This window comes from Styela clava, chromosome 2 (genome assembly GCF_964204865.1).
Source record: "Styela clava chromosome 2, kaStyClav1.hap1.2, whole genome shotgun sequence".
NCBI classification, from domain to species: domain Eukaryota; kingdom Metazoa; phylum Chordata; class Ascidiacea; order Stolidobranchia; family Styelidae; genus Styela; species Styela clava.
In genome coordinates, this window is record NC_135251.1 from 10,927,122 (window position 1) to 11,039,743 (window position 112,622).

A 112,622-nucleotide genomic window follows, 5' to 3' on the forward strand; every position below is an offset into this window, starting at 1 on the left:
TTCAAACTAGGACAGTGAGGCGCTATATTAATCATGCTTTGTAATAATGAAATATCGCTCAAATTTCAAAATTTGACAAGTTAGCTTTCTTGTTCCAAATTTTTTAATCTGTGAATATTATTTGATGATAACACTTAATTAATGAAGGTGTTTCATACAAAAAAATATATTTAATTATATTCTCCCAAAGGTGTCATTTTAAGTGGAACACTGATTCCTAAAAGAATCTAATAAAATACAGCTTTAGCTAACTTATGGTTGACAAGCTTTCTACACATAAAGCTTATTGCTGTACTTTTCATATATATATATATTTCAAGCGAATTGTTCTGCTTTTCTTCTATGTTCACAAAATTTCGAGCAGAAATTCTTTTCTTGTAAAATATTTCGATCAACAAAGAAATGTGCAAGTTATTACATTATCAATTCCAGCGGTCCGCATCTGTACACTGCTATACTGATGTTCAATCTTATGACTCTTACAGTTAGACAAATGTCTTAGATAATTAATAAAATTTAAAAATTTGATACCCCATATTTTTTCAAAAAATACAATTTTTAAAGTTTTTCGCATAATAGATTCGGGATTTTTGATAAAATATTGTACATACATTTTTTATTCTCACTAAAAAATATAATTTAATAAATGAAGGTTCCTTGAATCAGAAATGTTTTATATAAATAATCTTTGTTTCACCACAGAAATCCATCACTGGTGCCTATGAATGTGTGCTATTTCAAGTGCTTTTAACATTTTTTCGTTTTATAAGTTTCAACCGATAAATATTTGCCTTATTTCTTGCATTTTTATTCATATTTATTATTTTACAATTCTATTTTAACATTGAACTTGTATTTTTTCTCAAAAAAGCTACATATTTTTATCATTTTACTAAAAATGTAATGTTCAAAAATGCATGGTACATTTTATCAAGTTCTGTAATTTTCGGTGCGCAAGTATTTCACTGTCAAATCTAAGGTACTAGATAGATATTTTCTGATTTAATGATCTGATACAGTTGAAAATTTAGCTTAAATGCAGATGAGGCAATGATTCATCTTGCTTCCTTGATACATATTTCCAACAAGTGGCAATGGCTATTTATTTTCAAGTATTTGGCTCTGGATAAATCGAAAAATGTGTAAAACATTTCATATATATAGCAAATTATTTTGACAATTTTTGTCTCCATCCAATGGTGTAGTTTCTGATCCAAGTTTTTCTCAGTAGTAATAAGTTCAGGCTAACCATAACAATACAACTTTTATTTGACCGTATTTGGATATTCAGAGCTTGGTATAAATAGCCATCTCAATTAAACAATTTTCCTATCATATAGCCTTTGCCAAACGTTAAGCCTTGTTACAGCTATTTTAAAATATGCCGATCCCATTAAGAAATACCGGTTATGATCTGCTGCCTTTTCTGCTTATCGGTTTTCTATAAGTTTCACGCTTATGTTATATTAAGTTGTGTTTTTACCCATCTCACTGGTATCAAAAAAAATTGTGTGGCTTTTTACAATCACTATATTATGTTGAACAATCTTTGACTGCATGAAATAATTGCCAATTATGTATCTAAATTAACGAGTGCCTTTTAAAGTATTTAATTGATGGTTACAATTTGTCCTTTCAAGTTGAGAGTTTATCATTATGTTACCCGTTAAATAGTTTTGCCTGCTATTCTACAATTACTGTATTATACCTACTTACTTTTGATATATCTATCTGCCCTTGACTAGAGTAATTCTTTACTTCTTAGGGTCTTTAGCCAGTGACCACCTTAAAAGGTGGTCAATAGTTTCCGGTTGGTGTGACGTTATACAAAAGCCCTTTTTTAACACAGAGAAATGATCATTTTGGAAAGTCAAAATCTCGATTGCTCAGAGTTATTTTTATACAAGATATATCAGTGTCAAAAAAAGTTGATTACAACTTGGGAGCATCCTAAAAACAGATAATTTTACACAATGTGTAATGAGTTCAATTATTTATATCACATCATATATGGTAGTCAGATGCTAAACTCTCAACTTGATTGACAGCATTAACAATGTAATGGTTGACAAATTTATGTCGTTTTAGCCAAATTTTGTACAATTTATCAAAGAACTATGGAACTTGAATTTTTTTTATATATTTGTTGTATAAAATTTTTTGAAACCTAATAAAATGATTTTCACAGATTATGTTTGTTATGTATCATTATCAGATGAATGAAAGTTCCAGAAACGCTCCTAGGCTTTTGCAAAATCAGGTTTTCTTTCAGACTTATTCTACCCATCCATATACAGGAATGGACAAACCCGAATATTTCACTATTTTTTAAAAAAAATTATCGAATATGAAATACATTCCAAATTGAGGGAGGGTTTGGGTGGAAAATTACATAAATCACAAGGCTATATCTTCATGTTGATCAACATCTTAAATGACATAAATATAAAGGTCATTGGTTTCTCTGTGTTGTTTGTTGCCAGTTAAGATATCATACCTTTTGATCTGCTTGTCAACGGCTCAGAATCCCTAATTTTCAAATAATAGTATTCTAATTTATTTATATCAAATCCTGGACATCCCTACCAATAGATGGTATCCAGACATTTCACCACGGATCTTCATCACTTGGGTCCATATGCGTGAGCGCTTATTCAGTTTGCAAAATATCTACCTTTTTTGTTTTATACGTTTCGACTAATGCCTCTATGGAATCAACACAACGTGTAAAATTTTGTTCACAAGGTAACTATTCAAAAAAGTAAACGTAAGCATTCCTGTAATATGAGCTGACAATAAGAAATCTTTCTATTGGTTTTTAGTTTCTCACAGCATAGCGACGTTTCGGTTTCGCGCAGCGGTGTGGCTCAACGGGCTAAGCGTTAGGAATACACTCGCCACCGCACCTCTAATTACTCTGCATGGGTTCGCATCCCATGCAGGGATGGTTATGTGCGAGAGGATTGCTGAACTCCTCGCCGTCGTAGGGTGGTTCACGTAACCGTTAGTCGGTTACGGCTTCCTCCACCACCAAGTCCATGCTTCCGAAAACAAACAATACAGTATAACTAATCCCATACCAGACTTGGGATGTTAACCGGACGAGAGGCCGTGATTCGCCATATGGTTAAGCAGTCTTTTCCTCTCCCCGAGATAAATATGTGAATCCTATCCTATTTCAACAGAAAATGTACAAAGTATCTATTTCTTACCTGCCTTAATATCTCTTTTACACATACTATATTCAGTGAGTACCAAAATTGGTGTTTGGACATGTTCGATAAAAATCTTGGATAGTTTTTTGACAATACCAACTATTCAGTATCAATTTTCCATATACTGTATTTCTAAGATCAAAGATGCAAAATTGGTATTTAATTATCAAATAGGTATATCTATCTGTTTCAAGCTTAAATTAAAAACAGCAGCCAAAGAGGAACAAGAACGTTTTACTGGACATGTTATGACAGTACCTTCCTCATATCAAGATTCTCACAGACATCTAGACAGAAATACACTCTATAGTCAAGGCACCAAAACGCATTCTATACAATGTGTATTCACAAAAACCGACAAAATTGCACCATCAAATTACATAGCATATAACTAAAATTGGCAAATAAATTAACATGATAATAGCGGAGCAAAATTTTCAAAAACTTGAGTTAACCTTGCAAAGTAGAAGCATTTTTGTGACTGAGGGCTCAAAATGAAACTTTAGCACACTACCAGATTATTAAACATGAACCACTGATCCAAGACAGTAATTTTATAAGTTAAAACCAGTCTAAAAGTAAAGCGAACCAGTATGGAATTTTAGTTGACGTATGATAAATAAGCTCGCCAAAGCAAGACAACAGGAAAGTATATATATGTATTTGTCCAGTCTTCCGTCCCCAGTATAACCACACTTCGGTGTCACAACTTATTCCATACTATTTCCCTTCCCTGTTAGATTCCGTTGATTAAATTTGTTTTAATTTCATCTTTGCTAATTTTCAGGGAGAAAAAATAAAACCTGGCTTGGTATGACAAATTGACCTGAAGTCTAAAATTAGGATACGATTTGTATCAATTGTCAACATTTCATTGTGTGTAATAAGTGTTATGCGACACTTTGTATTGATAAATTACTAGCTGTTTACAATAGATGAGAAGATAAATCGTACTGCTGGAACTTTATGTACAAATTATTAATAGCACATGCTGTGGCGATAAAACATAAAATTCTCCATTTGAAAATCTAGTTTTGAATAAAAGATGCCTAAACAAACAACTGAAGAATAGATTAGAGACATTTTCACAATCACAATTTTAGGATTGTTAGTATTTTAGGGCAATAATTACATACTTGGTGATACTTTAAAATTATGAAATTTCAATTGTGGTATTGTACACTGTACCATACAATAACAGTGAGTGGTGAATTATGAGCGGACCATTCAATCATTTAAATCAAGGCATTTTTAAGCAAACTATAGCTAGCTGGAGCAATTTACATTTCGCAAGAAATTACAATTGAGGTTGATCGAAGCATAAGAACAAGGAATACGTATAATCTTAGTTAGCGAAGGTAACTCCCATAGGAAGCCAAATATTTTTACACTGAGTTGAGTGATAAAGGAATTCTTCTCCTTGGCCTTGCGCAGGATCTGTCCAATCTCTTGGGAAACCGTAATTCACCCAAGTTCGTTTGACATTCTCTGCTGAGGTGTATTCAACAAATTTCGATCCCTGAATTGGTAAATGTAGCAAAACTTAAGAGCAGGGCACTAGTGGGAGTCATAGAGCTGCCTAACAACAATACAGTCACACTGTTTAGGGAAGAGATTTGGGACCTCCAGAAGTATGTGCACCAAGATGACGAACAACCTGAATATAGTATTTGTGTACCGGTTAGGATTCAGGTTGTGCAACATCTTGGTGAACATACTTCTGGAGCACCGAGATTTGTATTATAAACAGCTGATGAGAGAAAAATATTTCTGTATCTGACTCGTCCCACAGGAATCCCACAACATATGAATACCTTAACATTCTGCGGGAAAACTATATCTATCCTGAAGCATAACATAGCTTCAATACCATCTCATAGGCTTGTGTCATTCAAAGTTTTTTTTTTATCTATCGTAACTTCTATGTTTTGGTTAGGATAGATAAAGGTATTCAACTTGAGGCAAATAGTCAGAGTAAGCTTGCAAAATCAGATGTTGAAACTGATAGCTTGTGCATTAGATTTTTTGCAGGGGACACCAATTCATAACTCAGATATGTTAGTTGCATTGATTGATTTTCAGGTTGTATCAAATCGTGACACTAATGAAACACTTTTGTGCATGGCGTATGTTTTTGAAGTTTCAACATCTGAACATGGAGCACAACATCACATTTATCAATTAGTTGGAGACACTAAACAATGAAATGTTCAAATAGATTCAATCATATAAAATTTTGTAAATGGTGAAGGCCAAGGCCAACAGGGACAGAAATCGGTACAAAGAAGTTGCCATAACGATCAGTCACCATGGCGATTCCCAAACGTTCCTCTGCCATTTTACACAACGACATATCATTTTTGGATTGTTAGCATGGTTGTTTATGGTGCTATTTTGGAAAATATTCAAACTAGGACAGTGAGGCGCTATATTAATCATGCTTTGTAATAATGAAATATCGCTCAAATTTCAAAATTTGACAAGTTAGCTTTCTTGTTCCAAATTTTTTAATCTGTGAATATTATTTGATGATAACACTTAATTAATGAAGGTGTTTCATACAAAAAAATATATTTAATTATATTCTCCCAAAGGTGTCATTTTAAGTGGAACACTGATTCCTAAAAGAATCTAATAAAATACAGCTTTAGCTAACTTATGGTTGACAAGCTTTCTACACATAAAGCTTATTGCTGTACTTTTCATATATATATATATTTCAAGCGAATTGTTCTGCTTTTCTTCTATGTTCACAAAATTTCGAGCAGAAATTCTTTTCTTGTAAAATATTTCGATCAACAAAGAAATGTGCAAGTTATTACATTATCAATTCCAGCGGTCCGCATCTGTACACTGCTATACTGATGTTCAATCTTATGACTCTTACAGTTAGACAAATGTCTTAGATAATTAATAAAATTTAAAAATTTGATACCCCATATTTTTTCAAAAAATACAATTTTTAAAGTTTTTCGCATAATAGATTCGGGATTTTTGATAAAATATTGTACATACATTTTTTATTCTCACTAAAAAATATAATTTAATAAATGAAGGTTCCTTGAATCAGAAATGTTTTATATAAATAATCTTTGTTTCACCACAGAAATCCATCACTGGTGCCTATGAATGTGTGCTATTTCAAGTGCTTTTAACATTTTTTCGTTTTATAAGTTTCAACCGATAAATATTTGCCTTATTTCTTGCATTTTTATTCATATTTATTATTTTACAATTCTATTTTAACATTGAACTTGTATTTTTTCTCAAAAAAGCTACATATTTTTATCATTTTACTAAAAATGTAATGTTCAAAAATGCATGGTACATTTTATCAAGTTCTGTAATTTTCGGTGCGCAAGTATTTCACTGTCAAATCTAAGGTACTAGATAGATATTTTCTGATTTAATGATCTGATACAGTTGAAAATTTAGCTTAAATGCAGATGAGGCAATGATTCATCTTGCTTCCTTGATACATATTTCCAACAAGTGGCAATGGCTATTTATTTTCAAGTATTTGGCTCTGGATAAATCGAAAAATGTGTAAAACATTTCATATATATAGCAAATTATTTTGACAATTTTTGTCTCCATCCAATGGTGTAGTTTCTGATCCAAGTTTTTCTCAGTAGTAATAAGTTCAGGCTAACCATAACAATACAACTTTTATTTGACCGTATTTGGATATTCAGAGCTTGGTATAAATAGCCATCTCAATTAAACAATTTTCCTATCATATAGCCTTTGCCAAACGTTAAGCCTTGTTACAGCTATTTTAAAATATGCCGATCCCATTAAGAAATACCGGTTATGATCTGCTGCCTTTTCTGCTTATCGGTTTTCTATAAGTTTCACGCTTATGTTATATTAAGTTGTGTTTTTACCCATCTCACTGGTATCAAAAAAAATTGTGTGGCTTTTTACAATCACTATATTATGTTGAACAATCTTTGACTGCATGAAATAATTGCCAATTATGTATCTAAATTAACGAGTGCCTTTTAAAGTATTTAATTGATGGTTACAATTTGTCCTTTCAAGTTGAGAGTTTATCATTATGTTACCCGTTAAATAGTTTTGCCTGCTATTCTACAATTACTGTATTATACCTACTTACTTTTGATATATCTATCTGCCCTTGACTAGAGTAATTCTTTACTTCTTAGGGTCTTTAGCCAGTGACCACCTTAAAAGGTGGTCAATAGTTTCCGGTTGGTGTGACGTTATACAAAAGCCCTTTTTTAACACAGAGAAATGATCATTTTGGAAAGTCAAAATCTCGATTGCTCAGAGTTATTTTTATACAAGATATATCAGTGTCAAAAAAAGTTGATTACAACTTGGGAGCATCCTAAAAACAGATAATTTTACACAATGTGTAATGAGTTCAATTATTTATATCACATCATATATGGTAGTCAGATGCTAAACTCTCAACTTGATTGACAGCATTAACAATGTAATGGTTGACAAATTTATGTCGTTTTAGCCAAATTTTGTACAATTTATCAAAGAACTATGGAACTTGAATTTTTTTTATATATTTGTTGTATAAAATTTTTTGAAACCTAATAAAATGATTTTCACAGATTATGTTTGTTATGTATCATTATCAGATGAATGAAAGTTCCAGAAACGCTCCTAGGCTTTTGCAAAATCAGGTTTTCTTTCAGACTTATTCTACCCATCCATATACAGGAATGGACAAACCCGAATATTTCACTATTTTTTAAAAAAAATTATCGAATATGAAATACATTCCAAATTGAGGGAGGGTTTGGGTGGAAAATTACATAAATCACAAGGCTATATCTTCATGTTGATCAACATCTTAAATGACATAAATATAAAGGTCATTGGTTTCTCTGTGTTGTTTGTTGCCAGTTAAGATATCATACCTTTTGATCTGCTTGTCAACGGCTCAGAATCCCTAATTTTCAAATAATAGTATTCTAATTTATTTATATCAAATCCTGGACATCCCTACCAATAGATGGTATCCAGACATTTCACCACGGATCTTCATCACTTGGGTCCATATGCGTGAGCGCTTATTCAGTTTGCAAAATATCTACCTTTTTTGTTTTATACGTTTCGACTAATGCCTCTATGGAATCAACACAACGTGTAAAATTTTGTTCACAAGGTAACTATTCAAAAAAGTAAACGTAAGCATTCCTGTAATATGAGCTGACAATAAGAAATCTTTCTATTGGTTTTTAGTTTCTCACAGCATAGCGACGTTTCGGTTTCGCGCAGCGGTGTGGCTCAACGGGCTAAGCGTTAGGAATACACTCGCCACCGCACCTCTAATTACTCTGCATGGGTTCGCATCCCATGCAGGGATGGTTATGTGCGAGAGGATTGCTGAACTCCTCGCCGTCGTAGGGTGGTTCACGTAACCGTTAGTCGGTTACGGCTTCCTCCACCACCAAGTCCATGCTTCCGAAAACAAACAATACAGTATAACTAATCCCATACCAGACTTGGGATGTTAACCGGACGAGAGGCCGTGATTCGCCATATGGTTAAGCAGTCTTTTCCTCTCCCCGAGATAAATATGTGAATCCTATCCTATTTCAACAGAAAATGTACAAAGTATCTATTTCTTACCTGCCTTAATATCTCTTTTACACATACTATATTCAGTGAGTACCAAAATTGGTGTTTGGACATGTTCGATAAAAATCTTGGATAGTTTTTTGACAATACCAACTATTCAGTATCAATTTTCCATATACTGTATTTCTAAGATCAAAGATGCAAAATTGGTATTTAATTATCAAATAGGTATATCTATCTGTTTCAAGCTTAAATTAAAAACAGCAGCCAAAGAGGAACAAGAACGTTTTACTGGACATGTTATGACAGTACCTTCCTCATATCAAGATTCTCACAGACATCTAGACAGAAATACACTCTATAGTCAAGGCACCAAAACGCATTCTATACAATGTGTATTCACAAAAACCGACAAAATTGCACCATCAAATTACATAGCATATAACTAAAATTGGCAAATAAATTAACATGATAATAGCGGAGCAAAATTTTCAAAAACTTGAGTTAACCTTGCAAAGTAGAAGCATTTTTGTGACTGAGGGCTCAAAATGAAACTTTAGCACACTACCAGATTATTAAACATGAACCACTGATCCAAGACAGTAATTTTATAAGTTAAAACCAGTCTAAAAGTAAAGCGAACCAGTATGGAATTTTAGATGACGTATGATAAATAAGCTTGCCAAAGCAAGACAGGAAAGTATATATATGTATCTATCCAGTCTTCCGTCCCCAGTATAAGCTTGCCAAAGCAAGACAGGAAAGTATATATATGTATCTATCCAGTCTTCCGTCCCCAGTATAACCACACTTCGGTGTCACAACTTATTTCATACTATTTCCCTTCCCTGTCAGATTCCGTTGATTAAATTTGTTTTAATTTCATCTTTGCTAATTTTCAGGGAGAAAAAATAAAACCTGGCTTGGTATGACAAATTGACCTGAAGTCTAAAATTAGGATACGATTTGTATCAATTGTCAACATTTCATTGTGTGTAATAAGTGTTATGCGACACTTTGTATTGATAAATTACTAGCTGTTTACAATAGATGAGAAGATAAATCGTACTGCTGGAACTTTATGTACAAATTATTAATAGCACATGCTGTGGCGATAAAACATAAAATTCTCCATTTGAAAATCTAGTTTTGAATAAAAGATGCCTAAACAAACAACTGAAGAATAGATTAGAGACATTTTCACAATCACAATTTTAGGATTGTTAGTATTTTAGGGCAATAATTACATACTTGGTGATACTTTACTGAATTCTTACATAAAGCCTTTTCCAGTGTAAAATTATGAAATTTCAATTGTTGTATTGTACACTGTACCATACAATAACAGTGAGTGGTGAATTATGAGCGGACCATTCAATCATTTAAATCAAGGCATTTTTAAGCAAACTATAGCTAGCTGGAGCAATTTACATTTTGCAAGAAATTACAATTGAGGTTGATCGAAGCATAAGAACAAGGAATACGTATAATCTTAGTTAGCGAAGGTAACTCCCATAGGAAGCCAAATATTTTTACACTGAGTTGAGTGATAAAGGAATTCTTCTCCTTGGCCTTGCGCAGGATCTGTCCAATCTCTTGGAACACCGTAATTCACCCAAGTACGTTTGACATTCTCTGCTGAGGTGTATTCAACAAATTTCGATCCCTGAATTGGTAAATGTAGCAAAAATTAAGAGCAGGGCACTAGTGGGAGTCATAGAGCTGCCTAACAACAATACAGTCACAATGTTTAGGGAAGAGATTTGGGACCTCCAGAAGTATGTGCACCAAGATGACGAACAACCTGAATATAGTATGTGTGTACCGGTTAGGATTCAGGTTGTGCGACATCTTGGTGAACATACTTCTGGAGCACTGAGATTTGTATTATAAACAGCTGATGAGAGAAAAATATTTCTGTATCTGACTCCTCCCACAGGTATCCCACAACATATGAATACCTTAACATTCTGCGGGAAAACTATATCTATCCTGAACCATAACATAGCTTCAATACCATCTCATAGGCTTGTATCATTCAAAGTTTTTTTTTTATCTATCGTAACTTCTATGTTTTGGTTAGGATAGATGAAGGTATTCAACTTTGGGCAAATAGTCAAGAGTAAGCTTGGAAAATCAGATGTTGAAACTAATAGCTTGTGCATTAGATTTTTTGCAGGGGACACCAATTCATAACTCAGATATGTTAGTTATCATTAGTTAAGTAAAAATCCATGACGTAATTAAAACAGTTTGTAGACTATTATTTTTTCTGTCCATTTTTATGTGTCAAATCAAAAATCATTATCAACTCAGGAAAATTGAGATCAAACACAACTATTAGGGCCAAGACATTGGGCGATGAAAAAATGAAAGAAATTAGACCTTAATAAACAAAAATTTCGAGATTTCTTCCCGACCTTGGATAAAATGAGAAATACCAAAATTTGTACGATAAAAAAGACAATATATAGAGAGCCTTCTAAACTCTAGTACAGGGAACTATTTTTACAATGATCCGCATACAAAACTTCAAAAATATTTCGGTACGGTCTTTTCAGAAATTATATTTCGGCATCATTAAACATGCACTTCCTGGGCCAACTAATGATTATTAGTTTATCAAGAATGTTTATTATGCCGTTATAGTTCTTATCATAATGTGAATCTATGAAACTGAGTTTATAAAAGGAAAACCTTATAAAAATGGGAGATTATTTATTATGGCGTTATAGTTCTTTTCATATATGTAAATCTATAAATCTGATTTTTTAAAAGTAAACCTTTAAAAATGGGGCTAATGATCCAAAATAAAGAATTAGGCGCAGTTCGAATCGAATACCCGAATGCGGACTGCGGTCCGCCAGTTGGGTAGCCCTGCTCTAGTAAACACTTAGCTATCAGAAACATAAACAAGTTCTTGATTACGAACCTCAGCGGATCCGAAATACCACATAGCATTGATATCCTGGTGTTCTGCAAGATATTTAGTCACATGATCTCGACTTCCACTAAGGATGTTTACAACTCCACCTGGAAGATCGGATGTGTCGAACACCTGCAGTTGAAAAACGAATATTTATTAGAAATATAATAGGAAACTGCACGAGCCCATTCAGCCGGACATCTATTCCAAAGAAAAATATTGGTGTTGAATTCCTATTGGGTATCAGGGTTGTGAATAATGGGACTTTTGAAAAAAAATCGAAGTGAAGGATTAGTGCTCTTAGGTAATCAAGATTTGATGATTTTCTATGTGTAAGAACTGGACTTTGAGCAATGTAATAAAGTAATCATAAATTCACAACATTATTTTGTCTGTTTGTATGGGTTTTGTGGCGCTCCAGAAGTGTGGACCAATATGGAGGTAACTAATTGTGTTAACCTACTTTACATCAAGATGTGTAAAGGGACTGAAACCCATGGGCAGGGGTATAGTCACTTGACTAACACAGGCAGTCTCCGAACACGCAATAGAACTAAAATAGGAAAAATTGGAATAAAATTATGGCCTAACCCTAACCTGGTACACATGCTTCGGGAATACTGGTTTTTGTTCCTTTATAACAGGGGTTCTCAATTTTTTCTCTGTAAAGTACCCCCCAATCAACGCGAACCCCCAGAGTCACGAAACAATCAACGCGAACCCCCAGTAATCAGACACCAAACTAAATTGTGATATATTGACTAACAATTTGCTCAACGACTGCCAAGCCTTGCATTTCACATTGTTGCGTCACAATCACAACAACGCAAGATCAGGGAAAATGTACGCTTAGTTTCAATTGTCACTTATTTTCCTCTTGTAGTTACTTTCTTTGTTGAAGGATATTGAAAAAAAGCAACACACGAAAACTCGACTGTCATCCAAGTACCCCTGAAAATCTTCTCGTGAACCCCTAGGGGTTGAGAACCCCTGCTTTATAAGGTTCAGAGCAGCTCATGAAAATTTCAAGATGATCATTCGATTCATCAGTTCAAGTAGTTTGTAATATATTATACAGGATATATAGTTTTTGTAGTAATGTCTCTTTCCAAAGCTGAAACGGGCTGCTTCGTGCTACATTGTAATAACTTTGTGGAGTGATTTGTTTCTTATGATAAAGTATTGTCGTGGTACAAACTTTGTGCTTGTCTTTAAAAACTGCAGGCTGAATACCTCAAGTATATTAAAAATGAGACCAACAACAATAATAAGTATCACACAGATAAGCAAAGCATACCTGATAGAAGTCCAGGGCAGGAATGGGGTATTTCTCACTTGGAATAATAACGACACAATTGGCACGAATAACTGCAGGAGCAAACAATGATACGAAGGAAAGAAGTGGATTTTCATCAGGACAAGCAATACCGATCACACCTACTGGCTCCCTTATCAACACAGTGCAACCATAGAGTGTTGTTTCCTGGAGAAATATTAGTTTTCTAAATAATACATAGCAAACCTAAAACTAGTGAAAATAAAAACTGCATATAATTATTGAATAAAAATGTTCTTACACTAAAGGATTTATATGTTTCAATTGAGATTGATTTATATTGATAAACCAATTGTTGATAAATGACATTTTAATATTAGTAAATATTACTTTCCCGAAAATAGACTTTATAATTCTAAAAAATATATATTTATATATTAATTTCAAAAAAATCTTAAATACACGAAAAAAACATATACCGTAATTCATATCAAATAAATGGCCTGGAATCTGTGATCTCGTATAGGTTAATTCGATAAATCTAATTCAACATTTAATTCGGCCTACACATTAAATGATAAGTGGAACCTTATACTCGACTAATGTATAATTTTCGAAAATCCTAAAAGCTCTAAAAGCAAAACATGTATTTTATATCCAATGAATAGCCAATCATTCTGGATGGACATATGCTAATTGAATAAAAATAAACATTTAATACCATGGTTTAAATGATGACAAAGGAATTCACTTAACTACTGTATAATTATCAATACCAACCTGCACATTTCCTCCATATTTATCAGCATAAGCTCCCCAATAAAATAATCTCTGAATTGATAAGTCAACTTCTTTATAACAACTGTCCAACGATTGACCTACAAAGAAAGGTAGGCCAGGTAAATATGAATTTAAGAAAATAAATTTGAGGTTTAATGAATTTGCAACAGAATTGGATATAGAATAACAGTAAAGAGTTACAAATTGATTCAGAAGTCAAGAGAAAATGAATGAATGTTACAGCAAGTAGTCGGTAATTACAACTAAATATAACTTATGTGTATTCCTTAGTTCCTGAGTTCAGGCTGATATTCAAAATATTGAATATCAGCTGACTAACCTTTATAATTATAACAAATGTATAAAGATGCATTTTCAAATTTGTTAAAAAAAATTTAATTTTCAATTTAATGATAGAAGTATATCCTATACTATATAAGAAATTGTTTGTGCTGAAAAATCCCACCTGTTAAAAGTGAAAGCCTTGAAGCAACCTCTTTTCTTCTCAATTCCAAGTTTTCTGCCATGTAGTAGACAATCTGGGCTCTACGAATTAAAGAATATTGGGCGCTCAAGAAGTACCCAGTATGTGTACCAATATGGAGGTACCGTAACTAATTTTGTTCGCATAGGCTACTTTACATCAAGTTGTGTAAAGAGACTGAAAACCTATGGGCAGGGGGTATATTCACTTGGCTAACACAGAAAGTCCCCAAACTCGTAATAGAACTAAAATAAGGAAAATAGGAATAAAATTACGGCCTAACTCTAAACTGATACACACACTACGGTCTATGGGAATACCGAATTTAATGCATAGCGTGGAAGCGAAATCTTTTCCAAATTAGGTGACATAAATCCCATACAACAGACAGGTATGGCACAATCGAGTTTAAAGTATAAATATCGCAGCATGTCAGATGGCGAGGGGACAGGAAAGAAATTGATGCATTTAGTTTGAAATCAATAATGAACATAACAAAATTATCCTTGAATTTGATACTGAACATTTATTATTCAGATAAGGTAGTTTAAAATCAAATGGTTCAAGTACACTGCCAACAGACACGTATTGCTATAATAACAGCAATGGTAAACCCAGATATAGCCTTCAGCTGTTCAGCATATCAGTAATTCTATCAATATCCCAATTGCTTTCAAATGAGCACTTGAAATTATGATTAGAATAAATTCAGATATAAAATATTTCTTCTTTTTACTTGAGGATAAAATTAAAGTCTAGAACCCAATACATGAGGTATATTTAGACGTGCATTAGCAAATTGCAATAAAAATTTTTCAATAATTAAGCTCTGTGTTATCAAGTTTCTTTTTGAAATGTTAATTTCTCACCTGTTATGTGCAGCTCTCTTACCCCACCCAGGGGCAGCTTTATGAGCTGCTTCGACTGCATTTCTCACGTCTTTGCGGTTTGAATCAGATACATAAGCAAGAATTTTCGAAGTCTTTGGATTGATCTCTAAATATAATAATATTAATAGTATAATATGAACATGCATTTAGACAGCATTTTGAAGCATGGACCTAGACAAAGTATTTTAATATATCTATTGCTGCAAAATAATCAAATTAGCTTATGTGACATTTCAAGATTTCGGGAAAATCACAATTTTGCAAATCATATTTATGTACAAAAAACTTATATATATGGACATAAGGCACTAACTTAAAAATCAAAACTAAAACAGGTACAGCTTTGAAACCTGGATCTAATAACATAATATTATAAGATAAAAAAGTCCATTTCTAAAAAATAAAACATAAGCTATTCTGGTTTTACGATGGCATTGAGGCAATATAGTAAAATTCCATGTTGCTTGTATAATTATAATCACTTTCAAAATTGTAGAACTTGATTTTGATTGTTGGCTATATATAAAAAATGGGGTTGCACACATTAATCAGGAGTGTTTTTTCTATGACATATTAAAAAAAATCGAATATTGTAAAATCTTGTTGTAATCTGTATTGAACATTTTTTGTTAGTACAATAATAGGTTCGAAGATTTTTAATTCAATTCAATTGGAATCCTAGCCTGATTCAAAAATTTTTTTTTTTTTATAAAAGCTTCATTGATATACCTTGCCCTTAGTCAATGTGCTTAAATAATTGTTCATCCCAATCTGTACTATTATTGAATCTCGATGTATGGAAGAGACTATGAAACAATATAATTTTCAAATTTTTGTTTCATATGACCATAATTGAAAATAATTTTTCAAACTGTTTCCGAAAAAATACAATATTGAATTTTAGCTGTCCTTAACGTAGCGATACTGGACACATTTAATTTTAGAAAATCTAACAATCACTTTCTCATCACTCACATGTCAAATTTTTCTCAAAAATAAAGGGTACTACAGTACACACTTCAATAATAATCATAAGTAAAACTGGCAAGCCTTTATTGATTTGCAGCCAAAAAGTTGTGGCAAATTAAAATCTAATGATTTGATACGAATAGTCCGACTATATTGAACAAAATAACCTGTGATTATGATTACTTAATAAATCATGACGAACTAAGATCACGTTTCAACTTTCGGTAAAAATCAAAATTAAAAATCGACACAATCAGAATTGAATTAATTTGGATCTAGTAGATACTATAAACTATAAAACATTTCAGAGACAATTTGCATATACACAAGAACAGTTATATGATTTGAAGTGTTATTTCTGGACAGACTTATCTATTATTAAAATAGTAAAAAAAGCAGTAATTGTTATGCACCATGGCAAAATAGACTGAGTTTCATATAAATCGACAGGCTGGTACTAATTTTGTTCATGAAATATAATAGAAGCAGAGTTCTCAACCAGGGGGGGAAACTTTTTTCTCTAGGAGAAAATATAGAACTAATTATGTCTGAAATATTACTCATTCAGCGTAGTTTTACTATTATTATTGTCATACATATTTATAAACACATGGTAAGCTATTAGAAGTGTAAAAAAGACAGGGCAGCATTGCGTTTAAAACCAGCGAAGGATCCTTCAATAAAGATTGAACAAATAGCAGAAAAAGGAAATCAAGAGATGTAAAATAGGAAAAGGGAAGAAATATACTGAAAAAGTTTGAAAACCACTGATATAGAGCGATGTAATATCTAGATTTTTGAATGATTGGAATAAAATGGAATATAGAATAGAACTTGCGGTGCTCCCGAAGTATGCGAACCAAGATGGCGGACATCGGAACGTAACATGGGTAACAGGTTAGGGTTAGGCGATGAATTTTTTTCCAATTTTCCTTATTTTAGTCCTATTATCAGTTCGAAGACTAGCCAAGAGCCTCCCGTAGTATTTATACCTAAAATTATGGCCTAACCCTAACCTAGTACACATATTACATTCCGATGTCCGCCATCTTGGTTCGCATACTTCGGGAGCCCCTAACTTGCCTATGTGACGTTTGTTATTTTTTGAAACACCTTTATGCAAGCAACGCTTTGGACATTATTAATGGACGCCTGATGGTGGAAATGATTTGGTTTCTGCGGAACTAACTACTTATTCTTCTATGATTTGTACCGGTTGATCAGTATGCATATAGTGCAAGGATGCTGTAGCAAGAGTAAAGATAATTATCCTAAGTGATTGAAGAGCTTTGATGCATTGGACTTTTTTTTAAATATAAAACAAAGAGATCTCATCAATGACCTCTCAGAATTTACCAATTTTCTTGATTATTTAACAGGAGTCACTCCCATAGTTTTACACTGATTGTTTGAATATGCATACAACTGCTTTTCTGGTTATAGTTGAACTACTGGTATGTATGTCTGAGGAAGTCTGACCTTGATCAGATGAAATGTTACAGAAATATATTTGTGTTAGTGTGCAGCAAGGCTCTTCAATCACTTATGATGGTGGAAACTCGTTAAAAACAAATAGTTTTTTTATAGAATATATAGCAGGCAGCCATATAGTATCTGAAGCATCCACAAATAATGAAAGTTCAGAACAACTGACATAGAGCCAATATCATACTTTGACTAATTGAAAAATCTAAAAATGATATTGTTTGGTCTTCGAAACCTAATAATTGATTGATAATTTAAGTCTTAAATTTCCTAATAGCCAATCCAAAATAAAATCATAAATATATCGTGTTTCCTGGCGAATAAGTCTACCCCGTGAATAAGACCAGCCCCGTTTTTAAGCCTGAAAAAATGGGTTTTTGCATACAACCTCCCAATAGGTCGGGGTAGTAAAATCGCATCAACATCATAATATCAAATTACCATGCAGAGGCTTTTGAGCGTTCGCCACATTTACGGATTGGTAAAATAGCTTTTTCTTGTAGCGTAATATTCAATCCATAACAATCAATGTCAATCAAATTGTTCAACGTAACTCGCCATTGCGACCACCATATTAGAACATTACCGATCTAAAATAACACGGCAATCTGCGGACATAATAATGCAAGATAAACTACCTGATTATATTTTGTTTTTATGAATAAATATACATATAAAGTGTATATATGAAATATACATATTCATCACCTGGAAATCTCCACGAAACGAAATGTGTTGCTTCATGGATTTAATTGTGATCAATTTAATCAGCGATTGCGGCAATATAAATAGTATCACAGCTCCAGATTACCAACGCAATTCATGTACATAAACATGTACGATTATATGTTGTTTTTAAGGATTCCAGAGTAGAGATGTACCGATACCACTTTTTTCGCCGATACCGATACCGATCCGATACCAGCTAAAAACGCCGATACCGATACCGATACGCTGATACTACGAAAAGGCCGATACTACCGATATTCCGATACCGATACTATGTAATTATTACTTAATTAGGTGTGCTGTGTCGGGCAGACGGGTTAAAACAATGGTCTTTGAGCGTTGTTCATAGCACACATTATTTCAGATCGAAAAAGGGATCTATCACATAATATGAAATTGATGTTTGGCATCCAGATGCTTTAACTGATTAAGATACACGTTAGTAATCTCGGTGTTCAATTAGAAAAATCCTGAGCCGGGATGTCCAATTCGAATTTATTGTTAATATCGCGACTTTTGAATATCGTTATTTATGTTTAAAAGAATATCGCCCACACATTCTAGCGCCGCCGTCCTACGTTCAAATTAAAAGCATTTTACAAATATTTTATTTTGTGGTTAATCGTAATCATCGCCGCAATAAAACAAAGCCAACATGAAAGAATATCAATCAGCACCGACAAGAAGAAGGCCTACCCATAACCGTCGAGGAGGTTTTTTTACTTTACTATCTTATAATATTTCACAATTGCTATCATATATTTTGAGACAATCTAGTCTAACTCTAGGCGGTCATGTCAAAATATCTATAAAGAAATTGTGTAGTTAAACAAAATTAAAATTAATACCTGCGTAGACTGATAATTGTGTCGGAATTTAGTTTATCGATGTCGACGGACTAAAATGATAATAAATGATAGTCGTAATTGACGACAAACAGTCAGAATTTATATCCGTGCCAAAAGTGCATGTGCCGTTATTCAGGACCCCAATTCCACTGTATGATTTAAAACTTACGCCTACTTGCTTTTTGTTATGTGCTGTGTTGATATATTTCTTCATAATTACTATGTACTACCAAAAATGTCAATATAAAAATTTGACAGCAAAAATAGCCAAATTAGTTGAGCTAGGTTGGCTGATAAATAGCTAAAAACAGGTGAATCCTATTCCCTCGCGGGGGTGGGGACAAGTATCTCACGATCGAGACAAAAAATAAATTGAAAAGTAGTATTCCAACTTATCTTTTAAAACATTCTGGACCAAATCAAAAAGGTAAATATATCGGAAATATCGGCCTTAATCTAACCGATACCGATACATGGCCGATACCGAAAAAATGGCCGATATTGCCGATACCGATACCCGATACCGATACATCGGTACATCTCTATTCCAGAGTAGAAAAACACCTTAAGTCAGCGATAATATCCCACCGAGTAGATTTATGTCAAAAAAATGAATTACCGGTAAGTATACTTTGCATTACCGTAATCACAGTATTATATACATAGCATAGTCATGTCAGGCTCTGTCGGTAATTGTAGAACACGAAATATTATTTGCAATGTCTAATAATCTGTCCCAGCTGGTATAAAATGACACTAGACATAGCATTTTAAACTTCAATATCTGTCTATAGCAAGTGTAAATGGCTTAACAAAGTGTGTAAGCATGATTCCGACTTTCCAATAAATTTGGTTTGGTACATATATCAATGATAAATAAAACATTCCCATGGAAGATATGTTAGACCTTAAGTAGCAATTCCATATACACAGCTTTGTTTAAATTAATTTGAAAGACGCCTAAACTAATAAAAGCTGCAATAAAATAAATAGAATTCTTACTTTCATCATTGGAATGTGCATACACAGGTCTCGAATAGCATCCATCAGGTCGTTTCTGAGCTCCTCCATAATATACTTTGTAGGTATGATCAACTCTGTAAAGAATATGAAAGAGAATTAATTTTGTATAGGGAATTGTTAAAAAAGAATTGTTCGTAATTGAAAACTCTACTCTAAAAACTGTTTTGTACAGTAATACATATGTATTTCTTTTCTCATGGGTGCTTTTGCTCAATAACCAATTCATTTTGTATAAAAAGTGTGCTTTCAGTGTGATGAGAAAATTAACTACTGATTACTGATCTCCAATGTTTCGTCTGAGTTCATACGTTCCAGGCAATTGTATTTCAACTATGATAGAGTATAGTGCCGCCTTACACCCACAAATAGTAATACAGTATTTAACCTATATTTTTACTTTGGACACGGCTTCAGAAAAGTAGTCCGAGCCACAAACACTCAATCACATTTCCGTCACAATAGTGGATCCACTACAGACTATACAAAAATGTTTTATTGGCAAGGCAATAATTTCGACTGTCTTAATTGTAAATAATAAAGACTTTGAATTCAGTATTTTCAAATTAATATCTGTTCAAGAAAAATAAAATGATTTGAAGGAGAAAATAAAATAATGCAGAAAATATGAAACGCTTCCTTCAGAAAAATATAAATATGATGTATTAATAAAAAAACACGATCATGAATTATTATTAGGTCTTTCACCTATTTTTAAAACTAAGACAACAATTATTCTTTAACTTTTCCATATATGGAAATTGGCTCATATTTACAATCCCATTCGGAATTCGGAAAAATGTTAGACAGTGAAAGCGAAACCTGCGTCAATTTACTTTGAAAACACTTTTCTTGATAACTAATTTTTACACCAACAGGACGCTGAATACAGTTAAAAATAGTTTTTAGTCAGTTTAAAGCATAGAACAGTTTTGACAAGTTTTGACAGAACAACTGTCTGGAACAACTTATTGAGTACAAGCTACTATTTTTAACTAAATACAGCATGATTTGGCTCAATATAATCTAGTTTAAATGAGGACAAGTTTGTCAATGTTGACAGAATGAACTCTGGAAGCACATCGGAAATGGAAATTGTAGGACGTAAGATTGAGTGAGATATTGGAGAAATTTGAATTATTACTTTAATTTTTCTATTTAGCAAAATTGCTTAAAAAAATGGTTGAAATTTTGTAAATTTCAAATAAAACCGGAACATCATTCAGATGAAGTGGGGCAAGTTTTTATTCAACACAAAATAACAAAATCATTATCCATCTTAATCAGAAAGATGTGTTGATGATCTCTGAAATATGCGATATTTTGTGTTTTATTTAGACAGTGCAATTTTTTTAAATGCATTTCATCTTCGACTTCTTTGAAGTATGTAAGATTACAAATAATTTGGATTAATACCAAAATGCAGCTTTTGTGACGCTGTGAGAAATCAATCAAGAAATAATTGTAGTTCAAGTTTCAGACATTTTTGGAATCGTTCTTGACACGTCATTGAGTAATTTATGATATATAAACGACAAATAGTGACAGCAAATGATTGAAATTGTAGATTTTTAATTGGTTAAGAAAACTACTGATTAGACTTGTTAGAGTATGTTTGTAGGTGGCAAAATAGAAACGGAAAAATTGAGACAGGGTTGATGGGTAATATATATTAAAAATAATACAGTTCATGCTTTTGAATGTTTCTAATGAAAATTAATGGATGGAATAGGAATCTCGTTTTTATTCGAAAGAGGAAAGTTGATATGACACAGTGATATATGGGAATAGCTAACTCTGCAAGCGTTTGGATATTTCACACAGCATTAAAATAAAGAGGCTTCCTATTGGTAATCTGGGTGAGAGGAATGCTGATAAAACAGCGTACTCATTTCTATATTTCAATCTAAGTAAGGATTGACCATATTTGATCAATCAATCAAATTAAGATGTTTCCTGTTTACTTGGGAGGAAGGAAACGCTTCATGTCTTGGAATATTTGATATAGTCAGGTGTATAGGAAACAGCTAATTAATTAATAAGGGGGAGATGGAAGCCAATGAGAAGGCTCAATCATTCAAAGAGTCACATTTCAGTCAAGATTTGAATAGTCCTGTCCTATTTACATTTTTTCCTGCGTTAATATTAACTTGAGAGTGACAAAAAAAGTCATGCGCATGTAGGAATAATTTTAAAACTCTTTAACTTTATCGGTAAAGATGCATTGAAAATGGATTTTTTCATTTCTCACTTTTAATTGATATGAGAAGGTTTTCAAGTAAAATTAATTGTCGATCATAAGAAAGAGGCCATGAGGAAATTGTAAAATCGAATAAATAAAAAAAAACATTTTCTCATATCACAATTCAGAGTATGTAATATGCATGAATGTGTGGGTAACCTCAAGTAGATGGTTATATTACCAAGGCCCTGTTGTGGGCGGAATCTGATATATAATGCAGGAATACATTTCATAGAGCAGTGATTCTGTCAAATTTTGACCCTGACAATTTATTTGAACTTTAGGCTTAAAATTTAACCCTTTATCTGCCTAGTATGAAAAAGCATACACTTTTGAATATATCCATGAATAACTTTTACTGTAATGTGGTCTAAGGATGAATAACGAGAATAATTTTTCGGGGATATTTCTTGAATAAGGTATGAAGATTAGATTTCAAAGTTAGACGACGTGAGATTAAGATAATTTTAACATTAAATATTTATATCTTTTCACAATAAAACCCGCTCACAAAATTTTTTATAATCGACTCGCGAAATTCAACTCAGATTTTACGAAAAATAAAATTTATATTTTCACAAAAACAGGGGATCATTCAATAAAATAGCAAGGGTCTACAAGCATGGAACGTAATTATAGGTATTCTTGTTAGGAATCTTAGAAATTAAGGAAGCGTATAAAATAACTAATTTATTATTGAAAGCATAGCAATAGTGTTTATTAATATCACATTGAAGTATTACGAGTAGGTTTACAAATATATGAGATATATGCTGAATACGATTGAACCATGATTTTTTATTGGGCTATATTTGGACTGAAATTCGACTCGCTTGATGGATAATGATCAACTGATCCGAATGTGTAATATAGCTGAGGGGGTAAGTAATAACTGTTCTCAAAGAAAATATACATACGCACAGCAAGAATAGAAACTTAAGAAATTTTTGAATTGTAAGTATTGGAAACAATATTAGGAAAATATTTTGCACAAATAAAAATTATAAAAATCTAATTTGAAAAACACTGATAATGATAGTATTATTTTTTTTTATTCGTTTGATCCGCTTGTCATATTAGAGGTTTTCAAATAAAATAGTTTGACAATATTTTTATATCATTGTTTCATCATATAAGACTATTTTATCAATAATTCAATTAGTACATTTTGAGATCTGTGCATCCAAGAAGCCGTATTGTATAGAAATAGGATTAAGGAAAGATTTTTTTTAATTGTCGGAAATTACAATACTTTTTGTACAGAAGTCAGAATGAGAAAAAAATTAATATTGCGTCTATTAATAAAAACTATTTCTCATATCCCAGTTAAGTTTGTTTTTAAATGATAGAATCAGACAAGTGGTTTCGATGAGCTTTTTACAATAACGCTTGAAAAATTACAATATTTTTCGTTCAGCAGTCAATATTTTTTTTTAAAAATGATATAAAAAAAAAATATTTCTTGTCTCTAATAATGAAGTAAAACATCTCGAATTTAGGATGAGTTTGTTTTGAAATAACAGAATCCGACAAGCGGTTTTCAAGAATTTGCAAAAATTACAATTACGGGAAGTTCAAATAATCACAATAGCTTTTGGTCAGAAGTACGGTCAATACTTTTTTGTAAAACAAACTGAGAATAATACAATTATTACACCTATTAATGAATATAACAATTTCAAACCCACGGTTTTATGTTCAAAGTTTATGGCAATCCTATTACACCTGTCACCTAATGTCAATATAAATCAATTAGAAATACTGTTTTGACTTCTTTCGTCATTGATATGACCAAAGGGTCAAACTATATGCCATAAAGCTAAGTAAGATAATTATATATATATAATATATACCGGTATATATATAGGTTGCAGTATGATTTGGTCAATATATGTATAGTGGAGTGTCTCATAGTTATATAAGATAATAGTTTGATAAAAACTAAAAAAGATAAAGGAGAGAAAAATGATATATTAAGCAGTTAGCATCAGTGATGTCCAAAACGAATAATCGAATACGTTCAAAATTGGTTATATTCGATATAGTATATTGTTGATTTTGGGAATAATTTAGAATATTTTAATTTGAAAATGTCTTTCAAGCATTTACTATTTTATAATAGACAAAAAATAGTTAACTTTTGATAGAATAAAATAAAATTAATACAAAGTTTATCTTTATTATTCTGTATGACTAAATTTGATTTCTACAAATTTACCATTGTGTTGAAAATTTTTTCTTGTGAAGCAGACCTATTTCAGGATATTTCGTATTCGAAAAAATTATTTTAGAATGTATTAGGAATATTGAATTATACGTTTTGGTCATCGCTGGTTAGCATGCCTATTTAAAACAAGATATTTTTACTATTAAATAAGCATTTAGAATATGCTTGCTACACTGCAGTGCTGATTAATCTGCACAGGTGCACATCCAGTGTAGATGGAACATGGGCAGTGGAAGGATGAACAGTGGTTCGGCATATGATCATGGATTTATCATTTATCACAATCACTTGTCATCCACCATAGATCACCATCAGAAAAATTCCAAATAAATTAGTCGAGCATTATTATGCACTTCGATTCAATTAACAACAGCTAATACAAGTCTAAAAAATTTTGCCCGATTTTGTAGTAGTAATTAAAAATTTATGTCGAGCAAAATGTTTTGGACACATTGTTCAATCGTTGTATTGCTACTATGTATATTAAAAACTTTTTATAACAAAGAATAACAATAGTCCAGACACATAGTCGATTATTGTATTTGTCTTTTATATCCTTAAATTTGTCTAACAACAAGTCAAGGTTAAATGGTTAAAACAAAATAGATCTGAATAACAAGAAATGTCAAGTAATTATTTATTTATCGCATGCAAATGTGGAAACATCGTTACTTCCTAGTGATTTAAGTGCTTAATTATGTATCAGTTGCCTTGAATGCCATGGAAGAGTGCAGAGCTGTTTGGGTGTTGTCATAGATTGTTTTGGGGATCAGAATTAGATAAGTGTAGTATTATTTAGAATGTAAATTTCTTTGAGAAGTTACACATAAATAGCAATAAGCAATGACAGAGAAGAATGTATTTCCTTTGTTATTGCTACTGGCAGTTTTATGATAATTTCAAATATATTTTTTCTAACTTAATTGCGAAAATAGTTTGTTCTTCCATATAAATTTAACCACATGTTGGTTCGAAATCTAGTTACAAACAGATAACATTGAGTAAGGTCACAGAAAAGTCTAATTTGAATTGTTATTTGAAACATTCCATCAAAGGGCAGGATACTTTAAAACTACGAAATCGGGAAGTTTCAATCAAGCTACACGATCAAACTTAGAAATGCACTTGACAATCAGAAATGAATTAATTCAATTGAAGGTAAAGTTTAATGACGTGCGACAATGAATTAGCCCTAAACCATTTCACATATCACAAAATAATTTGCCCACGTCGTAGAGAAAGGAATAATGTCATTTTAATATATTATGCATTTCATGAAGACTTAAATAGCAAAGACGTCAATAAAGCAAGTGGGAATTATTTATTCATGAAAGTGACAAAAATGACGAATTGCATTTGTTCATTTTAAGAAGATGGATATTTAATTATGTAAAAAACGGTTCTATCACACGCAAGGTTAATGACATTGTTTACAATTTGTTAGATTATTATGACCTATGTAGGGAAGAAATGTAACATGGGTACGGTAGGGAAATTTAGTTTTTTGTTTGTTCAAATGCAGCAACATTTAGTACAGATTCAGTATAGTACAGAGTACAAAAAAACAATCCAAGAATTTCCTAATTACTTCTACAAAAATGAAGAAGATTTATTTAACACTTGAATTTCTGGTTGTGTATAATTGTACCCAAATGTTCTGGTGAGAAGCTGAGATTCAAACAAACATTATAAAAAATTTTATTTTCTTTTTGTGAAAATTTTGAGATTAGAAGAAGTTTATCCAAAACAAAAAAAATGTTATATGATGGACATATTTTAAAAAAAAAATTTTTTTTCTCAAATTTCCTCAAAAATGACACAACAAATTTTGTAATAGTCATGGACTGTAATTTTTCGTAAATTTCCAACTTTAATTAGGCTTGTGTTTCATTTATATCTAGATACATTTACGAGATATGCTTACAATGTCTGCCACCAACCCATTGACCTAAGATAATTAACTTAACACCTCTCAGACCTAGATCATAATAGATAATTAAATATTCATGAGAACCCCAAACAATTAGAAGAAACAATTTCTTAGTTCCTTATTTAAAAATAGATAAGATTTTATAATAATTGACAGGTGAGGAAAAGAGAAAAATATCCTTGATGTTGAACATAGTAAAGCAAGGTTACAAACTAATTGATTAGTAAGTCTGTCACAATAGAGATTTATAACACAATAGCTAGAATACAAGATCGGAGATATTTGCAAAAGTTTAGTACCACTATGTTTTTGTAATAAAAAATGACATAAGACTCAATTTTTACAAATTGATTTCTATGAGATTTTGAGCAAAATAGATTACATCAGAGATAAAAAAAAATACCAATGTCATGGAATGAATCCCATCAGTTGATAGGATTTGCTGGGAAAGTGTTTCCTTTAATCAAAAATTGATGCTGTTTTAATGAAACGTTTTTTACAGAATTTGAATAATTAAAACTTGTGATAGTTGTAAGTCTGACCATGGAATCACTATTTGTCAAGTTTTAAGTAGAACGATAACTTAGTATCAAACCGTCTTCCTTTAAAGCAATTTACATTCGCTTGCCCAATCTGGTTTTCGAAAGAGCAGATCATGTGCACACACTCAGAAACGAGCGCTCCAGATTATGTGTACCAATATGGAGGTACTAATTTTGTTCGCCTTGAAGGGAGCAGGCGGTACATTCACTTGGCTAACACAGACAGTCCCCGAACTCTCAATAGAACTAAAATAAGAGAAATCAGAATGAAATTATGGTCTAATACTAACCTGATACACATACTATGGGAGTACCCAGAAACATACAGGAGACTCATCTCTTGACTTAGTAGTTAAGGGCAGCCACTGAAGAGCAAATTACTAAAACTGAAGTTATGACTCTTACGATTCTGATTACCAGGATGTGATGAAAGGATAGTTTATGATGATAATGAGAGCAATAAGTTCAAGTTTGTTAAGTTATATGATGATCAGCACATTAAAATTGGTAAAGTCTGCAAAGTAGTGGAATTAAAGTGACAGGATAAGATAAGTGATAAGATTCAAAGGAGCTGGTCTATAGATTTGTTAAAAGCATTAAAATTTTGTCAAATCATGTTGTCAGCCAAACTTATCTTGATAGGAAATATCCTTCAAACTCCCTACTATGTCAAGAAATGATTTTAGGCGAGAATAGGACAATGTCTTGAAGTAGTTATTGCCTTGGTAAAAGCAGGGATGGGCAAAACCAAATATTCCACTATTCTGAAAAAATATTTTTGAATATGGAATACAGAATACATTCCAAATTGGGGGTTTATTTACTTAAATCACTATATCTTCATGATAATCACATCTAAAACGACATGAATATAAAGGTCATTGTTTTCTCTGTGTTGTTTTTATCAGTTGAGATGAGATATCTTACATTTGATCTACATTTGAAATATAAACATTCTAAATTATTCATACATTAAAAGTGTTTTTTTATATGGGGTATAATGAAACTCTAATGTATTCAAATAGTGTTGGTTAAAAGCATTGAAAAATTTGTTAAATAAGATATTTCATGTTTTTGAACAAACTTATCTTGATAGAAAATATCCTCCAATTTTTTTTTACGTCAAGAATTTTTTTTAAGGGTGAATAATTATCTTAGAGTAGTTATCAGATGCTGCGTTGACAGTTTTGGCTCAAATGTATTTTTTATTGCTTGACTCATTTGATATAAGGATTGAATAAACAATGACAATCTCCTACAATCATTTCATGAAAATTCAAGGCAGATCATGAATTTTTAAAAACGTTGATGGATTGAGCAAAAAAATCATTTTCTTTTTATAGTAGGTCTACTGCTTCCATTATAAATACGAATATCTGCAAAGTTAATATGGAAAGACAAAGCAAGATATTTTAGAATGAGTCATAAAAAAAAGAAGTTGCCCCTTAAAATCTGGGTGATTTTAATATTCTGCATCTTAAACTATTGTTTTAGGCAGATAAGGGGTGTACTCAGGTAGATCCAAAATAAATAGAAAAATTGAATACATGCACAAATTCTTGATTTTAAGAAAGAATCAGCATATTTTCATTTGAATATTTGAGCGTTTTATATCTCCCCTAATCAGAAAAAATTGACTCATACAGTAAGAATGAAAAATGGATCAAAATAGGGTTTTTAGAAAAGTGAAGTTTTAAGCGAAACCTGTTTGAAATTGAAGTGCAGTTTTAATAACAGCAAATAGATGTTACACATCGAAAAAATAAATTTATTTCTTGATTTTGGAAATCTTGATAAATAATCTTCATTTAAAAACTTAATATTCTGAGTCACAATATTGGCAATCACATAAGCTAGTCAAGTTGGTTTCAATTTTAAATACGGGTAAAATCAAAGCAAAGATCTCCTTCAATCAAATCATTTTATGTACAGTCTCTTTAGAAATTAGAATATTTATTGAATACAACCCCCTCCTGTGCATAGCCAGTTTTATTTCAAAATTAAATTCAAAAAACTTTAATAAAATTAGCTTTTACAGACGAAAATAAATAAAAATACATATTTTTCTTACACAACATTTTAGCCTGATAAGACATAATAAAATGTCTTGTGTAATAGATTGGTGTTTCATTATAATTTTCCCAGCAAAAGCATGGCCCGTACAAGAATTAGGCAGTATCAGCCCTCATTTAACATACAGTCCCATGGTTGACTGAAACAGGAGAAAGTTAGATAGTATACAGTAAATATAGTATTATCAAGTTAGACATGGCGTTGAAAATCATATTATATCAATAAAAATTTTGATTCACATCAAACAAAGGATTTCACTACCTCCATCAATCACTATAGCAAATTTTTGGGTTCAACAGAAATGAGGGTTCTGGGTATTGAACATAATGAAAGGCTAAATTCACATCAAGTCATAACACCCGTGCGCAAAGAAATACACAAAGCAGTATGGGAAAGAAGCCTCGTAACACTCAACTTGCTTTCAAAAGATTCTTCACACTTCGTTTGGCTGCACCTTAAGTTTGTTTTTAGTTTAAACAATGGAACAGAAAATATTAAAAGCAAATTGTTTTAATGTCGAATGTGAAAGAATTATATGAAACTGTGTTAGTGCTGGCCGCTGCAGATGCTCTGATTGAAACCCATCTTATTTAGGGTGTATGAAGGCTTGGATGTATTTTCCATTTCAGTTATTTATTGTAATCATTTGCATGAATGAAAAAAAGCGATTCAATTGGTTGCTGGATTCCGTAGGCTATACCCAAAGTGGAAAGATTCTCAAAATAGTGTACATTTATATACCAGTGAATGCTACTATATAGCCTTGTCAAACGTGAATGTGAAAAGGCTCTAGTAATTACTATTATTGTAATTACCTGTAATATTAGGTTCTGCATTTTATATGAGAGTTCATAACTCTCAGATTCTATTCTGCTAATTTTTTATGCATTTTTACTATTTTAATAATTTGATAAAACATGTTGATCACATAGTACAAAAATATAAAATGGCTTGCATCCTACTCAAATACTTTGTGTGGTGTTTTTTAATTTTTTCTTTGAAAAAGACCTAGAAAAGCACCATTTAATAGGTAAGAAGATATTATTCTTAGAAGGAATGAATATTGGAATCCTTCTATGCGAACAATCAACAGACTAGCATTCGGCAAAAATGTTCTTGTGTTATTTTTATCCCTAAAATAGATCCCTAGATAAAGGATAGACAGATACGTTGGATGATTCAGCAGTGAATTATGAATTTTATACACATTCAATAAACAACACAAATCACCAAGTTTCCCTTCATTATAAATTCAGGTCAAATTTGGCATCATGAAGCCACAACATACTTTATATAGCAAGGGTTCGAGGAAAATCATGAATTATGAAAACAAAACAAATTATTCATCAAATAAAATTCCGAAAACTTTTTTCAGATTCCAAAATTTATTTTTGGATATTACTTTGATCTCAGAATACAAATACCATGTTCAATAAGAAAATTGCAATACCGATTGTTTGGTCACAGTAAACAACTGAGACATGAAAGTGAGGAATGGATAAAAATAAAAGGCTATGGTGCATTGGTGTTATTAATAATAAATAAATATATTAGTTTTCATTTCATTTTCAACTCAAAAGATCACACCTTTCGAACTTGTGATTTGAAAGTCAAAAGAACATGTATTAAACATTTTAATGTGGAATATATCACTCTTCATTTATTGGTCAGTTGGTGTTATTAAAATGCTTGCAAACAACTTTATGTTATAATATTGAATAGTAATTAGTTTCTATGTATTTTTTCAACCTAAAGCTAAAGATGCTTGACAATTATAAATAGGTTTTTTTGAAATATGTTATATCGTATATGATTATAAATATGAGACATTGGCGTCCATGTTATTTATTCAATCAGCTCTTGTCTAATTGTTTTACTACAAAAAACCTTCTATTTGATATTGGTGCTTTTTCAGATAAATACCTAGATAGGCATATGCAATATATAAAGTGCATTATTCAAGCACTTGATTGTGAAAAAGCACCGAACACCAGGAATACCTACAATCAAGGGGATTAGTGATGACCGGATATAAAATATTCCTCTCTGTTATCTCATTCATATTTTATCTGCGAGTGGGCGATTGTGGAAAAACTGCAACAAAAGTTGGACTTGCAGGAATAACAACGGTAAATATAAATAGTGATTTCATTGGCCGTTATTTGATGAAAAAAGATTAAAATTCCCCGACCTTGTTTTGAATGTTCAGAAATCAGCTAAACTTGAGTAATATCCAAAATGTTGATATGCAAGTTTAGGTATAGGGGTAATTATGTGCCCAATTGCTTTCATTATTGAGTCGCAATATTTATATAATATTTATACAGATAGAGTTCAGTATTAGAATAATTTACATTCTATTTTTAAAATGGACTTGCGGAATAACAACGAGAAATGAAAATAGTGATTGATGATGATGATGATGTATGATACTTTGTTGTATAAATATGAAAATTCCCAAAACTAGTCTCGCAATCATAAAATATGTGAATGTTCAAAATAATGATAATAACAAGTTGCGAATAAGGATGGATATAGGTTCCCAATCGCCATTAGGTGATTTATCGGGCTGCCATATTTATATAATACAGGGTGATCCAAAAAAAGAAGCCATAACTTTAATTACTTTCATGAAAATGAAATAAATTATTTAATTTTGTTTACACTTAACTTCTGTTTCTATATAACCAAACAGTTTCAGTAAACTAGACAGTTTTACACAAAAGGTATGTTCTCTATGGCATATGTTCCAAACGATCTCCTTGGTTTTGGAAACAGACTCGTATTGGTTGCACAAAATTGTCAATCACTCGCCTGGTTCTGTTTTTTATTCTGTATTCACAGTTCAGTATTACTTTAATTTATTGAAGGTATATTGGCATTGGCAAATTTTCTAGGCGTTAGAATCCAATACGGATCATTTGAATTGGCTTCGTACCGAATAGCATTTAGCTTCAGAATGGGCCATTTTTTTAAATTTCATAACAACTTATAAGGAAGAGTCACTAAAGTTCAACTTTAGTTCGTCATTTCGTAAAAAAGGAGCGAAGATCTGTTGATTTTCTTCGATTTTATTAAACAAAATTGAATTTCTGACAACATTTCTTTCTATATTATGTTATCCGAATCCTATCTGTCAACCACACGCTCCAAAACTACTCTAATATTTATGAAATGTGGAATTATGGAGAGAAAATTATAAGTCGTGAGGATTACCTAAAACCACAAGAGTCTGACAAAAAGTAGCTTCGATGGATTGATATAATAGTGACATATCAGACCATACTTAGATTAAGTATTAAAATTAATCTACTGTACTTAAGATATCTATGAAATAAAGAATTTCAATTGTTTATTCCATGCTATAAACAACATTGATAAAGCATAATAGATTGTAAAAAAATTATGATAAAATTTCATTTAGCTTCAATTGATAAACTGTTAAGCTTAGAAACTAACTAACCATCGGGGCTTCAATTTAAAAAAAAAACTTGTAACACCATATTGAAGACAGACAGATATACAGACAAATACCTATCAACATACTTACCGATCAAGATCGATAAGTAATAAGACATGTATAAATAAACAGCCAAGATGAGACAGACACAATTGTTCCATTTATCAATTTTTTTTAATTCTATGACTCAGCATTTATTATGATATTTATATTTGCAGGTAAATCTTGTCTAAAGTTAGACTAACATTATTTCCAACAAAAGCTAACAAATATACTTGCCATTTCCTGTGAAGAGATCTTGCAATAGCCTACTAATAAATATATTTTTGATAGCAATCGCCAATCGGTTAACTTATAAAGAGGCGAAAACATGAAATTACCTTCATTTTCAGGTAACTGGAGGTGGTGGGGGAGGATATGAGATGTCAGTTTCAGGAACTGGAATAGATTCATTGGAAAACGGACAAAATAGAACAAAGCAATTCAAAAATGTTGTGCAGAAACTAAATTATGATCTGTTTGTTCAGAATCGTAAGTATTATAACAAAACTAATTTATCATTGCAACAATTACAGCTGATAAAACGAAATGTTTTTGTATACAGAGTCAATCTAGTTGTGCCTACATAAATCAAAAATAATTGTTCTCCATGACTCCATCATTTACTCATAAACTATTGTATAAATGTCAACTAATTATGTCAAAAATATTCCACTTTTTTAAATAATGCTGAACAGATTACGTTACTAACTGGGCAATGGAATACAAACCTATAAATTCCTATAATATGTCAATAATCATTATTCACAGATATTTATAAAGAATTTTATGATTTAGGCAGCAACTATTGCATCAATTTCAACTCATTCTATCTAAAATTGAACACATTTCCTTAGACATGATAAATTATTCAAAAAATGAATAATTCCAATTGTAAGCATCTGTCAGTGTCATTCACCAAGGGATTTCCTCAATTTTTTTCAAATAAAATTTAACACCTCCACTTCGGAATAAGGTTCTGTACGAATGGCCACTGACATGTAAAGGGCTACTCTTTTTGATATGACGTAAATCTTCCCCCAAATGACAATGCAGAGTGGATTTATCACACACATAATGGCTTGGAAATTGAAAACTTTTACTTGTGAAGTCAAGACCTAAATTTTAACCACTGGGAAATAGGTCTTCATTTTTTAAACGATACTCATGAATGAAGAACTTAAATTTCAATTTTAAGTTTGTAAAATCAATAAACCACCAAAAATGATAAACGGAACAGCTAATTAAAACTTTTATCAATATTCACGAAATTTTTTTTCTCATTGTTTTCTTTTAGAATATGACAAACAATTACGGCCTACAAAAGACCCGGCAACAATCACATCGGTGTCTCTGGGTTTTACATTGAGACAGGTCAGTAAATGAACGTGCAAAAAACTTTACCTCTATAGCAGAATTCAAGTATTTTTATAAAAACGGTAAAAGTGAGGAGAGTCCTGGTTAGTTGCATTTTCAAACAATGTGCTGAAATTTCTAATTGCCAAGTAAAGCCGTAGGCGGGGGGGAACGTGAGTTATCAAGAATCTTCGGGGTCCGAGGAGCATTTCAAGTAACGAAAAATTGCTATGTATGATACTAAATTATTTTTTCAAATTTCAAAAGGGGCGGGGGTTCCGAGCCACAAAGCCACCATGGGGCCCTGGGCCACTCATACACTAAGGGCTATGTATCAGCACCAGGTCAGCGTCTTCAAACCCAGAATCGTGTGTCAAGTTGGTCGAGATTATCTGGGTATTGAGTGAAGTTCAACACGAATCACTGAGATAAGTCTTCCTGGGGGTTAGTTGATAAGGCATCAGACAATTCGATAAATGGTGATTTAAGTACAAGACTTCCCCTGCCATGATTTAAAGCCAAGTTTAGTCTTTTGTTAATGTAAAATAAATTTGTGCCTAAAATTCTGATAAATAAAATTTCTGATTATTATTATTCAGAATAACTATCTCAAAGCTTGGTAACAAGCATTCGATTCAAAATTAACTAACGCATAATTCAAACCTACTGCCATGTATAGGTTTACCTTTGCAATAGAGTATAGTAGGAAATCATTCCACAGACCACTTCTAAAAATGGCAATGAGGGAAATAAATAAGAACAGTCACCCTTTAGTCTGTATTTTCATATTGAAAAAAAAAACTACCTTTATTGACGCTAATGAGCCATACCTTATTCTGAAAAATGAGAATATCTTTACTGCGCTATAAAGCATATATTATGTACATTCAGATAGTTATACTTTATAGTTATACAATACTATATAAATACTATATATGATTTACTCCTGTATTGTTAATTTCCCTGCTGTAGATAGTAAAAATGCTAAAAGTATGTTTTTTTTTGCAGATTTTAGATTTAGATGAAAAGAATCAAGTTTTGAAAACATTTTTATGGATGACACAAAGTTGGACTGATGAATTTCTGACGTGGAATGAAACAGAGTACGAAGGAGTAACAAACAGTAAGTAAGAGATACAAAAAAAAACAGGACAAAATAGAGCGCTTCAGAAGTGTGTGTAGCAATATGGAGGTACATAATTTTGTTTGTCTACTTTACATCAAGTTGTATGAAGGGACTGAAACCTATGGACAGGGGTTATTCACTTGGCTAACACAGGCAGCCCCCGAACTCGTAATAGAACTGAAATAAGGAACATGGGAATGAAATTATGGCCTAACCCTAACTTGGTACACATACTACAGGCAATACCCAAAATGAAGCAAAAAAATTGCAAAAAAAGGATATTATCACAACCAACCAGTGTTGAGTTGAAGTCAATAACTGGTTGAGACTGTTCTGTAGTTAGTTGGGTACTTCCATGGTATATGTACCAGGTTAGGGTTAGGCCATAATTTTATTCCGATTTTCCTCTAAAGCTTTCCGGTTGAACTGAAAATAATTTAGTTGTATTACGTGTTCGGGTACTGTCTGTGCTAGCCAAGTGAATATACCCCTGCCCATAGGCTTCAGTCCCTTTACACCAGGGGCTCCCAAACTTTATTAGACGCGGGCCAAAATTAGAATCCTAAGGGTGTTCGCGGGCCGGAAGAGTGTAGCGCCCGAAAGTACGCGACGGTTTAGCTGGGGTTCTGTGGATTCGCTTTTATTTGACATACATTTACAAAAATGTTTGTTCGACACATAATGGCGCTTAATGTCGTATTTCTTCAGATCTGGAATAGTTCGTTGGCAAAAAAGATAAATCGCTGGAGTCTGATTCTTTTCATTGTAGAAATACGAACACTGACATTTATCAACGAAACGTTCGTTTTCAGCGTCTAGTTTTCGTTTGCTTTTTGATATCTCTAAGCTTTCACTCAAGCTCGGCGGGCCATTTTAACTCATTATGCGGGCCGGATTTGGCCCACGGGCCGCGGTTTGGAAACCCCTGCTTTACACAATCTGATGTAAAGTAGCGGAACAAAATAAGTTGTCTCCATATTGGTACACATACTTCTGGAGCGCCGTTAGTTGAATAAAAGTTCAAGCTATTTCACATAGACGACTTAAGCTACTTTCAGTGTTTATTAAATTGTGACTTGAGTCCCTCCCTCATACTGATCTCAACACACAAGGGAATTATAGAATAATATATTTTCGAAAAATTTCAACAAGCATTCTGATCAACTCCCAGGTAGTCGGTTAAAAGAAAAAGAGCCAGAATTAGAGTCACATTTTCTAAAAATGTGATGTAAGATTTGACAAACACTAACACACAATTCGGTCATCTTCATCATGATACAAAAATGTGGCCATTTAAGACAGGAATCCCCAAGCCCATTCCAATTAAAATTATTAAATATGAAATATTAAATATATTCTATAGCTGGCCATATCATGTTTAACAAAGAACACTATCATAGAAGACAATATGCATATGATGAGATCGCTCAAAATAATAATGCAATGCTTCTAAATTACTGCCAAAATCAAACCTTCGAATTATTTAATATGTCAAGAATTAATTTCAATTTATTTCGAACGTCACTGTTACTACACTCTTGAAGGCTCTGAAGGTCTCTATGGCATATTGACTCTCCCAGCATAATCCCTGATAATTTCAGCAATAGTTTACAAATCAATCTGGAAATTTGTGAGTTTAATATCTCTTTCAATGTTTTTTAGTTTGGGTTCCATCCACATCAGTATGGAGGCCAGACATTGTAATATATGAAGAAACAGGTTTGCGAGACTACCAACCTAGGCTGCCTCATACCAGAGTTAGCAGTACAGGAAGAGTACGAGCATCTGAACCATTGGTTATAGAAACAAGCTGTAGCATCAATATAGCTTTCTTTCCATTCGATTATCAGGTAAGAATGAGATTTGTTTGGGAAACTTTTTATTAAGCTATTTTATTTTTCTATGCAATTTGTAACTTGTTGCTGTTCAATAACTAGTATTAAGTTTTTGATATTTTCCTTTCGCCCTGAAATGCCATTCTCAATTCAACTTTTACATTTTATATATACAATATGTATATTCAGATTGGTGAAAAATTTTATCACCAAATACTGTGGAAAAAGAGTGTAACTTTGTATAATATTTGAATAAAACATATTTGGAGCATGCACAAAAATGCAGCATTAAAGTGACCCAAACCAAACCTTAGACATTACATTAACTTGTAAAGAGTTACTATCTTTTAAAACCAATATAAATTTGAATGTAGAGAAGCCAACCCAACTCCACACAATTTAGGGCGCTCCAGAAGTGTGTGTACCAATATGGAGGTAACTAACTTTGTTCGCCTACCTTACATTAATTTGTGTAAAGAGACTGATTACTATGGGTATATTCACTTGGCTAACACAGACAGTCCCCGAACTCGTAATAGAACTAAAATACGGAAAATCGGGATAAATTTATGGCCTAACCCTAACCTGGTACACACACTATGGGAGTAATAAGTTTAGTGCCACTTCGAAAGGCAATTGAGATCATGTTAAGCAAATGAGAACAATTTCCAAAGTAGTTGAGATTGAGATTGCATACATAGTGGCACCAATAATTCTTTAAAGATTCAAATATGATTAATTAAACACATAGTATTATACTCAATTCAGAGATGTTCTCTCACATTCACATCCTGGACATTTCCAAGTTCACAAATCGATGTTTTTTCACCAAGGTGAGGTTTACTTTTCTTTAATAATCGAGATGTTTCATGGTTGAAAAAGGCAGACTATTACAGAAATTTGCTTAAAATGATATAATTTAACTTTGGATGTGGATGATTTAAATGCACGCGATTTCAAGCAATAATTATGATTAATACCAGCATTCAATTTGACACAGGCCTTTACATGAACAGGTGAAATATCATAGAATATGAAACTTTGCGATTTGTATTTACGAAACACCAATTTCATTAACATTGTTTAAAACATCTGCTCAAGTCCTCAGTGCATATTTCCCAGAATTCATCGAAGATGTTTTAATCAGTTTCATCATTTAATTAACTCGGATAACACAGACAGTCCTCGAACTCAACTTGAATAATAGAACTAAACTATAAGGAAAATTGGAATAAAATGATGGCCTAACCCTAACCTGATACACATACTACGGGAGTATCCATCTTTGTTCTAACTACAGTATCCTTGCAGTATATGCACATGGGTCACCTGTTTGCCTCATTCGAAAATTATTTATACACTTTCCTCCTCTATTAGCAGAGATACAAAAGCAATGTTGGACAACGTTGACCTTTACTTTGTAAAAACAGGAGAATGGACAATACAGAATGTTGAAATTGTGAAAACAGTAAGTTTTCTATTTCAATCCCTAGTAATTCACCAGAGAATTAATTGAAGAGTTTTATAATTGAATAAATGTGACATTATTTGTGTATGTTATTAGTTAATCCAGACATTTACTTCATTATATTATTTGGTTACCACTTGTTGTTGTAAATCAATACAACATCAATGGAAAATGTCAATATGAAAAGCAAAATGCTGTCCATAGTTCTGGTTATCCTTCTAAATCGAATCATTGCTTATTTCCCCAATTCAATTCAAGTTTTCTAGCTTTCAAATAATAAAATAAAAGAATAATATATATTTTGAAATAATATTTTAGAATATGGCATATCGAATACACCTCAAATTTGGGCCATGTTGAAAAGAGAAAATTTTCAAGTCCTTATAAAATAGATCTTTTGAGGCAGGAAAAACAAAATCCGTATTTTTGAGTTGTCCAAATTAGATAAGTTAAATCGGTTTGTAAATTGTGCAAAATCACTTTTCATAAATGAATATATTCTTAACTTTTCCTAGAATCAAGAAGTTACTATATAAAAGACATGACTATTCCCAAATGTATAGGAATATTCAACTTGTTTTGGACATCCCTGATTATGTCACTAAATTGATAATATCCAGAAGATATTCCCAATATAAAATTGAGATAAATTGAGATTTTAGTACAAAATTAAAAAAAAAACAGAGAAATAAATTCTTTTTTCCATTTAACACCACCTAAGAGCTACAATATCAAAGCATTTTATATTTGTTTTCAGACTGAAAGTTTTGCGAGTATCGTTGAAAATTCTGAGAAATCAGCATGGGGGGGAAATCAAACATTTCAAGACACTTCTCATATAAGGTATAGATCAGGGCGGGCAAATTACGACCTGCGGGCCAGATCTGGCTCACCGAAGGGTTTCATACAGCCCACTTGTGTATGCTGAAATTTTTGCCGAAAAAACATCACAACGACCTCGATTGTTACATTGTGCTTTTTATTAATATATAAACGCGAGCCTAGCTGTTGTAAATAAACCATTTTTTATTTAGTTTTTAATATTGAGTTTTGATCTGCTGGCCCAGTAACCAAGTCAAATAGTTTTATTGATAATATTTATATTTCATAGAAAAATGACAATGGATGTCTCAAAGATGGTACAAGAAGTTTACCCAGACAGACTGACAGATTTTCATTGGTTAGTTGAAGGTTATTTTTAACAGTTACAACACAGTGCATATCACCAAAAACAGATTGCCCTTTTGTAGCTGAAGTATTTATAGTTGTGACTAGTGGAGTATAACGACATAAAATAGATAGAGGCTCATGGAAACATATCAAACCCGCATTTATTCACTCAATACAACTAATCATTTATTTGACCATGTATGCTATGTTTTAATAAAGTACATAATGTAATTCAAAACACCTTATTAGCTTCAAGATTTGTTTAAAGGAAATACAGTGATTTGAACGAAATGTATACAATACAGAAAAGTGAAACGTTTTTTCCTCTCTTTTCACTGTTATTGGAAGTAAAATGAATTGAATTTTTGTTCAAACACACAAAATGAAATTGATTTGAAATTGAAACATCGCAGATTACTTATTATTTTATTACAGTGAACAGTGAATAAAGTAGTACAAAATGTTTTCAAAAACATACACTTTTTGGTACTCCAAAAATATGTGCATCTAGATGGCAGACACCAGAACGTCGTATGTGTGTACCAGGTTAGGGTTAGGCTATAACTTTAGGTACAAATACTACGAGAGTCACTTAGCAAGTCCCCAAACTCATAATATAACTTAAGGAAAATTGAAATAAAATTTGGCCTAACCCTAACCTGGCACACACACAACGTTCCGGTGTCCGCGATCTTGGTGCACAATTGTACATACTTCTGGAGCGCACACTTTTGACATCTTGGAGTATATCATAAAATTAACCTAAAACCTAACGTATTACGCTCGAAGAGATGAAAGTTATAACTTGTCCTGTATAATTCTAAGGTCTGATGTCAAGTTTACATTTGTACTTCGTCGAAACTCGTCTCTGTACATGCAGAGTATGTTGTTCCCGGCTATTCTGCTAACAACAGTTGCATTACTTGGATTCTACTTGCCACCTGATAGTGGAGAAAGGATTGGACTACAGATTACTATTCTTTTGACTTTCATGGTGAATATTTATGAACACAATTTTGGATCATTCCAAACACATGTCCCTTCTATCTTCCAATTATCTAGAAAATTTTCCGTTGTATGTGCACCAGTTAAGTTTAGGGCATAATTTTATTCCGATTTCCCTGATTTTGATTCTATTACGAGTTCGGGGACTGTCTGTGTTAGCCAAGTGAATATAACCCTGCCCATAGGTTGCAGTCCCTTTACACAACTCGATGTAAAGTAGACAAACAAAATTAGTTACCTCAATATTGGTACACACACTTCTGGAGCGCCAAGATTTACATGTTTTAAACCTCAATATACCTCTTGTCTAACATTTTTCAAATTTACTGAGACGAACTCATTCACAAATTTCTTTTTCTTCCACAGGTTTTCTTGCTTACAGTTGGAGAGATGTTTCCAGCTTCTACTGGTCCATTCCTTGGAGTATATTATGTATTGTGTATGGCTCTACTTGGAATCAATTTATTCATGACAGTGTTGGTGTTGCATCTACACTACATGCCTAGTGCTGCTGTCATTGGAACTAAAGAGGTAAATTGTTTCAACAGTAACATTTTAGTATATTTCTGTAACGTTCGGACTTCCTTTATTAATACTTTAGGAATGTCACCTTGATATAGTATGATAAATGACCCACTCTCAAGCTCAACCAACTAATTCAGGCTGATGAGCGATCCTATTAAGAATTAAATATAATAGAGGATATGAAAATAAAATTAGTTTAAAAAATCTTATTAACATTTGAAATCTTTATTTTTTCAATTTGATAATTGAAATTACTGTTCTACTGTAAAATTTAACATTTGAAGCAGAGTCCTAAAAAGTTTGGCATTCGATCAAAATTTTCCTTAAAATAATTCCATTTAGATTTTTCGATATTGAAATTAATAACTGCAAAAAGAATTCTAAAACAACAAACTATTCAGGCAAAAATGTAAACACAAATTAAATTTTAATCTTCTAGCTGAAGCTCATATTTTTATTATTAATATTTTATGCTTAGAATCCATAACTTTTAGCAGATAAATGATTTTGAAACCAAGTGTTAGATAGATCAAATGCCGACAAGATATGAATACTTAAGTTTTAAAAAAATAAGTTTTGTAAAATCTAGTGGCTCGAGGATATGCTCGAAAACTAGGCATCTTTTTAATAAAATCGTGGTGTGACTTTAGCAAGATGAATGCTAAAAAGTTTTTATGTCATAAATATACAATTACTATTGCGTAACACTTCAAAATCAATACAAAATCAACAACTAAATCCACCAGAAAATGAAACCAATAACTTTTGATTGGGAACTACTGCTGTAGATCATACTAACCTATGTTTTAATATCTTCCAGGGAGGAGGTCTCCAGATCAAGCCTGTACCAGTGTGGGTTCGATGGCTTTTGCGGATTGCCAAATTTCAATTTCGAACAAAGACAGATGATGGTAGAGATACACCGACTTCTCATATTGTAACAGATATTATAAACACGGGTCGTTTGGGAGCTAAAATTCCAGAATCGAAGCAAAACTCTCCTGCACGAGCGCATAAACAAAAAGGGCCAGAAAACGGAAAAGTTCTATCTGAGAATCAATATGACCCTAATTACAATGAGATGGTGAAAGGCGATAAATACATGGTTAACACAAGAAAAACATCCTTACCAGGAAAAATGAACAAAGTAACACCAGAGTGGGCACAAGAGCAGTGTCATGATAAAATTTCACCACACGAAAGAGATGACAGCATTGCAGTTGAACAGAGCGATGATATTGACGTATTTATAAATTATGCTACGGCGACACCTAATGGAAGCTTGAGATCAAACTCCTCGCGCACTTCGTCCTCAACCAGAAATCGCCACCATCGAAACAAAGAAAACAATGGTAGTAACCATGGTGGCAACCAAAGTGCAATTCATCAGAAGATAATAAAAAACATGAACCAAATCACAGATTATTTGAAATCGCAAAATCAACATTTGCAAGAAAGTAACATTAGCGAAGAAATTGAGAATGAATGGAGAGCTATGGCTCGAACAATCGACCATTTGTGCATGAAAACATACTTGGCCATTCTTATTCTGAGTCACATTTGCATATTGGCAGCAGCACTAGTTCAAAGTGCAGACTATCATGCTTCAGAAAATCGTTGATTCAAAGATAACATGATTTTTGGGCCATAAACTCAAGTCTGACATCATTGCAATTGTCCAAGAGATGACTAAAAACACCATATTTCCCTTGGTGTGCGATAAATAATTAAACATGATTATTCTTGTCGCATACAATCTATATCGAAACAATCTATTATAACTAAAAGGCTATTACAAAGATAAATGATTTTTGGGCCATAAACTCAAGTATGTGGCATTAGTGCAAATGTCCCAGACATGACTGATTGGAAATGACCCATAGCGAAAAGTGTTTCAAGAACTAGATAATCAGTATAACTGAGAGACTATCATAAAGATAAAATGAATTTTGGGCCTTAAACTAAGTCTGTGGCATCAAAGCAATGTTCAGCAAGACATGAAAACATCATGTTCTTTGTGATGTTAGATATATTCCAGTTGCAAACAATTCCATTCAAACAATATTTTAAAATAACTCATTAGAAAAGGTGTTTCAGTTTCATGAATTAGATATTCAGTATAATGAATGACAATCATAAAAAAATGATTTCTTCATAAACTAAAGTGTGTGACATCGATGCAAATGTCCAAGATATGACTGAAAACAACATACTCTACTTGGAAAATGAAAGAAATCAGGTGACTAGGAAAGAAAGAAAACTGTTTTCAAACGAAGCTCAACAACATGTTAAGCAGCATGTAGAAATTGCCATACTAAAAGTAGTTACAATTCAGCACTAAATCAGGTAACACGCAATAATTCCTACAAATCAGAATGTATTTGCCGTAGATGCACATAATAGATCAGACTTATCAAATCAGTCATTTTAAACCCTTCTGAACTTTCATATAGCTGTCAGTGTACAATGTATATTTTAATGTTAAAAATCTTTACTTTCCCAGTGTCATTCATATGATTTGGTAATAAAACTGTGCAATAAATAAAGTTCCATGAACATTGTGTTTGTTTAAACTTAAAATAGTTTTTATTAGCTCTCCAGGAGGATGTGTACCAATATGGATGTAACTAATTTTATTTGCCTCCTTTACATCAAGTTGTGTACAGGGACTGAAGCTTATGGGTAGGGGGATATTCACTTGGCTAACACAGACATCCCCGAAACTCGTAACAGAACTAAAAAAGGAAAATTGGAATAAAATTATGGCCTAACCCTAACCTGGTACACATACTTCGGGAATACCATTTTATTTATGGTCTCGTACATATTTATTAACATGTATTGCACCGATGCAAAGAGACCAAGAATTTAACTCAGTATCTTCTTGTGTGTTTTTCACTCTTGATTCGAACATACCACCTGGTAGCACAGTTCGACTATGATAATAGTGATTCATGCAATAGCCTACAAAATATTACACATGAAGAAGAATTAAATTTTTAACCTGGCAATCGACCTAACAATCAAGAATGACACAAAGCTATGATATGCTGAGAGAAGTTACTAAGTTTGAATATAGCAACTCATAAAAAGATTGGAATAGCTCATCCAAATTATTTGACTATAATATGGTTGAGGGGACAAGTCTATGCATCTCTGTACGGGCTTGTGACCTTTTTAATTTTTCTATTGCCAGAACCACTAAGATCGATGTTTCTCAACCGAGGGGGAATTCCTCCGCTGAGGAGAATTTTGTTGTTCTTGGGAGGAATTTTGCATTGTATTTGCTGCAGTATTGCTAATATCATTCTTTATAATTACCATAATACTTATTTATGGGTACTCCTGAAGTATGCACACCAAGATGTCACACAACCTGAACCTGAGTTCAGGTTGTGCGCCATCTTGGTGCCCATATTTCAGGAGGTCCCATTTATGCATACAGTTTAAGTACACTAGCTAAGATTCCATTGAAGACCGCAAAAATAAATAAAGTAGTTTTTATGCAAAGTGAAGTACGGTAGGTATAAAGAGCTTTAAAAAGGGTGAAAGGAAGAAATTTAACGTAAAAGGTTGGTAATCACTGATTGACTGATCTAATATGATCAACAATGGTGAATCTGTTCTTAATATACAATCTTGATAACTGTTTTACTTTTTAAACTTTGTGGAGTCATGACTGGTGAGACTTCCTGAATTGTCTTTTATCCGCAGCAGTGCATAGCTGCTTGTCACCATTTTAATGAAGAAACCAAATCATATGGATTTCTATTTAATATCATAATGCTATTCAATTCAAGAGATATCGATCAGATGAAACTTCACAGAAATACATTTGTATTAGTGTGCAGCAATGGAATATTCATCTTTTTTTCTTGCTTTATTATAAATTTTGATAGCATAGCTCAATTTTATGGTGTACCACACCCTCTCGTCCAGTTACCAGTCCATGTCTGGTTTCATATAAATGGACTTGATGGTGGAGGAAGCCGTACGTAAACCAGCCTATATCGGTGAGGAGTTCAGCAATCCTCTCGCACTTATCTGCAATTATCCCCACAAGATTTGAACTTGCGGACAACCACCGCAGGGTAATCAGAGGTGCAATGGCAAGTTAAACACTTATCCGGATGCGCCATACTGCCAGTTTTGTTATAGACTGCATTAAGAAAATAAAGAATGGTGTTCTATTTGAGGTCTAGTGGTGCTAGTTTTTGCAAAAAGATACTTTCTACAGTGAAATGCAAGAAAATCACTCACGAAGGTCTGGTGATTCCATTCTCTTGAATGCTGGTGATCGCCGTCTGTCCTTGTCCTGGCACCGGCATCAATGACTCACCAAAAGTCGAACCAAATTTCTTCATATCAACCTACAGAAAATATTTCAAGATTTCAAGGCAGAGACACCCCTGTGCCACAATCATTACAGGCATAAAATTTTAGTCGTTACTAATCAAGTATTCTGTAGATAATTCTGAGGTTACCCAATCTTATACAAAAAGCATCCATAGAACAAGTGTTCATAAATTAATACCTATGAACATTGGATAATGTGGAATTTTAATTTGATATTTTGGATACAAACCAGACGAGGATATTTGGCGCTCCCAAAGTATGTGCACTTACAAAGATGGCACACAACCTGAACCATAGCTTGGTACACAAACTATGTTCAGGTTGTGCACCATCTTGGTGCACATACTTCGGGAGCACCGAATATTCTTGTTCACAGATAGTTTTGAGGTGGGGCGCGAGACTTGACAAATTCTTGAACAAGGAGAACCACTGTTCTATGACAAGCATACAGAAGCTTTCTTCGACCAAAAACCTCAGAAGAACCCACCTCGACTTTTCCCAGCACAGGTTTCTTTTCCCATTCAGGTTTAACATATTCGAACAATCCTTCCTTCCCTCCGTCCCTTCCAAATCCACTCTCCTTGTATCCACCAAAACCAGCAGCTGCATCAAACAGATTGTGTGAATTGACCCACACTGCTCCTGCTTTAAGTGTAATTGCAACTTCCAAAGCTGAAAAATTAGAGGAATGTTAAATGTTTTAATAAAGATCAACAAATGAATGATGGATTCAACTATGTGGATCAAAGTTTGGAGATATTGGGATGTATCCATAGAGTCAAGAGTCTGTGTCGAAGTTTCGCGATCCCCAAAATTGGAAGTTAAGACTTTTAATGATAATATCTTAAGATAAAATTTTCTACCCAACAAAAAAAAAAATCATTTTTAACAGTCTATTGGAGAAGACAACAACATGTTTATTATCAGATTTTGATTTTGTTAGAAATTGGAGTTGAACTGAAATCAAAATTTCCTTAAACATGGAGCCAGGAGACAGAGTTCAGTAAGTCAAAATTTTCCATCCCAAACTAAGAAGTAATTTCTCCAGACTCCACCTCCACTAACCCAAACTTAATATCCCAAAGTCAGGACTCAGGAGCCCATTTCCCCTAGCTACTGTACCTGTTGGTAAGTTATCAGACCAAACACTTGCTGCAAGACCGTAGTTTGTGTTGTTACCAAGCGACCAGGCTTCTTTTGCTGTTCTGAATGGCAATGCAACCAACACTGGACCAAATACCTAGAAGAAATAGAAAAGATATCAAAGAATAACAAATCTGCCAAACTGTAATGCTATTATAAGCTAAATAGTTTTGAACTATTGCGCAGACAAGAATCATTAAACATTAATTCCAATTTCATTTCAAAATGTTTCTGGCTGCGAATCATTATTAACAAAAATTTCCACTTCATTACAATCACCCGATTTCTCACAATAGGAAATTTGATTCCACAAAATCAGAAAAAAACTAAACTAATAAAACTTGGGTATTCAAGGCATTCTATTTCCTGCTGAAAAAGCTAAGTCAATCCAATGCATTTTTTTCCAGTTTCGGTCAGAAATTTTGACTGTGAAAATGACAAGTATTGAATGTCTGAAATCTCGACTACGACTCCACAAGCTTAAAATATGACTCACTATCTCCCGAAACTGAAGAGTTTAATGTTGAACCACTCCAACTCCCATATAAAAATAGGACAAAGCAAACTTCAACTTTGATCGATTTCCTGAATCCACAGGCCATCACACGCATATTCATTAATCAACCACACGGTACTTTCTTATATCATGGGCCACACCAAAAAACTAGTTTTACCATGTACACAACAAATTAAAAAACGAGAATATTGGTCAGAGACCGAAGACTTATCGATCAAAAGTTAGGAGATCCCCCAAAACAGCGCTTTTATTCCATAGTGACACCTTGTGTCCCATCACTAATTAATTGATAACTCGCTAATTATACGACATAATTCGCCCAAAATCAATAGGCTTCTGGTACGAGATGTGATGAATGCACATGCAAAATCTGCATCAGATCCAATCTCGCTTTCGTGAGATATCGCGTGCATCTAACAGACAGACAAACAGACAAATACCTATCAACATACTTAACGATTAAAATCGATGAGTAATTAGCGACAACCAGAGTGCCATGGAAAAGGCAAGAGAAGAAAATAAAAGCTCCAGGCAACACATTGAAAGATTTAACATACTGACAAGAGCAAAAATCATCATGTATTTTACCCATGTGAGCGCCTTTTTAAATATAAACGGCCGGATTAGTATTTAATGCTTGATGATGAATTCGGAGTGTTGACAAGATCCACACTAACAGCCTTAGTGAGCTGTGTTGTGGTCTGCGTGCCACTTGTTGCACACCTCTGTTTTATATCGAATAAAACTAAAATTGTTCAATGAAAGTACTTTAGTAGCATAAATCCCCCTCACTCACCTCTTCTCTGACAATTTTAGAAACAGTTTGAACATTTGTGACGAGAGTAGGTGGATAGAATAAACCTTTCTCTGGTACAGGTACTGGAGCTTGATATATCTCTGCACCTTCCTGTCTTGCTTCTTCAACAAATTCTGTGATTGTTTTCAGTTGTCCTTCACTTACTATTGCTCCCATATCAATGGCCTGAATTATAAAGAGAATATGATTATCGTTCAAACTTAATGGTCTTTTCCCCAAACGCAGGGGTTTCCAAATTGGAAGTCGCGAAAGGGGGCGGGCAAACAGTAAACCAATTTCACAAAAAGTACAAAATTTATTGTACATTTTTGAACTTTTGATTCGAAATAAAATTATTAAAATTAGTGCAAAACATATATCTCACAATTTGGAGAGAACACATAGGATCAGAGAAGCGGCGCTCTTGCATAACAATGCCGACTCAACAGCGGTCACAGAAAATTTAAATATATATTGAAAGGGGTCGTGAGCTTAAAAGTTTGGGAAGCTGTGCTTTAATCGACCAGACAGATGCATCTTAGTATTATGATATAGAATGCTCCTTAGAATAAAGATATGCCGACTATCCAGTGAGAAAATGTATTCAATCTAGCACAAATTAATCCATACCATACTTTTCCTCATATTGCCTAATGATCTTAATATTAATATTTGTTAGCTCCCACTTCTAACACAATGTTGCTAGATCAGAAAGTAATTTGTCTGCTTCAGGTTGTTTGTCTGTGTAAGCTTGATTCTAAACTTTTATGGCCAGAGCAATCACTATAATGTATGTTGAACCATCCTGATTACGGACCATTACATAAATGACTATAATCTATGGGCGATATCTTGAAAGTAATCTAATGTGGCAATCAATGTTGAGAAAAACTCAAATTGACAATTCGCAAGATCACAAGAATATGAATCAATTTTGGTGTAAGTAGAGACAATAGCAAGTTACATTTAACACAATTAAATGAATACGACAAAACATTTTTAATTCTCATATTGGTGATGGATTGAGTATTTGACTGAACAGAAATCGTTATCTAAATTAGTCTCTTTTAATAAGTGACACAGTCAGTTGACTGTTCTAGAACCCATTGCACAAAAATTTCAGATTTCCAACTTCCAATCCTTTTTTTTTAAATTCCTTGCTGCGCCTCTGTGGCAGGCCGTAATTACGAAATTGATTTTAATCAATTATACGCGAGTCACTAAATCAAAGATTAGCATCACTAGTTCTTGGTTTACCTTATCCAGTGAATGTCCGATCCTGAAATGAGTTAAACGTTCTTTTATTCTTGATATCAATTCATCATAAATATTTTCTTGAATAAGAAGACGAGATCCTGCACTGCAAACCTGAAAAGTTAGAATTTGAATGTACATTTCGAAATTTGGTCAAATAATGTAATAAATAACAATCCTAGGGGCTCCCGAAGTATGCGAACCAAGATGGCGGACATCGGAATGTAATATGTGTACTAGGTTAGGGTTAGGCCATAATTTTAGGTATAAATACTACGGGAGGCTCTTGGCTAGTCTTTGAACTGATAATAGGACTAAAATAAGGAAAATTGGAAAAAAATTATCGCCTAACCCTAACCTGTTACCCATGTTACGTGCCGATGTCCGCCATCTTGGTTCGCATACTTCGGGAGCACCCAATCTTAAATGAGTAAACACAATAAGTATGCAATGTAAACAAAAACAATACAATAATCGGCCATCTTTCAATATTCCTAATGATCTTTCACAACATGACAAAAATTGAAAGCACAAATTGCGGCATGAAAAAGGTTCTGCATGGATCAAAAAACTGAGTGACTCACTTGTCCTTGGTTAAACCATACAGCATCCACAACACCTTCCACAGTGCTATCTAAGTCAGCAGTGTCAAACACAATCACAGGAGATTTACCACCAAGCTCTAGTGAGAGTTTTTTACCAGAACCTGCAGTGAGGCGACGTAGCGTTTGCCCGACCTGTTGAAAAGTAAAATAGGAATATATCGAGTGTTGCCAGACTGGCCTTACAATTACGAAATAGATGAATTTGCACATTCAGATTTGAGTGCATTGCACCTGAGGATTGTACAAAGGTAAAAAGCACAAACTTTTAATGTTTATTTCTCTGTTTATGACTAGTTTCAGACAAAAAAAATTATGGCAGAAGTATTTTTTTCCAGTTTTGTGTAACTCATAACTGATAACTGATTCTTTTGGCTCAAAATGTTTAAGTCTTGCACCAATCAGTATTCACGAATGCGCAACCACCATAATTCTATATTTTTTCAGCAGCACTTAACACTTCTATAGTAATCTGCAATCAGTCTCTTTACTTCTGAGTGAGTAGGCATGACCTTGCTTCGAGCAAATTTTCTTAAAAATAACACAGTCTCATTTTTTTATTTCAATAAGAATAGTTGTACTGTACAAAACCATTATAAATTTGAGTGAATGAAGTGTTCTGTGCAAAAATTCCTGACTGTGGTTTCCTTACTGTGGTACATGGTGTGAAAACGAATAAAATTTGATGGGGTACCCATTAATATGATACTGAAAGGCGTCGTTAATGAGAAGTTATATTCACGTTCAAAATTTTTCAATATGATAATTTTTCATGTCCTTTCTTTGATTTTGAAATGAGAAGTATACTTTCTATTCATATTTGGGTAATCCCAAAGTATGAGAACCAAGATGGCCGACACTGAAACGTAGTATGTGTAGCAGGTTAGGAGTCTAGGACCATAATTTTATCCCACCTTCCATCATTTTAGTTTCATTACGAGTTCGGGGACTAGCCAAGTGACTCCCGTAGTAGTATTTGTACCTGAAATTATCGCCTAACCCTAACCTGCCATCTTGGTTCACATTCTTCGAGTGTAGCCATATTTTTATAGAGAATGCAAAAGGGAAAATTCTCTATATCTGCTCACCCCTGTTGATCCAGTGAAAGCAACTTTATCAACATCATCATGAGTTGCCAACATTGATCCAAATGCACCATTACCAGTTACAACATTAAAGACACCTGGATTGATGGAAATACTCTTAAGGCCGGTATACACGACAGCATTATAACTCACCGCACCGCGACTCTTCGCACTGTGCGGTATGCGCTAATCGTGACGTCAGACCTGTCTTCCGTGCGTACCGATACCGTACCCTATGGGTCCATAATTTAATATTCAATGTTCAGTTAAAATCTGGTAAAAAAATCGAATAGGTGTAAGCTGAACGATTTGGAATAACCGTCAACGATAAGAACACACTTGACAACACAAAGTATCCCGCATATCATACCGTTACCGTACCAATGTACCGTTATCATACCGGTACTAGTGATATTACATACCGCACGGTAACCGGTAGCCCTAGTGGGACTAAACTTCTATCGTTATAAAAGCAACTGGAAAACGATAAATTAGCACAAAACTTTCGCTTGTCACATGAAATACAACCAGTTGTCTCAGAAAACCACCAGAACGAGCAGAACAAGACTGTCAGTACGGTGAACTGCGGTCAGAAAACGCTACTCAAGCGTTCGCCAACTCAGATAAACGCAGCGCAACGAAACGCAGTCCACCGCAGACGAATAACATAAAACAAACCAAAAAAATACGCTGCGGTGAGTTCGCACACTGTCGTGTATCCCGGCCTTTAAGCACATAGATCTAGAACTCAAAGTATTGCCATTTTATTTGAATTCTTTGAAATATATAAGAAAAGTTTGTAAGTTCGAAACCCATTGTTAGTATTAGGGCTGAAGAGTTGTTAGTAAGAAGAATTTTATCCAATTCTATGTTTTTATTAAAATATCCTAATCCATCTTTGGGATCCAAATTAACATACATTTCAACTCAACTGCCGTTTAGTCTTGAAATGTTGAAAATATTATCGATTCTGACCTAGCTTCTGGATGCAGAATTATCAATTATTACATGTTTAGACATTTGGGATATAATAAACCAGATGGAAAGAAAAACCAAATATTCAGCTTAATCAAATTCTGATCCATTTCTTCTGGCATTTCAATTCAAGTTAGATGTGGATTGGTTAATTTTGAAAATTATAGTTCGGAAATTAAATCAAGATGCATCGACTCGAATATGGGGAAGTACGTCCTTATGACACAGCGAGGTGTCAAACAGCCATCCCACACACAAAAATATACACCAAGGGTTTTGAACCTGCAAGTCTACATGGAATAACCAGCAATGCCACTGAAAGCATGTCCCTAACACTTATTTGCCTATTTTGACCAAATACACAGCAAAGCGATATCTGTTAGATCATTCTTACCAGGAGGTAGTCCAGCTTCATGGCAAATCTCTGCCAATAATAAAGCAGACAATCTTGTGAAAGTAGCTGGCTTCAGTACAACAGTGTTTCCCATTGCAAGTGCTGGGCAAACCTGGGAAAACAAGATAAAATAAGCATTTCATTTATGTCCATGGTTAAAAATGCAAAATCTGAATGCCAGTCAAAACTCAACATTGCTTATATTGCATTCAATAACTCTATTAAAACTTTGCCGAAACACTTAAATCACACTGAATACGCAAATTTTTTATTTTAGGCACATGACCAAGCAAGCTTCATTTCATAAATCAAAATTAAACACATTTTGTAAAATAACGGTTACGAATTTTATAATCAAAATGGAGCCAGATTTTGAATGAATCTGAGCTCAAACCATAATCATGTTACTAATAGACTCTACTTGATATTTACATGTGAATGCGGTATTTCACAATAATATCACATTTAGAAAAAACCTAAAAACTATTCAAAAAGTCAACTATTCAATACCAACTAGAATAAAATGCCCAATATGGACGTTTCAACATAAATCAGTTTATTTAGTTTGCAAGGTCGTACAAGAACGCTATTGGAATGATTATGCAAACATGAACACCATGTAAAGAAAACATTCATATAATAAATACTCCTTTACAAGAGCACAATGTTGACTTTGCATCAGTTAAACGTTGTTACCTTGATAGTATATACATTTCTGATATATAGGGTAATATACAAGATACAACATAAATTTGAAGATATAAGCTAAGCCTTTAACAAAATTATTATATATTCTGTGAATGACTTCAAATTTTAAAATTATTCTTTGAAATCTACTTCAATAGAATTCTCCAAATAAATTAAACATTTGCGGAAAATATACCGTAAATTATTTTTCTGCTTAGTACGGTAAATAGCAGTTTGTTAACAAATTTGTGCAAGTTTAATGATGGGCTTATAGGGATATTTCTCCCCTAGAAGTGGGCAAATCTCCAAAGCAGGAAACAATTATTCAATTTGAATTATCTTTGGCGAATATGCAACTAATTAAACAACAATATTAAAAAATGATTTTAAAAAACCAATATTATAATTGGATGTAAATTATAAGTCCAATTTACCTTCCATGTGAGCAACATCAGTGGAAAGTTCCAAGGAACAATCGCTCCTATAACACCTGCAAAAGAATAAAATGAAAGAATAGCAGGTTTGAAAGTGAACAAAAATGGACACTTCATTTCTATATTCCAAGTTCGAATATTCTTGTATGATTCCATGGATTACAATTCAAGTGTAATAATTTCGCAATTAGTAACTTAATCATGCAAAAATGTCTAATGCTGTTCAAATTTCTAAATTGATATGAATTTCATACCATAATCCCTCAAATCACAAGTACTTCGCCATAACACACACTCCTAATATTACCACTCCCAGCCCAAAGTATGTCATTACACTTTTTTCCATCAAAGGTGAGGTCTTTCAATGCTCGATTATGTTACCAATAACAGTGTGTACTTTTAATAATCACTTCATTGAAAACTTCCTTATTTGGTTAATTTTTTGATCATCTTTACTATTAACTTACCCACAGACTTCCACCCCCTCATTTCAGTGTCCATCAGTTGAGCCCATCCAGCATGATGATAGAAATGTCTTGCAACAAGTGGAATGTCGCAATCTCTTGTTTCTCTGATTGATTTGCCATTATCTAACGATTCCATCACCGCTATCAAACGATGGTGTTTTTGTACATTTCTTGCAATTGCATACAAGTGCCTAGAAATAGTTTAGACAGAAATTATATCTAGATTGAAAAAAATATCACTCTTATTCTCCCTATATTGGAAGTCCCATTGTAAAAATCTATAAAGAATTGTACCTATTCTATTTACACCTCATTACTGTTACAAAATGTATATCTCCCTTCAAATATTTTGCAGCATTTTTAAAATTGTTAACCTTTTTACCATATATGTATATAACATTTCTGGCTTTTAGAAGAGATTTATTGCACATTGGAGTAGGTGGTGGGCATATTGTTTGTACACAGCAGTCAAATTCGACACCCCCTTGGGCATGTGCCCTCATACTTTTAAAATAAAAAATGATTTGTCTCATTTTTAAGTATCTGGATATACCCACTCACGGTATGTACAATAGTATGGGTATCTCACTCAGCGATAATTAATCTTAATCAATATAAAAAAAATATAATATAAGCTAAATATAAATTATGATTGGCGAGAACACACATAGTGAGGGTTTTATTTATTTAAGCTTACCTCAGACGCTCAGAGTCTAACTATGTGCAACAAAAATTATGATTGAATATATTATTATACTATGGATAATATGGCCAAATTAATCCTAGATGATAAAAAAATACCTTGCTCTGACGTGAGGTTCTAGCTGACTCCATGATTTGAAAGCTTCTCTTGCACAGCCAACTGCATAGTCCACATCTTCTTGAGCACCCTGATATAAACAAACATTACATTAATAATAATACATATCAAAAAATGATTTCATGTTCGTGTGCAAAACTACAACGAGTGAGTACAAACAACAAAAAAGTATGTAAAAATGTGTTAGGAATCAAGTACAAGCATAGAGATAAAAAAAAAAAGGGTGCTCCCGAAGTATGCAAACCAAGATGGCGGCCATCGGAACGTAACATGGGCAACAGATTAGGGTTAGGCGAAAATTTTTTTCCAATTTTCCTTATTTTAGTCCTATTATCAGTTCGAAGACTAGCCAAGAGCCTCCCGTAGTATTTGTACCTAAAATTATGGCCTAACCCTAACCCAGTACACATATTACATTCCGATGTCCGCCATCTTGGTTCGCATACTTCGGGAGCCCCTAAAAAAGAGGTTATGGTCAGTCTCATGAGTCATGACTATAAGCCTTCTGGAAGCATTTCCTCTTCCCCAACATATGATATAGGAGGTCTATCAATTTTTACTTGCAAAGCTATGATTCAGATTTCACATCTATTCCCTATATTTGAATATTCAGTATTGCATTTAGCGGTTCTGCATTCTGGAGGCTCTATTTGTATGTCCATTTTATTGATTTTATTGGTTGAGGTGGCAAAGTGAAAATGAGCTCAATATTTTAGGACTTCATTTCCATATTTATGATATCTTGCGTAACATGGTCTGTTGTCTGGTTATTCTAGTTACTTGGCTCAGAAAAAAAATTCACTTGATGGTTGAGCAAGCCATAATGTACAGCTATTAAGTGAACCATCATTTAATAACTTTGAGAAATATAACATTCCTCTTGTATATGTTTATACTATGCAGGATTGAAATCTGCGAACCCTGGTTTGTTCTCAGTGATGTGCCAAACGATGATATAGAGTGATGATTAGAATCTTTGGTTGTATGCACATTACATGTGGAGAGAATGATTTGAACAAAAAATGAACCACTATTCAAATACTGCTATTAACCTGATCATCACGAACTGACGCATGCGGGACGTGCGCGAATGCTGTGTGTAAACCATGAGGTCTGGAATGTTTGTTATGGTCTTGCTTGAAAGGAAATCTTATTCCCCACACAACAATATAAGAATAAACCTTATATGAGATTTAGAAGTGATAAAATTTCGCTTACATATCACGCGTGTACTTCCCGCTGCGATATAAAAACGTCGCACAACAAGAAAATGATTCCATAAACCTTGGCGTTGCGCGCTAACCAATAACAAAAGCTAGTATGATAAGGTCTTATTTTGAAGGTCATTTTATATGCTACATAACATAGGAGAGTGGACATCTCACAACGTCAGGAAGTTATAAAAATATCGAGTCGTTTGATCGCAGCTGCCTCACCGAAAAAAAGTTAGTTCACATAGGCGTTTTATCTCGCAAATTCTCCTTGTCTCACGATTATAAGCTTTTATGAATCATAATAAATGTTTTATTATGACTCACAAAAGCTTTCAACGCGATAAAGCACAAACGAACAACCGATCGATCTATCAAGCTTAGCCTGGCCTGATTCGATGTGGTGACTTCTCAAACGGAAAATTTCCAAAACGCTTGAACGACGCGCGCTATCGAAAAGCGTTTAGTATCATATGAAAGAGAAAACCAATGTGCAGTCAACTGTATAGTCACATTTCAGCTTTACAATAGCTATAGACATCCAACAGCTGATAGAATGAGAGAGTGTAAATATTTTTGTTATTTTTTGACGTTATGAGAGACCTCTTGAAACAGGTGTTTTAGTTTACGGTCCTCCAGTGACATCTAGCGTATAGTACTCTAAAATACCTTTCCAATGGTATATAATTATTGTATATTGGGTAAATTTTGGGGGTCGTATGACATGAATAAAAATGGGTATACAAAATTGGGCTCGGTTAGGAATCTCGAACAGGTTAAGAAAACACTATCAAAGCAAAGAGCCATTTTCCCAACCCCCTGCTGTATTCTGTGTCAATCATTGTTAGTTCATTAATTATAAACAGGTAAGATGAATTATGGTTGTGCTTTTAGTGTTTCCCGATTCTAATCAGCGCCCTTGGCAGTGGTTTTTCGCATAAACACACGCTCCGTTCGGATCACCTGGTACTCAACATACCATATGTTATTTAAAAAGGAATAGCGTTTAGTAAACTTGGGCCAAAGTAAACACCTGGATAGTTGACGCAAGTTTCTCTCCGGTAGCTGGACAGCATGTATCATATACTTTTCTTGCCTCTGGTTTATACCATTCACCGTTAATAAAATGCCCAAGATCGTTATCACGCTGTTTCAACCAGGCCTGTTACAAGTAAAAAAGAAATTGTCAATAACAAAAAAAAGAGTTGAATAAAACTACTATAACTTCTGAACTTGAAGTGCTGATTTCAGGATTTGGTGTGAATTAAGGCGTGAACTCCCCTAATGTGGCGACAGTTCAGCAATCCTATTGCACATAATTATCTTGCTGATGACTGGACAACTTGTTGGCTGCTATAAATAGGTAAAAGACCCATATTGCAGTATCGTTTAAAACATTGTCGTAAAAGAATGTAAAAAGACAGAAAGACGGGCAACTCAGCAGTCCTCCCGGCAGTCTAGTTGTCTCTCAGTCTCTGACACAATTATGTTTGGCATTATTTAGTTATTTGAATACTAAGACTGTAAGAGCATTCATTTTCACACCACACAGCCACATTCTGACATTTGTGTTTCGAGTTACCGTATTTCTGAGTATGTTTCATTTTGGTGAAAAATAAACGACTGACTGACTGACTATTTCTGTAATTCAGTCTGTCAGTATTTATGATGATACCTGAAGTTCATAATTTATACTCAGCACAAGGTAACTTAACTATGCTTTGAATTGCCCGTGTTTACCAACTGAGGCAAAATTCCTACTGCTGTACTGCCCAATGAATAGTGCTTTAGTCTCAGAGTACACTACAGCACTAGCAGACTCGTGACCTATGCCTAGCCTACTGCAGGATATTCAGATATTGCAGTTAGTATACATTCATTTTAAAAATAGTTGCTTGAAAAATCACCTTAGCAACATTATCAGCCTCTGGTGCAGGTCCATATTCCATGCTATCGAATAATTCTTTTACTGAATTTCCCGCTTTCACAGACGCAGCCATTTTGCAGAGAAACTTCACGTTTTGCAAACTGGTTATTTGCTCCGCTGCAAATGATAATATTACAATCGCTAGATGACGCTAAGAAAATGGAAGTGCACCGAAAAGGATGGTTTTCTTTTCGGATTGCACAAAAACTTCGAATCCCGGCTGATTGGCGTAAATTAGAAAAAATAAGAAGAGTCGAAAGTCGATAATACGGCTTTGTCATATGTGAAGACTCTCAAGTTCAGGTCGGACATAGTGATTAAATGGGATTTTCACATTTATCCACGAAATACGGCTCAATAAAACGGAAAACCATGGCATCTCGTCCGTTTTCAGTATAGCTCATATGAGAATAATCAACCAGTTTAGCAATCCAGATGCTCGGTTCTGGAATGATATCATGGTCATCGTTTCATATGCACGTGAGATCGAGTCATTGATCAGTTGGAAATAAAGGGAAGCATATATATACCTCTATCAATTTGAATATTTATTGGTCATAAAAAAATTTTCAGCAAAACATCACATAACATTTTACTGTACCTAAAATTTGGAAAATGATTCCTACCAACACCATATATATATATACCTGTAATTAGGCAGTTAAATTGAGAAATCTAAATATAAAAACCCACAGCCAACCTGGATTTTAAATTATAAAAAGGTAATATTTATGAGCCACGGAATTAAAAAAAAGAAATAGCCTACATATGGCTTGGCAATTTGGTATTTATAAGCTAAAATCGAGCAGTCAGTCAGGGTTAGTTTTTTGCGTTGTTATAAGTTCAGAGCTGGCGGGTAATAGCTTTTTTATTATTATCATGGACAGTATGAATTAAACACGTTTTAGATCTACAAACCAAACATCATCGAGTTGTTGCAGCTTCTCCGAGTTATGAGCTATAAAAAGAGTACACATATGATATAAAAGAGTGGTTTTATCGTTAGTTTACTCAGTGAACCACCCTCGGTTGTATGAGAAATTAAACTTTGATTCCTTTTGTTTGATATCCGTCAAGTTACGGCATTCGTGTTTATAATTCGTTTCTTCAGTTCTGCAATCTTTTCTTATAGCTATTTTGGCAAGGTCGAAATTTGTTTGCTCTTTTTATAGTGTAAAGTGTTTCCGCTGTTTTAATATCAATCTGACGGATATAAGCTCAAAATTGAAATGTAGCCGTGTTTTGAATTATTTGGCAATATGCTTATAATTTAAAATATGAGAAGATTTAGGTATGCTAACCTGAGTTAAATGTTTGGTTTATTAATTATTTGTATTTAATCATCATTCTGTTCTTGGAGTTAGAATAGACTTGTGTCAAAACAATTGATAAAAAGCCAAGTTTAATGATGGCTAAGAATGTTTATTCTTAATACACACATAATTTCGTCAAGTAACACTAATACTTTGTTGTACTGAACAGAAGTTAGAAGACAATGTTTTATGGTGACAAATCGACATGTGTGATGTGGTGGTGCTGGGAAGAATACACAGAAAATATTCTTGAAACTACAAATAGATATTGGAAAGGCATAAAACTTCTTCTCAGAATGGGTATGCTGGCCCTTGCAGTGTTTTCTATTGTTTGCGACAGTTGGTTGGTGACAGAAAGTGGATCGGCAAGACAGGGATTATTTGAAGAGTGCAAAATCAAAAGTTCTTATAATAATTGCTTTGCCCAAGGAAGTTGCTCTCTTTGTTTTACAAACAGCACTGAAGAACGCTGCAAAAAACTGGGTTGGTGGTATATATATTTTTTACGTGAATTTGCTACTAACTTATAAATATCACATCGAGTGTTTATTGTATATATATCTTCCATGGAATAAACATGAAGACATTCTGAGCGTTGCAAAAAATGTGGAATGACCACTGAGTTCTTGTTTAATCCTCGCGTAACTTGACAAATATAAACTAACCCATTTAGATTCAAAAAACAATCGTTGTATATATAATCAAATAAAGTATTCTATTTATTCTATTTCAATTTTTCATGGCAGACAAAGAGATTGATGAAGTAGTTACAATATGTTTCATCGCTGTGTCGATAGTCGCAAGAGTTGCCTATTTTCTTTCAATACTGATTAATATATGTGTTAATGAAACTGAAAAACAATCTGATGAACACAAAGATTTGGAACAATTTCACAATAATGTCAATCGATTGGCTGGTGAGATACCTTATAGTCCTAACATTAGTGTTTAGCGAAATCTACATAGCCGATCATCTCAAAGACTGCACGTAGGCATATACTTGCGAATAATGTAACTAAATATTCCATTTAAAAAAATCTTCGTTTAAGTATTTCATACAAAGACGTAGAAGAAACACGTTTTTTTTCAATAGTTGGTAGCGCAGCAACCTTTCATAAACAATTGATGTTTGCGAGTGAATAATTTATCTTGATACGAAATTTGAAATGCAACTTTGTGTTTAGATACTTGTGATCTCATTGCTGTCGTTGTTTATTTCTGTTTGAATGTGCCTCCTAGTGGATTGGGGAAGTTATGTGCTTATTTCGGAATCCCATTTTACTACACTCTTGCTCGTGCTCTACCTGTTATTATAGCAATCCTTTCGTCAAACGCTCCAATTTTCAATGACTGGAAAACAATAAAGTGGTTAATTGTAACGGCAGCAGGCAAACTTCAAAAATGCAGCTGTAAAGAACAACAACAAACAGCGCCTAACGAACCCGAACAAAGATGCGCAAAGACTTGCTGTAACAAAACCGAGCGTCACTCAAATCAAAAATACTTTGTTTTGTGGAACCTGACAAATGTTTTAGTTTCGATTTACTGTTTGCTATGCAACACTTAGGTAGCTGGCGAAAACGATATAGCGAGAAAGGGTTTATTACACGAATGTCGTCTCACGGACTTGGGACCCCTTACTCCTACTGATATTGGATGTGCCGAATATAACTCAACGAAACCTCCGCAGTGCCAATTCCTCTGGAGAAAAAGTGAGTGCTAGTAAAGGCTGGGCATTTCAAATCGGATTTTAAATTATTCGAATCGGTTCAAAGCAAAATTTCGAATCACCGCCGTCTTGTTTTTTCTTTCCGCCAATGGTCGAGGTGAATTTCCCAATTTCTTTCTATCGAAGCTTTGTTTTTGTCGACGCAATTCTGACATTTGGCTGACATTTCCTGTAGTGATTAATTGATAAAAACGTGTTTTTGGACACGTAGTGGACATAACGATCGTTTCAATATTATGTTGTTGTTGTTGTTCTTGTTCTTTGACACGTTTTTAAAAAGTCGCTTTTCTCTTCGAATACTGGACCAATTGCTTTGAAATTTTCAGTGGTTAAAGATTAATTTTTTCGCTAGAAGGCTATTACTTTTATTTATTTCAAAATTTTGCGTGAATTCTATGAAATTTGATATTTCGTCTAAAATTTTGCTGTATTATTTTTTATCCATGGGAACACGGATTTTAGTCAGTGTCATGACTGGCTGTACGTTTTGATTCTGCAAAATTCTTGCTACTGGAAATTCAGAACTTTTTTGAGGGTACCGGTAGCGGCAAAGGTACCGGTAAGGACTGATTCGCTCTGGTCTGACGTGTCCATATATTTGTGCGTAGCTCTCTTGTTATTGTGTCTGAACATTCAGCAATCGATCTGAGTGATGTATTCTAGGTTTTCAGTACTTCGTGCGTTGACAGCACCGATTAAAATATAAAAAAGTAATATAATCATATAATTACATATTTCCATTGACCCCCAAGTATTCGAGATTCGATTCGAAAAAAGTATTCGATTCAATTCTGAAATAATGAGGTATTCGAAAATGCTGGTGAAAGTATCGCTTTAAATAAATATTATGATCACCTAGCCAAGACAGCGATATACAAATCATAATATATTTGAGATAAAAATAACGAAATGAGAAGGCATGAAGAAGAAGTATCGCTATCAAAATTCTGTTTTACCCAAATGTGCACGTCACGTAGTAAAACTCTTGAACTTAAGATTTTTATTTCAATTCATGATTCAACGCGCTTATATTAATTAAACACACTTGACGCCTAACATACCATTCGTTGTTTGAATTTTTTTATATTTTGCAGACTTCAATGGTGCAGAAATATTCACAATATTCGTACTAGTCGTTGCGATTTTTTGTCGATTTGCTCTGTCTTTCTATTTTTATTGTACGCGTTATGACATTGACAACATACCAAACGCACCACAAGAATCTATATTCTATCAGAGATGTTTTGAAGACGTCAATGGTGAGATTCTATTTCGTTATATTTTTATAATCTCCTTTTAAACAATACTAGAAAAAAACGCTTCAATGTTCATTCTTACATGAAACTAGAAATTTTAATTAATTAATACTCAACCTGATTGACCATTTTGTAAAGGTATTTGAACTGTTGATTGAGGCTATAATAACTAACTATAACTCTTGATGTATATATTGGCCACTAAACGAATCCTTTTATTTGACATTCAAACCGCAGTAATGAACCTAGAGTTGTTTTTTAGCGCTCCTTGGTTTAATTGCAATAATTTGGTATGTGGCAACCGAAATCCCTCTTCCTGGAAATCTTTGTTCGCACTACTCTTCGGGTTTTCATCTCTTCATTGCAACCTCCTTCATTGGATGCACATTTGCTCGTCTACTAATGATTCTCGCGTGTTTTGTTGTGTTGATCGTGCTTTTTGTCTTTTTACCATCAATTGTGTGTATTACGGCAATTCTATTTTGGTTTCGCAAAATGTATTCATCAATTACCAAAAGACGTCGCCAGGACAGCAGCACCATTTCACTGATTAACAACGACATAGACGAAGACTAAAAAAAATACAAAACCTCAGATATACCATAACTCTTTATTTTGTAAATATACCAATATATATATATATATATATATTGTATATATAATATTTTTGATTATAATTTAGAATGTTGATTTTATATATAATAATATAATAATTATATATTATTTCGAATGTCTCCTTGGATATTTATAGTGATTCAATATTCGAATTCTGGCTATGGTTAAGCAAACGACACAATGAGTAATGGACTAATTTCATCGCGATAAAGGCGCCCTCAGCGGGACATGCCTTCGATTATTCTAAATGTTCATAAACCAAAAAAAAGTCGTTCCTCTGGCTGTGATTTGGATTGTGGATCGCATGATAGTCTAAATATAACTTTTATAGATCACAATGACGCGTAGATAACAATAGCTCGTGCTTGCTAGCAATTCTAAAATAGAAAAGGCTATCGTAAGTGGTCTTAACACGAGCCCATCGCACTAAAAAATTTAAATTGCCCAAAAGATCGAATACAATGGCTGTCATTAAGGATGCTAAGTATCACTACTTACAAGTATTTGATTCTTATCCGATTCCTAAATTTTCAATTCCGATTCTCGATTCTGAATCCCGATTCCTTGATATATCTTTCCGAGAAAACATGCCCACCTAAGCAATACCATATGAAATCAAACAAGAGAGCTAAGTTCCAATATATGAACGGACAAGAATGCCAAAACTAAGTAGTATGGGTATCCAATCTGTCCCAGGAGACAAAATCGCATAAAAATAGAATCCATCAGAACCCACAGAGATTTTAGAAATGAGGAAACGTAAATATCTTCTATAGCGAAGTATATATATATACGAGTATATATATATATAGTAAAGTTTGCGGCATCGTAGAGCGTAGCAACTCAACATAGCAGTAAAGCAGTTTATACATACCGTATATCTGAAGGAATTGCCGCAAAACGTTACACATTGTTTGCAATCCAAGTGTTAACCTCGAGAATCGATTTCAATGCATCGGAGTCGATTGTGCGAAGAATCGAATCCGGACACGATTCCGCCATCACAACAGGGTGTAATAAATATTACCGAAATTTTCCCGTGATTTCAAAATAATTGCAGTTTCCTTATATATTGTTATATATCCATGGGTGCTAGCTCGGAGCGAAAAATAACAGCCGTATGTAAAATAATACCTAAATAGTTCTGAAATGAATTCAATTCCTCGTATTTGAATAAAAGATAAGTGCAAAATTTAACTTGATGCTGCTGATACCAACAATGCATAATTTCTAGACATTTGTGATCGCTGAACTTTCTAAAACGCACCAGATCAGATTTCTACGCAATTTTAAAAGCAGTTTTTACATAAACGCGATAATTTTCATAAGATAGAACTGGAGACAAAGTATAATTAATATATTAATTTGGAATATATACATAATGAAAAACCAAGATATTTCCGATTGCATAAGGATACTTATGAGAGAGAGATAAAAATAAAACAAACTGAACAAAAATCTAGAAAGGATGATGAAATTTAAATAATATAAATGAATTTAACAAAAAATGGCGGCAGTAAAAGATGATTGAAATATTTAGAAAAGTCAATGAATATTTTAAAAGCGTCCTAAATAGCGCTTCTAAATCAAAATTTAGTTAAAAAGGCCAATTTTATGACATGCAAACGACAGTTTATGAATATTGATGCGTTGAATAAAGGTAATAACGTCGTTATAATAACGCGGTAAATTTCATAGAAATGCGGACTATGCCCCATTCGTGGATGACCATTGATGACCACATGAAACGTAAATGTCAAACGAACTCAATATTCTTTAACAATTCACATTATTCAACAATACATAGGACAAAAGCAAATTTTATGTTTATACTATTTGTCATAGAATTAAAGGCAAAAAACTTTTTTAACACAACTTCGAAGGATTTTAAGAATCGACTTTTACTTCAAAGATAAATTTTGTTAACCTAATTTTCTGACTCCAACCTTCGAAATTTTATTAACCGGGTCCCGAAAATTTTGATACTTCGGACATTAACTTGAACCTTTATCTCAAAATTATGCTTCGGAAAAAGAATGCTGATAATCTGTCATAATAATATAGTGTAGAGAAACTTGTCCACTCAATTATTCGTTGCAAATACTTAGCTGTTGGAAGATGCCACAGCCGCTCAATGGTCAGGCGATACTTCTGCAATACTCTTGCATATATTTATCGTTTGAGGAATTCAAAAAAGCGAAGCGATGCGGGGTAATTAAAGGTTCGACGACACGCTTGTTGCTAAGGCTTAGTGTGAGCTGCAACTGTCGAGCTCAACACAATCGGCAGATGAATGTATCGCCTGGCTAGATAAACTAGGAAATATTGGTCTATCTATGCAGCAAATGTGGTTAGGGTTATAAATGTTCAATTCACTCCTCTAATTATAATTGGAAATATATGATAAAATTTTAATTGTAAATCATAAGATAGTCTATATGTAATTTTTTCTAGATCATAATGATTCGTAGATGACACCCTACACCGCATCGGCACCGCATTTTAATATAAAAGTTGTAAATCACAAGATAGTCTATACGTAATTTTTATAGATCATAATGATTCGTAGATGACACTCTGCACCGGCACCGCATTTTAATATAAAAGTGCTCTCTGGATAGAGATAATCTATGAACATGGATAATTGAGTTTTTGGAAACAGTTATCATCAAACGGGTACGGAAATTTTTCATGATTTAAAGACATACGTAATCATTAATTTCTATAACTAAAACTAGAGACAAGTTATATTCATATACTATATATAGCGATAAATGCTCTATTAATCTTGAAAACATATATCAACAAAAAATCAATATATTTTTGATTGCATGAAGATAGATAATGAAAATACAAATTAAAAAAAGTTAATATAGCAGTGGAGATAAGATTTAAAAACAGTTTGCAAAAATAAAAAAACGAGCAAAGCATGATTGAAAGAATTATCATTATTGAAGAATTGAGCTAGGCAATTTTGAGAAGATTACTAATAGACTCTTCGTCTCTAAGCGATTCAAGAGTCTTGCTGCAACATAGATACATTTCTGTATACGTGTGCAGCAAGACTCTTGAATCGCTTAGAATAGTTATCCTCACTCTTGCTACAGCATACTTTCATTATATGCATACAGTATCCCGACGCATAGGAGAAAGGATAAGTAGTTATTCACGCAGAAGCCCAATCATTTACCTATTGACTTGCTATTTGCGAACTTTCGTATAAAAGACGAGTTTGGATTTATATAGATTATTATAGATTATATGCAGCAGATTTAAAATTAATTTAAGGAATTTTATAACTTGTCAGCATTCGTTTATAATATTTTATAAGTGCATCTCAAATAACATTTTTAGCTTGACATAACTTGAAAATATTAACGATAAATATACATAGAGAAAATACAATAGTAGGCATAAAGATTAAGAATAAAAAGTTTATTAAGAGCATTCATGTCTTGAATATGCATAGATCAGAAAAGTCTTCCCAATGTTCCACAATATAATTCGTTATCTGTTCTACTTGCACAATGGAAGCATTACAAATTAGAATTTAATGTTTCTTTTTCATTTTGCTTTTCTTATTGCACTTATATTTTCATACAAGCTTTCACTGCCAGCCGAATCAGATACTTCTTGTGCACGATAGGTTATATATTCATAAAGATTGAATGAATCAATATATTCCAGCATAATATCGTAGCAGAGTTTATAATCATCCTAGGAAAAAAATGTAAATACTCAAGTGTAATACATATTTTGATATTTCTAAGTATGTTGGTTCATTTATGGAGTGCCTATTTTCGGTATTTTTATATTGTATTTATGTTAATGAGCGCCGATTTGGAAGGAAAATTAATATTTACATGCCGTGACATTTTTGAGTTCGACAGTTGCCGTATTTTATTTTTTTAGTCTTGAACTAAATGGACACACACTAGGTACGATAAAACCATTCTGCCTCGACTTTTCACGTCGGGAATTGCATTTAATCTACGAATATTACAAATATAATAAGGTATATAATTAGGTATATTCTACAGTTACATGGAAAACGAGATTAGCACTCTCCTTGCTTTTCAAATTTGTAACATAAATTTTATCATCAATATTTTTTTCCAAACGCACCGCAGTGATTTTATTGAATATTGTACGTTTGAGTTACAGGTGAAACATCAATAAATATTTGTACAGTGTACCTCTGTTAGAATCATTCCGGGTCGGCAATCTCGCAAGTCTTTCACAGTTTGGAAAACATTGATTCGTTTTTCTACTTTGAATCTTTCACACAAATTGTATATTGCGCAAAATACGCCAGTGCGTCCTGCTCCATCACTATAGAAATAAATTAAAAGTTGATACAATACTATGTAAACGTATTTTTATTGACATTAGTTTAATATAAATAAACACATATGTGTATATATAATTAACAAATAAATCTAACAAATGCCTTGAATTAAATACTCCCGAATAGCGCGTTTCCCAATAACTCGACGAAACTTCACCAAAGACATTGCACCTGTTTACTTTTGCACTTACCGACATTTGCATCCATAGATTTCAGCCCCCGCATATAGATTGCACCCACGGACATTTGCACCCATGTACATTTGCACTCACGGACATTTGCACCCACGGATATTTGCACCCTTGCACATTTGCACCAACGGGTGTTTGCACCCGCGTACATTTGCACCTACGTACATTTGCACCCTTGCACCAACGTACATTTGCACCCTTGCACCAACGTACATTTGCACCCGCGTACATTTGCACCCTTGCACCCGCGTACATTTGCACCCTTGCACCAACGTACATTTGCACCCTTGCACCAACGTACATTTGCACCCTTGCACCAACGTACATTTTCACCCTTGCACCAACGTACATTTGCACCCGCGTACATTTGCACCCTTGCACCAACGTACATTTGCACCAACGTACATTTGCACCCTTGCACCAACGTACATTTGCACCCTTGCACCAACGTACATTTGCACCCTTACACCAACATACATTTGCACCCTTGCACCAACGTACATTTGCACCCTTGCACCAACGTACATTTGCACCCTTGCACCAACGTACATTTGCACCCGCGTACATTTGCACCCTTGCACCAACGTACATTTGCACCCGCGTACATTTGCACCCTTGCACCAACGTACATTTGCACCCTTGCTCCAACGTACATTTGCACCCTTGCACCAACGTACATTTGCACCCTTGCACCAACGTACATTTGCACCCGCGTACATTTGCACCCACGTACTTTTGCACCGAGATAAATGAGCACCCACAGACATCTGCACGCAAACGAGAAGGTACTTGTTAATAAATATGCAGAGGTTGCCTTACCTGCAGTGAACGAGCTTCTGTTGTTGTGAAAACTTCTGGAAAATTGAAACCAAGTTCAACACAGATGAGATATCGGGAGACCTTTCTGAACTCCAATTCGGATGCTGGTAGTGCATGATAGGCTGAAATAGAGGAGATTTTTTTTTTAATAAAACCAAAGGTGAGTGTATAAGCTAGACCTATGTTTGTAATTGGTACTGGGCCCCATGGATAGGTATCAGTATTATAGGGGTATCCCTATTCAAACTATAGTTATGCATAGAATTAGATTTTAGCTTATTAAAAATGTCATATTATCTTATGATTGCATTTCAGCAGGCGCCATAAAAATTAAAAATGGTAAGATCTACTGAAACTATGCCATACGACCAATCAAATCGTTTCTTATTAGCCATTCAGAAAAGCCCAATAAAATAAAAGCAAAAAAGATCACAAAATATTTGTATATATTCATGTATACGGAATGAACAGGATAACCGCCAAATGATCATTTGGTCTTCTGTCAGCGGCAACCTTAGACTGTATGTACTGCATACATACTATGTGCATCCAGTGGTGGTATTCAAATTTTTTGTCAGCCATTTCTTCACAAATGTCATATTTTCAGCCGGTTCTGTTACAAACAGAACATTTACAGTAACCAGTAATTTTAACCGGTTCGCTGATCTTCTAAAATTTCGCGAGACGGTTCAATAGAACCGGTGCGAACCGGCTGAATCCCACCATTGTGTGCATCATACTACTGCATTTTGGTGATGTAATATGCGCCAGTGAATACCTATTGAAGCGAGAAATGAAGCAGTTCGAGTCCAAACGACAAGAAAAATAGCTTCTTCCAAATGAAGTTTATTTTTTTCTTTCATGGTAAAACACATACCTTCGATTGCCTATCTTTCGTGACAATTAATCTGCGTAAGATGATCTCATTTTCAGAACTTTCTTCAATCAATTCAACTCCAATGTTGCCAATTTGCAGTCTGCCACTGATTTTATTAGGAAAATATTGGAAGCATTGTTGCTGAAAATTGGACATATATTTGATTATTTTTACCAAATTCCCAGCAAGAAAAACCCGAATAAAACTTCAAAGTTTTGAGCTAATAAATTCCAAACTAAGAAAAGAGATAACTTAATTAAAATAAATTTAATCTTTCAATTTATTTAATCATCATTTAATCAAAGTTGTATTCGCAGAGACTAATATTAATTGCTCAAATATCTGGTACCAGGCATACTACATGTCCATGCATTGAGAACAAAATGCCTAGGATATTTCATACCGGGCATGTCAAAGAGGCTCGTCATTTGTTTACGCTACCTTATCGGTCGGTCACCTTACCTCATTTTAAAATATTTAATATTTAGCTATAACGTATCCTTCCCTATCTTGTTATATGACTAATTCATCGCACTACTGATGTCGGCGTACTTTCCCTTCGCCCAAGATGATTAATAATTTTTTTCTTATATGGGATCCTGTCCTATATCACAGGCCTACTCAACTGGCGGACCGCGGCCCGAATTCTTTATTTTGGATCATTAGCTCCACTTTTGAAGTTTCTTTTTATAAAATCACTTTTATAGATCAAAATATATATGAAAAGAACTATAACGCCATAATAAACATAATAGCTAATAATCATTAGTCGGCCGAGAAAGTGCGTGTTTAAGAATGCCAAAATATAATTTATGGAAAAACCAGACCCAAATATTTTTGAAGTTTTGTTTGCGGATCTTCGGTAAAAATAGTTGAGTAGCCCTGCTTTATCATATCTAATCATACCTTTCCTCCTTCCATTATTTGAGTCAACATAACGATTACACTAACATCATTGTCCATTATCCCTCTCCAAAAATATTCGACAGTTGATTTCATTGGTCCCTGCGCAGCAATCATTTTACCTCTTTGTCCATACGTCTGAAGAAATTCAAAACATTTATTTGTCAATGATATGATGATTCAATTTCATATCGTTGGCTGCGTATGAATATTGAATTGACTGTATATCGAAATTTGGTTGTCTCTATTTGTATATGATTTGGCTGTTTATGTACATGGCATTAGCTGTATATGCAAATGATATTAGTTGTAGTTGTATATTTGATTGACTTTATATATGTATATATAGGATTTGGCTGTATATTAGGGCTGGGCATTTCGAATCGAGTATTCGAATCGAATATTGAAATATTCGAATCGGTACAGAGCAAAATTTTGAATCGTCGCCATCTTGTTTTTTTCTTTCCGCTAATGGTCGAGATAAATTTCTCAATTTTTTTTATTGAAGACATATTTTTTTAACGCAATTCGGACATATGACTATTTTCGGCAGTGAGTTATTGATGGAAACGTGTTTTTTATTGTGTGTGAACTCTCAGCAATTTGCCTGAGTGATGTAATCTATGTTTCCAGTAATTTGTGTGTCTGAAGGACCTAGTACAATAAAAAAGTGACATACAATTTTATAGTATTCAAGATTCGATTCGATTCTGAAATCATCGGGTATTTGAAAATGCCAAGTCCTACTGTATATACATATGGCATCACTTGAGGACAGTAGTTAGTTAGATAGTTAGATATATATATATATATATTCAGTTGACTGTACATGCATGTGGCATTGTCTCTATATGTATAATATGATTCGTCTGTATGTGTATATATTTGGCTGTATTAGTAATCACGTTACTAACCCTACCGAGCAATGTTACCTCCACAATAGAAGCATTAATGTACGGTGTTTCTTTGTCTTCTGGCATTTGAACAACTGCGACTTTGTTTCGTTTGTCTGTGAATATAATAGAAAAGTAGTTTGTATAAGTTTCTTTGATGAAACTATATCTTTTTTCAAAGTTATATATACTTTTTTTCACCAAGTTGATTCATTTATATTAAAATAAACTGTTAAACATTTATTCTCAAGGGCTATCTATATTTTGAGTATTATGCTTTGTTTTACTTTTTACGCGGGCAAAATAAAATTTGTTTTTGCTGGGAAATGCTTCTGACGTAGTAAGGTTATATCCTAAAGCATAATAAAGAAAGGCCATGCTATGACGCTACGCACACACAACACATAATACCAAATGTTCGATATGAAAAATTCTTAAGCAATTCATTCATTCAACTTTTCGCCCTTTAACCGAAAAATTTGCTTGAAGGTTGGTTTCACACTGTGAATTTATGACATTGTTTGCTACATTTAAAAACAATTTACAAGTTTTATGTAGACAGTTTAACAAATGCAATCAATGGAAAATACGCTTACATGGAATAATGTCTTGATTTCGATTCATATTTCTGTATTCTTCTCCGTCGCCATCTTTCTTCAAACTCATTGGTGGAATTTCGGACAGATTTTGGAATTCTAGTAGAAGTTGATCCGCGTTGTTGCTTTTAATACAAATTACACTTGTTGTTGGCAGTTTTGTTGTAGATATACTCTATTCAAATATTATGAATTTTTCTGAAACAAACTTTTCCTTATTTGACACTTAGTGAACTTATAGATAGTTTTATAATTGTAGTTGTTGTTTTAAATTCATCGCCGAATCATCGCTTGGCACAAAAGCCAGTTATATTTAAGTAAGTTATTATATGATAAATTTACCGTTGCATTAGCTGTCGAAAGTGTTCATCATCCATATCAGTTTCATCAAAAAGATGATGTTCAACCAATAGCTTGTGCACTAGGATATATTGGTCCTGTATATGAAATTCTGGTATGATCATAAAGGAATTGTCAGTCAAGAATTCTTTATTAGATTCCTAATGAACTCACTGGAATTTGGAAACCGTTGCCAATATTCAGGACATTCATTTTTAAGAGATAGTTCTGTTTTGATAAGTAAAAATCATTAAATATGCTAAAATGGAGATGGTTAAGGGAAGCTACAGAAATTGCAAAAAATGCACATACGGTAACATTAACACATGTAAATTTGACCAATAACAATAAGCATATCTGATTCCTTAATAACTACAGTGTTTTACATACCGCGGTTTGGACCATTTCTACTCTTTGTCTTCTCAATGTATGAACACATTCATAAACGTCAATAGCGCTTTCTTTTTCAACTTCATTCAGAAGATAATCATACGCAATGTACGTACCGGTTCGCCCGGCTCCAGCACTGTGAAATAAAAAGTATTGAAGATATTCATTTAAGCATTTCTTTTCTTTATATACCATTTTATTTCTATTTTTTATCGGCGTTTTTTATTTACCTGCAGTGGACTATTATTGGTGTTGAACAATTAATTTCAGAAACTGCTTTATGAAGTCTGAAAAAACCTGATGTTGTTATGGGGACTCCGTGATCAGGCCATGTTGTGAATTGAAAATGAGTTATGGTTTGCTTCAGCTGAAATAAAATATATTAAATATTTTATTTATATTTCTAATTTGTTTGATTCCTAATACACTACACAGTGGAATTATAAGATAGACTTATTGTATTTAAAACGGCCCAGATACATGAATTTGGAAGGTAGAAAAAGCCAAGACCGATCAATGTTTACGTGAATCACTCAGCAATGACTGGTAATCTCGACCACAACTATTCCCGCTGTATCGAACGAGCGGGGGAACCTACTTGGTGTACCAGCGATGCAATACTGCAACGTCATCCAAAAGAGGTAAGTATTCAACATTATTTTTTTTGTGTGGTAAGTGTGGAATAAAGGTAGGCTATACTTCAATGTAGCATACCCCATCAGTGGAAGTAGCTTCAAAAGATCGTCTTATATAACTTCCGACGTGTGTTTTTTTGACAGTCCTTACGGAAATTGATCCATACGACGCTGTTCTATCGACATCTGGCCAATACGTTTCACATTTTTTCTATAAATAGACAATTCACAGAAGTTTAAGTAAGCTGGTAGAAATACTTACCAAGATTCTAGTTTCTTATGTATAACCAATATGATACGATAAACATAAAGAAGTTCGTCGTAGAAAACCGCCAAGACTTTTAAAATAATTTTAACAAGTTGAAGTTTTATATCATTCTATTAATATAATCTGTGAATGATCCGTTGCAACCCCAAAGAATCCCCATCTGAGGATCCCGGGATTTTCGGCCTTTTTTTCCATCCCGCTCTCGAGGTTATTTTGAATATAATCCCGGGATTTAATACGTGAAGTAGTTTTATTTTAAAACAATTTCACTGTACATTTCGTAAATTGTAGTTTATTTGCATTTCAGTTGTAACTAAAAAGATATTCAAATTTAGTCAAAAATGTCAAGTTTTGAAGAAATAGGCTCAGAAAGAGGCTGTTGAGAATGAGCGATTTTGATGAATTGATGGTGACATTGTTGATGCTCTTATGTTTTGCGTCAGTTTTATAAGAAATGAACACCAATGCTTATAATATTTTTGATGTTTGTGTGCGTTTTTTCTTCATTTTATTAATCCGAGATTGGATGGTAAAAATTCTTGGAAATCCCGACACCAGGATTCAAATCCGTTCTCGAAATAACAACCCTAAATCATATTAAACTCCTTTTTGATGCACTATAGAGCAAATTGGCGCGCGTTTGCTCACAATAGCAGTTTATTCGTTGTTCAAAGATAAATACAACACCCACCTTTCCCTTTTCCATCAATCCGGTTAACATAACAATCACGGCACATTTTTGCTCGATTACCATCCTCCAGAAATCATTCACGGTAGCAGGTAAAGGACCTTGACTTGCAATGAATTTCTTACGGGTTTCATATCCCTGAAAGGTTTGAGGTTGGTTTTATTTTCAGCATCACTTGTTTCCCCGAAGATAAGACTCGGTTCTATTTCTTCGAAAAATAACACTATAGCTTATTTTTGGGGGATGCCTTATATTTTCAATTATCAAACACAAAATTACAAATTAGAGAATTACGTGATTTTAAAATATACCAAATGACATTGTAGGATTGTTGCAGAGGCATTTTACAGCGTCACATTGGCGTATCACTATAAAATCTTGCCTTCTTCAACCAAGGATCAAATAGACATTTGACTGGCAATTGACTTGGCAATAATACGCACAATATGTGAAAATCAAAAATTGCCTACAAAAGCAATTGTGATATTCAGGATAAACATAGTTGTCTCCTCGCGAACTTTAATTTGGCCACTTACACATTGTATTCTTTGCAATAAAAGATATGAACATATCCGTAATAACATACGTACATGAATATAAGAAGCATTTATGTAGTCTTCGTCACCTTTCGCACTCAGTACAACCCGGGTGGAATCGTCTAAAAATATGTGCGAAAATCAATGTACAATCAATACACAGTAACACTCCAGCGGCGGTGTAGTTAGCCCCGAAAAAATTCCCCCGAAGAAAGTGGGACATTGCTTTTGCATGTATCTTATAAAATATAACCTTTACCACGTACAACACGTCAGAGTCGCACTTTTGACTCCTTCGTTTTTACCATACAAATATGTCCTCTCATTAGCCTGTGATCTAATCGATGACACGATTTTTATATCTGTATTGTTCTAAGAGTTTAAAATATACCTCACACTACAGCGATTTAAAATTGCTTACAAGGAAGAATGTTTTTATATCTGTTCTTTTTCATCATGTTTGGACGAGATGCGATTTCTTTCGTTTCTTTTATTAACTTCACAACTTCCTTCAATTTCTAAAAAAGAATAGTTTATAACGCAGTATAATTGTAATACGAATGCAACTTCAACAACTATTCGAACAAGTAAAGAATTTATTGAATTTTAATTGCTTGAGGAAAAATGACGTAAACTTTTAGATTGTCGTTTCAAAGCTCTTACTTCAAATTGGATCTTGAACTCTCCATTGTCACTAGCTTTCATTCTGTTATAAGTGGTCAGGAGTAACTCGGCATATATTCGAGTTTCATTTTCTATGTCTACCGTCTCCTTTTGTAAGTTTTCATATGTGAGATCTAAAAAAGATGAACACATTTCCCAAAGCCTATGAAGTTAACCAAATAGCTTATTTTGGAAACGTCAAAATAACCTGTTTTTCAATTTTGTACGCAAGCAAACTACTGATTCCCAACTGGCAAATCAAGTTAATTAATGGAATGTTTTTATAGGTATTTCCACATTGAAGTAAACCCTTAATTTTTATTTATTTTTTGAATATGCTTTTATGATGCGACTATATGTTGAAATGTGGCATTCCGGTGTCATATTATTGTACAAGGAGGCAATTCGGAATTTGATATGCGTGATAAACGGAGTTTAAAACAAAATTTATATTACCTGGTGATGTTGCAGTCTCGGACATTGCAATGCTTGTGTCTGTTTTATTTTTTGATGATTGATGCCTAAATATAATGAAATACAATATAAGAATATCTTATGCAGTAAAATCGGGGCATAACGTGAACAGATATTCACAGGCATCAGCGAAATGAACACATAAGAACAAATAGAAATAATTACCTTTTGTAACAGACAAATAAGGTAATTGTCCCTGCAATGGCAACAACGACAACTAAAATGATGACTACAATGAGCCAGGTTGTTGAAGCAGCTGTGAGAATACAAGAATAATAATCGATAAATTAAATTTTATCAAGTTGGTGGCAAAATAGATAAATTACACATACTATAGAATATAGATTATTTCGGGTTTAAACATCTTGCAATATGATAAATATACCCTTCGTTATACACGATTAAGCAGAATCTCTCCGATCAACAGTTTTGGAAGTCGGAAAATGACTTATTCTGAAACATCTCTCATGAACAACCAAAGCCATTGTCGGATGGGTATGAAAGGTTCGCTACAAGTATTACCGTCAGCTTTGAATGATTGTGTAGCGCTCATTCCAATGTGTACCTCTCCATTTGCGCCGGGAGTTGTTGTGACCATGGTATACCTAAAATATTGAATACTTGAAAATTTCTTTGCAAAGAGTTTTAGGATTTTAAATACGACTCTTCAATCATGAAAATAAATCGATCTCCCGAATGATAAATTTGGATTTAAGCTCAATTTCATCGAATAAGCGTTTGGATAAAAACAATAACTCTTACTCATAGAATTTTCCCTCATTTAAAGGAAAATTTTTTGCAGCAAGAACCATCTGGGATATTTCTCTCTTCTTTCTTTTCATGTTTTGTGCTGCACTGTGAATATCACAGGAAGTTGACACATCATCACCGAGAGACACAATAGTATCTTCAAGTGGAATGTTTGATCTGTGAAAAAGAAATTGTGCAGAATATTATGATTTGTATTCCACTGGTCAAATGAAATGAAAACTGTAAGGCGGAAACCGATCTAATAATACCTTAAATGTAAAAATTTTACGAATACTTTCTGCTTGTATTTTTGTTAAAAAAAGCGCTTTCAGCCAAAGATATAAGATAACGCGCTTTTTGGAGGCCGAGCTATACAATCAAATCAAAAAAATTGTTTTGGGCAATAAAATAAAATTAAAAACTGAAATTACCGAATCAGTGATACTTATAACACATCTGGCAGTATGTGCCAACCTTGCGAATAAATTTGTGAATGTTTGGAACAAAATGCCCGACCCGACAAGTAGTATCTATAAATCAAAGCTGTGTCTAATTTCGTTGTGCAAAATGGTAACACTCAACCTGATGTAACAAATTCGATATGAACCAAACATTTTCTACCTATAAGATAGAAGCTTTACACGTTTCATTGAATTATGTTTCATGGAAACATGATATTTTCATGGGTCCGTTGTGAACACGTACGAACCTTGCTATGGCAATGTACTTCTGACCCACATGCGGTTTAGACAATTTCGAATTTGCTTCTGCTTTCTTCAAATCTTCAATTGTGAAGTTAACGGAAGAATGCTTGCTCTGTACTTGCTCATAAATGTCAACGACAATAAAGATGCAACTGGAAATTGAACAAACATTTTTTCACCCTGTTCGGTGAATTAACATTTCATACCAGGGTATGAGGTGAATGAGTTATTGGACTCAATGATAAGAATTTGATTTCATTGAAATCATCCAGTTTATGAGCTCAAAGTTATGATTTGACAAGGTTATGATCCTGCTAACAGTTCATGAACTTTTGATCTGCAGTGTGAAAAATACATGAGCAAGTAAAACCGCCGCTAAATTTAATTTATCGCTTTACAGAGCAACATTCTCTATTACTTGTACCGTATTATAGGATGCAATAGGTTGTAATATAGGATGTAATAGATTTCTACGTATTTGTTATCTCGATACGTGATTCTTAGTTCTAAGCTGACATACGCAAAAACACCTATGACGTAGTTTACTTACTCATACTTATTCTACCTACCTGACTGGGCCATTGCTCTGGTCAATGGCTTGAATTTGAATATTTCTAGTTTTTGTGTCGCCTTTATTCTCCAAAATCTCCGGTGCGGCCACAACCGATGGAGCTTAAAATATGACAACATTAGTAATTTGCATGTACATAGTCACAGTGGATGTTACTTTGGTGGATATCATCAGTTTTCGAATTACACTCGACTGTCTGTTGGCTTGCACAAAGTGAGTTATTATTGACAAGTGTATAGTATTACAAATTACTATGTTTGTGACTTTTCTAATTGTTATCGATTAATAAACTATACTGAGAAAGCGATTGTTTCAGAGGATAATGAGAAAGACGACTGCGTGTTTAATAAATCGAGGACTGAAGAAGGAAATAAATGTCAAATCTGAAGCATTACCTTCTGTATCGCTTGTGCAATTGCCAACAGCTCTGGACAAAATTCCTGGTTTATCACAAGCAATCGCTTGAATGAACACTGTGTAGTTTCTATTCGGACTCGTATTGAAGGAATGGTTTTGAGCGGAATTGAATGAAATATAAAACGTGTCATTGTATTTCTTAGATTCCAAATCTTTGGATCCAATTTTAACCAAAATTGAATAAGCTGAAACCTGTCATAAGGAAACTAAAGATCAATGAATGTTGCCTGTGAAGCCATTCTAGGCCCTCAATAAATTTTTACGGTTTCTAGAACTTCCGTTTTTTATTGACATGGTTAATATGAGTTAAAGCCTCAAAGAAAACTTGCATTGAAATGTTATTATTTTTGATTGATTGTTGAATTTGCTCATTATTGAATTTTTTCATTTGTACTTCAAACTACAGTGAATGAATGCACTTGAGGGTTTTAAAAAGCCTTGAGATTTACAATGTCTTGTACACATTATCAGCTTGCGTAGAATGGTCAGGTTGGATTTAGCGTAGACAGGGGGGATTTAGTACATCAGGTTAGTAATTTCTTACATGAATTGATTCTAATGTAAGACATAGAAAAGAACTTGCCTTGAAGCCAGTGATGTATTCCGAATCATTTGACTTCGACCATGAAATCTTACAAGTTTTGTCACCTCGATGTTCTTCGAGCTTGATATCTGGTATCACCCCAGCTTGATTGATGCCTGTTTTTACTTCGACTGCTTTTCCGTCGTTTACCATGCATGTTTCGAGGCAGAGTGACACCTGGAATGAGTTGTAACAAATATGAGTCTTCTAGATATCCAACTAATTATTTTATATGTAAATATTCGCTTAATTTAGGCCGTAAGAGCATTGAAGTAAAGCATAATAACAGTGCTAGAATATGGCGCAGTAGACATCAGTTGAAGTGATGCAATTATATATAAACAATCAAGTGTGTGATCGGTGATCAGTGCAAACATCTTTAAGTTTTTTTACTTTAAAATTTCGCCAAGGGCCTTGTGAATATTTCAGCAAAGTTGAGCAGCAGATCACAGATAAAATTTAGGATAACAAGAGTAAAATTAAACCCATAATTCCTACAAAAAAACGCATATCACTATCGTTTACATTTTGCTATTGTTTCCTATCCAAAGATATATATTGTTATTCTATCGAGTTTGGGTCATTTTGGCGTTATTATTATCCTATCGGTATATATACTCTATATCAGCAATTGAAATGATATTTGAAAACAAGTTCATCAGTCAGAAACAACCATTTACGCAATTTCAAAATTAAAATTTCTATCCAACATATTAAACATTTCAAATTTTTGACAATACCTCCACAGTATACAACGATGTTTGCGTAAGGTTTGTAAAAATTGTTTCAACTGTTTGATTATCAGATGGCGTGATCTCGATCGTGTTTTTGCCATGCTGTCCCGATATTGTAATCCTGTGTAAAAAGAATGGGATCTTTGAAAACTAGCTAGTCGATCTAATCCGATTCGACCAAGCACAAAAATATAAAGTCCAACGGTAAACAAACGCTAGTTTTCATAGCAAACAATCACTACCTTCAATATCTTTATTAGATGTATGAAACCACCATACTCATATGCGGTAGATATCACATGCTAACATTTTATAATGTTTATATATAAATATATGAAACAATCGGCGCTCCTGAAGTATGTGCATCAAGATGGCGCACAACCGGAACCCTAACCTGGTACAAATACTATTTTCAGTGCGTCATTTTGGTGCACATACTTCTGGAGTTTCAAACAATCCTCTGAAAGAGCCAGAAATCTCTCAAAAAGTGAGGTTTATATTGATATACCTATGATTTACATGAGTGTGTTATACCTGTGTTTTATATGAGTTGCTTCAACACCGGGAATCCACCTGACTTTAATGTCTGAACTGCAGTTAGTTGATGATGCAGAATATTCAGGCATTTCAATAGCTAAAATGAAAATTAATAAAATACTTATATGTTAAATTAAATGTTAAATTCAGGGCGAATGCATGAATAGATTCATTAATTAAAACATATATATATATTGTGTTTTCTAGAACTTCATTAATAACGTTTCATTCCAAACCAAATACACGATTTCAAATTAACAATTGTAAAATTGCAGATATAACATTAAATTGATTTGTTACAATTTTGTACCTTTAGCTGTTTTGGTATTTCCGGCTTCAGTTTCATCTTCTCCCACATAATTAGTCACACGGCAGCTATAGATTCCTGCGTGTAATTTGACTTGACCACTTGACACAAGTTTTTTGAAATGTAATACCGATTTTAATGAGGAATTCATCTGGTGAACATCCAAATTCCTATTCCTATCGACGACTTTTTTCCCAAAATACCATAATACAGAAGGACTAGGAAATCCGGTAGCGTAGCAAGTAATTGTTTGGTTCTGCTTTGATGGGATCGCAATACGAGATGGAGTTATATCGGTGATATTTGCTTTCTCTGAAATAATTGAAATGGGCGAAATGATGAAAACAGATCAAATAGACAACTAATTTAGTTTGGGTTGTTAAATTTTTTCGTATTTTTATGCAAATTTCGAAATGCCATGCAGTTTATTTAATTCTATCTTGCATAAATATTTCTTTGTAATGATTTATTGTTGAAAATTAACGATAGAAAATAGGAAAACCAATGGTTAGATGTTTTATCACAGAAAACAAGACCTTCCGATGTTTAGCTTGAATGATTTTTATGGTATACCCACCGTGAACAGCAATTGTTATATTAATGACGCGTTGCGCTTCTCCTGCCACTGCTTTCAACATGTACGCATGCCCTTCAGAAGCTGAATGCATCGGGCCAATTATAAATTCAACGATTCCATTGCCGACTGATTTTTTATCAAGGATACTTGAATTGCCTTCTTTGTAAAGTTTGATTTCGACTTCGCCGAGTTCAGACACAACTTCAAGAGTTATTCTTACTGATTCGCCAATAAGAGTGATATTTTTCGATTGAGTCGCAGTGATGGACAATTTGTCTAAAATGTTCAATTGAAAATAGTTAAATTTTGGTTTGTTTAATGGGGAAAATAGAAAGAAAAAAGCTCGGCATTTCGAATCGAATAGAAAGTTGCTCGAATCGGTTCAGATGAAAATTCCGAATCTCCGCCATCTTGTTTTATGTTCGCCAAATGTTGAGGTGAAAACTACAATTTTTTTAGTGAAGCCATGCTTTTAACATGCAATTCTGACACATGACTTTTATCTTCCGTGTGAGTTATTAATGAAACATGTTTCGAGTAATGGATTCTTTGTTGTCGTTAATTTAAATGTTTGGAGGACCCTTTACATTGAAAATATGGCATACAATTAAATCTCTTTCAAGTATTCGAGATTCGATTCTATCCGAAAAAATATTCGAATCGATTCTGAAATTACCAGTTATTCGAAATTGCCCACCCCCAATAAATAGTATACGACGACCATCAATCTGTTAGTCGCATATGTCGCATTGTCAAAACTTGACAATGTCCCTTTGCAATCGGCAGAAATATTCTGACGACAATTTGTCCATGGTCAGAAAAAGGTAAAGTAGTTAATGGATTTCTCACTATGGTCACAATATATCCCGCTGTATCCGTTATTACAAATACATGCCATCTGACACCCGATACTTCTGCATCTTCCTCCATTTCTACATTGTATTGAGCGACAAGGATCAGTAACTATGATAAAATACAACAAGTATTGATGTATGGATGAATTGTTATAGATTGAATAAGTATAAAAATAATTGCAACAGCACAAAACACCAGGTTTTCATTCAACCAAATGATATTTGGTATAAACATCTTAAACATTGACAAATAACACCTTTCACTAATTAAGTGCTGAGTGGACAATCTGTCAGATCGAAATCTCTTATAAGATAAGAAACTGGGCAGGATGGCTTGTTCTGATGAAATACCAGACAACAGGGGGGAAATACATGATTTGTCATTTCGTAAAATCTATAAAAATATTTGACAACAGATGGTAAAGACCACATGAATTAAACACAATATCATACATTTTCCCTGGTTCCCAAATTGTGTTCGTAAACATTAAATTCATAACAGAGACAAATATTGAACCAATATATCGGAATTAATATTATCTATTAAACTTATATTGCCAATTATTGAAATGTTTAAAATTTAGTGTAACATTCTATGCCAATTCAAGATTTTCTGAAGTCTACCTTATTGTTTCATTCAAAATCTTAAAGTACTGATATGTAATGTAATGATTTACTCGGTTTTCAGTTGCAATCAAATGCAATTGGAGCCAATGTTAGACGTATTGCACAAACCTGGTAATTCACAGATAAAACCTCTTTTATCATCATTTGTTCCAGAAAACCAGAGTAGATCTGTGTTTGATGCTCGGACACTGGTATTGAGATATAGTTTAATCCCCGCTCCAGGTTGTTTACTTGCCCATTTTTCAAATCCACCAACAGAGAATGGCGTGCCGTCAAGGAATCTCCATGAAACACTACTGTCTTTCTTCGCACCGACCCAGAAAGTCATATTATTGACTGAACCAAATCTTGTTTTAATCGCTGCTGCTATGTATTGATGAGTTTCTTCTGCTTTGATCATTGCAAGCGTGGCATTATGATTCATTCTGAAGCAATAAGACTCAGCGTCGTAGTAAGTTCTCTTTTCCAGGTAGTTGAAATAGTATTTGCAATTTCCAGTTACGTTGAATAGGAGTTCTATTTGCAGTAGAATACAAAAAAAGATTTAATGCTGCTTTTAGCTTGGCACCATTTCCGAAAACTAAAACCTCTGGGCCCTTATTTTTTTATGTTTCCTTACGCAACTGAGCATTGGCAATGAATAAAATTTTGTCTGAATGACATTGATTTGAATGAAAATTGTCTGAATTTTAAATTTGGGATTCGGTCCGATGTTAATGCCCTGCAAAATGGTAATAGGAAACAAAAATTTGTTAACAGCTGTATTTTGACAACAAAATATTGGTAATGCATAAAACTTCTGCTCAGTGAAGGACAGTTATTTGTAGTTTAAAATACAAGACTAAATTATATATCAAAGTTTACTCCAACCCAACGCCTAAAATTCATTAAATAAGTAATGCGACGAGCCATGGTGGTTTTGAAATGAAAATTAAATAAACTAAACAATCTTCATGCATCAGGTGCATTTAATTACAATGCTTTACCTACACGTATAAATAAAAAAATATTTTTGAGTTCATATCTTTTTATTTTTAAAATTAACGCGGTTTGAAAGTTGCCGAACGGTCACCAGAAAAAAGCGAATGATAAACAACTGTAATATCGAATGGGATTTTAAATAAATGTTTAATGGGAAACTGTCCATAGCTAAAATAGGAAATATTCAAAACTATCGCACATCTATTGATATTACAATAATCAACGTTATGAATATACCTTGTGAACTTTGGACTCAATGGGCCTAGCATCAAATTTATTTTTACTCTTCTTGTACTAATTTAACTGATTTGATTTGTATAGTATTGCTCATTGGTCGCTGAATATGACATCGACTATTCCCATTTTTAAGCATGCCATAGTTAAACATCATTACTTTTTTGACAAATGCTGAGATACTTCGCACTGCAATCAACATCAGCCCACTTCCCTTCATACATTTTTTCCAGCGTAACTACACAATCTTCTTCTCTGTTCTTAGGGTTAGTTGGTTCTGTCCAACCCCCAATAAACCTGCAAAAAAGTCACAATATATGAAAACAATTAGTTTTGGTTACCTATTTACGCGTAAAATATAAGCGTAAATTATAGAGGCATATCATTTCAAATAACGTCTCGAGTCATCATCTAATTACATACTTTCTGTTAGGTGCCTATCAATGCGATGGGTTGATAACACATTCATTACATTGATGTGAATAAGCGTTTCCTGACGTGGAAGATTTCTCCCAGGTGAGGAATTTTGTTGTAAATATTTATTTATTTGAGAATAATTTTAGCGTGCATTAACACTAATATTCGTTACTTATTCAATATTGAAGCAACACCCATTTATGCACACATTAACAATTATATTTATTTAGTTAGCAAATATTTACAATATTAAAATAGACAAATGTCAGAGATCATAACCCCCTTATCACTACTTAATAAGCCATCAAATGATAATTAAAAACAAACGGTAACAGAGATTTTATGCGTAATGAGGTGTAGGCAAAGGCGAGAATGCAAGAAAAAGTTTTCATTATAAGGATGGTGAAACCGTTTACAATCTTTTTTTCATCCAAATCTTCAAGCGATAACAAGTATTTACACAACAAAAGCTTCAATCTGCTTACCAGTTTTTATAGGTTGCTTCCGTGCCATCTGACCAAACCCATTTCCTTTCCATTTCAATATCGTTCAAACTGATGTAGTATCGTTGTTGTTCGGCATCACTTGGACTGGCTCGCCTGTATCAAAAGTTATCTATAATCTTACTTAAAAACTAGTACTCACTCCTATTCCTATTTTCGTCCGAATAATTATTTGTTTACTTTAATGATACAATGCTAATGTTGTATGTATATATGTTCATTTGCCTAAAAATATAACAGTATCTGCATAATATTTAAACAGTATATATAACAGAGATGGGATAAATGTTCAAGACCTTACTGGCCTAAGACACGGATGTGCAACATATACAAGTATAACAGCAGTTTAGGACTGCTGCGTTATAATAGGACAATCGACATGAATTAGACTATACAAATAAAACGTCAGTAAACTACACAAGACAAAGGGGTATGGCACAACGACGATATGTACAATAGTCACGTTTATGACACGTCCATGTCCCAGGTTCCGGTGTGAAAGGATGAAGACAGGGTATAAGTCGCTAATTGATAGGTTTTTACCATAAATCTCACGAAACATCTAAAGATTTGTTCTGGACATAAACTCGCCAAAAACTAACGTTGGATGGGACCACGACACGAAATGATTAGATACCTAAATGTTGATTGTTTTATTATACATAATGCAGCTCTGAATGCAATATTGTATTGCAAACAAAACTTACATATCCGTACTGGATACAAAGTAAACCAGACAGCAATGCTCAAATATATGAACAAATTTTGGTGGAATAACGAGCATCATGTGACTTGAATGAAGGAAATTAAAAGATTAAACAATAGCGTTCTAGCGGCTGGGCTTTATAACCAAATAGTCTATGTACTTTTTGCACTTACGCTGTTACCGCTATATGTTATGTGCGCATCATGATAAATACAGATCAGCCGCTTGAGTGGATAAATACATGCAATCGATGATGTCATATATATATAGATGATGAACTATTGTTCAGCCATAATAGTACAGTGGCGAGAAACTAAACATATTAAGGTTTGGTGCAAATTATCATTACTTTCGTTACATTTTATTTAAATTAAAATAATCACCATATTATTTTTGTAGAGTGAATCTAAGCGTGTTGGCAAAACCGGGTAGTGTTCTTGCGCTAACAGAACCTCCAAAACGGCTATTGGTTGAAATATGAAAATTGATTTGAAAAAGGAGTAAAGTATATGCGGTAAAATGCTATGAAATAAGCATCTTTCAGCGGCAAGCTTCCATGTGTTTATTGTGCACAACGAAACTGTTCATGGTGCATGAATACATATGATAAGTTTCAAATCTACGATGTCATAGTGTTCCAAAACATATGACCTCAAAACCTGAAAATTTTTTTTTGACATTTATTGAGAACAGTGGAATATTCAAATTTCATCGAATATTGAAACTCAAGACTATTGGACTCATGTGAATTCTGTAATTATATTTATAGTTTCAAAAATATTATAGGTATCAGGAAAAGTACATCGATAATTTTGGTGCAATAAGCCATTAAGAACTAGATTCGCATTTTCTGTTTCGAAAATCAAATTACTAATTTCAAATGCGTACTGATATAACGGAACTGGCACTTTCTCGTTTACTTTCAGTTGATAGCTCTCAACATCGATTTTAGCACATTTTCATGAATAAAAGATAATGTTTGCTTGCATAATACGACTTTATCTCGTAGGTATAGTTTGATATGTCTAGCTTGTGGTTTTCGGAATGATGTGATCACATAGGATTGAAAACTGAAGAATGCAATAATACTTACTCTGTGTTGAGCTCCCGAACGATCACATCGTTGATTTTTGAGTCCTTTATTGCGACCAATTCCGACCCTCTTTCATTGCATAACTTTTTACTCTCAGTGTAATTTCTCAACGTCAAATGATTGAAATACAGTTCCATGTCTTGGTAAAAGATGATGTTGTTTGCATCTGAAATAATGCAAGACATTAAGAACTCAGCATTTTCGTCGGCCCTCCCGAAGTATGTGAACCAAGATGGCGCACAACCTAAATTCTAATCTGGTACACAAACCATGTTCAGATTGTGCGCTATCTTGGTGCACATACATCTGTAGGTCCTTTTCGTCTACTACCACTAGTCTATTTAGCTGGAAGTCGCAACAGAATTGAAGAATTGCGTCACTCAGTTAGCCTACTTCTAATAATATTCATGGAGGTCGGCAGATGGACTCCAAACTTGAAACTCGTCCTATGGGAATGAATCTGAATCTGATGAAGAAATAAACTACGAATAATATTATTCAAGTTAAGCTCGTCGCATATGTCGCATATTGTGCTTCCTGATTCATGCCCAAGACAGACTTGTAAAGACTGAGGTTTTTCATAACAAAATTTTGTTATCATTAGGTCGCTTTTTTGAATAAAACAAGGAATCCGTAATAGTATTTCCGATACGCAAACAAATATAGGCAGGTCATCGCGTATGATGAGGTTTGTAATCAAGGAAGTGAACTCGAAAAAAGTTTTATTCTAAAAAAAAAATATATATGTATATATATATATATATACAAGGGTGGTCGCTAAAAAAGCAGAAAATTTGTCAAACATTTATTTTTACAAAGAATAACTGTTAAGATTTTTTTAAAGGCATATGTTTTATTACACTCATAGATGCTCAAAATGTCGTGCACCAACTTCCGAGCAGTGTCTTAACCTATAGAAGTCCATTCTTGGACTGAGTAAACACACATTTAATTCGTGATCTCATCTGACCTTAAAATTTCCTGTCTTTCTAGCTTTCATTCTGTATGTATCTATGAATTTTTTATATTTTGACGTTAATGCGACAGCTTAAAACGGCAGTATGTACTGGTTGAGATGGGTACTCGTCCTTTGAGCGAAATTCTTGAAGATTATATATATTCCTATTTTGATTCAAAATAGACTTGACAGGGAGTTTCATAATTTTAGATAAATATTTAGATAAATTTTTAGAGGACACAATGTTTTAAATTTATCAATACTATGATCCACTTCTACAATTGAATCTCGAAAAAAAAGTTAAAGTATGAGTAGGTGTATTACCTGACTGACAAACATGATATCTTCCTCTGGAACACTTTGTTCCGATCCACTTTGCATTGGCGTTTTGAAAAAGTGGACATTCTGTTTCGGCAGCTACTGTTACCCTGAATTTATTTTTAAAACCTAATATTATTAAACATTGAAAAATACCTAGGTTGACAAAAGTTATATGAAGCATATTTTTCATAAAAATGACAGGAATACATACGGTCTTCACACACACTACAACATACTTCGGCAGAGTGTTCACACATGTTTTCTTGGAACAATTATAAACAAGTATGTTCTTATGCGTTATAAATTATCTTTTCAGATATGGGACTATCATTTTCATTACAATATTCTGCACCATATAATTTCACTCACTAATTATTGTGTTACCATGATTGTTGCCGTATATGTAAATATTCTCACCAATTGCTGTACTCCATGTCAGAACCGTCATTCCATGTCCAGTTGGTTCCTGTCCAATTTGCGCCAATCCAGGTATTCATGGGAAGAGGCCTATTATAATATATGATAAATCAATATTTATCGTTACTTATATTGCTTCATAAATCAATGCCGAAAATCGATGCACAATGGTAGAATGGGTATTGGTAAAATATTTTCGAACAAGTGAGCGATGCTCAAATATATGGACACGAAGTAGAAGGGAAATAAATAAAGTAATAGCCTTCTAGCGAAAAATACAATCTTTAGCCATTGAAAATTTCAAAGCAATTGATCCGGTAGTTAAAGAGAACAACGATTTTTTCAAAACGATACAAACAAAAATACTAATAACTACAAGAACAACAACATCATGGTAACAAAACGATCCATATGTCCACTCCGTGTCCAATAACCACTGATCAGGATAAGTTTTTAATTAAGAATGCATTGCAACGCGTTTCATAGATTAGCAGAAGCTTATTGACAGAACTATGGAACAATGAAAAGATTGTTGATAAAGGACCTACTTGATCATTTTTTGTAACTCTATTCCCATTTTCTCATTTTTAATTTCGACAAGCCACGAATTCCTTGATTCACAAAAAACTTTGGCTCCAGGATAAATTGATGATGTTTTGGTTGCTTCCAATCTGTATGATCCCACAATTTCGGTTTTGTGTATCTCTATATGAAAGAGAGTCATTAATCAATTATTTTAAGATATCGAGGATTTGTATACTTACTTATATCATTTAGTGATCTTATTCATAACATTTCATTTGAGTTTTTATAAATTGACAAAATTACCAATAAATAATTTGCATCATTTGAACTAATCCCTCGCAAATTGTCACCAAGTTGTGTAATTATAACCTCGTCGGCATATGTCTTAAGCCTAGCATGTTGATAAGTTATTGTATGCGGATGAATATTTCCATCTATACTATAATATATCCTTAAAAGATAATTTGTGAAACGCTCCAGGATTTATTATTTACTTAGGCAACAAGCTTAATAAGAACTATGTTAAAAGCAATTGAAACGCATGACCGATATAACTTACCTTGCGGCAGTACGTTGACTGGGAAAACCAGTAGAATCAAACAGTTGAGTAGAATCATATTCCTTAGCTTATAGAACATCTCATCTTTCTTCAAATGTCTAAAGTTCATACATTTATTTATACAATATATTGACGTGTAAGTACTTTCTAACGTCTGAGAAAGACAAAAAATTGAAAATCTCAATGAAGCTGGCTTATCTAAGCCACATATTAACAGATTAGTATTTTGTAATACTGTATATGAAATAAATAAAGTATTGTAAATGTTAATAGAGTATAGCTAATAGAATAGAGATAATAACAATATTTTTAGCCTTATACTAATCCAACGGTGAAAAAGTCAGGGATTGAATTTGAGGATGTCTTCATGCAATTGAGATCACTTAGGGCAGTGGTTTTAAACTCTTTGTATTGTGACGCCCTCCAAAAAAGATGCTCAAGTTGCGACTCTCCGCGAAAAACGTCTTGATATCTTTCATTAAAAGAATTTTTTTGCAGAGTTTTATTTCGAAACGAACAAACAAAACATAACGAAAGTCAGTGAAATCTCATTTCATGGGATGTATGTACTTGCTTCTTTTTACAAATGTCATTGAACCTTGGGGTGAATTGTGAAAGAGTCGCACGCATTCCGCTTTCAACATTTGCTCGAGGGCGATATTTAGTCTAGAATACGGCCATTGTAGAAATTCACATAAATACAAAGTCGCAAAGGGAGTGCGTAACGCTTTTTTAACCAGGGAGGAATAATCTTTATCCAAGGAAATCCAAGAGATCGCATACCAAAGTGGCACCGTAATGCCTCATTTGGGACGACAAAATTCAATGTTAAAACTCTCCTTTTTGATGATATTAGTAATGTGAGTTTCAGTATTACTTAACTCGTTATCAAATAAACTTGTACTAATTGAACAAATGTACTGATTTGAATGCGGCTTTATCTGAAATTTACCGGCTCCTGATGAATGGCCTCCGCAGCTCTTCACATTGCAGTGATCTGTTTTGTATTTGCCCAAATTTACTTCTGATTGAGCGGCGTTATCTGGTCTAGTGAAAATTTTTATTCAAAATAATACATTTCCCAAAGACACCAAACTCTTGCGCTGTTGTGTGCAATATATTTGCAAAATTTACGGTTTATGATATAAATATGTCTTTGCCTGCATCTGCTGTCTAAAGAGAGCGATATGATGGGCGTTATACATTTTCGTTATGATTTTCTGATTTATTTTCAATGCATGAAAGCGCGCATTACTGAACGATAAAAATTGCCCACTACTCTCTTGAAATATATATCAAATAATATGGTATTTGCCTCTTAACAAAGGACAAGTTTCAGTGATATTCAAGAGCGTTGTCCTCGCAGATTGTGGTTGCTAGATGATAAATGTCATGGGCGTTATAATGTAGGTGTTGATGGCAGGAAATGATAGATATACTATTACATTCCAATTTTTAGTGGGTCAGCGGAGTTCAACTTGAGAAGTTATCCAGGCTCAAATATTATATAATATGCAGCTAGGTCAGTAAAAAAGGATGTAATATAGTAAATATAAACGCATAGCTATTCTAGTGTAATCGGTTACAATTCAATTTGCGGGAAAAAACACTCGACACGACACGAAAACACAATATTATTATTTCAATGTCGTTTTGCTTTATTTACCTTAACACACATATACATACATTAAACAGTTCAAATACATCAAAATAAAACTAAAATTGAAATGCCTATCAATTATGAAAAAAATAATTCAATATTACCTGCCTGACAATGTTTATTCAACTTTGAATAACCTGAACCATACAACAAATTCAAAATCCTAATAACAGTGTACAAAACAAGATTATGTTTCGTTGAAACGACCTGTCAGAACAGACGCAATAATTCACCCAGAGAAAACAAATCCACTTGAAAGGATATATTTAATCACGATCAACATGAGCTTATCACTTAAGCCTAAAACTTTAGAGACCATAATAAAACGCAATTCTAGAAACGCAACGCCGAATTTATTGCACCACAAATCAATATGGATAAATAATCATCGAAAATGCTCAATAATACGAGCTTCACTCTGCGTAATATTGATTATTTTACACCTTCCGAATTTAAGTAAAAATCTTCACAAATAAATTATGAATAAAATATATAAATTTGCTCAAGCAAACTTTATTATCGTTGTCTAGGTCAGGGGTGTACAACCTGCGGCTCGCGTACCGAATGCCATCCACAAGGGGATATTGTGTGGCCCGCAAAACGAGTTTTTAATATAGTTAAATCTGGAACGTGCAAGTATTGAGCAAAGTCTATACCTGGGTGCAATTTATTATCTACTGTATGCCTATCGTCACAATGCCGCAACAACTAGTTTGTGCGAAGCGAACAACACATGTCATAAGGTGCCAGAAACCAAAATTTTTGTGAAGCAACTGCTAAAAAACCTATGTTAAATAAATCTACGGCCCGCGGTTTCGAACAGTTATCTGTATAGGGCCCTCCTGTATTGTGGTTGTAAACCCCTGATATAGGTCATCGCCAGGTTGTTGTATAAAACTTGCGATTTTGTTTAAGTCTTAATAACTATCGTTTCTCATTCAATAAAACAATTCATAACACTTTTCTCAAATCAAGGCCCTTCAACCGAAAATGAAAATTTTATTGATAGATATCAGAAAGCGCTACTGAGGTGCTGTGAGTTTTATAGATACTGATCCTCGCAACAGAGATGACAATAAGTAGAGGTTGGTGTGATACTTCAAACCAACCAAATGAACAATTGCTCAAAGCAAGGCCTTTCAAATCTGAAAGTTAAATAGGCTAAGTTTCTAATTTAATCTAATCTTCTAAGTTTCTACTGCAGAATAACATAACTAGCAGTTTAAAATATAAACAACCCTGATCCTAGACATTTAACCAAGCCGACTAATGACAACAGCAGTATGAGACCAACGGCAAACGAACTGAGTTTAAAATTAACCTAGCTTAGCTTTGCGCGCTGGTTTCAAGGAAATAATTAGATTTGCCTGAAATGCTAATTTATTCGTCTTTGAATAAAACAAATGCTTTTACTGAGCTAGACGTAATATGACCTATTTCCTTATTGTCTCTCGCCTTTCAATACTACAACTGCTGGCTGTCAAACGCGGGCAGTGTTACGCACGTTATACGACTTGAAGGTTTCATGCCGGGTACTTATCTTAACCTATATCCTGTACGTACTTGCGTATTCTGCTAAAAAAGGCTTATTGTGTTTATTAGCAAATGCAATCTCAAGCGAAGGTCGCCCACGGTCGGTATGAATTATCATGTCAAAATAGTGTTATTTCAATTTGTTTAAACTTAAACAATTATTACAAATGCGTTCAAAATATGCAAATTGGTAACAAATTTATATTGTAATAATCTGTTCCGTCTAGTTACTAAACTCTAGTATCTTTTATGATAATTTGCGACATTTTTCAATTTCAACATATAGACTGATTGTTTTTGAAGCGGGGATGATCGAACTCCTCCATTCATACATTTGCGAAATCATGGGGGTTTGCGATACTGAGGCACTAGCCGCATATATGAACGGTTTACATAGTTCGGTAACCAAGTGTCTTTTTGGGTCTAGAACCTTATTTACAGACATAAAGTTGTTGTTTTCCGCGATTATTCATGTTATGATTATCACGAGTCATTTCCACTTGTGTGGGGTTTTACAATCCTTGAGCGTTTGTTACAGCGTTAAATACATACTACATGCGTAAGTGGGCGCTCCGGAATATTTGGTATATTCATACCAAGATGACGCACAACCTGAACAACCCTCTTTTTTTTTCTTTTTTTTTTTTGTATATATTTATTAATATATAAAACATAGTTGATCGGTACATCTACAACATTATTAATCACTAATCATGAACAATACACAATTCATCATATAAGATAATCAGTAATTGCATCATAAAATTTTCCGTTTTTGATCATGTTTCTTTATTTTGCCATTTTTATATGCAATAATCCGTTCAATTTCCCTCACTTCATACAGATATGAGGTAAAAACATTAAAAAGCGGTTTCTTTTTCTGTATCTTACAACGATATAGATAAACCCGGGCAGCAAGAAGTATACAGTTACACAATTTGTTATAAAAATTACAAACATATCCCAACATGCAGTCTCTCTTCGAAAAGTTAAAATTAATCTCTGTTTTTGAGTATATCCACATGTTTAGAGTTTCCCAAAACTGTTGAACAACTATACAATCATAGAAAAGGTGGCTGATAGTTTCAACATTGGAATGACAGAATTCACATGACTCTGATGGAACAAGTTTAAATTTGTACAATCTATCGTTTAGTACTATGGCACCATGGAACATTTTTACATGAAAAGATTGCAATTTGGTTTCAATAGTACAATAAAAGATATCCATATACAATTTATTCCAATTAAAATCACTCTCTAAAATAATAAGATCTGCCCATTTTTTTCTTGATTTATCAGGGGATATAAATTTAATCAGGTTCAACCTTTCATAGATACTTTTATTTACTTTTTCTGATTCGAATGTTTCAGAAATAAAATGAGTTCAATTCTCTTCAGGGTCACTTAATACACTAAAATCAATACAGTTTCCAATATTGCATAACCAATCGTCAGGTAAAACTCCAGTGATGCGATAATAATTTACATACTCTACATCACTATATTGCATGTCATATTTTTCAGTCAACTCTCTATAAGTAAACAGAATACCCGCATTTGATAAGTGTCTTACTGCTTTTATACCATGTTCATACCAAGATTTGATAAAAAATTGTTTTCTGGCATAAGAAATACTTTTGTTGTACCATATAGGTTGGTCAAAAATTGACATTTTCCAATCAAAAAGCACATTTTTACAGAAATACCAGTTTTTAAATACATTTCGAATGGACGAACTCTCTCGCCGCTCGTTAGTCCATATGGGATTCTCAACGCTATTAAGTCTAGCACATGGTAACCTACTGTTAATATCGCTCTTAGCTGTTTATTGACGTAATGCCCTGATATGAGAGAAGCGATAAAACCTTCCAGCCGTGACGCAAAGTGCGAATCGTATAAATAGCGTGGATTTCAAAATCGCCTGTCAGACGTCTGAAAATGTCGACTCAGCTCAGACAGAAAATACTCCTTTATAACGACTTATTATTGCTTTAGCATGTATTTTCAGTCATACTAACTATCCCTGATCATTCCTGGCGCTGTGTTGTTTTGATAAATATGATTTCGACTGCTCCATAGTTGGCAGAGGTATGGAGATTTTTTGTATGTAAAAAAAACGTAAAATTAATGGTAATTTTAACGCGTGAATGCGCGTATGAGATTGTTTACGTCGTTCTACGCGCATTTCCGTCGAAAAAATTTAATTTTTTTGCATTGGGGGTGGTCTGTGCAGTAATAATAAGAGCTGTGACGTCATCAGTATCGGTAATTTGACCTTGAACTTGACAATACTGTAAATACAATTGTGAATTTCAGAGTAATAACCATTTATGCTATAATAGTCGTTTCGGTATTGTTATGTTAGGAAAAACTTGACGAAAACGTTGAAGAAAAAACTAATTAATTAGGAATTAATTATTAACCCTCTACTGTACACAGAATATCTCAAAGTCCAATTTTTTTTTTAGAAATTTTTGAAATTTTTTTGCAAAATTTTTTTTTTGAGGAGTGTGTTTTAAAGATATATTGCTGAATAGAACTCTAGCAGACGCTTTCAAAAAGCCATGATTGAAGCTTAAGGGCTTAATGGTTGACAAAAAAAAATAAGTTTAAAAATACCCATAAAATGGTCAGGGATTAGAGCGGTCGGAAGGTTAAAGGTAACTGAACAACCCTCACCTGGTACACATACTATGTTCAGATTGTGCGCCATCTTGGTACGAATACTTCGGGAGCACCCGTGAGTGAGTATAACACGTTGCTGCTGCAATTAGGAGTATCTCAAAGAAACAAGGCTTGCGTGGTGTAAAGTCGTTCTTGGCTCGTTGCTTGGCGATGTAAAAAAAAGATGATACGGCTACGAGTACATAAACGAAGCAATCAAATTTCTGAGCCAATTGTTGAGAATAAATGAATTTTTAACTTAGATTCTTTCCTCAAACTTCCAATAACTCTCAGCACTTGTCACCTGATGCTCCAGATCAGCAGTTCTCAAACTTTGGGTGTTATGGAGCCCATGATGAGGTTGACTATTACCACAATTAATTTATAAGAATAAACACACAAAAAACATATTGCTCCTTATCGATTAATGTTCTTAAGTAAATAAAATTACTTTATGTAATGACTCGGATCAGTCAAAATCAGTCAAATCAGTATCAGAATATTTCAAGGAGCCCCTAGGTTTCTCCCGCGGAGTCCTGGGGATCCGACGAGGACGATTTGCTCTGTGGCGAACCACTACCTCTCACGCGTTTACACGGTTAACATTCCATTGATCAATTTTGTTTGTTACACCTGCATGTATATGGTGTCGAAGAAAGCCGTAACAAACCGGCGATTACTTTTCGTCCATGATTATCACCCAGGGTATTCAAAACTGTGAACACGTTTTCACAAGGCTAGCAAGATGGGCCCGCAACACCTAACTCCCTGCAAACGTTCTTCTTCTGAATCATTTCCGCTCTACAAAATGGTCTTGACGCCATCTTACGTTATTATTAAAAAAATACATATATGACATAAAATTCAAGTAAATTCACTGGTGATCTGAGTCCAATGCCTTTGTTCCATACTTCTAAAAATTGACATGGGTAAACCACGGCCCGAGGGCCAAATCCGGCTCGTTTGGTGATTCAATCTGGTCCGCCTGACTCTGCCACAACCAAACCAAATTTCAATGTTTTAGCTAAAAAATAGCTCAAGGAATTTGTTGAGATTGCGATTAAATTTAGTTTTGGCACGATGCTAATTTTTTTCCACTTTTGCTTTTGTAATATTGTTCATAAAAGCTAACGTTTTACGTCACACTTACATGGCTCGCCAGTCTAGGTGGGCCAAATTTTTGGCCCGCGATTTAAAAACCTTGCCCACCCCTGTTCTAAAATGTCTAATGTTTCGTTGCCTATACTAATGAAATGGCAGTCAATGCAAACTTGTAGTTGATGTTGAATTTGATTTGATTCGGAAACAATAGTTCATGCCATACTTAATAATCGGTTATTATTAGCGAAACTCTAATCTCATCAGTCATCGGAATTACGTGATCTGAAAATGAAAATAACGAAAACTGTAAGTACGAAACAAGTATGGGCATTCGCTAACGTGAGTGTACACCGAAATTATAGCTATAGCGTCATTGCATCACAGAACATTTACTCCATCTGATGCATCGCACGGCTATGCCTTTAATTTAACCATCTGGGATTTTTGTTGCTATCACTGGCGCACTTGTCCTATTTATATATGGTGGCCCAAAAGTAGGTATACAGTTATCAAAAGTAGGGTTTAGGTCCAAAAGTAGGTTTGTAGTTCTCATTTAGGCACTTTTAAAGTTCAAGAATGCTAGCTATATCGTAGACAATCTGTTTAATCTCTAAGTGCTCAAAATGTCCTCCTCCAACTTTGCAACAATCTTCACACCTGTCCAAAACACTCTGACATATTTCAATCTTCATCTATTTCTCTGAATGCGTCATGAATGTAACCTTTTAATTTATTTATTGTTTTGGGATTCTTTTCATACACCTTATTCTTTACAACACCCCAAAAAAAGAAATCCATTGGTGTCAGATCAGGTGAGCGTGGTGACCATTCAATGCTTCATATTTTATTCATCTTCATTTCTTTAATACAGTATCCATTTTTTTGCTCTTCATTTAAATTATTCGACATTAACCTTCAAATAAAATAAAGATTTACAAAATGTATTACCTTCTAAGCAGCTAGAAAATTAATGTGAAATTCACACTAGATTTATTATCTAAAAAAATAAGCAATTTTTGTGGTACTTAACAAGTAACATAAAGTGAACTGCAAGCAGCTTCAAAGCATAAAAAATAGGTTAATAACTGTATACCTACTTTTGGGCTACCCTGTATATATATATTCAGAAGCAATCGATAAACGCATTTAAAAATTATATTCTCCTAAGTATCAGACAGCCATTTTGTGATTGTTCGTCACGTCACGATATATTAGGCTTTACTTATTTGATAACATAATCGGTAAACGCAAGCTAAGGCATTCGAGCCCATATGGTTTATTAGTGCAATTGTAGTCACAACCATACTACAGGATGGGGATGATATTCAGTTAGGCAGTAGTTTATTTTATCACATGCCGAAATTACACATTAGATAAACATAATTAAGAAAGAAAATGCATTTCAGTGTGAAGGTAAACACGATAAACCACTGATGGTTATCGAGCAGCGTCACCTATTTCAGTTTTCCTCTGTGTATAGCAGCGGTTCCCAAACTATGGGTCGCGACCCACTGGTGGGTCGCAAAATGAATCTTAGTGGGTCATGAAAAGATGTAGAAAGCTTTGGTTAATTATACTGGTTATTAGGATCGGTGGCGACTCGAATACGTAAATCTTCAAAAAAACAAAAGAAATTAAATTGAATTTAAATTATAATCCTTGAAAGTTTCCTTTTTTCGATCTTCTCAAAGGAACAAAAATTTACTACTGTACAGCACTTCTTATCGTGTTTCCCCGAAGTTTAGACAGGATTTAAATTTATTTTCTTTTGAAGAATAACACTATGTTTTTTTTGGAAGAGGTCTTTTGCGTTCATTTATCAAAAATAAAATTACATTGTAGAAAATCACAAGATATTTTACTAAACATTATATAAAAACCGACATCCATTGTTTTTATTTGTATTTCCTATACAAAAATCAAGTGACAAATATCATAATTGTGATATCACACAATCTTAAATAGTGGTGTGATCTTCACCTTACCTCAGGCCAATGAACCTTTTCTCTCCCACACATTTTAAAATTTTTTTAAGGGTAGGGTTTAATTAAAATCATTTTGAAAATTCAAATTATTATCTTATTTTCAGGCCAGGTCTTATTTTCGAGAAAACACGGTAGTTTTGCGATGATTAGCCATTGCCGTGTTCTGTGTTAAGTCATAAAAAGTTAAATGGGTCGCCATAAGCTGTGGTAATAAATAGTGGGTCCCAACTCTAAAATGTTTGGGAACCACTGGTGTATAGTATATTCGAACCTCATACCACAAAAAGATGAAAATCAAATTGCTTCTATTTGGTCTATGTTATGATCTATGTAACTACATTACAAGGCAAAATCCTGAATTCAATTTTGATAAAGTTATATTTATGTATAAATCTTGTTAGCGAATTAAAATTCATCAATAAAAGACAGAATAACAAAACAGCCAGACAAAGGCGATGATAGAATTCATGAGAATAATAACAGGTAGTTTTTGGAAGAAACATATATTAGACGAGAAGCATGTGTGACTCAGTCTCATTCAGTAATCGAATCCTGATCTGCGTTGAATTGCATATTTCACTCAAATTTTAAAATTAGAGCTTATCTGAAATCATTCTAAATCCTTTTAATATCATTTGGAGATTTATATCTTTTGATGAAGTAATAGTCGAAAACTTCACAAACATGTTTATTTATCAATATATTTAAAGTAAATTTTAAAAATATTTAGTAAAAGACATTTAAATTAGGTGAGAAAGATTAATTCAGTGGTTACTAAGCTTTTCTTGTTAAATTGCTCATTTATCTAATTTTAGAACTTCTTATTCATCCCTCAATTTACATGATAACTACCTAAATTATAATAAAATCTTAGCAAGTATTGTACGCAGATCGTACTTTTGTGAAGTTAAAGTAGTTCATGTGTGTATAAATAAGCCTAATAGTAGTTATAATTATAGAGTAATAAAGAATGGTAGTAGTTGTACCACAGCACACAATTCATCCCCAAGAATGACAGAATTTCCAAATAAGGATAAATTCCTCACCGATTGGGAAACGCTGGCTTAATCATTCTCTGATGTTAAAATGATTTCAAATAATGGCGCTTTCGAGAGTTCTGCATTTTTTTATACAGCGCCCACGTAGGTTTGTTACGTATTATTCCTATATCACCAAGACGTGAACTTAAAGTTAGTATTATATTCTAGATATCGAAATACTCAATCTGAATTACACGTAACCACGCATTAGTAAAAAAACACTGCCGGAATTTGCTATCGAAACTGGGTTTAATTGAAGACATCAACACGAAGATAGGTCATTATTCTTGGAAACTTCCTATTAAATTCTAAGAAATATGAGCTTACCAACATTGATTTTGTTCCTGGTCATTTATTCTTCAGGTGAGAATTGCAAATGTTCGTTACGTTTATTTTCTTGTTGTTAAATTAAGCTATAGTTTCGAATGTCTGTTGACTAATTAAGCAAAGTCTGCTATCGTGTGATACTTATAAATATGGCGTTGATTGCTCAAAGCTGATAATGATTACGCATGGTAGGCTTGGGCGCTGATGTTCAAAATATCCCAATGCTGGAATTGATATTGTTGATTTATTGAAGTCTCAAAATTTAAATTTAAATTCTTTGACAAAAACACTTCAAATTTTAATTATTTTTAAATTCAAGTAAATTTGTTGGAATGATATCACGGTGCATATATTTTTTAGGTGTGAGAGGAAAATATTGTTACTCAATAACTCCACAACAGCTGGAAGGGACAGAAGGAGAGATATCGTACAGTGGCTCCTCCAAATCAGATTATTGCACATGGCTGCTGCCCATGAACTACAACAACGGCTTCATCTTAACGTTGCAAATTATTGAAATTACGATGGAAGATTCAAATTTGGATTGTACTGGAAATATCATTTTACCTGGTGGGAAAGGTAGAACGCCCATTTTTCAGATTTAAAAGCAGTTAATTTCTTACATCTTCAGTAAGGTATCTCGACAATAACAAATCACTTATTCGAGCGCCTAGAATGATTGCTATTCTTGCTGGCTAGCAAAACCCCAAAAAGTTCGAACAACTGCAAGCGCTCTTAGCATTATGCCATTGCACCTAAGAATGTAAATTTCTCAGAAATGACCGAGCAGATCGTCATTACAATAGCGTAAATTAAATATGAATAATACTGCACTTCTTTTAGGAATGGTTTAATATACAAATTTTTCGAGTTAGAAGGTTTAGCCTTTTCAGCATAATCAAAACTACAAAAACTGGTTTGACTACATTTTTGTTTGTACATTTGTCTTGCATTATGCGGATAAAGCCAGTGAAATGTTAACCGAAGAATAGTTTTCTACCGCGTGTTCTGGAACAAAAGTGTAAATTTCTCACTTAGGATTGAAAGATCTGAATCTCTGTTTCAATCGGTGCGGAGAGGCGAATGAACTTATCTCAGAAATTTCCTTAGTTTTCTTCATGCAATGACAACCATAACATCATATGGAGCATCTGAAACAATTAATTGGTTTACTATTTCAATACCCGGCGAGGACTGGCAACCGGACAACAGCGACTGGTTTGCCATGTGCGGCTTTCCTCTCTCTCGCTCTCTCTCTCTCGATGTTTATGGAATCATATCCAAATCGTGGTTTGCAGTTCAGCGTTGGCATTAATAACTGGAATTGAAATTACTATATATACAAGTAAACTTTACGTTTCAGACGGAGAGGCAACCTGTGGAAAGTCTTGTCGTTACTATAAGCCAAGCAATCAAATATTGAAATGCCAAAATGGAAATCCGAATCTAGGCATTTGCAAAATTTATGAAGCAACTGAAATGCCTACTAATGTAGAATTCAATGCTTTCACAAATGTTACGAAGTCATTTAAAATGAAGTATAAGTACGTACAATGTGAAAATACAGGTTGGTGAAGAATATTACGTTTCTCGAATAGTTGAACCTGGGTCAAATTTTTGCAGAGTCATAATTATTTATGATTATATTGAGAAAATTTGATTAGAGCTATAATATAAGTTATATATTGTGAATAGATTATAACATCGTATATACTAAGTATTGCGTTTATTGGAAACTACATATTTCCAATAAGAAAACATTCCCATTTCTTGGACGTTTTTAACATTAGGCAGCATATTTACGAGACTGGTGTAAAATGGCCACATAAATTATCCTTCGACGACGAGCTGATCTGAAAAAAGACTCCTTCGTATACTATGCCCAGAGTGAGTCACCGTGTATTCTGTCAATGCGTCACGCCATCGCTCTAAGCTTTTGTTCAAGAAGCCGAAAGTAGAGAGGCAATAAGATGTTAGGAAAACCCTAAATTTCAATCTTCTTGTTAGGCATGGTCCCCTATACCTATCACCAACAAGTATTTTGCGGATATATACAAAGCTTTTTCTCCAATTTTAATTAAAATAGATGTTTTTATTTCAAGTAATCTCTATTAGAATACCACCGGATTCTGCATCCCGTCTACCTGACACACCTCCTCCAGAATTTCAACCCTTCAGCAGTCTAAGGCCAATTCACAGTCGGAAAACTACAACTACAACACCAACGACGTCTATATCGACTAGGACAACATTGCGAACTATGTCAGCAGTGAAAACAACGCCGCAGACGACCAGAAAATTTACATCGAGGTTACGAATTGATACCGAATTGAAAACGATCACTTTCTCGCCTTCTTTCACTATTGATGAACAAACAACTACTTTGTTTGGAAACTCAATAACTTCAGGTATATTGTAAGCAAGCGATATGGCGTCATGATTTTCGCATTCTTAGTAATTTTTTTTGAGTTACAAACGAGGTAATTGAGTATCAATATTCTTGATCACTGCAGAGAGAAATTCTCTAATATACGCTGCGCATTCTTACCGGTTGCTTGAGAAAACTGCGCTTGCTGAAAAAATATTCTAACAGCCGTCACGGAATAATGGGTTCTCATAGTCAGTAAAAGAGTTTTTCATTACTTAAAAAAAATAAAAGAGTAAAATTTTGGGTCAAATACTGGGTCCTGTAGAAGCCAAGTAAATTTGATGAAAAATATATCGAAGATATGGACTGTTGTTGTTGGATAAATGTCATCGCTCAGTGTGTCTTCTTGATTATCTATGCCTATTTGCTGTACTGTATTTCTGTTTATAGTTAACTTCCCTTGCAGTTTTGCAGATTGGCAAGCACCAAAAGCCTCAGAAGGGCATTCGATAAAAAATAATACAATGATGTTATAAATATCAACAAAATTGAACGCATAATGTAAACAAAAGAAAAAACATTGCGATAGTTCAGGGTCAAATCGTTAGATTTAGCTTTTTTGACATTGCAGATTGCACAACCCTGGTCAAAATCCACCATCTCAACAGGGTTGATAAATTGGGTAGCCGAACTTGAAGATTCGGTTGCTTCAAAAATTGGTAGCTTGTCACATTTTATGAGATATCAATCGGTACAACATCGGTACAGAAGTTGTGTCCCTGACACTGACTAACGAACTACACATGAATCCAATTTGATAGAAACGTCAGTTTAATGAAAACAAACAATAACGCCGCTTGGCAAGCGAACTTAGAACAGAGTATCAATTTACTAATGTCACACGAGGTTTTAGAAAATGATGCAATAGAAAACCACTAGTGGAAACATAAAATATATGTAATTTCAATACACAACAACAGGACCTTAATCGGAGGTAACAAATAAGCGTTATATAATGAGGGCCTGAAATATATCCATTCTCTTATATTTCAATAACAGACAAGAGGAAAATTCGAACTGGTGTTGCTGGTACTAACGATGCACAATTTGAGGAAAATTCAACCACGCAGTTCTTTCCGTTTGTCATCGTTATCATTGTATTAAGTATTCTGATAATACTAGCAGGAATCATTTTAATCTTTGGATATTTCAAGTAAGTATGTATATATATAAGTAAGCATTCTGTAATTACTGGTACGGGTACTGTCCTAACACCCGCGCATGACTACTCGTTTCGCCGTGAAGTCTGAGTTGTATTTTCAAACTCCCCAGAGTCGAGTCGAAAGTTGGAATTTCAGACTTTCAAGGGCGATAAGAAGTTTTCGAAAAAAAACAACTTGAAAAGCGTTTTTAACATTTTATTTAACTCTTTAAACTCTAACGTCTTTGAGCGAAGTTACTCTCTGCGTATCGGTAGGACAATGAAATAATTCGAAATATTGGTTATCTTAAACGTTTGACCAATATTGGGTGGCGTATTGACGGATATCTCCTCAAGCGAGAGAAAATGTCTATTGTGCAGTCGGAAAGGTGGTTCATTTTGTCAAAAAGTATGAAGTTGATTTTAAATTTAATTGTAATTTTTTCTTTTTGTATCGAGGGCCGGGAAGTCTGAGTTTGGCATTTTCTTACTAGAGTCGTATTTTCAAACCTCCAGAGTCGTAGTCGGAATTCTGATTTCTCCGCAGTCAAAAGTTGAAAGTTCAGGCTTTCAATAGGGAAAAGATGTTTTCAAAAAAAACTTAAAAAGCGTTCTTAAAATTGTATTTGAGAAGGTTTGCATGCGCCAAAATTTTTGTTATCAAACTCGGAGTTTGGTACTAGAGTCGTGAGTTTTTGGAAAAAAACGCCGCTATCATGGACTGCAACATCCCAGCTAAATAGTATATATCAATTCATGGCGCTGCATGCAGCTGAGCGCAAAAATGGCAACCGCAATGATAGCAAAACAGTATTCAAACCAGTTGTTAAAATTATAGTACCGAATGTCATATGCATTTTTGCCGAGTGCAATGCTCAAATACATGGTTACGAAAGATGTATACTATGGTCGCCACAATGCTAGCAAAACTCCAACAACCAAATGTTAAAAGAATTATACCGTAGTGAAACAATCTTACAGAATATCGTATAAAGGCGGCCTTGATTAAATATTTTGTAATGTAGCTGATTTATCCTACGATATTAAAGGTGTAATTGATCCCAACAGGTTTGTCAGAAGCCATCGTGTTCACGAGACAGAATTCACGACTAACAGAGTGGCAGAATACACGAATACAACATTCGCAATCGAATCCAGGACCAACGGTACTGCAACTTCGAAGAAGCTTCCTGAAACCGTCAATAATGTATTATACGAATCATATTGATTGTACATAGAGTGCTACCGTGAAAAAAATGTTTGCATCTCGCAAACAAACGAAAGTTATACAGACAGTTTTGTACTTTATCGCTGCATCAAAGACCCGGCCAATATCCTGATATTTCTTTAAGTTTCAAACCATTTTAATAACAGTTCGTTTTGATATTACTTCTTTACTAAGCCTGCCCCATTGTTATTTCTAACTACTAAACTCCAGTGTTAGGAAGAATACTCTAAACCAGCGGTTCTCAAATTGTGTAAGCCTGTTAAATTTGTCAAGTCTCGCGTTCCACCTCAAAAATAACTAGCTAACGATAAGCTACAAATAACAGATAATAAGGCGAAAGCATGTTTTATTCAAAAACACGTTGAAAATATGAGTACATAATGAAGACATGTAAATATCCAACATAAGGCGGGCAAGACCAAATATAACAAATATTTTTATTTTAAAGTAGCTTCACGCCCCTTCTAAAAATTGTCGCGGCCGCCCTTGTGGGGCGCGCCACACCGTTTGGGAATCACAGCACAAAAATGAACCCTGAGTTGCAAGTCCAGTCGAGAGTGTCAACTGAATAAAATACCCATTGTGATTCGTTGAGTACGAGTCATTTAATATAGATGATCAGAGTCTTTGAAGGCCCTGTCAGACATGATTTAGCAGTCTGTCAGTATTTTCTTTTTTCACATGAGGAAAGTACACATTTTACATACAGCATCAAGAAAATGATAAAAAAAAATGCATTTTAGTGTAAATAAAGACGCGATAAACCAGTAATCGTGTCTAACGTTAGATAATAATGTGAGGAAAAAAAGTCAAACATAAAATAAGACTTTAATTGCGTTTAACTAATGAGAATATAGAAAACCGATTACTGCCGTAGTGTGTGTACCAGGTTAGGGTTAGGTAATAATTTTATTCCGATTTTCCTTATTTTGGTTCTATTACGAGATTGGGGACTGTCTGTGTTAGCCAAGTGAATATAACCCACGTCCATAATTTTCAGTCTCTTTACACAACCTGATGTAAAGTACGCGAACAAAATTAGTGACTTCCATATTGGGACACATACGTTTGGAGCGCCCTCAGTTTTGCTTCAATCGTTCATGTTTCGTTAATTATTCCATGAGGAAATAAAATTCAGATTCTATTCGAGAGATGCGTTTCTGCTTATTAAAATGTATTTTCTTAAAGAAAATCTCTCTAAAAATTGACAAACCATGCGAAAAAATCCATTTCGATGTTTGGAAGTACATACGTGTGCGGACAATTAGTTTTAAAAATGAACATTATAAAGAACAAAAAGAAAAGAACTATAGTTCCTATAGGACTAGTGATTTCCATTTAGAAAATGTTCCAATCTTACCTTCCTTCAGTGTGCCGCCGATGTCGAAAAGCTATCGAGCGTGATATAGCGACAAGAGTCAAGACAGTGTCACATTAGATGTCATTTCTATTTTTTTTTTGTTTTAATAGGACGACTGAGCTGAGTTCACGAATTGTCGCAGTTTTTGCGCGCTGTTTCGTTTTTTTAAATTTAAAAAATATGTGCGGCCCGCCAAGACTTGAAACCTTTAATTTTGGCCCGCGAGCGACAAAAGGTTGCCGACTCCTGGCGTTGCTGATGATTGGTTACGGCTTCCACCACTATCAAGTCCATGAATCAAAAACAAATAAATGGCTGATTAATTTTATGGACTGGTAACTTAACTGGAGGCCGTGGTATATGATGAGGAATCGAAAATGAATTTACTGAAGATCGTTATGATGTATTTTGGTGCAGGCAAATACCCGGCGATTATTGAGGAGGTAGAACCCTCGAAATCATTTCATTTTCGATCTCTGATATGGTGGAAAAGGGGTTTTCAGCCGTGACACTATTGCTATCAAAACAACAAAATCACCTTTCCCGCGTTCTGGGTTCGGACCACCCTGGGCTATCTAGTAGTTGCAGGCACAAAAATGTTGGATATTGTTTCTATGACAAGCGTTGTTCCCACAAACTAGCTGTTAAGCCATTGTAAAGCCATAGGAATAGACAAATTAGACTCAGGTATAGGCTTCGCAACGCAAAGGGATTGGAATTACTCGCACGTAACAAATTAAATTAAAATGAAGACTTTTTTCGCAGGCGCACATCATTCAAAATTGACACTTCTCTGCGGGCCCCGTAACATAAGTTTCCACTGAGGGCCTCATTTGTTCCGCACGTTGCACATAACCCTAATGTAGCGCGGGGTTATTGCGGACAATGACACTCGAGTGTGACAGCACCTCCACAGATATATATGGAGTAGATTGGAGGTGAAGCAATGTGCAACACCCCTTCCCCCACGCATAAAAAAGAACTAGCCTGAAAATAAGACCTAGCGTAAACTTTTAAAATGATTTTAACAAAAGTTATCCCCTTGGGATAAGACCTAGCCGCTGGTGCGAATTTTTTTTCAAACTAGTTGATAGCAAGAAATCTTTTTTACACGCTTTAAATGATTGATAATAATCTATGTTTAGCGATTATTTGAAATAAAAATGTGTTGTTTATGAGTAAATGAATATAGGTTTTCATATTTTGTATATTTGAAAATATCGTAATTTTTACTTTGTAATTTGATTTTGTATAAATGAAAATAAAAGACTTCCCCCCAAAATAACCCCCAGTGTTTTTTTTTCAAAAGAAAAATAAAATAAGACCCGGTCTTATTTTCGTGGAAACACGACATATGAGGTACAACAAGAATAAGTATATTTATTAATTCCAATGTACCTCTTGCATTATATAAAGTACAATGAGGATTCAACAAAAAATAGACAGGACTATTTAATTTGAGGGCTGTAGATCAAGTCGAGTATTATCCAGATAAACACTGGTTCCCAACCGGGGCTCTTGGCCCACCAAAGGACAACAGGGAGTGGGAGGGGGGGGGGGGGCACCATGCCGGACGCAAAATTGATCCAACGTTTCCTTTTACCTAAAAAACAACTCCGTTCTTCCTAGTTTCATTGATTGGTAAGGTTATTTGACAGGGTGTTTTCCTTCTTCTGAGCATGAATTGTTTGAACAAAATGGGATTTGGAATCTTCCAATCAAATTAACATCATTATAAATACCACTGGAATGATAAACAGGGGGCCATGAGTGCTAAAATTCTTAGGAAGTAGTGCCACGAGCCATAAAAGGCTGAGAACCACTGCACCCGAGGAATGTTAAAAGAGCGACTTGGAAATTCAACTTGACTGGTAAGATGAGATCAGGAGCTTTCTATGTTTTTAGGTTGGAAAGTCGCATGAGATGCCTCAGTTGGGTCTTGGGGTAGATTATTCCAAATAAAACACCTTTGCATTTCAACGATTTTCGGGGTTTTGTTAAAGAGAAGCGAGGTACAAAGAAATTACTCTATGTTGAGGAACGAGTGTTATGTCCATGTACTAAACTAAGTGTGACAAAGTGATGGTCAAAAGCTATAGGCAATTGATTGTTTTCAAATTGCATAATCCTACAAAATTTCTAGCTCATGAACGTCAAGTAAATTTAGCAATATATGCTTGTGATACAAATTGTTTAAGTTTGATTGTAAAGGTGCCTATTAAAGAATTCTCACGGCCATATTTTGGTAAACCTCTAACTCAATACATGTTTGTCTGAGCTGTAGAGCCCAATACATAAATGACATACTGACATGACATGCAAGACCGGAAAAGCGTGAAATAAACAGTTCACATGGTAGAATCCTGTATATCAGGGGTGGGCAATCTTTAATACAGGAGGGCCAGGTAGGAATAACCGAGTAAAAACGAGGGCCGCACCTTTATGTAATATAGGATATCTAGTAGTTGCAGACACAAAAATGTTAGTTATTGATTTTATGACATGCGTTGTTTGAACAAACTGTTAAGGCATTGTAAAGTCATACGCATATGTAAATTGGACTCAGGTATAGACTTCGAGACGCAGAGGGATGGAACTTTCCCCGAGCATCGACTTCCTTGTTTACTTCGTGACATTGGCCAATCAGTAAGATGCACAAAGTGACGTAACAATGCTCGCTTTTCGCATCCGCTCAGAAACTCTCACTCAGACAGGTTTTCAAGCGTGGTCGTAAACATTACCTCGTTTTCGCGTTTTTGAACTCTATTCGTTAGTTTTCAGTTGTGTTTCGGAAACCTTAATATGGATCCGATAGTTCAATGATTACTCTGTCTTCCTAGGAGTTTTAATTTAATTGCAGTAATAAAAAATTAGTATGGAAATAGCTGTGATAGACTAGTCTAAAATTCTTTACCGGTACTTTTAAAAAACAGATTGTTGTATGCGATGAATCATAATGATGGTTTGAAACACATAGTCCATTTCACAAGCGCCAACTCGCAGAAGCACTCTTAAAATAGCCTCGAAAATTTTGCAATGGTAATGTATAGGAAGAATTTTTCGGGGGTCAAAGGTTGGGGAAAGGTCCATTGGAATTACTCGCACGCACATTTTAAATATACCTTGAAACCTACTGATTACGCGCATATGTAATAAAACGAAGTAATTATTCAACTGTCTAGTACTTTTGCAAGATGTCATGTCCAAACTGAGACCACGGTAGGTTGGGTAAATTGTATGATCATCTTGGTAGACTGAAAAATCATCCTTAGGTGCTTCGATCAATAAATGCTGTATTTGAATCTTATTTTGATCAAAATTGAACTGAGATATATATTTCAGGGAAAATTTCCGAGTGGCTTTGAATCAAGATGAGAATTTTTGATTAGTAATAGAATGTGCTGCGTATCACGTAGGGTTCTGCCTACGAATTTTTCACTTGTATCATCCAGACGTATCGTTTAGACCAGAGGTGTGCAACCTTTATTACGGGAGGGCTAGATACAGACAGTAGTAGTTGAATATATTACAGCGAAACATCTTTTAAATTCACTATCGGTTCTGTGCAAAATAAACTGTGGAAACCGCTACGTAAACAAGAGAGCAATGCTCAAATATATGGACACGCAGAACAATTCCCCAAAAATCATATGCGGTGACCAACGACTAACATACCGGCGGTGATTTACCAGTACCTGTATCGGGGTATCGGGACGGTACAGGGACTGTCATAGATATTTTAGGTCCTGTGACAATTGAAACATCAGTTGAAATATCTCGTGATATGAGTCAATTATGTACCGTATTATCGGATCAGGTACCGAACCACAGTCAAACATTTCACATAAAAACGTTACTAAATAACATGCGTCAACTTAACACCAGCCGAATCGGGGCACAATTTTTGGTACAGTGACTGTCATAGCCGTTTAGGGCTGATGGACAATTCGACTACATGGACAACTCACCAGGCCTATAGGGTGGTGTAGCCAGTCTGCGGACAATTTCATTCAAACCGCTATAAAACAAAAACCAATATATCTAACCCGTTAATTTTTTCACCGTGGGTGCATTGGCGGCATTTATTCTACACGCTAAACCTCGTATTAACTTTCCACGACAAAGGGTTAAAGCTATACAAATCCCCAAAGTACGGCACTCGAAAGACGTATTTGCGACCGAACGACCAGTGTGCGACCACGGATTTCAAGCCTTGATCATCGTTTCTGCTGCGTTGAGACTATCGCATACGCAGCCATACAGCAATCAAACAGACAAAACACGGTGGTCGCAAATTGGTTGACAAAGATATTATCGGCGTATTAGGATAGGATTTACATATTTATCCCGGGGGAGAGAAGTAAGATGGTTAACACAACTCTACCCACCTGCCAAGTTTCATCTTTTTATCTCTTATATTTGTATGGATTTTCAAGCTTTTGACAGCTACGAGTTAGATCAGTGTCACCGCGCTGTGTTACGGTACCAGAACTACTCTATCTTTAGAAATTCATGTCTTGTGACAGCGTGAAAACATTGGGCTTCTAATTGCATTTCTGACCGTCATATATTTCAAGAACACGATTATTTCGAACAAAACTCGTTAAATTATAAACAAAGCACCACATCACAGCAATCAAACAGACGAAAACACGGTGGCCGCAAATTGGTTGACAAAGATATTATCGACGTATCGGAAATGCACACCCCCTATTCCCCCTCCTTCAAATGTAGAAACGCAAAACTTTCAAATATGGTTAAAAGAAACACAACTCTACCCACCTGCCAAGTTTTATCTTTTTATTTCTCATATTTGTATGGATTTTCAAGCTTTTGACAGCTACGAGTTAGTTCAGTGTCACCGCGCTGTGTTACGGTACCAGAACTTCTCTATCTTTAGAAGGTCCTGTCTTGTGACAGCGTGAATTGAAATTGCAAGATGGTCCGTTGGACACAAAATGGCGTCCGATATCCGCAGAACGTTTAGTGACGTCATAGCAAACAAAAACAAATCTTACAGAGCTAACAGAAATATTTGAAATAAATAAAAGTAATAGCCTTCTGGAGAAAAATTTCATCTTCAACCACTGAAAATTTCAAAGCAATTAGTCCAGTATTCAAAGAGAAAAGCGACTTTTTAAAAACGTGTCAAAGAACAAGAACAACAACAACAACAACATAATATTGAAACGATCGTTATGTCCACTACGTGTCCAAAAACTCCTTTCCCCTTTTTTTTAATCTTTAACAGCATTGGTACGGAAGGGAGTGTGAGATATAGCACCGAGTTGTTAAATATCCCACGGACTAGTGATCGCCATCGTAGTATACATTTGAGACAGACAATCATACGGCGCCTAAAGAGTATAGAACGTGACGTAAATCGTAGTGTGTATTCAACTTTTGGTACTGTTGTAGTATGTATACCAAGCAAGGATTAGGTCATAATTTAATTTCGATTTTTCCTATTTTAGTTCTATTACGAGTTCGGGACTGTCTGTGTTGGTCGAGTGAATATACCCGCTGCCCATAGGTTTCAGTCCATTAAACAACTTGAGGTAAAATAGACGAACAAAATTAGTTACCTCCATATTAGTACACATATTTCTGGAGCGCCCAACTTTGAGTTTGATTGAAGCTTGTAGAATAGAATAATTAAGTTTGCTATCAGTTTAATTTCGTTTGATAACGACGTAGAAAGTTTTTGTATTTGCTGGATGTTCTTAAAATTATAAACTTCAGAGCACTGTATTATAAAGGGTCATTAGGTATCTGAAATGTATAGACGGAATCGTTTTTTTCTTTACGAGTCAAGGATTCAAATATCTATTCCGGGGGAAAGGAAAGTCAATAAGACGGCTTAATCATATGGCGAACCACGGCCTCGCGTCCGGTTACCAGTCCACGTCGGGTATGAAAATAGTTAGCCAGTCATTTGTTTTCAGACACATCGACTTGCTATGTTTCTTATTATCTGCTTCCAATTATAAACTTCAGAGCACTGTATACTATAAAGCAGGGGTGGGCAACTTCTCTAGTCGGCGGGTCGGATGTGGGAAAATGAAGTCCTCGGTGGGCCGGATTATTGCATGAATGTTTACAACGCTCTCTGCTTTGACCTTGTATGTATGTATGTTTATTTGTCTCGTAAAAGCAACAAAACCGTAGATGAATTATCATTACTGTAGACGGGATGTATGCACAAGACCATATTGGCCTGAAACACGATTTATTGTTATACCTTATATTGTTTGCATAAAAAGCGTGCTAACGCAATTGTTTGTTCATTAAGGCGATTGTTTATTTCCCAGTTTGCGCTGACAGTGCGGTGAGAGTAGAGCCGGCACTCACTAGAGCGATCGGCAACTTTCAGGAGTTATGCGTCGGACCACATTACAGAGTGTAGTTGGATACAGTCAGCGGGACGGTCAAAATCTCGTCGCTGGCCGGACGCGGCCCGCGGGCCGTATGTTGCCTACCCCTGCTATAAAGGGTAGTTGAGTAGCTGGAATGTATAGACGGAATCGTTTCCTCTTTACAAATTAGGAATGTTCGGAAATTATATGTTTTACCGAAGCCAATGGAATAGTAATGCTAAATATTAAGCAAACATAAGCCGACAAAATATTATTTATGTACTGCTATTAAAGGTATTTACTTAATCCGGATTTGAGTACTTGCATGTTGGCGAGCGAATGAAATATTTGACAATATGGCGAAATGTAGTCAGGTTATTGGGGCAAAGTAATACGAAAATAGATTTGAGTCGTAGAATAGATAAACTTCACTTATTCATTCCAGGCATTGTAACGTTAATATAAATTATCAAATAAAAAGAAAAAAATAACGCAGGAAATCAATGCTACTATTTTTTGTAGAAGTAACTACTTATCCTTTTTCTATGGCTGTGGTCCTCTGGATCCGTAGCAATATAATTTAAGAATGCTGAGCAATATTGAAGATAACCAATTGATTTAAGATGCTTACTGCCCACTAACACAAATATATTTCTGAAAGGTTTCGTCTGAACAAGGTCAGACGTCCCCAGACATGCAGAATTCAAATATGAGCAAAAAATCAATCAACGATAAACAGGGACAAGTAAACGGCGCATTAAATGCAACGCGTAGATAGGAAATACATAATAAAGGATTATAAAATGACGAAATAAACTTAACTTGTGCAGCGATACAATAAATATTTGTTGCTATTATAGCGTGAGTAATTTGCCATATGTCGCATTCCTAGTTGATCAGGCAGCAGCGCCCACTTAGTTAATATTGATTTTGGGCGATTCGGAGCACTTGGAACAGGATTTTGGGTAAAGCGACGCCTAATTGTCGAAGAGAATAATGATTTTAATATTCCACCACCGGAAAATTGGGAATTCC

General features: G+C 34.0%; 5 protein-coding genes across 7 annotated transcripts; 3 read left to right on the top strand and 2 right to left on the bottom strand.

Moving 5' to 3' along the window:
• Positions 1-4,367: 4,367 nt before the first annotated feature.
• LOC120335476 (aldehyde dehydrogenase family 16 member A1-like) lies at positions 4,368-57,994 on the bottom strand. Of its 2 annotated transcripts, none has more exons than XM_039402980.2 (20): positions 57,834-57,994; positions 56,960-57,088; positions 54,697-54,785; positions 53,896-54,086; positions 53,429-53,484; positions 52,308-52,419; positions 50,942-51,036; positions 49,836-49,988; positions 49,255-49,365; positions 47,998-48,183; positions 46,664-46,781; positions 46,029-46,213; positions 45,446-45,555; positions 20,170-20,264; positions 15,116-15,242; positions 14,229-14,308; positions 13,763-13,860; positions 13,004-13,189; positions 11,713-11,838; positions 4,368-4,734 (listed from the first exon to the last, which is right to left on the bottom strand). In XM_039402980.2, the coding sequence occupies exons 1-20, from the start codon at positions 57,924-57,926 to the stop codon at positions 4,561-4,563; spliced, it is 2,514 nt and encodes an 837-aa protein (XP_039258914.2). In that variant the 5' UTR covers positions 57,927-57,994; the 3' UTR covers positions 4,368-4,560. The 2 variants fall into 2 exon arrangements, with proteins under 2 accessions (XP_039258914.2, XP_077975441.1); XM_078119315.1 differs by lacking the exon at positions 4,368-4,734 and adding an exon at positions 9,161-10,446 and having other exon boundaries at positions 57,834-57,992.
• On the top strand, positions 31,121-43,013 carry LOC120335477 (neuronal acetylcholine receptor subunit alpha-9-like). 2 transcript variants are annotated; one of them, XM_078119320.1, is made up of 12 exons: positions 31,121-31,330; positions 33,054-33,192; positions 33,998-34,074; positions 35,065-35,179; positions 36,845-37,032; positions 37,786-37,850; positions 38,395-38,485; positions 39,243-39,328; positions 39,597-39,665; positions 40,481-40,649; positions 41,027-41,191; positions 42,006-43,013. In XM_078119320.1, the coding sequence occupies exons 1-12, from the start codon at positions 31,223-31,225 to the stop codon at positions 42,804-42,806; spliced, it is 2,073 nt and encodes a 690-aa protein (XP_077975446.1). In that variant the 5' UTR covers positions 31,121-31,222; the 3' UTR covers positions 42,807-43,013. The 2 variants fall into 2 exon arrangements, with proteins under 2 accessions (XP_077975446.1, XP_077975449.1); XM_078119323.1 differs by having other exon boundaries at positions 38,398-38,485.
• Positions 57,995-59,356: 1,362 nt separating the features above from the next.
• LOC120336119 (uncharacterized) lies at positions 59,357-62,673 on the top strand. Its single transcript, XM_078110275.1, has 5 exons — positions 59,357-59,649; positions 59,913-60,083; positions 60,351-60,878; positions 61,990-62,154; positions 62,414-62,673. The coding sequence occupies exons 1-3, from the start codon at positions 59,379-59,381 to the stop codon at positions 60,731-60,733; spliced, it is 825 nt and encodes a 274-aa protein (XP_077966401.1). The 5' UTR covers positions 59,357-59,378; the 3' UTR covers positions 60,734-60,878; positions 61,990-62,154; positions 62,414-62,673.
• A 1,435-nt stretch (positions 62,674-64,108) lies between these two features.
• On the bottom strand, positions 64,109-88,896 carry LOC120336141 (uncharacterized). The gene is made up of 36 exons (XM_078120493.1): positions 88,762-88,896; positions 88,226-88,382; positions 87,678-87,767; positions 87,264-87,367; positions 85,982-86,147; positions 84,165-84,278; positions 83,423-83,559; positions 82,156-82,563; positions 81,416-81,529; positions 80,567-80,842; positions 79,993-80,301; positions 79,680-79,779; positions 79,152-79,266; positions 78,412-78,588; positions 77,807-78,020; positions 77,410-77,512; positions 76,846-76,992; positions 76,149-76,313; positions 75,909-75,991; positions 75,552-75,642; positions 75,369-75,433; positions 74,913-75,046; positions 74,671-74,767; positions 74,304-74,371; positions 73,717-73,851; positions 72,837-72,968; positions 72,353-72,489; positions 72,123-72,258; positions 71,736-71,830; positions 71,394-71,518; positions 70,837-70,913; positions 69,908-70,042; positions 69,002-69,142; positions 68,125-68,246; positions 66,963-67,098; positions 64,109-66,483 (listed from the first exon to the last, which is right to left on the bottom strand). The coding sequence occupies exons 1-36, from the start codon at positions 88,868-88,870 to the stop codon at positions 66,331-66,333; spliced, it is 5,067 nt and encodes a 1,688-aa protein (XP_077976619.1). The 5' UTR covers positions 88,871-88,896; the 3' UTR covers positions 64,109-66,330.
• Positions 88,897-98,932: 10,036 nt separating this feature from the next.
• On the top strand, positions 98,933-104,608 carry LOC120336143 (uncharacterized). Its single transcript, XM_039403751.2, has 6 exons — positions 98,933-99,110; positions 99,435-99,653; positions 100,438-100,641; positions 101,177-101,482; positions 102,502-102,655; positions 103,712-104,608. Exons 1-6 carry the CDS (start codon positions 99,065-99,067, stop codon positions 103,869-103,871), a joined length of 1,089 nt encoding a protein of 362 aa, XP_039259685.2. The 5' UTR covers positions 98,933-99,064; the 3' UTR covers positions 103,872-104,608.
• The last annotated feature ends 8,014 nt before the right edge of the window (positions 104,609-112,622 follow it).

Excerpts from the sequence above, each read along its gene's own strand:
- LOC120335477 (XM_078119320.1), top strand. The coding sequence starts at position 31,223 with ATGACCGGATATAAAATATTCCTCTCTGTTATCTCATTCATATTTTAT. Across the intron at positions 39,666-40,480 it reads AGACTGACAGATTTTCATTG|GTCTGATGTCAAGTTTACAT; the intron begins GTTAGTTGAAGG and ends TATAATTCTAAG. Across the intron at positions 41,192-42,005 it reads CTGTCATTGGAACTAAAGAG|GGAGGAGGTCTCCAGATCAA; the intron begins GTAAATTGTTTC and ends AATATCTTCCAG.
- LOC120335476 (XM_039402980.2), bottom strand. The coding sequence starts at position 57,926 with ATGGCTGCGTCTGTGAAAGCGGGAAATTCAGTAAAAGAATTATTCGAT. Across the intron at positions 14,309-15,115 it reads AAGAGAGCTGCACATAACAG|AGCCCAGATTGTCTACTACA; the intron begins GTGAGAAATTAA and ends TTTAATTCGTAG. Across the intron at positions 13,861-14,228 it reads AAGGCTTTCACTTTTAACAG|GTCAATCGTTGGACAGTTGT; the intron begins GTGGGATTTTTC and ends CTTTCTTTGTAG.
- LOC120336119 (XM_078110275.1), top strand. The coding sequence starts at position 59,379 with ATGTGGTGGTGCTGGGAAGAATACACAGAAAATATTCTTGAAACTACA. Across the intron at positions 59,650-59,912 it reads AGAACGCTGCAAAAAACTGG|ACAAAGAGATTGATGAAGTA; the intron begins GTTGGTGGTATA and ends TTTTCATGGCAG. Across the intron at positions 60,084-60,350 it reads TAATGTCAATCGATTGGCTG|ATACTTGTGATCTCATTGCT; the intron begins GTGAGATACCTT and ends CTTTGTGTTTAG.
- LOC120336141 (XM_078120493.1), bottom strand. The coding sequence starts at position 88,870 with ATGAACTTTAGACATTTGAAGAAAGATGAGATGTTCTATAAGCTAAGG. Across the intron at positions 87,368-87,677 it reads GACATGGAGTACAGCAATTG|GGTAACAGTAGCTGCCGAAA; the intron begins GTGAGAATATTT and ends AAATAAATTCAG. Across the intron at positions 86,148-87,263 it reads ATATCATGTTTGTCAGTCAG|ATGCAAACAACATCATCTTT; the intron begins GTAATACACCTA and ends GCATTATTTCAG.
- LOC120336143 (XM_039403751.2), top strand. The coding sequence starts at position 99,065 with ATGAGCTTACCAACATTGATTTTGTTCCTGGTCATTTATTCTTCAG. Across the intron at positions 99,111-99,434 it reads CCTGGTCATTTATTCTTCAG|GTGTGAGAGGAAAATATTGT; the intron begins GTGAGAATTGCA and ends TATATTTTTTAG. Across the intron at positions 100,642-101,176 it reads CGTACAATGTGAAAATACAG|TAATCTCTATTAGAATACCA; the intron begins GTTGGTGAAGAA and ends TTTTATTTCAAG.